The sequence below is a fragment of the Solanum dulcamara genome, chromosome 1, assembly GCF_947179165.1.
Source record: "Solanum dulcamara chromosome 1, daSolDulc1.2, whole genome shotgun sequence".
In the NCBI taxonomy this organism is placed as follows: Eukaryota; Viridiplantae; Streptophyta; class Magnoliopsida; order Solanales; family Solanaceae; genus Solanum; species Solanum dulcamara.
The window spans coordinates 86,007,984-86,134,962 of NC_077237.1; the positions used below are offsets into that span (position 1 = coordinate 86,007,984).

General features: G+C 33.4%; 12 protein-coding genes across 17 annotated transcripts; 5 read left to right on the plus strand and 7 right to left on the minus strand.

Moving 5' to 3' along the window:
* Positions 1-12,688: 12,688 nt before the first annotated feature.
* Positions 12,689-14,058, plus strand: LOC129882534 (zinc finger protein CONSTANS-LIKE 4-like). The gene is made up of 2 exons (XM_055956877.1): positions 12,689-13,513; positions 13,599-14,058. The coding sequence occupies exons 1-2, from the start codon at positions 12,776-12,778 to the stop codon at positions 13,920-13,922; spliced, it is 1,062 nt and encodes a 353-aa protein (XP_055812852.1). The 5' UTR covers positions 12,689-12,775; the 3' UTR covers positions 13,923-14,058.
* A 5,797-nt stretch (positions 14,059-19,855) lies between these two features.
* On the plus strand, positions 19,856-22,241 carry LOC129882541 (pentatricopeptide repeat-containing protein At5g66520-like). Its single transcript, XM_055956890.1, has one exon. The coding sequence runs from the start codon at positions 20,130-20,132 to the stop codon at positions 22,014-22,016; it is 1,887 nt and encodes a 628-aa protein (XP_055812865.1). The 5' UTR covers positions 19,856-20,129; the 3' UTR covers positions 22,017-22,241.
* A 15-nt stretch (positions 22,242-22,256) lies between these two features.
* On the minus strand, positions 22,257-29,127 carry LOC129882546 (probable protein phosphatase 2C 59). Its single transcript, XM_055956904.1, has 9 exons — positions 29,034-29,127; positions 28,748-28,918; positions 26,636-26,763; positions 25,334-25,432; positions 25,084-25,242; positions 23,430-23,516; positions 23,246-23,337; positions 22,777-22,851; positions 22,257-22,668 (listed from the first exon to the last, which is right to left on the minus strand). Exons 2-9 carry the CDS (start codon positions 28,828-28,830, stop codon positions 22,510-22,512), a joined length of 882 nt encoding a protein of 293 aa, XP_055812879.1. The 5' UTR covers positions 28,831-28,918; positions 29,034-29,127; the 3' UTR covers positions 22,257-22,509.
* Positions 29,128-31,229: 2,102 nt separating this feature from the next.
* On the minus strand, positions 31,230-35,584 carry LOC129890424 (peroxidase 46). Its single transcript, XM_055965983.1, has 4 exons — positions 35,259-35,584; positions 34,231-34,410; positions 33,376-33,541; positions 31,230-31,831 (listed from the first exon to the last, which is right to left on the minus strand). The coding sequence occupies exons 1-4, from the start codon at positions 35,520-35,522 to the stop codon at positions 31,416-31,418; spliced, it is 1,026 nt and encodes a 341-aa protein (XP_055821958.1). The 5' UTR covers positions 35,523-35,584; the 3' UTR covers positions 31,230-31,415.
* Positions 35,585-36,738: 1,154 nt separating this feature from the next.
* On the minus strand, positions 36,739-39,526 carry LOC129882554 (40S ribosomal protein S10-1-like). Of its 2 annotated transcripts, XM_055956924.1 has the most exons (6): positions 39,419-39,526; positions 38,649-38,697; positions 38,262-38,541; positions 38,031-38,166; positions 36,954-37,073; positions 36,739-36,850 (listed from the first exon to the last, which is right to left on the minus strand). In XM_055956924.1, exons 1-5 carry the CDS (start codon positions 39,419-39,421, stop codon positions 36,999-37,001), a joined length of 543 nt encoding a protein of 180 aa, XP_055812899.1. In that variant the 5' UTR covers positions 39,422-39,526; the 3' UTR covers positions 36,739-36,850; positions 36,954-36,998. The 2 variants fall into 2 exon arrangements, with proteins under 2 accessions (XP_055812899.1, XP_055812891.1); XM_055956916.1 differs by having other exon boundaries at positions 36,739-37,073.
* Positions 39,527-40,788: 1,262 nt separating this feature from the next.
* LOC129882566 (protein TIC 55, chloroplastic) lies at positions 40,789-44,134 on the minus strand. Its single transcript, XM_055956936.1, has 3 exons — positions 43,603-44,134; positions 42,172-42,274; positions 40,789-42,079 (listed from the first exon to the last, which is right to left on the minus strand). The coding sequence occupies exons 1-3, from the start codon at positions 44,013-44,015 to the stop codon at positions 40,946-40,948; spliced, it is 1,650 nt and encodes a 549-aa protein (XP_055812911.1). The 5' UTR covers positions 44,016-44,134; the 3' UTR covers positions 40,789-40,945.
* A 3,806-nt stretch (positions 44,135-47,940) lies between these two features.
* On the plus strand, positions 47,941-53,666 carry LOC129882574 (apyrase 2-like). The gene is made up of 9 exons (XM_055956945.1): positions 47,941-48,481; positions 49,222-49,350; positions 49,446-49,502; positions 49,623-49,715; positions 51,852-52,057; positions 52,267-52,358; positions 52,662-52,879; positions 53,008-53,197; positions 53,291-53,666. The coding sequence occupies exons 1-9, from the start codon at positions 48,164-48,166 to the stop codon at positions 53,404-53,406; spliced, it is 1,419 nt and encodes a 472-aa protein (XP_055812920.1). The 5' UTR covers positions 47,941-48,163; the 3' UTR covers positions 53,407-53,666.
* Positions 53,667-71,724: 18,058 nt separating this feature from the next.
* Positions 71,725-76,908, minus strand: LOC129882581 (cation/H(+) antiporter 18-like). Of its 2 annotated transcripts, none has more exons than XM_055956966.1 (4): positions 76,703-76,908; positions 74,584-74,847; positions 73,253-74,254; positions 71,725-73,164 (listed from the first exon to the last, which is right to left on the minus strand). In XM_055956966.1, the coding sequence occupies exons 2-4, from the start codon at positions 74,779-74,781 to the stop codon at positions 71,953-71,955; spliced, it is 2,412 nt and encodes an 803-aa protein (XP_055812941.1). In that variant the 5' UTR covers positions 74,782-74,847; positions 76,703-76,908; the 3' UTR covers positions 71,725-71,952. The 2 variants fall into 2 exon arrangements, with proteins under 2 accessions (XP_055812941.1, XP_055812933.1); XM_055956958.1 differs by lacking the exon at positions 76,703-76,908 and adding an exon at positions 76,578-76,694.
* A 15,483-nt stretch (positions 76,909-92,391) lies between these two features.
* On the plus strand, positions 92,392-99,579 carry LOC129882595 (potassium transporter 4-like). Of its 3 annotated transcripts, none has more exons than XM_055956985.1 (10): positions 92,392-92,415; positions 93,807-93,962; positions 94,255-94,495; positions 94,584-94,829; positions 95,069-95,119; positions 95,202-95,462; positions 95,957-96,009; positions 96,585-96,699; positions 96,796-97,047; positions 98,108-99,579. In XM_055956985.1, the coding sequence occupies exons 2-10, from the start codon at positions 93,807-93,809 to the stop codon at positions 99,187-99,189; spliced, it is 2,457 nt and encodes an 818-aa protein (XP_055812960.1). In that variant the 5' UTR covers positions 92,392-92,415; the 3' UTR covers positions 99,190-99,579. The 3 variants fall into 3 exon arrangements, with proteins under 3 accessions (XP_055812960.1, XP_055812952.1, XP_055812967.1); XM_055956977.1 differs by lacking the exon at positions 92,392-92,415 and adding an exon at positions 92,435-92,585; XM_055956992.1 differs by lacking the exon at positions 92,392-92,415 and having other exon boundaries at positions 93,825-93,962; positions 94,353-94,495.
* A 775-nt stretch (positions 99,580-100,354) lies between these two features.
* On the minus strand, positions 100,355-105,567 carry LOC129882618 (6,7-dimethyl-8-ribityllumazine synthase, chloroplastic-like). Its single transcript, XM_055956998.1, has 8 exons — positions 105,345-105,567; positions 105,137-105,258; positions 103,716-103,811; positions 103,333-103,428; positions 103,140-103,218; positions 102,145-102,191; positions 101,463-101,522; positions 100,355-100,703 (listed from the first exon to the last, which is right to left on the minus strand). The coding sequence occupies exons 1-8, from the start codon at positions 105,493-105,495 to the stop codon at positions 100,656-100,658; spliced, it is 699 nt and encodes a 232-aa protein (XP_055812973.1). The 5' UTR covers positions 105,496-105,567; the 3' UTR covers positions 100,355-100,655.
* A 1,669-nt stretch (positions 105,568-107,236) lies between these two features.
* LOC129882625 (poly(ADP-ribose) glycohydrolase 1-like) lies at positions 107,237-114,846 on the plus strand. Of its 2 annotated transcripts, none has more exons than XM_055957004.1 (11): positions 107,237-107,553; positions 108,242-108,433; positions 109,129-109,232; positions 110,390-110,594; positions 110,680-110,784; positions 111,411-111,529; positions 111,698-111,841; positions 112,901-113,021; positions 113,136-113,342; positions 114,166-114,228; positions 114,427-114,846. In XM_055957004.1, exons 1-11 carry the CDS (start codon positions 107,305-107,307, stop codon positions 114,619-114,621), a joined length of 1,704 nt encoding a protein of 567 aa, XP_055812979.1. In that variant the 5' UTR covers positions 107,237-107,304; the 3' UTR covers positions 114,622-114,846. The 2 variants fall into 2 exon arrangements, with proteins under 2 accessions (XP_055812979.1, XP_055812981.1); XM_055957006.1 differs by having other exon boundaries at positions 107,240-107,553; positions 113,139-113,342.
* A 6,021-nt stretch (positions 114,847-120,867) lies between these two features.
* LOC129890433 (uncharacterized) lies at positions 120,868-121,596 on the minus strand. Its single transcript, XM_055965993.1, has one exon. The coding sequence runs from the start codon at positions 121,531-121,533 to the stop codon at positions 121,189-121,191; it is 345 nt and encodes a 114-aa protein (XP_055821968.1). The 5' UTR covers positions 121,534-121,596; the 3' UTR covers positions 120,868-121,188.
* Between the last annotated feature and the right edge of the window lie 5,383 nt (positions 121,597-126,979).

Below are 126,979 nucleotides of genomic sequence, written 5' to 3' on the forward strand. Positions count from 1 at the left end.
TATAATAATATTTACAACCTTCACTATTCCTAATTTTTATGATAATTTTTCATATTTTTCTATTAAAAAATTAACTATACAAATATAATTTTTGTTTATTAATTTACTTGACTAATTCTTATGTTTATTTATGTTTTGATTTCTTTACTACTAAATCGCATATTTTTAATTATATATTATTTTTAGTTACTTGAAAGATGAAACTTTAATATTTTACAATTTAAGAGTGATATGTGGTTAAATGAAGTAAATCCTCTTTTACTTTAATAATTTGAGATGAAAGTTGTACTTTTAAGCTAAATAAGATGAAAATTTTATTTTTAAATACATATAGTACCATCATGGGAATGCACACACAAAAATATTTAAGCTAAATAAAATGGGTGTTTTAGAATGAATAACTAAAGCTTGTAAAGAAAATATAAAAAACTAAATAAAGTGAATAGTATTTTTTTAAACAAACAACTTGTTCTATGCATATTATTTTGAATACAATAAATCAAACAATCAATAAGAAATAATATCAGTATAACTTATCCAATCATAACTAATTTCATCATAACTTGTATTCAAATCAAACGATCCCTTATTCTTATCCAATAACTTGATCGGTTGAGAAATTTAATGGTATCTCAAATTTATATGTTAACTTCAAATCATGAATCCGTCCGTGATACGATGAGAGTAGGGATTCAAGTGCTGTGTGTCAATTTGCATGCTTTACTTTTACTTTCATAAATGTCAATTATTGATTTGGCCAAATAAATATAAACATGGGAAAGAACTTTGATCCAATCTGTTTCCATATGTTCACTCAACTTTAATTATATTCCTATTTCCCACAAGGAGTATGTCTCAATCATGATAATTATAAAAAATGAAAATAAATCTTATATATTGGGCCCCAGTTAGTGGGCCTTGTTTTGGGCTCAGGTGCAACAGTTAAGCCCACACATCTAAGCTACAGAGAAAATCCACTTAGATTTTTCTCTTTTTCAATCATTAAGCAAACAAGTGAATAAATAATAGGATTGGTGGGTAAAGCAACAACAAAAAATATATCCTTTTTTATTTATTTTTGCATTAGGATTTGATTCCATTCTCTTTCATACATATCCTTGTATTAAATTTTTTCTTTTTTCATTTTAATTTAGTCTCATCATAACTTTTTATTCTGACACTTTTCGCTTTTTTATAATTAATTTTGCTAATTCTATAAATTATAATTCATTTTTTTCATATTAAAAGATTACATTCTAAAATGTTATTTGAAGTACACATACAATGAATCTAGTTACAAATATTTGAGATAGAGGGGAAGATGTGAGAATCTCCCTGAAAAATGTGACATCAATTTTTTTAAAAATAATATGAGAACTATTTTCATTTTCATAATAGTCCACTTCTATATTAAGAAAATATAATTAATTAATGTTGAAAATTTCTTATTATATATATTAATTGGTGTAAGAATATATTTTTGTTGTATATAGATGGCATATTACTTTTTTGAGTCATCTTTTATTGTGTTTCCGCACGCCAAAAGGACAAAAGAGGCCTATCCCATCATTAAAATTGTTGCAAGTGGAAAAAATGGTTCAATCACTAACACAAAATAAAACAAAATAAAAAGGAACAAGATATAGTGCATTAGAGTAGATAATGTCTTCAAAAAATATTCTCAAAGTTTATAGATAACAAGAGTTGTATGCACTTTTGCACCCTTATTTTATAATTTATAAGTACCTTCTTTTTTTATTTGCATCATGTTAGTATTTATTCCTAACTCAAAAGTTAATGACTTTGTGTATGTATAGTTGTGTTTCAATCTCAACTATGACAATTGGATTAATCTTTGTTGGGCATGCGAATTATAAAATCTCACAATAATGATAGCTGAAAAAATTGGGAAGCAACATATAAGGTTTAAAATCTCTTAATGATATGAGATCTTTTGAAAAAAACTGTACGGACTTGGCCCAAAGCAAATAATATCACACTTTGTTAAGAGTATATTTGGATTGATATAACACACAACTAGTATCAGATCTATGGTTCAGTGAAAGAGTATGGCGAATGCAGATGATGGTGTGGGGATCAGTTTAATTACTTCCCCCTTACGACCTTATAAGAGACGCACGCATACAAGAAGAAGCTAGTTACGGGCTTCAGTTGCCATTATATACTCAGATGATGTGGGTGTCACACAATGAATCTCGAAAATAGACCCGTGAATCATAGTGATGGGGCCACATGAAATTTAGTTAGAGGGACAAACTATTGGGCGTGTGAACAAAATCTCACATTGATAGCTGAAAAGATTGAGAAGCTACATATAGAATGTAGGACCTTTTAATGATGTGAGCGGACAATATACATCTTGTTAAGAATAACCTTTTGAAGAAACATAGACCACCTAACAAATACAAGAACTAGGTTCTTGCACTATTATCAGAAGTAACAATGCAATAGAAACACAACATATATTTATCGTGGAAAACTTTCTTGCTCAAGGGAAGAAAAATTACGACCTATACCTTGTAGAATTTCCAACAATCTTCACTAACTTCAAAGAGCGGTTTTAGATTACAATTCAATAATCAAAGAGACTAACTCTAATAGTTCAACACTAACGATTAACTATAACCACTATCTCTACTCTCCAAAAATTCAAATCCACTTCTTGTTACAATATCTCACAACTCACTTTCACACTTGGAACAATCGTCAGTCAACAATCGATCCTAAGCAGTACTATTTCAGACCTATCCTTTAGAAAGAAAACCTAACTCTAGTTTTTCTCTCTTTTGTTGTTTTTGTTTTGTAAATGCCATCTTGCTCTACCACCAACTAGTGTTTCCTTACTTTCTAAAAGTTTTGTATTATAATATTCAAAAGGAAAATTCTTTAAGAACACTAAATAATAAAGTTATGAAAACAGCATGTAAATATTTTTGGTGGGGTAGGAGATCAACCTCTAATTTCAAAATTCAAGCAAGAATCTTTTTAGCAACCTTTATTCATTGTGTCAATGGACTTCCCCTTTCATTTCCTTTTTGTTTTCATTGTATAATAAGATTTTAATGTGCTGTATATAACTTGCATACATCATCATCTTTCTTCTAACAACATACTACAACGAGCGTCACAATCAATCAAGAGTTGTGTTGAGATAGATATAATCTCTCCAAACTTAGTTATATCAAAACAAATAAAAATAAGTTGAGAGTGCTTTCCCTTTAAATGGGTCTTAAGCAGTAAGAATCTAAAATAATCGGGATCTCAATGTGGATATTGAACACTAGGTAGAAAAAAATTATCATGTCTCAAATGTAAACTAATTGGAGTTAACCATATGGATTCTTAATATTCATTTCGCTTTGGAGATAACTAATTGTCTTGAAAAGAGGATATTTTGCAGTTACTTTTCAAACTAATAGCTATATATTAGCAAGCGATCCAAAAATTGGCCATTCGACCAAATTATTACCAAAAAGTGGCTATTTTGCCAATTTCTCCAGTAGCAACATCTGGGCTATCCAACCAGCTTCAGGACTGGCCATTATGTGAAGCCTTCCAGAGTCAGTAGGCCCATATCTTAAATTCCAGATATGCGCGACTCCGTATGATTCTATCGTTCTCCTACGTTTTCTTTTTCAGGTGAAAATAAATTGCTAATTAACAAAGAGCACGTTTTATCCTTTAACTAGAATAAGAGGCTCGACCTACAAGGCGAGGGAGGCTCTCAAAACCCTAAAATAATTTTAGACAAATATCAAAGCTAAGAGGTTTGTAAATTTGGGTAAAGGAAACTTAAAGAATAGCACTACAAAAAAAAATTGGATTTGCAACCCGAAAAATTTGTTGGTAAGCAGAAGATTACTAATGTATTAGAGAGGATCAATATTCCAAGAATATTTCAACATATTAATTATAGGGAACACGATTTATCTTCTACAATGACTTCAAATATTAGTAACTGATTAATTTAATTTTTGTACATATTTAACGAACTTTTAAAACATATATAGAGAAGTTTGGTCAAAAGTTATCCAGTTGTATTGAATTTTAAAGCGGTCTTCATTCATTAGATAGAAAAGTTCTATCATAAACTCGAATTTGGTAAGTTTTGACATATTATTATCGAATTACCGACCAAGATTTTGTTGGGTTTAATTGATAGTTTGAATGAAAAATTGAGGGGAAAAGAAATGGAGGGAAAAATAATTTGTTCTCTCTTGCTTTATAAAATAAGCGTTGCTCTCACATAGGTGGTGGAAAGGAAAAGTCTCCTACTTAAAATTAGAAGTATTCCTTCATGTTGCTAAAGGGTCAAGAATCGCGCCGTCGTCGTCGTTGCTTGCTCGGCTCGGCTTCGGCTACGGCTTCGGTCCAACGGATTTTTTGAAAGGTTGCAACCTTGTCCGAAAAGTTGCAAACCTTTTCTCAACAGACAAGCATTTTTTCCAACAGGTGCCTTTTCTTAAAAGGTGCAAACAGTCTATATATATTTGTTAATCCTCAGAATGTTCAATACGAAAATTCTGAAATAACATCTTCTTTTTCTTTCTGCATTTCCTAAAACTCGTGTGATATACAGCCTTCGAGTGGTTCGCAGTCACCAGAATTTGCAGTACCTCTATTTTGGTGAGTAAATCATTTTATCCTGGAAGGAAAAATTCCAAAAAACCTCAGGTACGTTGAGGGGAATAATTTCCTTAAGGACACACTGTGCATTCAGTGGGCTCGATTTTGTTCTTACATTAATTTTTCAGATTCTGTATTTTATTACTTTCAGTAGTTATTGTTACTATTTTGATATTTTACAATACAGTTTACTAACAGATTTTACCAACAAAATTTATCAAGATTTCAAATTCCATTCTAAACCCTTGTAATAACACAAAAACAAATTTCCAATACATCAAAACACATAAATTAAGCTTTTGACTTAAAAACTGAAAATTCGATAATAACTCATAAAAATACGAAAAAAAAGTAAACAAATTAATAAATCAAAATATTGTTTACATAAATCTAAAGTAATTAAGCATATACTCCCTAAGAACAATAAAAACCACGTACGTACTAAACTAAACAAACAAACTAGAGATCCCATCGTAACACAAATACAAAAATGGCATACCAATGGCTATAAACATTGCGCCACAAATAATAAGACAAACTTTCTCGCTGCGATATCGCCTTTTTCGACCATAACGTCCATCGGAACCCTTAGGAATAAAACTAGCCATCGAAAGACATTGTTTGTTGAGAGCACGACAACGTCCATTCATAATCTTCTCAAGAGACGCCATTTGATTAATTTTTGAATAAAAAGAGAACGAACACAAGAGAAAAATTTACTAGATTTGTTTTTTTTTCACTTTGTTTGCTTCTTGTTCTTGATGATATGTTCATACATTGCATAAATACCTATGTACTTATAATAGGTAACTCAAACGAGGAAAATTAAACCTTGTCCGAAACTAATTAGGAATTAATTATACGGTTTATTATTTTCCTACCTTTTCTTTAGTTGATTCCTACTTGGAATAGGAGTTAAAAAATTCTGTTTCTATAACTATCTTAAAATATGATTAATAAAAAGTGCATTTAAATTATAATAAGAAGTATTTTTATGAAACTTAATAACGAAGATAAACATTTTTGTTGGATATCTTTAGTCACACATTTGATTAAAATGGAGAATAAATATTTTTTTGAAATAGGAATTTTTAGGAACTTATAAATCATTAAAAAATGAACATAAATTACTTAATAAGATATATTAACTGTTAATAATAACTTGTCTACGCTTTGAACATAAGTTGTTTCCATTTTTATTAAGTATAAAATTTTTTAAAACAACAATTTGGCATATTATTTTAGTTTATTTATTCATTCATTCCCCCTTTCAAAATCATCTTAAAAGAACTTTTTTTTTTATAATTCTAATTTGTCTTTTAAGTATTATATATACTTATTTTTGGATATACCTCCTAAGAGTGTATGTGTAGGATTTTCATAGTATAACAGAGGAGTAAGTGTTTAATTTTAAAACACATGTATGTGTAGAGAATATATCTAAAATTAAATTATAATACACGTGTGTTAAGTATATATATATAATTTTTATATTTAATAAACGGTTAAATCAAAGGGATAACCATATGGCCGTTCGGCAAAAGTAATTATCAAAATAATGATCATTAGCAGTATAGACATGTATAATCAGTGTATATTTCATGTATAGTCAAGCGATATTCAGTTTTTGAGTGTATCATAATGTATATTCAGTGTATAGCTTATGTATATTTTCTATGATTTTGGCTATTTTTTATGCAAATAAAACATGATTATATTTATTGTAAACTAATTAATTTGTATATATTTGAAATTGTCCCTAAATCAAAAGCATTTGAGCCTTTTACATATTTTTTTTTATGTATTATATGTATGTTGACAGAGGAAAGCTTTCACTGCAGGAAACCGTTAATTAATCTGTACTTATATTTTAAAATTATTTAATTTGTACCTAGTTTTAATCACTAGTTTAGGAGCTAATTACTTAGATACATACTGGTTTTCAATATTACGAATTTAATCCAAATTTTGGTGCGTCAAGATACATGTATCTAGATATAATGGAGTCAAAATTAAGTGTAATTTATTCCAGATACACTATATCTAAATGAATTCACATTTATGTGGGATACATGGACAAATTTTGCTCTCTTCCCTCCAATGTCGTTTGCCACTTTCCTATGTATCTAGTATCCGAGATATATGTGAATCACACCACAACATACAAATACATGTATATAGTGCATATTTAGTGTGATTCGTATGTATCTAGAATACATAGACAAATCTCACTCACCTCTCTCCCTATTTCAGTATATCTAGTAGCAAAAAACATGTATTTAGGTGTATCTAACTTGAAATTTGTTTGAAATTATTAATTAGTGATATACAATGTAATTATTTCAAACTATAAGGAGAATTAATAAATATGATAAGAATTTATTGATTAACACAAATGAAAAATTAAGAAAATCGCCTAATTCTGAGTGGCCCCTTAATGCTAACATATGGGGTGGATCATGTTGAGGCTATAAACATTGTTCTCTACGGTCATTAAGGAGGGTCTTGTAAAGATTTTGGGGAAAAAATGCTCAACAATCATATCACAAAAAATTTATTGACTGACACGCACCGAAAAACTAATGAGATTCTTTTTCTATAACTAACTATCTTAAAATATGATTAATGAAACGTGAATTTAACATTATAAATAAGAAGTATTTTTCTTCTTTTTCTTTAGTTGATTCCTACTTGAAAATAGATTTTGTAAAAGAAAGAAATTTCCCTCATAAGAGATTTCTATTTTTTTGTTTCAATGTCAAAAAAGGAAATGGATTCCTTATAGGACATGGAGTGCGCTCGTAAAGATTAATTAAAAATAGCGGTTAACTACATTAATTATATAGTATTTTATTACATAGAAAATTCTCATTTATATTTTAGTTTACTTATTCTTGAACCCCTTCAAAATTATCTTAAAAGTACATAAAAGACTTCTCATTTATAATTCTAATTTTTCCTTTAATAATTATATCTTAATAATCTTAATTTAGATAACAAGAATCATAAAGAAGATGTAGGTACAAGGAAAAAGAAAAACACACACCAAATATTATTTTAGCAAAATTCAAAGTTTATGTGGAAAAGAAACAAAACCAACCAAATATATATAACTTAGGTTAATTGCTAGATTTTATGTGAAGATTCCCCCCCCCCCCCCCCCCCCCATTTTGTTACCAAATAATGTGTAAAGTTATATTATTTTTGCTTAGGTTAATTGCTAGATTTTATGTGAAGATCCCCCACACACACACACACACACATTTTGTTACCAAATAATGTGTAAAGTTATATTATTTTTAATGCAAAAATAATTCATCTCGATCACCAAGTGAACCCAATGATATATTATCCTTGTATTCAATATAATAAAACAACAATATTTTTAAGATGAAAAGAAAAAAGACAATATTCGAGTTCATAAAATTCACTGTATGTTCTTAAGAAATTTAATCCTCTCACTGTACCTGAGGTTATGAATTATTTTCTCCTAAGATAAAATGAACAAACTATTAAAAAAGTACCTACTAATTTCAGTGAACTCAAAAGTCAGCAACGAAATCTCACAAAGACTCAACTTTATTTGTAAGAAAATATATGCAAAGGAGGAAAAAAATTTGACGCACAAAACTGAGAGAAAGCCTCTCTATTTATAGTCAGCAATGGGTATGAATTCCCCTATTCAGAACAGTCTTATATGTTCAGAACAAGTATGGTGTCTCTTTTGGAAAAAGAAATGTATGTTTGGAAGAAACAAGTCTTTTTCGAATTCGCGAATTTCAAATTAATTCTGTTTAATTAATCAATCACGTCGTTTGCCAAAACTGAGGCCTAGGTCGAGGCCGAGCCAAGCGAGCAACAACGACAATGTCCCGAGGGCACCTTTTACTTAACCCTTTAAAAGCTAAATGAAGTGTTTCCTAATATAAGGACAAAACTCTTTCTTTATTCTATTAACGAAGGAGAAATGACTTTTCATTTTTTTCTTCACTTTGTTCGCCCATATTTTCCAATTCACATGTACTTAAACTCTAACATGATATGATTAACTTACTCAATAAGCATACTCATAAATGATAGGAACTAAATTCAAATAAACACCCAACTTTAATCACGAAGTATTTGTGATATGTTTTGTGGATAGGAAGAAAGGTACTTATGCGCTTACTCATCCTACTATAATCTCTAATAACGTAACTAAAATATTCTATAAACATACTATAAATCACTATAATCTCTAATAACGTAATTAAAATACTCTATAAACATACTATAAATGGTAGGAACAAAGTCAAAAAGATTTGTTAACACCAAACGTAACTCTAATCAAGAACTAATTGTGATATCTTTTACGGATATGATGATGAAAGGTATTTTCGCTCTTATTCATTTCATCATAATCTTTGAACTAAGGCAAAGTTAACACCCAACTTTAATCAAGAAGTAATTGTGATATGTTTTGTGAATTAGGAAGAAAGATACTTACGCAATTATTCATCCCACTATAATCTCTAATAACGTAATTAAAATATTCTATTAACGCATTATAAATGGTAGGAACAAAGTCAAAAAGATTTGTTAACACCAAACTCTAATTAAGAACTAATTATGATATCTTTTGTGGATACGATGATGAAAGGTATTTCCGCTCTTATTCATTCCATCATGGTCTTTGAAGTTGTAATTAAATTTTTTTATAAATATACTATAAATGGTAGGAACAAAGTAAAAAAAAAATTGTTAACACCAAACTCTAATTATTATTTTTTGGTTTTTAATTCGGTATTCGAATATCCATATTGGAGCTCAACTAAATCCGAATTTGCGTCGAAATTTTTTACATTGAAAGGTAAAACGTTTCCTAATAAAGACAATTTCATACATAAAAGGACTCAAATTCAAAATCTCTAATTAAAAATAAATGAGTACTTATCACTTTATCATAATTCTCGTTGGTACTGAACCCTAATCTAACAACTTGTTATACCATGATTAAAAAAAAAAAGTGCATGTCCATATTGTGGTTGGTCTCACCGCCCCACGTGAAGCATTTGTTCGTATTGGATGATAATAAAGTCCCAAACCAATGAAACACTTTGTAGTGGCATGGGCATTCAACCACCTAGGCTCGTGTTTGATTGTTGGTTAGAATTATGCACATAATAATAATACGGATATTAATTCTACAAAGTTTGTTATGTAGTATTTATACTAGTTATTTTATCTTTTATACATTATATAAAATATATATAAATTAATCCTATCTAACTTATATTTAGTTATGTGAAATTATAAACAGGTTTCAAACACAATATTTAATGTGCGGATTTTATAAAGCAAATAATTAGCAGCAAAATTCTACTAAGTATGATACAAGTTAAATTGATTTTAATATACATAAATAATTCACTTTATAACCAACAATCGTTAAACTGATTTTAATATACATAAATAATTTACTTTCTAACCAACAATCAAACGACTACCTAATATTTTTTCAACAAAAAATATTCTATATTGTGTAATTGGGGGTGAAAATGTTATCTTAGAAAATAATATTTATAAAAAAATAACTCCACAATATTATTAATTAGTTTTTTATTTATTTTAATTTATATGACATATTTTTATTTTTAGTCTGCTCCAAAATGTCATCTTTTTATAATTAGAAAGAGTTTAATTTTAAAATTTTATTTTTTATTGTTAATGAAATGATTAATAATCACACAAATATAAACCACAAAATTCAAAACTTTTTCATTTTTTTAGCTTAAACTTTATGCCAAATATATTAAATGATCCCACAAAAATTGAGTCAAACAAATATTTTAAATAGTTATTTAAAATTATTATGCCTTATACAAACTCGTGGATGAGTGAGAAAATAAATAATTATTTTTATTAGATGATGTCTTCTTATCCTCCTTTCTTGGAGGATTTGAATTGTATAATAAAAAATGTGGATAGATCTTAAGTCATCTATCATATTTTAGTATGAGATTTGTGTCACATCATATCATTCTTGCATCTCGTTTATATGTCTTAGTTACTTATTTTTTAAAATTTAATTTTTAACCTTTTTTTTATATTTAGTATTATATACGTGAAATTACATTATACAAATTTTATGACATATTTAAAAAATAAATAAATTAAAATTATCCCAAAAGCATGCGAAAATCATACTAATATTTGTCGTGTGTTGATTAATTGGGCAAGTATGCTCTTGTTTCTGTTTCACACAATTATAGAAAGATAATATATTTGTTTTATTGGTCAAATAATTTTCTTAAAATAACGAAAATATTTTTTTAATAGAACTCGAGAAAACAAGTAGCATTCTAAGTTCATTCTCATCCGAACCACTAAATCCCACTAATCCCTACCCCTTTACCATCCATCTTCTGCCACTCCTGAACCGTCACTCCTTATCCATCTCGCTTTCACAATATTTTGTTAGATAATATATAAATTTTATTAGGATAATCTTTCTTATTTACTTCTGAAATACTAGAAAAATAAGTTTAAAAAATCCATTTTTTCTCATAGCAAATACCTTTAATATGAGTGACGGAGCTACATATTGCTAAGGAGGTTCATCCAAATCCCTATAATTATTTCATATATATATATAATAAATGTCGAATCCTATTCTATAAGTTCATATATCTATTTCTTCAAATTTTAAATCTTTTAACTTAAAATTCTGACTCTACTATTATTAACTGATATGAATTTTAAATTTAAATATTAATATAAGTACACTTTCTTGTGACTCTCCAAAAGCTTCAAAAGCCAACCCCTCTACAACAAATTAGTCACGAACCTATTTTTTTTTTAAGAAGTGGGACCCAAACACACGAGCAATGGGTCCCACATTCCATTATGAAGTCTGAGTTCTTTCTACTCCTTTTTCATATAAACACTCACAAAAAGCCAAACATGTCCTTACGAATAATTCAATCCAAACACGGCTCTTCTATTCTTGTTGACCCCACACTCCCTGGACGACAACTCATTTTTTTTTTCCCCTCATAAAACGACAATTTATTATTTTCCATCTTTAATTAATGACTAAATTTGTTTGGCTATAAGACATACCACGTATCGACTCCTTATTCGTCGTCTTCCAAATATCCCTCTCACTTGAGATAACTTCGTTTAAATAATAAGTTTTAAGTTGGAGATTTCTCAACCCTTAATTATATTACATATTTTGAGTTTGAATCTAGAAATGAAAAGTAATTCATGAATTTGAATTTAGTCGCTTATTAAATATTGAGTGAAAAATTAAAATAATTTTTTGAAATAAAGAAGAGAATGATAAAATCAATCCGCTAAATTCAAAATAGTCCCTTAAATATGTATCAAATAAATTTGATTCTTAAGAAGGTGTTTAGATAGACTTATTTTTAGTGTTTCCGACTTTTAAGTTGTTTTTTTTTTTAATTTTTAGAGGTGTTTGGCAAAGACGTATTTTAAACTTAAAAATTATGAAAAAAAAATAATCAAAAGTCAAAAATAGATAGTTACTTATTTGGCTTTTGACTTATAACTTTTAAGTTACTTAAAAAAGCTTATCTAAACACCTTTTAAGTATGCTAAAGTTAACAATTTTAATCTTTGTTAAATAATTAGAAATGTTATTTATTAGATTTGATGGGAAATATGAGAAAACGATGGAATTAGCAAAAATTCATATTTATAGGTTTAGTATTTGATGCAATTTTTGGAGAGTTTTAGTTAAAAACAATTTTTTGCAATGTCTATTGAGTGTTTAGTGTAGTTTTTGTGTTGCGTATTTTAAATTTTGCTAGACTCTCTTGATTAACTTTTATTATTATTTTTGTCAAATAAAATTAAATATTTGATAGAGAATAAAAATATTAAGTTTTGTGAATTTTGAAATCAAAAATGATCAATGCCACTAAAATGATTATTTTGAAGCTATCCTAAAATGTAAGGGACCATTTTTGTTATTTTCTCAAACAAAGAAACTGAGTTACTATTACTACTTATATATATTAGTCAGTCTTAGTAATAAAAACAATTAATTTTGAGAAAAAGCAAATCAACTTTTGATTCTCTCACTTAACAGAGAAAAACTAAAGTGAATAAAAGCAAAATAATGGGATCGGAGACTTGGAATTTGACGGCGAAGTTATGCGACTCATGCAAAACTACGTCGGCGACGGTGTTCTGCCGTGCAGATTCGGCGTTTCTCTGCTTAGGATGCGACTGCAAAATCCACGCGGCGAACAAGCTAGCGTCGAGGCACGCTCGTGTCTGGGTTTGCGAAGTGTGTGAACAAGCTCCGGCGAGCTTCACGTGTAAGGCAGACGCTGCCGCTCTCTGCGTAACGTGCGACCGTGATATCCATTCCGCAAATCCTTTAGCTCGTCGTCATGAGCGTTTTCCGGTAGTTCCTTTCTACGACTCTGCCGTCGCGAAATGTTACGGAGGTGGTGGTGGTGATGATGATGATGATGATGATGAGAAGTACTTTGACGGTACTAATGAGAATCCGTCTCAACCGGAGGAAGAAGCTGAAGCTGCGTCGTGGATCCTTCCGACGCCGAAAGAAGGAACTGATCAGTATAAATCTGCTGATTACTTGTTTAATGATATGGATTCGTATTTAGATATAGATCTAATGCCATGTGAGCAAAAACCACATATTGTACATCAGCAGCAGCATCAACACGGGCATTACAGCTCCGATGGAGTTGTGCCGGTGCAGAACAACAACAAAGCGAGTACTCATTTACCAGGTCCAGTTGTTGATGGATTCCCTACCTACGAAGTGGATTTCACTGGATCTAAACCTTACATGTACAACTTCAGCTCTCAATCCATTAGCCAAAGTGTATGCATCTCCTCTCTTCAATTTTCCTCTACTTTTTCCTTCAGCTCACGTGAATTGAATCTCATTTTATTTTTTTATATAACAGGTTTCATCATCATCAATGGACGTCGGAGTTGTGCCGGACCACAGTACGATGGCGGATGTATCAAACACCTTTGTGATGAACTCATCGGCCGGCGCCGACGGTGTACCGAATCCAGTCTCCGGTTTAGACAGAGAAGCAAGGGTAATGAGGTACAGAGAGAAGAGGAAGAATAGAAAGTTCGAGAAGACGATTCGATATGCTTCTAGAAAAGCTTATGCTGAGACTCGACCCAGAATCAAAGGGAGATTCGCTAAACGTACTGAGATAGAAATCGATTCACTCATTGCCGCCGATGCTTCATACGGCGTCGTTCCGTCGTTTTAATTTTTATATGTAATTATTATTATTTGTAGTTAAAAAACAAAAAAAAACGAGTAAAAAAATCGAATTTTGTTTTTTATTTATTTTTCTTCATGATGTTGTTTGTTATCTAATTATGTGTATATATCTAATTTTGTTACCCTTTTTGTGTAATTTAATAGCTGTTTTTGTTGAAAGTTTAGCTCGAAATGCTCCCAAAAAAGAACTGAAATTTTGTGATAGATAAATTTTATAGTTAAATATCAAAATTTGTTTTTAATTTTGTCCAATAATAAAATTTAGAGCTAATTTCAATTATTTTTTTGTAATGAAGGGTATAATATACCAAAGATTCAAGAATCACTTTGAATCTTGAGATCTGAATGCATAAGAAATAGTTATACATAATAAAATGCAAATAAAATATACAAATTAACACAAAACAAATTGAATATTTTTATATTTGCTGGGGTACACTTTGGTCTGAGAAACATATGTACGTTAAGGATTAATTCTTAATCTGTTTTTATTTGTCTCGGTGATAAATAAATTGATATGAGATATTTAAAATAGGATGTTTTGATGTATGTTATTTGCGAATGACATATTACTAATTAATGAGACATGCAAGGGTGTTAATGCTAAGATAGAGATATGAAAACTAGGGGCGTACAAATCAAATCAAACAAGCGAATCAAGTCAAATCGATAAAAAAATTGATTTGTGATTTGGTTTTTGATTGGTTTGGAGTTAAAAAAAATAAATCGATCATTGTTGGTTTGATTTGATATTAATAGAAAAAAGTCAAAACCAAATTCAAACCTAATCGACATAATACATATATAATTTTATATTTTTATAACACAAAAAATTATTAATTATAACATGCCTTGTAAGTATTTTTTAAATTAGTTTATAACTTTCAATGTTTACATATACTATTTCATATTTGAGCTTGTAGTATGACTTAAAAAATTGATATGTGTTGTGTCTTTTTGTGAGTTTTTGATATGTTTTTCTAAGACAATGACTTGAAAATGACATTGTACATCTTATGTTTTTCAATTTTATTTATTTAACTGTTTTTAAGATCTCTTTAAGCAATATAATCACACGATCAAGGGAACAACCTCTTCAATTTGATCTATTTTTCAATCACGGTGTAATTGTAAGAAAAATTGAGAAAACAGAAAGAATCGACTAAAACCGAAACCGAAAAAATCGACATTAGATTGGTTTGATTTGGTTTATATGTTTAATAAACTGATATAATTGGTTTGGTTATTTTTAATGAAAAATCAAACTAAACCGACCTATTTACACCCCTAACGAAGACAAACTTTAGAAACTAAAGGGTTCAAGTTGAGCGGTACCAAGACAGAGTGTATGGAGTAAAAGTTTAGTGAGGCGATGCATGATAAAGTCGTGGAAGTGAGGCTTGACACACAAAATTTTACCAAGAGAGACAAATTCAAATACCTTGGGCCTGTAATCCAGGGGAGTAGGGACATTAAAGAGGATATCACACAGCATATTGGTGCGGCATGGATGAAGTGAAGGCTTGTCTCTGGAGTTTTGTGCGATAAGAAGGCAGCATCAAAACTCAAAGGTAATTTCTGTCGAGAGTGATGGTTAGATCGATATTGTTATATGAGGTTGAGTGCTGACCAGTCAAAAACTCTCATTTCAGCAAATGCATATTACGGAGATGACGAGGTTGAGGTGGATGTGCGGCCATATTGGGATTGATAAGATTAAAAATGAAGATATTCAAAATAAGGAGGGAGTGACCTTTGTGATGGACAAGATGAGAGAAGCGAGACTGAGATAGGTTAGTGATGTGAAGGAGATGTGGGGACACACCGGTGAGGAGGTGTGAGAGGTTGATTATAGAGGATACGAGGAGAGACAGAGGTAGACTAAATAAGTATTTGGGAGAGTGTTATGACATGATATGACTCATGAACTCCAGAATACAGAGGACATGACCTTAGATAAGAGGGTGTGAAAAACACGTATTAAGATAGAGGGTTCGTAGGTAATGTAGTGTTGTCGTGCTTAGGATGGTTGTTATTTGTCATTGTACTAATTGTATTACTGTAGTTTTTTTTTATATCCATCTTGATTTATTATTATTTCCATTACTCTATTTTAGTATGTTGTATATTATGCTTCAATTATTGTACTATTTTGCTTTCTTCTGGTACATTACATTATTTTTTTGTGACTCGGTATATTTTCTTCTTTGTATATGGAATTGCTATAACTGAGCCGATGTTCTTTTGAAAATAACATCTATAACTTCACGAGATAATAATAAGGTCTGTAATGGTATTTTAGTTGGTGTAATAAATACCATTTCATAAGACGTAAGATCGATTTTCTTTGCCAATTCTTTTTTAATCGGGCTTATCACACTGAATTTATCTAATACAATTTATATATCAGGTATAATTTGTGAGCCACGTATTACATAAAAATATATTTACCTAGTATATATCCGGAAAATAGCAATTTGAAATTTTTGATTAAAAAATAAGAAACTTTATTTATCTCACTATATTTCTAAATAATATCAAATTATTAATGGATTCATTCAGTGTCAACATTGAGGGATAAGATCAATGGACTTTTCACAACACTGCTGTCAGTTTACTTGGACAAAAATTATGAGAAGACTATTTAATTATTATTATTATTATTTAATTCATGGATAGAAAATTAAGAACTGACTAGACACTCTAGTCAATGTCCAAAATAATGGCTAAAAATACAAGGCTTACGTTCACGCATTAGTCTCTTTCAATAATAAACACCGAAAAGATAAAAGGAAGAATTTAATTAAAAAATTTGGTATATTTATTAGAATTGTTTGGTTCATGAAATAAAATATATATAAAAATAATTTCAAAATAATTTATTATTAATTAAATAAAATATAAATTTAATTTTTAATATCTCAATTTGATATTATTTTATTTTATTTGTCAAGATGAGATAAATTGATTCAATAATTATAATTTTATAATAACTTAAACCGTGAACCAAACGATAGTGAGATTATTATATTTTGGGAGGACTGTATATATATAGTATCAAAATCTGAAAGCTTATTGGTAGATTAGATTCTGTCATATCTTGAGAACAAACGGTCCTCTAATTTACCAACCCCCTAATAAATAAATAAAAAGAATTTGACACAAAAAGATAGTATTATACACTATATTTCAATAATTCTATGCACTTTCTGTTTGGAAGTTCATTATTTTAATGTGCTGGGACAACCATAGTGATATCCCAATATGATTAAAAAATTGAACAATTATTATATATTATACTCACGTTAACTTGGCTTATGTTACATATTACATGGTGAAAAACTTATCTTTTTAATTGAGTTAGATTGAGGAATTTATTGCAACAAAGTTAAGAATTTGTACAGATTTTAAATTCTGAAATTTGTATAAAATGGAATAATGTCAAATATCTTAGCTACTATTATCTACTTTCTTTTTTTGAGCTTGTTCCATTCTTTCTTGCCTACTTGGTTAGGTTAACTTATGAAGAAATATGAAGTCGTTTTTGGTAGAGACAAATATTGAGAGTTAGTTATTATTATAGTATTAACTTGAGGTCATTGTAAGAATTCATAATCTTCAAATCTTGATTCTGGCTATGATTTTTGGTAAGGAATGATTTATCTTTAAAGTGATATTTTTCGACGTAATATACAGTCAAGCTTCAAAGCGGGTGTCAAATACCAAAAGGGAAATTAAAGTGAGATTTTTCGACGTAACATTGTATAATCGACTATCAAAGTAGGTATCAAATACCTAGACATTTTCAAACTGTTCTTATAATTTCTAGACACTTTCATACTACATTTAAAAAGAAAAAATAACAATGGTATTCGGATTATTTAATTTACACAATTTTACTCTTCACTAATATAAATATCAAGTAACTTTACCATTTGACTTAGGGAAATGACAAGAAATAACTAAATGTTTAATTATTTTTACGGAAAAGAGCCTAAAATGTCTTTGAACTATTGAAAAATATATAAAATACCCCTCATCCATCTATTGGGTCTAAAATGCCCTTGACATCCATCTTTAGGTCCAAAATTAATCTTTTCTTTAACAGAAAAAAGCATTTTAGGCCTAATAGATGGATGAGAGACATTTTTGTACCATTTCTAATAATTCAAAAACATTTTAGGCCATTTTCACTTCCCTGATCTTTATATAGATGGAAGACACCATGCTTTTTAGTCATTTTATGTCTCTCTTCTTCCCATTCTAATTACAATATGAATACATGATGACTGAAGTAACTTCTATTGGACTTCCATATCAACTATTGCATCTAAATCAATTTTATTTTATTAGGTTGAGATTATAATTGGCCAAAGTCAAAAGTTATACTATTAACTCTACTATTAATTTATCCTTTTTCTTTTTTCAAACATTTTCATGAGTATCTAGTCGGCCAGTCCTATGACATGTCCATATACATCATTAGTTTCAACACACTCAGAAAAATATGTCACACATATCGTAAGTTGCAATAATTTCATAAGTTTCATGAAATAGTTAACATTTCAAATCAATGCAATCAACTTCAATATCTAATTTCAAATTAGGCAAATCCCATCTCGACAAAACACTAGAGACATGTTGGTTATATAAGAAATAACCCTTATGTCACGGACTTAGACTTCAATTAAGACTTTTGTTTGGTACTCAACAACTTATTCACGACTCTTTCACAATCTTGTTAGCTCAAGTATGCCTTTTCAAACTAGTCGTTAAAGAAACGCTGGATTGAAGAAAGACATAAGAGAGTTTTTAAGAAGGCTTGTATATTGCTGGGAAGGTTGCTTGTTTTTTCTTGATAATTTGTACAAATGAATGACCCCTCCTATTTATACTACTCATAGGGGCTAAAGTATAAATAAAAATTGTATACAAGTCGCTCTATATTTACAAACAATTCCTGTTCTATAATTCTCTACACAGCTAGAAGATTCTAATGACTTTCCATAGCAAATCCATTGAATTCTAAGGTCTTCTAAGAAAATTCTCCACATGTCTCTAGAACCTTCTACTATGGCTAGCCTTCTTCCTATGTAAGACTTCCACATGGGCAACTTTGTGTCATTTGGCACTTACATGGCGTTTATATGGCACGTGATGATGTGACGAGTCGTCACACTTAAATCTTAATAACTTGTTTTAAAGCCGTGTAGATCAAGGTCCTAAAATGACTATGTTTACCCCATTTCCTCGGAATCTTGCTGGGACTCATCAAAGACAATGATGTGTTAGCATGGGCACTAGTCTACTAGAGATCACTCCAATAGTACTAGATCAACATATGTAGTATGATTGTTAAAGAACAATGTAAGCAACAAAAAGTACATGAAACGTAAAATACAACGACATAAATGAATATTTTGTTATGCATACAGTAGTATATTATAGATATCCTTTTATTGTTCATACTACGATCTTCAATCTTTCAAGAAACTCTGTAACCAGCTTTCTCTTATGAAATAACTTACAAGAAACTTTGCTACGTGCTTCTTGAAGTACTTGTAGCTTGCATGTAGCTTCTCACACAAGTTCTAGAAGAATCTTACGAGCAGCTCTGCAACCAGTTTCCTGAACTAGCTTACAAGTAGTTTTGTGAGCAACTTTTTAAATTAGGTTATAAATTACCACTAGCTTCCTCAATTAGCTGCGAGCAACTTCCTTAATTAGATTACAAATTACCATCAGCTTTCTCAGCTAACTTACAAGTAGCTCTGCGAACAACTTAGAAGTAACTTATAAATTAAGATCAAATTTTTGAAGTAACTAACAAAGCAGTCTACAAGTAGCTTTGCAAGCAACTCCCTAAATTAGCTTATAAAATACCACCAACTTCTTCAGCTAGCTTACAAGTAGCTCTGCGAGCAACTTAGAAGTAGCTTATAAATTTCGATCAAATTCTTGAAGTAACTAATAAAGCGACTTACAAGTAGCTTTGCGAGCAACTCCGTGAATTAGCTTATAAATTACCACCAACTTGCTCAGCTAGCTTACAAGTAGCTCTGCCAGCAACTTACTGAAGTAGCTTATAAATTACAATCAACTTCCTGAAATAACTAATTAAGCAGCCTCCAAGTAGCTTTACGAGCAAATTACTGAATTAGCTTAGAAATTTACAAGCACCTTACAAATAGCTATGCAAGCAGCTATGGCTTCAGTTCTTCAAGTTATTCCTACCCCACAATCTCCATCATCACACAAAACTAGCAACACGACCTTAAGGGGCTTAAAATCATGCTCATCAATGCCGGAACTCAAACAATTCCATGCCCAAATTGTCAAGCTTGGCCTCTCCTATGACAATGACGCAATGGGTCGAGTTATTAAGTTCTGTGCAATATCCGAGTCGGGCGATTTAAATTATGCACTCCAAATGTTTGATAAATTGCCTAAACCAGACCCTTTTATCTATAATACTGTTATTCGGGGTTACTTGAAATCTCAAATGCTGAGAGATTCTTTGCTTTTTTACTTGTGTATGTTAGAACGATCGGTTTGGCCTAATAGTTTCACTTTTCCTCCTCTTATTAGAATTTGTTGTATTGACAATGCTGTGGAAGAAGGAAAACAGATTCATGGTCATGTGGTGAAATTTGGGTTCGGGTTTGATCGTTTTTCGCAGAATAATTTGATTCATATGTATGTGAATTTTCGTTGTTTGGAGGAAGCGAAGAGGGTGTTTGATAATATGTGTGAGAAAGATGATGTTTCTTGGACTACATTGATTAGTGGTTATGCTCAATTGGGGTATCTTGAGGAAGCTTTTCGAGTGTTTGATTCTATTTCGGAGAAAAGTTCTGTTTGTTGGAATGCTATGATATCAGCTTATGTGCAGAAAAAACAGTTTCAGGAGGCGTTTGCTTTGTTCGAAAGGATGGGGTCTGAGGGTGTTGTGGTTGAGAAGTATCTTGCTGCGAGCATGTTATCAGCTTGTACGCGACTTGGAGCGTTAAAGCAAGGTGAGTGGATAGTTGAACATGTCAAGAAGAGTGGGATTGAGTTAGACTCGAAATTGGCTACTTCGATTATTGATATGTATTGCAAATGTGGTTGCTTGGACAAGGCTATTCAGTTCTTTAAAGGGTTGCCAAGAAAAGGAATAACGTCGTGGAATTGTATGATTGGAGGGTTGGCAATGCAAGGGAAAGGTGAGGACGCCATTGAGCTTTTGAAGGAAATGGAGAGTGACAGGGTAGCTCCAGATTACATTACGTTCGTGAATCTACTTAGTGCTTGTGCTCATTCAGGTTTGGTTGAAGAAGGAAAACACTATTTTCGTTACATGAAAGAAGCGTATGGCATTGAGCCTGGCATAGAGCACTATGGATGCTTGGTTGATTTGCTCGGAAGAGCAGGATTACTGGAAGAAGCAAGAGGGGTCATAAACGAAATGCCTATGAGTCCCAATGTAGGTGTATTGGGTGCTCTTCTTGGTGCATGTAGGATTCACAAGAATATAGAGCTCGGAGAAATGATAGGGAAGAAGGTGATCGAATTAGAACCTCAGAACAGTGGTCGATATGTGTTGTTAGCTAACTTATATGCCTATGCAGGTAGATGGGAAGATGTTGCCAATATAAGAAAGTTGATGAATGACAGGGGAGTGAAAAAAGTCCCTGGCTTCTCCATCGTTGAATTAGAAGGCGTTGTTAACGAGTTCATTGCAGGAGGAAGCACTCATCCTCAAGCCAAAGAGATATATGCAAAAGTAAACGAAATGCTGGATCGTATAAAATCTGCAGGCTATGTTCCAGATTCTGATGGAATGCAACATGATATTGGTGAGGAAGAAACAGAGAATCCTTTGTATTATCATAGTGAGAAACTGGCTATTGCTTTCGGGTTATTGAAGAGTAAACCTGGGGAAATTCTTCGAATCACAAAGAATTTACGCGTTTGCAAAGACTGTCATCAAGCAAGCAAGTTGATCTCAAAGGTGTATGATCGCGAAATCATCGTCAGAGATAGGAACCGGTTTCATCATTTTAAAGGTGGAGAATGTTCTTGTAAAGACTACTGGTAAAGTTTTGGTGGGAACTTAGGCAATAATAAAAGAAAGTATAGTCAACTTCTTTATAACATCGTTTATCTGGAAATGTTGTATAGAGAGCATATGATATAATATAACACGAAAGATCATTCCACCAAAAATATCGTTATAGAAAAGTCGGATGGTATATACTTCTGTTCCCTTCATATATAGATATAATACAAAATATATGTTGTTATACACTGGTGAATCAAAATGCAATAAAATGGGAAATACAAGAAAACACAGCATAGATTAGCAAGCTACTGTATGTAACATAGAACCGAAACAAATTTGGATTTGACTATGGCAGATTCACTCTTGAACATTTCTTACAAGTTAGAGAAAGCTTTGACAATGTTCAATTCTAAAAATTCCTTACATCATAAACCCAGAAGTCTATCTATATTCAATATTTACGTAAAAGTCCTATGGGTTTTCTTGTCTTCTAATTACCACAAGTTCGAAGTGGCAATTGAATCACTTCTTAGGCCGAGATACCGCGTGAGGAACCCTCTTGGTTACCCAGAAAACGGACAACCACAATGGTGATGTTATCTGCACTTCCTCTTTGATATGCTTCCTGCATCAGCCTCTTAGCTGCATCTTCAGGATCTTGGATCGGCTTAACCATCGAGACAGCCTCCTGCAAATTTATTTGTAATGATCAAATTGATAATTGACTATAAACTACTAGATATTTAAAGAATGATGGTTTCTTGATTCTTTGAAGAAATAGGGAAGAATTATTAACCTCATTCGTCACAACATCCCAGAGTCCATCACTTGCAAGGATAAGAAATTCAAGAGAGCCATCAACCTTTTCCTCCTGTATTTTGAACAGAAAATTATGTCCACAAATACACCAAAAACATTTAAGGTATATAAGATGCGAAAAGTATAAAGAGCAAGCAATCAAGATTCAATCAAGTGTCTTCCAAAAGAAACATGCTATCAGCTGCTATCGAAAAGTTAGACATGTACGAATATTATTATGAGACGGACAAATGCAATCAAGCAGGAAGAGTCTGCTAGGCATAAGGCTGAAAAAGATGGGAATGTGATACAATGAGGACCAACTACTAAACAGTTTCAACATCTAGAAAATAGGTTGGAAACTATAAATACATTTACATAGAACATTTGATATTCATTTCAAAACATGAGCATTCCTCCTCGTCCTAATACATCTATTGAAACAATAAATAAGTTGTTCAAGTTACCTGTATTTCTGGATCAGCGACAACGTACTGCTTTAAAAGTCTATCGCCAAAAGCACGAGAAACAGCAAGTACACCTCCAACTCTCCAGGTACCTACAACACAATACATTATGTTTAGAATTGCACGACATTTAGAAAAAAATCAACTGACTAAATAAGGACTGTCAAATGTGATAGGCTTATACCTGCCCACATCACAAAACCTCCGGCATCTTCAATGCGCTGTCGCTCATCTGTTTGGTCAGGCTTGTGGTCTCGAGAAACAGCAATAGCTGAGAATGAAATTAGCATCCCCAATCAGGTGACTGAGTAAGACTACAGGGTCGTAATGAATTAGTAATCAAAGATTATACGGTACTGTAACAAACATTAAAAAAAGGGCAGCCTAGTACACTAAGTTCATGTTATACACGGGGTCCAGAGAAGGCCGAACCACATTGGGTCTTATGTTCGCAACCTTATCTTGCAGAGGCTGTTTTTGTGGCTTGCACCCATGACCTAATTGTCACAAGGCAAAACTTTTACCCTTGCATTCCTTCCCCAAGATAGCATAGCAGGATTATAAAAATTACCAGATCAACTTAGCAAGTAACAACAGCAAACCGTTCATGGGAGTTGAAGAAGAAAGAGAAGATATGAACTAGCACCAATTTCCAATTTATTTAAGTTTTAATATCCTCATCTTGTTCTCTTGACTTCATGAAACCTTACTTCTACAGTGCAGCATGATGAAAACAGGTCATCATAGTGTTAGGACCGAGTAATTAAAAGTAAAACTTAATAAGAATAACAAACCCCGTTAGAGCTGATTAAAGCCGTGGCCAAAACTTCATATGAAGCATTCAGCACTCATTAGTTTGATTCTCTTAACTTCTAACAGAGATTTCTCAGGGGGTACCGTAGTTAATAGGCCAACTTACCTTTAGACATAGTTAGTACGACAATAACCAAATATTGTGGGATACCAAAATCATAATAAACTCTTTAGGTTACTCTTACCCAGATATTTTATATAAATCATTACAAGAATCCTGTTATCTCCCTGCCCCAGGGTTTACTTCAAGTGGCAAATGTTGAGGAACTTGTGACTTAGGTCATGTTTGAGCCCTATGCCATGCGAACTAAGCTTGGTATGTAAGTGGAGAAGGATAGAGGGGCAGGCCCATTATCCCCGATTTTGGAAGGCTGTGATTGGCCCCAGATGGATTTCACGGTCATCAGAATTAAAATAAATAAATAAATAATGTTATCTCTCTTACGATTATTGTTACTGTTATAACTATCATTATTTACCCATTTCCATGACATGATACCTATGTTGCTCGGACTCATCAAAAAAGTCAACGGGTGCGTGTCGGATTCTCCAAAAGTAGTGTATTTTTGGAGAATCCGACACGGGTGAAGCATCGAAAGTGAAGAGTCTGCACAACTTAGCATGATACCATACAAAATTCCAAAAGCTATGTTTCACACAATTGACTGTTGAAGCTGGTATGCCAAGAAAAATCTATAAATTTCAGCAAGTGAAAAATGATGCCCAACACTATTAAGAATTAATTCAAAATGATATATCTCAAAAAACAGTTGGTAACATCTTCATGGTAGATGCATAATACCCCATGCACTCAAGCAGAAACTTTAAAGAGGAGTTGAGATATAGAAACTCATCGAAAATGACCAACCTAGCTTTCAGATTACTTCAAGGACAGAAAATCACAAAAGCATTAGGTATGCCTTCTTCAGATGAAAGGGACCAAAATGCATCATACTTTTGGGGTGATATACTCTGAGCAGAAACCAAAAGTCAAATAAGAAATAATCAAATCGCCTAAGCCTTACCTGTGCCACCCCGGCAGATAACAGCTCTAGAATCACCCACATTTGCAACCAGTAGACGATCGCCCACAAGTATGGCAGTAGAAGCAGTCGATCCAGCATCTTTGTGCTGATTGTTTTCGGATTTCAGAAACTCAGAGTCTGTATGGTTGTATGCATCAGCTGCAGAAACAAATATACGAATGAAAAAGATATAGATAAGTTGCTTGTCAAAAGGAACATAGCAACTATACTTCACAGTACATCAAGATACCTATGGCTGATTTGGTGTCCGAGATAAATTTTGGATGCCGTATCAGGTTACTGAAAAGGTTGTGTTTCACATATTCTGCAGCCCTAGCACCTCCATGACCTGAAATAAGAGCAAAATGCAGGTAAAAGTACCAAATTGGAAAACATTTGACCAACTTGGCATGAAATCGGAACTGTCTGATTTCTTTAAGCAGCCTGAAAAAAGAAAAATTAACAAAGATATACAAATTGGTATTGCACCTAGGGCAAAAATAAACCAGCAAAGGTCTAGACATTTCAGAGAAGCAAAAGATGCAGCAGATGCGGCAGCCGGGGAGGAAAAGTTGCATGAGGAATTTAAGAGGGAGGATAGGAAGCTCCCTTCTAAAAAGGCTTCCCAAGTTTTTGATTTAAATGTACCCAGTTCATGGCTACAATGTCGATCACTCTTCAATACTATATTCATCTTAGACTAAACCAAGATCCAGGATGGGAAAATACCCCAAAAAACTCCTTCAACATCCGTTCTCAACCACCGGGTTGTGCTGCCACCTAATGGTGACATTAACCTTCTTAGATATTCTTTAGGATAATTAGGGATTATTAATTTGATGAACTTATTAAGGTGCAGGTGGTGATTGTTAAATGGAAAAGATAGTGTTTCGGGGGAGAAGGTGGTGTACGGGTGAAGGAGATGAATTTTAGTGTAAAGGTGATCAGTTGGAGTCTAGCTTTTTCCCTTTGGTAAAAACTTTTTATTTAAAATTTATTTTGGGTAAGAAATCCATGTGGCGTCAGTCTATTGGAGGCTAGCGTTGTTCCCTTGGTCAAAATCACGTGGTGTTGCTAAAATGGTTGTTTCTCCATGTCAGCACATGTGAACACACGCAACTTACTTTGAGATTATCGATAAAAAACGTGTCTAAAAGGCACAGTTTGAATAAAGATCTGATGTTCAAATGGAAACAAGTTTAATTCAAGTGGCTAGATGGAATTTCCGAACTAGTTGAGGGGGCCGTCTATGTATTTGGCCAAAAAAAACAATGCTTGTAGAAGACAATGGCAGCAATCCTCAAGCCTTGCCTTCAAAACCCAATATAAACGGAAAATCTTATAAGGATCTATGAAGTATTAAGCAGCATTAATCTGACCACAAAATTTAAGACAAATTTATAGTCATCGACTGATGTCTTACTACTTGCCAAAGCTTGATGACACAGAAATGATTAAACATAAAAAGAAATGAAGATCCATCTTTTCGCATTTATTCCAGTTCATGCACTTTATTCCAGTAAGGTAGAAGTTGCAGAGAAAGAAGAGTTACCATCAAAAACTCCAAAGAGACCAACGACCTCTCCATCGACGCCATCAATTCTTGTCTCATAGAAATCCTCCATGGAGGACCTTTTTCCTGGGGAGCTAGCATATCCATAGCTAAACTTCCCATTCTGACTGCAAAGCAGAGCACATGTTAGACTACAGTTTTGCAACATTGTTTGTATTATATAAACCTACATTAAAAGCTCAAACAATCACAATGATAGCAATTTGAATTCAACAATATAAGGGATTTCTGGATAAAAGATGGAAAGTCGAGAAGATCAATCAGAATATAATTGTCAAAATGTCCTGAACAAACACGACTGCATATAACCCGAATTACCATAAATTAGTTTTACGTAAGGTCAGAAAACTGTCAAAAATTACTCCCATTATCTCAGGATAATTTCCAGCGTCTGGTTCAGGTTTTAATTAGTATTTGTATATCCAGTCAGATAATATTGTGAATGGAACTTGAATAATATGTATTTGATAGTTATGTAATATGATCTACATCCCACTTTATAAATTTGAACCTTCATATGCATAATGATATGGACTATACAGTAACCTAATTAAAAGCTGAATTTGGTATCCCCATTCAGGAATGGCACAAGGAAATTATGTAAACAGGTAACTACTTTATTAGAGTACAAAATTGGTATAAAGTAAACAAGCAGCTTCTTTGAAAATGGTGTTCGTAAGCGGTAAGATAAGAAATATTAGTAAATAATACATCATTATATCTACAAACCACAAAGGTTTCTCAAAACTTCTGATTTTTTCCCCAATTATTCTTCATAGTCAATAACACATCGGTTGCAACTTAAACATAGACTTCCTCATCTTCAGAGACATATGGCAAAATAATAATTCTTTGAAAGTGGAGACAGTTTGAACACGTGTTTCAATAGCAAATATGAATCAATACTTGCTTTTTTAAATATATCTCTATGTGGAACATTCATCAACTAATTCAAGTAAGAGCTGACCCATGATACAGACCGCACATTTCATTCACAAAACAAATCATAACCACATTCCAGGAGAAGAAAAAACAACGTCAATCCAACAAGTCCAATCATCTCCTTTCTTGGTCTCCCTCTTCTCTTAGCTTCCTAAACGACTGAGCAAATGCAAACTCAATCCAAATGTCAAATCTAGTTGGAATTCAGGAAACAGGAAACCAATTTTAGCTCAACGACAAATTACCCCGCTGAAAGGTTACGACAAATAAAACTAGCAAAGGCATACATCACCCAAGAGGAAAATGAATAAAGCAAATATCACCCAAATGAGGAAACGACAATTCATATATAGCTAACGGAAAACAGCCAACAGAATTTTCAACATCCATAAAGAATTAAACACAAGTAAATATATGATTGGGTGTTATTTATATCACGGGTGGACCTAGAGTTCTAGTAAAGGGTTCAAAAGAACGGATATCTTTGGTTATAACCGTAATGTCCGGGCCAACTTACTGCACCTCAATTAATTCCACAGAATACCCACCAACTAGCACATGCATCCATCACCCAAGAGGAAAATGAATCAAGCAAATATCACACAAATGAGGAAACGACAATTCATGTATTGCTAACGGAAAACAGCCAACAGAAATTTCAACATCCATAAGGAATTAAACACAAGTAAATAAACAATTGGGTGTTATTTATATATATTAGAGGCAAAGCTAGAGTTCTAGTTATGGGTTCACAACAATCCGTATCTTTGGCAAAAAAATTGTATCTTTTTTTTATAACCATAATGTCCGGCACCTCAACTAATTCCACCTTATACTTGTCACCTCCCACCCACAACAAGTATCTTTGGCAAATTGTATTTTTTTCATAATAACCGTGATATCCAAGCTCAACTAATTCCACCACATATCTGCCACTTCCTACCAACTCCTACCAACACCAGGTATCAGGCACCATATAAGCTGCAATTTTTTTCTACAATCCATAGCTTATAAACACAAAATTCTGGATCCATCTCCGATTTATACAACCATTTCTACATTTTATACCCAAATTTTCCATCTAATTAACAAAAATTCATCAAAAAATAAATAAATCTGTAAAGCAAAAAAAAAAAAGAATCAAATCACCTTAAACCACCGCCACTAACAGGTGCATCATCAGCATGAACTTGATTAGAAGAAGAAGACAATACCGAATTCAAATAACCCATTACGATCCACCGAAAATCGAAATTATCCAATCGCAAATGCTTAATTATCACCAAAATTCATTTCAATCGGCAAAATTATCAATTGAATCTGCCATTAAACCACAGAAATATCAAAATTCTATCCAGATCTAAATAAATAAATCAATAAATCATGAAATTAATGAATAATTAAACATAATAATATGTGTTTTAGAGAAATTTACCTTAGTGCAAAAGAAATAAAGAAGGAAAATAACCCATTAAAGAAAAGAAGAAGAAAAAAGAGGAAAATAGACAAGAAAGAAAAAAAAAAGGTGAGGTGGGAGTTGTTAATTATTTTTTGTTTGATAATGAATTAGGTGAATGATTGTAATTAGAGACATAAGACCAAAAATTATGTCAAAGCAAAGATTTGGGTGGTTATGTTTTGCCTCAAATATTCAAGAAAATAAATAAATATGTTTTGACATTATTTTTCGGATTAATATTTTAATTTTAGTTTTTGTGATATCTGATTAAATACTTTTAATCTTTAATTACGTCAAAAATGTGCACTTTTGATTCTTTTACTTTGCGATATATATTCACAAAGTTATCATATTATAAATTGTTTCAACTTTCATCACTTAATTGGATAAGTGTTTGTGTTAATATTTGTAGTATATTTCCTTCAAAAGGGGATTGGAAAAACATATTTTAGTTAATTAAAGGTTCAATTTACTAAATCATATATTATGAGTAGGGGTGTTCACAACTCGATTTAGATTAGTTATTGATTAAAATCAAAATTAAATAAAGTTAGTCGGTCTTTAAATTATTAAACCAAATCAAATCAAATATAATATATATTTATCGATTTGGTTGTTTTCAGTTTCAATTCGATTTGGCCCGATTATTCAGTTATTAATCAAGTACAAAAATTTAAAAAAATGATTTATTCAAGAGAAAGAAAAAAGATAAAAATTCGTTCATAAAGAAAATAGTTAAAACGACTGATATTACATAACTTTCTATTATTGAATTAACTATAAATAAAGCTTCAAAATTTTCCACTTTAGCCTAGACAAAAAATAGAATGTGGCATTCATAATACCACCAAGAACGCCATACACACTCATATACTTGAAATCAACAAGATAAATGCTTTCGTCTTGTGCCTTTTGGATTTCATAAATAAATTATAAATAAATTTTATTGAAAACATATATAAGATATTTAAAATTCTTCATAAAAATAATATATTATGTATGTATAATTATAAAACATATATAAGATATTTAGAGTATACTAATTTTTCAATTAATATACTCTAAATAGAACATTGCTGAGTCATAAAATAACATGTCATTTTTTAAATTTTAGTAAATTAGAAGGATAACCTTTATGTCACTTTTAAAACTATGGACACCTCTTTTCTCAATTTCTAAAATTACACTACAAACTTTTTTTTTTTTTATCAAAATTTGTCTTACACAAAAGTATGACTCACCAATTTGGTGTCACCATCCTCCAATCGACCAATCACACAAATTGATGGTTCAATAAAATTAAGTGATTTAAAATTAAATTTTAATAAAAGCCTTTTTTTTCTTAATCTCTACTAAAATAATATAAAATCTTCTTTGTTTTTATTAAGAAAAATTACCTCTTTATTTTGAGATACTCAGTATTTTTAAAAAGAAAACTAACCTATAATAGATAAAAATTGAATTTCAACCTTTAAAAAAATAGAGATTTTGAATTCGAGCCTCGAAATGAAAATAATCTTACTAGGAGAGAGCTTCCATCATTAATGCTCAAATGATAATTATTAACTCGATCACTAAAAATAAATAGCTAATTATCTCAACATATCTTTTTTAGTATTTGAATATGTATGTTGGGATTTGTGAGTGAAAATTGTAATAAGAGTCCTTGGGAAATAGTAAGTTTCACCCTAAATCATGAGTTTGGAATTCGAGTTTTAGGTTTGAAAAAAATTCTGTTGAGAACGTCATCTTCGAATGGGTCCTGCAATGCGTGATTCAAATTTAATCGAATCTCTAATCCGCACTCCGAGTACCGGGTGGAAAACCAAGAAAATATGAAAATTAGTGCATTGTAATCAATTTTGTAGTACTAGAATATATAATACTACTAAAGAAAAGTAGAAGAAAAAAATGACACAAGTAGCTAGCTCATGGCAATTTCACTAACCAAATGTATACCTAAATTGCGCTTAAATTAAAAATAACTATCGAATTATTAATATATGTATATACTTAAGGTATACTATGTATACGTATAATTGATATATACCATCTAAAAATAAATTAAGTCATGAATATGGCCGATTATTTGTATAAAGATCTCAGTCCTTCAAACAAATGAAGTAACGCACAAAAAGTATTTAAATTATATATATTAACTTCTTACAAAATATGCATACATAAAATAAGTTGACAATTCTTAAAAAAATAATACAAAGTACGCATCAATTTGAAAACAAACCAATTTAATCCCAAACTCAAACCTACTTACAAGCCCAAATTATTACAATAGACACTACTAATTAACACACTATAATTTCACACAACTTACATAAAATCCTGCATAGGTCATACGTATTAATTAATAATCGAACAAGAAGCTCTAACCTCTCCATCCTCCCCAGACTTCACTCCAAGCACAGAAAGCCTCACAAAAGATTGACTCCAACTCTTGAAAAATCCATTTTGATCGTCCGCGAATTCATGGACTCTTTCCTTTGTTCGTACGTCGTTAAATAAAACAGAATCAGATTGAAATAGCCCTTTATGTGCTAATAAATCTTTGTAATATTGATTATCAAAGAGTTGAGGTGTTTGAGGATCATTTTTGACAGTAATAGAGGAAGTTGCTGCCCCTGCTGGACATTGTTTTGTTAATTCTGCTGCATATGCTCTGTCTAATGAGGGATCAATTAGAGTGAAATTGCCATTTGTGTCCACTCTAAAACGATCACTAAATGCATTGCAATGTGCTGATCCTATTGTGTGTGCTCCTACAATTTTTAATAAAAGTATTAGTAATTACACTAACAATGACACATAATGACATACTCAGTATAGTCGCACAAGTGGGATCTGTGGAGGACAGGGGTGTATGAAGATCTTACCCCTATATTTGTGGAGTAGAGAGATTGTTTCTGATAAATCCACCACTCAAGAAAAATAAATTTTCAGAAGAGTGCAAAGCGTTGAATGATAACTATAATGAAAATATTAAAGACGAAAAAGTACCGACATTAAATGACAAAGATAATAAATGTATAAGAAACAACACTAGTGAAAAAGTATATTAATTACAACAACAATAACATAATGACATACTCAATATAGTCGCACAAGTGAAATTTGCGGAGGAAAAGAGTGTATGAAAATCTTATCCCTATCTTTGCGGGGTAGAAACATTGTTTCTAATAAATTCTCTATTCAAGAAAAATAATTTTTCAGAAGAGTGCAAGCCTAAAAAAAACTATGATGAAAGTATTGAAGATAGAAAAATAGTGACATTAAATAGCAAAACACAATAAAAATATAAGAAACAACACCAGTGAAAAAGTATTGCTAACTAGTTTCCAATATCTCTCACCCACATAAGAAAGTTCTTAGTCAAAATTGACGAAATAAAATGAGAAAAGATTTTAATTTTATTAAAATCAACAGTATATGATTATAAGTTTATTCTATACCAATCTGTTTTCATTACGAGAAGGGGTCATTGGGGCCTACCTAAACAGTTATTTTTGTATATATATATATATATATATATGGATTCTTATATCTTTACATTTCATTTAAAATTAAGAGTACATGTAATTCGACCTACTTTTTACGTATCTGAACATAGTTTAATGAGAAAAGGATCAAATTTGTCACTAAATTGAGTAACTTTATTGTATATTAAACGTTTGATCTTATATCACACTTCATATGAAATTGAGGCTTAGTTATGATCAGGTGTGAGGAATAAATGGCTTTAAATTCGTGTGACCTACTTAAATTACAGTACTATCAACTCATAAAAGTTTTGTGACCCTAATATTAAATACTTTTTGACCACATACATTATGACTAGTCTTCTCATTACATTGCATTGTTCCATAAATAAAGTTTAAGTAATGTGCGTCGGTAGTATAAATAATTTTTATATCATCAAATTACCTATTATAACAGACAAAATATCTTATTTGTAAAATTTTAAATTTTACTTTTGAGGAGACTTATCCGTAGATATCTTTTGAATGACCTTCTTATGTAAAAAATTATTTACACTGACGATATATAAAATATAAACTCATATATTTTGGGGGTCATTTGCACTTTTATTCCTAATTTGTGTTGGTCTTTGATTTTTGCCTCTTGAGACAAATAATTTTTTCGCGGGGTATAAGTTTGTATTTTCACATCATAATAATTAGGAGTTATGCAATATGCCCCTAAAGAAGTTGCGCTATAGGCATAACTCACAAGTTCTTTTTAAGGATAAAAATTAAAGACCAACTTATTTAAAGAGCAAACGGTGAAATTAGAGATGTATATTTACCTGATAGGATAACAAGATCATCTGAAGAGAGTCCCTTAATTGAAAATATATTAATCATTTGATCCATTGAGAAACTTGTATCCACTATATTTGGTCTCACATTTGTTGCCAAACTAACCCTTCCATCTCTTCTTCCTGTTGGAATTTGAACATTTGGCCCTCCTGCCTGTTTTATAATCATCAAAACAACAACAATTAACACCTTAATTTTATACAAATTTACTATTAAAAAAACGCGAATTTTCAACGAATATTCCCATCGAAACACTGAAAAAATATGAATTTTTTTTTGACAAGCCAATTCCGAGTATATTCCTTCATAATTTATATATCTTTCCAGGATAATATTTAGTAATTTCTATAATATGAGAAGTTTTCTATATTTTCAAATACATATCAACTATTTTAAAAATGAAAACAAAAAAGTCATAATAATAAATACAATTACTTTTTGGTTTTTTTTTTCTTTCCAATTTTGACCTAAATTCTCGAGGACCAGCTAATACACAAGTCAAAACTCGATAGATAATGAACCTATCTTTATGTCTTTTTCCATTTAAACATCAGACTTTTTATGTGACAGAGGAAACGAATTCTTTTATCACAAATCATACAGGTCACATAAAAAATAACATAAGGTCATCATAGATTAAACAAAATAATAAGCAAAAAAAAAAACTCACTATAAAAATATATTTAAATCAACAACAGATAACTTTTATCGCTGAATAGTAAAAATTAATTCATCACTAATCCTTATTAATGATGGATGAGTAACGTAATATCAAAAAATTATGTTAGTTACGAGCAAATTAGAGAGAAAAAAAGATATACATAAGTTGTAAAAGAACATACAAATTCAACAGCATCTCTAGCAGCCAATGCAACAATATCAGCACAAGAAACAGTAGAAGGGCAAAAAAATTCCAAAACCCTTTTGGCATTCTCTATTACTGAAAATCCTCCAAGTGATTTGTTTGCTGGATCACTTCTCTCTGTTCCATTTCCTTCTAAAAGTATAGATGCATCACAACCCTAAAAAAATGTTTAAAAAAATAAAAATAAATTATAATCTTTCACAATATTTTTTGGTCAAGTTTTCATATGCTGGTCTGAAAGAACAACTCTTAATAAGATTAAATATGATGCTCGACCCAAATTATTAAATATCTCTTGATTCTGTTAAGGCCACAAATCACGAAAAGTCAGGCAAGAGCGCTATCAAAGACTGTTTCTAAAAGAAGAGCTGGGCAAAGACTGAAGAAATATCTTTTCATTGCTATATGGCAGATGAAGTTTGTCTCACTTTATATGATACACTTTCTTTCTAACTTGTTCGGAAAAGAATGTTACATTTCTGTATTTAGAAACAAAGTGTCTAAAAGTTTGAGTTAGACTACATATTGTAAAAGTCTTTCTTTTCCTTTTTTTAAAAAAAAATTCCGTGCCAGGTTGAATGTAATAGGGATGGAGGAAGAATTTAAGAACTTCATCAAATTTATTTGGATAAAATTAAATTTTATTTGATGTTTACATCAGGTCGATGAAATTTAATATAGTTAAGTGTAAATATAATTGAAGTGAAAATACATACTCCTTGTATTTAATTGCATACATAGTTATAATTATAAGTGTATATAAAGGGCACATATCATGTTATCAATTGTCATAATAATTAAGTTGACACCATATCCTTCATCAAAAAATTATTATACATCAATATTAAACCCTAAATATCTATAACAAAATTCCTAATTTTGCTACTATTTTGAATTAGCAACCTACTACAACATGTTAAATTACGTTGAATTCTGATAGTATAAAAATCCTTTTATATTATGAGCGCAGTACATATAAGTTAAATCCATAACTTAAAAATTTACCTCAACAAAGCAATCATGGAAAACAAGACGAAGAAGTTTTCCAGGTAGAGTTGGATCCATAGAAGAAGCTGATCTAACTGTATTTTTCACCATTAATTCAGCCGTAGGGCAAGATAGTCCATAAAAATTAAAGGAAAGGGTTGAATATGATGTTTTTGAATAAAATGTTAATAAAAACAAGAAAACAAGTAACAAAGTTTTGTATATTTTTTTGTGTAAACATATTGTTTGGCTCAAATATATTTGTAGTTTGAGTTTCTCCATATATTTTTGGTGTTAACACAGAGCTAGTTCCTTTGTGTTTTCAGTTTATTGCCCAGTAAAATGAAGGAATATAATAAAAAGAAAAAAGAAGAAGAGGGAAGTGAAGGTTGAATATTTATGGGTGCATTTATTTGGTTTGGTTAGGTATAGTAAATGATTTTAATTATTTTCTGACAAGAGTGTGATACAGATGAATTTATAATATACATTACTTGTGAACATTTTTATTTTTGTTTTGTTTTATGAATGTCTTGCATGTTCAATAGTATGATTTGTTCCATACTTTTTAAAGGTGTAACATTAATCTACCCCTTTATATAAGTATTGTGATGAGTAGTAACACATTTTGTCATTATCTTTATTTATTAAGTATTATTTTATTTTATGATAAGAGAATTATCTTTCGAATGCGCACAAGATAGATTCATTTTTATTATGATAATCCGCTAACTACACAGTAAATATAAATGTCGTCTGACAAACTCGATCGAGATTTTGAATCCTAACCCCCTCATTTAGGAAATTCCCTGCTCAACCAATAGATCACAATTTGTCATTACCTTTTGTCACATTTTTCTAAAAATTTGATTAAGATATGTTTATTGTGTCTCCATATATGCAGTATAGCTAGGTTATATACAAATAATTTTATTTGATTTCTTTTGTTTTGTTTCTTTTGTATGACACTAATTGGTCTTTTTCGTCACATTACATATAGAAGGAATCAAATCTTCTTGTTCCCTATAAGGAATGCATTTATCGCCCAGTTAATTTGTCATTAAAAAACTCTTGGATAATTATTTTTTAAAATAATTTATCGCTAATCCATATTTAAATTAAGTGAAATTAGCATGAAAGTTTTACTCTTAACTATGAAATTTATCCATGACTAATTTCTTATTTTCTAATAGTGATCGCTGGTGGACAAATAAATAATATGCTTCTTCGATTCAGCAACTCGTTAGAAGTAGAAAAAGAAGAAGAATTTTGATTATAAAGCTGTATTTATTTGGTATGGTTATGGCAGTATACCAATGATTATTACTCATTTCTGACAAGGTGGGAAACAGATGAGTACTAAATACTACTCTAGTCAACCCACATTGTATCTGACACCTAATTTCCTTCTCTGAATATATATATATATATAAAGGAGCACAAAACATTCCACATTCACGTGTTCAAGAAGAATTATATCGCACCCTAAAGCACAGTCTATCTTAATGCAAACATCAATAAATAAAGACTAAATATTTATCATCGTTAGAGAAGGATCATTTTACTCTGAAATGAAACAGATTGCAAGTGTTTCGTTGTACCATAAAACAATGACCAGAACATGTGAATCTATAGTAGTTCATTAAAGATCCAAGATAGATGAAATTGTCTGCATGGCACAATGTTTTTGAGGAGAGAATAAATAGTCAAGTTGATTCCAACATTTGATGATCAAAATTTGGATAAAACAATAGAAACCTAGGAGCTTGAACTAGGGGGTGCGCCACCAAAACCTCCAGATCCACGCCCAAATCCAGGTCTTCCACCACCACCCTACAAGTACAAAAACATAGTTTAGATTTAATCGACACAAGATTTAATACTGTTATCCGAAAAACAAAGTGTAGAGAGCCTAAAATCATGTGTAAGAAGAACAAAATTAGATGCTTCTAACTCCAGCTTAATTAAGACCAAGAGACAAGGATATCCGAAAGCAGGAATAATGAAAGAGCATCTACAAGTAAGATTGGTATTATCAACCAACAGAAACCATAATATTAGAGGACATGTCCACTAAACTAATTCTTTTGAACAGATAACATCTCCACCATTCAATTGCCATGCAGATCACATATTGGTCAAAGCAACAAAAAAAAATACGGGAGAGACAAGGTGGTAGCAAAGGTACTAAGAAATCAACACACCCTGAAATGCACTTGTTGGTTTCTATTAGAACAGAGGGACGGGGAAAACCAAAATGATACAGGCAATATGGGAAGTTCAGCATCAAAGAGAACTAGTAGGGGGACATCCGAATGAAATTCACTACAGTGCAATATCCAGGTGAATCTTTACAGTAATTGTTACCCCATTGGCAAGTACCAAATGCATCGAGCGGGAAACAAAAGATAATAAAATGGGGATTTTACAATTCAGCAAGTAAAATGGCACATTGGCACCAGAGAATGGCAAGAATCTTTTACCATGGTATGTTATACGCATTTCAATTCCTCTAAAATAAAGGAAAGTGGAGTTAGGTAAACAGAAAAATGACAGAGATCTTGGTAAGGTACACGAACACACTTATATCAGACACTTGATAATCCAGCTAAATGAATTGAAACCTTAAGGACCTGAGAGCAACTAAAATCGGCTTTGCTATGTATTAAGGCAAATTTTAAACTAAATAAAATCAATTGCTATAACATTGCCTCCAATCCTCATTCCTCAATACAAAACATGGTCTAAAAAATCTGCATAATAATAAAAAGGAAAATTATTTTGACATACCCTAAATGCAGGCTGGTAGTCAGCGGGAGCTCCACCCTTTTCGCCTCCAAATTCACCAGGTGGACCTCTTGGACCAGAACGATAACCATCCCTATCACCAAACCTTGGCCTATCACCCTCAAACCTTGGTGGTCCACTGCAAAATACAAAGGAAGGTGCATCAAAATCAATTGAATCACTCAAGAGAAATTTTTATTTCAATCAAGCTACATATAAGGTTGTGAAAGTTACCGGGGTCTATCGCCTGGAGGTCCACCCATGGGACGACCAAGGGGCTTGGCGGACTTCTTCAACGTGGCAGGGACAATTTCAGAAGGAAGATTGAGGTAAGTCCTGAGGAACTCAATGCCATCATTGGTGAGATACCAATAGTAGTGCATCCAAGCAAAGGTCTCGCGCACATACTCCTTCGACTTAAAGCTCTGCATCAGCTTAATCACTTGTAGGTTTGGCACATCAATGTTTGGATGTTTTGCCAAGTTGTAGTCCTTCTTCGCAAAACATACTCCCTCTACAACGCCGTAAATGTAAAATTCACGATAAATACCAACATCATTTCAACAATCTCTGAAAGCATCAACACATAAGAAACCATAAAGAAATAATGAAAAATCAAACCTTGGAAGAGGTACTTGGAGATCTCTCTCCTGTTTTTCTCAGGGATAATCTGAAAAACATTTTGATAAAATTCATAAGAAATTCTGACAGAATTAATTAGGGGTCATTGGGCCATGAAAGTTTTAAACTTTTTTTCCAGAGTTCAACTCTGGAAAACACGTTTAATCATAAAATCCCAGAATTTTCAAGAATTTGAAAAACAACAAAAATGTGTTTTCACTTTTTTCAGTCCAAATTGCTCGCAAAAAGTCAAAATCAATTCCAAATTGTATTCATGGTTAAACACAACTCCAATTTTCAAATATTATTTTTCACTTTGAAAGCAAAAACTAGTTCATTCAAATTTCACAACGAAATATGGCCAAATGCCCATTTAATTTATTTGAATTTCTTTTTTACAACTATGGCATCCACGGGTAACACAGTCCCCCAAAGCTCGAACATACGGAAAAAATCAATCTATTTACCATACCGGGATTTGAACATGAGACCTCGCAGCTCAACCCACTTCATCAAATTATTTTTCTGGTAACTAGTCATTCAGATTTTCAAAAAAAATAGATTTTTACTTATTAAACACAAACTAATACTGCTATTTCATCACAAATTCGAGCTATTACCAATTAACACGTAAAAACACTATTAATTAAGGATTAATCTAAGAATTGAAGCAAACGCAGCATTAATATCCAATTGACTAACATTTAAAACACCATTACGAATAAAATAGGATAAGATTAAGGTCAAATGAAAGATAAACAGAAACATACCATTTGATTTCGTTAAAGAGAAGTGAAAGACTGAAGAGTTCTCTGCAGAAAGAGGAAGGGATAGGAAGGAGCAAATTAGGGTTTCGCAAAGATTTTATTTATTAGGAAAGAAAAAAAGCCTGTTCGGATTTTGGGCTCTAATTCTTTCAAACCCATTGCAATCAATTTGGGCTTGGACAAGGTTATACCGTAAAAACTCGTTATAACAACATTTTACTGTGACGCCTGATTTTCTTCGTAATTAATTTTTTATGTTATATTTTACTTCTCTCGTTAAATAGTCATTCGTTTCAGAAAAACGTTGCCACTATAACGACGTATGTTTAAACGGCTTAATTTTATGTGTATTTTGTTTATAACGACTAAACTAGATCTAAGTATTAAATGCCAATATACATATATTATAACACCTCATTATGACAGTCATGAAATTTTCAGACTAACGTTGATACTATAACAAGGATCAATTGTACCTTACGTGGGATCCTTCATCCATAAATTAATGGGAAGCACACAAATATCTATTTTTAGAGTCATCATTTAACTTGTGCCCATTTTTATTCTTATTTTTAATCAAATTGAGGAGACCAATTTTATTAATTTATCAAGTCTCAATGAGGACCAAGGGTCCAAAGCAAAAATCAGGAAAGCAAAATTCTGGCCCAAAACAAAGGAACACAACATATGCGATTGAGGTTGAAAATTCGCATTTGATATGCATGTAAAAATTACTTCAAATCTTAGTCATGTGTTTCTGAATTTGTTTTGCCAATTTTTTTTATTATTATTCTTTGAATTTCTAGCACCAAAACTTACTCTAAATAATCTCAAATTTAAAACATAATTTCCATTTTCCACATATTTATAGAACAAACTTATCACTTAATTCTTATAATCTAATTGGCTTACATAGACAAGTGAGGCTTGCTCAGTTGATTAAGCACCTCCCCCCACGACCGGTAGGTCCTGGGTTCGAGTCACATTGGAGGGGAAGTGTGGAAACACTATAAATCCTCCAAAATAGGGGTAAAAAAAAAAAAAAATTGGCTTACATACCAAATAATAGTAATCCCATGAGCTCTCATGGACAATGGAAATTGAGAACTTAGTTAAATCATGGCTAAACCTTATTACAACACCCAAAAACAAGAGAACAAATGACATGCTTTTAAAGATGTAGCAATCTGCCCAAATATCTTTACAATGAAGGTTTTCACGTCAACTTGCACACACCTCGACTTCGATTGAGTACTTATTTGCTCTCAGCAGCTCGTCCAAACCAACTTGCACACACCTCGTCTAGGTAGATAGTTGCAGCAACATCCCGCGAACATTCAATTTACTTAAGAAGCATACCAATCAATCAAGCGTAGCAGAGAAAAATATGATCTTTACTTAAAAGTGTTAAAGTCAAACGGTGTTACATAAATTGAGACGGATGGAGCAATATGTATGAAAAGCATATAAACCTGGATCCTATTTTGCATGAAAGACATCAACTTGAGTACAGCTATTATATACATACTTTTACAATCTTCTGTGAGTCCTTATGAAGTTGGTTGTATTCATTGCAATGACTTTTGAGAAAGCATATGCTCCAGCTAAACATAGCGATGCTGAAAGCAAAAGTAGGGCCTTCCATTGTCTTCCAGACACTAGAATCGCAAATGCAGTTGACACGAGAGCGATTGCAGAGAGGGCATTTTTCCAAGTCTCAAAAGCTTTGACAACATTTCTGCAATCCTTGCAATGTACTACATGCCTGAAGTATCTGTTGGCAGGGTTCGGAGCATACATTCCTCCGATTCCTCCCTTAGCTGGCTGAGAAGCTGAAAAATTGGCAACGAAACCAGCAGGGGCATGCTCGATTACAGCGGGTTGTTGGGGCAGGAAAATGGTGCTGTGACCGAAATGATAAGGCATCCCGTGCCCAACTTTGTCCATCCATTTCCTGTACTCAGCTACCCATGTATCCGACGACTTTAGGTTCAAGTATAGTTTCTTGGTTGGAACCTTTTCTTTTATTAGGATTTCGTTTTGGGACGAAAGGAACCCCATATCTTGCTCGAAAACCTTGCTTGCATTCTGATGCAAGAACCAGTTTGGGATAAATTTCAGTATCCCGGTTAGTTTTTTTGTGTTCCCGAACCGGACGATAAGCATGGATTTCCCCTGACCAGATGGTCTACAAAGAAAAAGACCTGAAAAGTAATGCTTCTCCCCACTTTCATCAACAATTTCTCTACTATTGTGAAGAACACAAGGAGCTTCAAAACGTAAGAAGTCCGGAGTATAGTTTGCTTTGCCTTGATCTTTTTCCTTGCCCCACCACCCTGCAAAGCCCCGGTTAGTCCTTTCTGTCACCTCGAAAAATAGTGGCCCAGCATCTTCCCTATTTGCAGAAAAATCTGTCCTATCGTGTGATATCGGAACATGAGCAGGATCCATGAGGTTTTCCAGAAGAATAGAGTGATCATAAGGGAGCTCGTGAGTTGTAGAAAAGTCTCGAAATCCTTTCCTCTCAAAGTTTTCAAACCAGGGGATTTTGTTAATATTAGGTGGTGTTCTGTGAGACATCCATATCCAGACTACTCCCTGGGAATCCCTAATTTCGTATGTCTTGGTACAAGCTGATCGAGGAATTTTAGCATTTTCAGGTAGCTGACCGGAACAAAATCAAAGACAAAAATGAAAATGGAGTGTATAACATTTGCAACATGAAACATAAACGAAGATGCATATATAAAACCAACCTGTGGTATCTTCACACATTTACCATCTCCATCAAACTGCCAACCATGATACAAGCATTCCAGTTTGCCATCGTACAGTTGTCCTTCAGAGAGTTTGGCTAATCTGAATTGAGAAGGAATTTGTCAAGATTCTGGAATTACTTTTTTGAAATGCATAGAAGTAAAGCCGAAAGAGGTGATCTCGCGACAATCTGGAAGTCAGTTTAGTTGAATTTTTAACTAATAGATAGACACTACGGGCTATTGTAAGTGGCAGAGTGGCCTAATTGTCACGAACCATTGAGATTCAACCCTTTGCTGCTCAATCAAAATAAAAGAAAAAGAAAACTAATAGATAGACAGTATGGGGTATTGTAAGTGGCAGAGTGGCCTAATTGTCAGGAACTACTGAGATTCAACCCTTGTCGCTCCGTCAAAGTAAAAGAAAAAGAAAACTAATAGATAGAGAAAGATAGGGAACACTGAAGGAGGATTATTTCCCACATTATCAACAGATTTGAAGAATTAAAATATAACAGACTGACAGTGATACATTATTGTTAATCGAACTCATATCAAATTTCATTCATGAATATACACAACATACTTGTACTAAAATACTTCTTGTAAATATCATACTTCACTATGAGGTTATGGAAGAGCGGAAAGTTCAGCTAATATTCAGCAGCTTAACAAGAAGAAAACTAAAGAGGAAAGTTTTGTATGTTACTTCACTCATTTGAGCAATTTCAAGAGGATACAATCAATGATTGTTATTACCTTTACCTTTAACCCCTATTGCCTAGTCTTGGCTAAGGTTCTAAGGTTCCTTGCAACAAATTTAGACAATTAACTTGTCGTCCTCCTAAACCTTATTTATAACATATAAATACATCATTAGAGGTGTTGTAAAACATATGTTTTCCACCATAGTAAGATGGTTAGGATTTGCAAAAGAAAAAAAGGGAGTTCATCAGTCTTGTGAGGATTTCCAACGACCGGTAACTCAAGTCGTGGTTGCTACAAATTGCTTCTTCCTACTTTTCCTTTTACTTGTCCCTTGTACCATAAATAGATTTTACTTACACTAGTCCATTTAAGCAAATCAAGACAAATTAAGTAACTAGAACATAAAGTGTTTTTAGTCAAACTTAGAATTTTCAAAGCATAACTAATACTAAGGATAATTCTCTAAAACAAACCCCTAATAAATACTTTTCTTAGGGGATAAGGGATTGTCAAGTTAACAAGGGACAAACTTTGAAATGCAAATCCTAAATTCTTAGAACAATGAAGTTATTTGTGTGTGACCTATAGGTTTGAGCCGTGAAAACAGTCAGTAATACTATTTGTATTAGGATATGTAACGCGAGATGCTTTGTGCACTGGACTGTAACAGTGAAAACACAATTAAATGAAAACTTAAATATATCACAAACACATATGTTTTACCTATGTGGACATCTATCTTCAAAGCATCTAAGTTCACCACTTCCATCTTTATACAAAACAACTTGTTTATCAAACACAGTAAGACCCAAAGGTGCATCATTAGGTACATTCTTGGTCAAATACAAAGGATACCATTCTTCAGTCCAATCATAACCAACAATTTCTCTTTGTCCCCTCAACTCCTCTAAACTTGAATTTTCCAAAATCAAACTTTGATCCTCATCAACTTCAGCTCCAAGATTCTCAGCAATTGCATAACAACTTCTCCCTTGTTTCTTGAATTGCTTATTTTGAAGATAAAGATTGAATCTTTGAGGTATTTGTAGAGAAAAAAATGATCTTTTTGGGAGTGAAGTCCTATTTGAAGATGAATGGAGTAATAACTCAGAGAGAAATGGTTGTTGTAAAGCCATTATTGTGAGTGATTTTGGTGTTTGAGGAATTTGTAGATGTGTAGAGAAAAAAAGGAGTGGGATGCATTAGAGACACATGTAGTTGTATTTGTTGAAATGTTGTAAAAGACTTGTGTTGCTTCTTGTTTTGTGGAACCAATGATAGCCACACAAAAACAAGAAAGATTTTTGAGAAAATTAAATGCAAGTAAATTGCGTCTTAGTCTCCTATATTTCCAAAAAAGATGACTTCTTTCCAAATTAAATTTCTAATCTTATTCTTTATTACTTTCAATTTATTTCTTCTAAAGACGTAAGGTGTGTTAAATACTTTTCAATTTGTTCATGTATACCACCATAACAATAATATATCGGTGAATTTTTTCTGTATGATTAATAAAAAAAAATTAAAAAAAAAAAATTCTTAAAAATGAGATAAACGTCCACAAGTGATGTTCACTCCTCTCGTTCTTCAATACAGAGGCGAAATTAGAGTATCATTTGTAAGTTTAGTAAAATCTAATAGCTTTGACAAAAGACTCCATATTTATGTTAAAAAACTTACTTAATATGTGTAAGTAATTTATCTAGTGCTCTAAGAGATTGAAAATTTATTTATGCACACTAAAATTTGCAAAAAGCTTATATATATATATGAGTAATTTTTTATTGAAAATTCAAATAAACACCCTTACCTCCTCTTGACCAATCATTGAGAGAATCTTAAGGGAAACTTAAGTAAATATACAATATTAAGAAAATATTTATCATTTATTGTAATAAAAAAATAATTTCACTGAACACTTATAATACATTTATAATACAGTTTTAATACATATTGCAGAGAACTATTTATAAAACATATATAATACAAGTTTTATAGATGGATAATACATTTATCACATATTTTAATAGATTTATAATACATTATGTTAGTTTCTTACTACACATATATAATATATATTTTAAAACACTTATAATATATTTATATTGTATGCATAATTCACTTTTAATACAAGTGTAGATTTATCATAATATTGTTATATATTGCTATAAATGGTAATAAATAAAAAATATCGCTAAAATCAGTAATTAATTTTTAAAAAGCACACAATCAAGTAATTTTTCCGAATCTTAACTAAGAAAAAAATTAGGCCCATTCTTTCAAGATGGAGATGCGTGACTTTAATACATAATCTGAACATTGAATGCTTTTAATGGTTTGCTTTCTTAAGTATTGCATATCTTATCTTTATTTTAAAGAGTACTAACAAAATTAAATTTAAATATATTAGTAATTATTGGAATACTTGGTTGGTCGAGATTTATTTCACACTGGTTAACAAATTAAGCAAGCACTCACTCCATTTTGTAATAAACTGTGTTTTTACTTTGATCACATATCTTTAAAAAAAATCATTAACTATTAATGTTTTAACTAACTTATCGTTAATCAAATGTCTTGAAAATGAAGTAATAGTTCTTTAATAATTTATTGATTATGTAAAATTTCATTAATTTAAATAAAGGTTGGATTGGAATATAAAAATAAATGTCTTCTTAATTTTGCGAAATAACATTTATTTTGAAATAAAAGGCATAATACATAAATAGGATCTTAAACTTGGTTTTAAATTTTAAGTTAAACCTCCAACTTTTATAGTGTATAAGTAGGCACTTTAATTATCTCATTCTTAATTAAAAAACACGCAAATCCGACCTTATACGCGTGATCAGGAAGTAATTCAAGAGCGTCCGGAGTAAAATTTGAGGCCAACAATAGTAAAAAAAAAAAAAAGAAGCTGAAATAACACTTATGCCCTTAATGAATCCCTTTTTTATATATATTTTTTATTTATTCAAATCAAAATCCCATTTTTTTTGTCTTCTTTCTAATTCTATACTCAAGCTTTTTTTGCTTTTTTTTTCACCATTTCTGATACTTTTTAATGGAAATGGCCTCGAATTTTTTTCGTCATTGTGGAAGAAGAGCTATAATGAAGATGACCCATATGATCAAAGTTGTAAAAAGGAACGAATTTACACTCATGATCTCAAAAAGATTATCTATCAATAATAAACTTTCATAAGGAAAAAAATAAGCATACCTGGACTAAATTGATGGAAAAAAAAAGGGCAAAAACTCAAGAATATCAACTGAAAGCACAAATCTTGAACAAATTTTCCTTTGATTTGCAAAGAAATTATAGTTGGGGTTTGCGATTTTGAGAAAGTAGTGAATGAAAATGTGAATTAGTTGGCTATTTTATTTTTAAATTTTAAGATCTACGTGTAAATTAGTTGCAACCATTGAATGGATAATAAATCCACGTCACAAATGGAATGCGCTAAGGCCAAACAATTCTTTCAACTGTCGCCTTATCCCCCAATATGCTTAAGAATCGAGAATCATCCAGGTATTGCCAAAAGGAGCTTGCTTATAGAAAGAAGGTAACCCAGAAAAAAAGGTCACAATTTTGTCCACAATCACCAACCACCATCACTAACCACCTTTGTCATCACAATCACCATCATTATTATCAATCACCGCCACCATCGCCCATCACCATCTACCACAACCAATCACCTCAATCATAACAATCATCATTGACAACTATCATTGCTATCAACCATTACTATCAGTCAGACTTATCACTTCTATCATTATAATTATATTCATTGCCACCAGCACCGCCGCCACCATCGTTACCTCTGTTTTACTATCAACCTCTACCACCAATACATCATCAATTACTAACATTAACCAACTTAACCATAACTACCACAACCAACCTTCACCATCACTCACAAACATAATTATGCACTTTAAAATGTTGAAAATTAAACAATTTTAAAATCATTTAATATTCTTTATTAGTAACATCTCAATCATTTAAATGTGCATTCAAATTCAATCGTCTTAATTATAATGAGAGCAATGAAGCATGAGGCGTTTGACTATACGTTTCAAATATTTTTTATTTTTCAACTCCAATTTTGCAAAATCATCAAATAATTTAACAACTTTTAACACTTTTTCATTGAACTTTTGAATCAAATATACTCTCTCATTCTTCTTCAAGAACACATGAAGAACTCTAAATTTTTAACTTCTTCAATTTTTTGCGAAATCACCTTAAATTTCAATAGTAGCATCCTCCATGCCAGATATCAAAATTCAATATCTTTAGAGTTCGAATTCAACCTAACCCAATAAGACACGCTTAAAATTTCTTTAAAGTTTCAAAACTTTAACATTCTTTAATGATAAATTTTTTTCCACAACTCCAAATCACTTGAAAATTTGAACATAGACATAGTGAATTTTAACATAGTATTTTTTGAGTCTATGTTTAAAATTTTAAGTAATTTGGAGTTGTGGAGAAAATTCTACCTTTAAAGGAGGTTAAAGTTTTGAAACTTTGAAGAAATTTTAAGTGTGTCTTGTTGGGTTAGGTTGAATTTGAGCTCTAAAAATATTGAATTTTGATATTTAGCACTAAGGGATGCTACTATTGAAATTTGAGGTGATTTCGTAAAAAATTGAAGATGTTGAAAATTTGGAGTTCTTGGTGTGTTTCACGTAATCTTGGAGAAGAATGAGCAAAAATAGTACATTTGATTCAAAAACTTCAATGAAAAAGTGTTAAAATTTATTTGGATGGTTTTGCAAAATTAGAGTTAAAAAATAATGGCATGAATGAGTCTTTTCTCAAACAACAATGACATAAATAAGCCAAACTTTTAACGGATGATATAAATGAGCATTTTTTCAAAGTTTAATTTGAGCTTTTTCCCTTTTCATAAACAAACATTAATTTTTAAATTAAGTGATAAATTATTTCCAAAAAAGAAAGAAGTGAATTTTTATGGCAAAATGGGTCTTGGTTTTTTTTTTCCCGGGTACCAAACGGACCGTCCGGTTTAGCAGTTATAATTGTCTGTAGAGTTGAAACAAAGCGTCTCTTTCCTTCCCGGTGAATTTTTCATTTGCTTATCCTTCCGATAGTCTCGGATCGGCGGCAGCATTTGTGATCCAGAGACCCAAAAAGGAGTGTGAAGAATTCGAGCTGGAGACCCAGGAGACTCCGGCGCCGGGAAACGGCAAGATCCGATTCCGATCACCTTCGGCAGCAGAGCTTTTAGAGGCACAGCTCGATCCACTTCAAATGGAGAAGACAATGAAGAGGAATAACAGGCAGTACGGTGGTGAGTCTTTCTCCGATAAGATCCAGAGGTATAAAGGTGTGATACTTGTGATTTGCGTCCCGTTGTTTCTCGTTTCTCTAGTGCTTTATGTAATGCCGACGCATTCGCCGTCTGAGTCGATGGAATCTCTTAATCGAAAATTCTCTCCGCATCTCGGATCTATGAAATATGCGGTTATATTTGATGCTGGAAGTTCGGGTAGTAGAGTTCATGTATTCTGTTTTGATGAGAAATTGGATCTTGTTCCCATTGGCAATGAACTCGAACTTTTCGTACAGGTAATTTTCTACTTTTCCTGGATTTAATCATTATATTTGATTCATAAATTGTCAATCCCAGTAGGATCTAGTTTGGAAACAATGAGTCTGTTGAACATTCTTTGCCAGACAATTGAGAAAAATTATACTGTGTATATATGCCCTATTAGTATAATCAAAGTTTACTAAGCAAGCAAGGGACTTTGAGCTATAGCTTGCTATTTGACTAGCTTATAGCTGATTCATTTTGTTGATCCCGACAGAATCTAGTTTGGACACAGCAAGTTCGACCAAACATATTGTCTGGCTCAGACCTTATATATATAAATAAAAAAATAAAAATAAAGTAGATATATATTTTGATAAGGAATAAAACTAAGTATATGGATAAAGAGTTGAATCCATTTTGTTTGATTTTCTGACGCGGGTCTTCTATTTAATTGTAATCAAATCCATTTGCTCTACTCTTGTATCTGCCTATGCTGATTTTTTTGATAATCGGTGGCAGTGAGACACATTCCAAGGTTAGTCATAAAAGCCATTCAAAAAGTTTTGAAAATCCAAACTTAACACAGAACTCAAGCACGTCTATCACTGATTATGTTTTTGATTGAAATGCATCTCCAGTGAAGTCTATAAATCTTTCCAAACAGCCTATGTGTTCCCCCACTTCTAGTTTGTTACATAGGAATTCCTAGATTTTGTGGAAAAGCTTTCTATTCGCAGCAGATGTTCATCTCTAATTGGCTTTCATACCTCAGAAAAAACCAGGTTTGAGTGCATTTGCTAGTGATCCTGAGGCTGCTGCCGATTCTCTTCTACCACTTCTAAAGGACGCAGAGAATGTAGTTCCACGCAATTTGCGCAGTAATACACCAGTGAGAGTTGGGGTTAGTGAACATTGTTATTAAAGTAATTTCGTATAATTGAAGTTCAAACTTTTTTAGCCTGCCATATACTCAATATTGATAGGCAGTCTATCTAGGCCACTGCAGGTTTGAGGCAGTTGGAAGGTGATGCATCTGACAGAATTCTTCAAGCGGTAAGATTGATTCACATCCTTGACCTTCATCTGTTCGGCATGTATTATGTTATAATTTTGAGTGGCTTTTTCTACTTAAGTTTGTCAGTTCTTAGAACAAAAGTTAATGTGTTTTGAAAGGTGAGGGAGTTTCTGAAGAGCAAAAGCAGCTTCAAAGCAAAAGCAGATGCGGTAACTGTTCTTGATGGAAATCAGGAGGGTGCTTACCAGTGGGTATGTGAATGAACTTCAAGCTGCTATGAGCTTTTCTATAGATTAAACTATTATTCAACTCAAGAGTTGCTTCCTTAATATAAATTTGAGCTCTTTATAGATTAGAAGAAAAATAATTTGAGGGAGAATGGTTGTGATCTCTGGTCTTGAACTCTTTTTTCTGGTAGTTACTGAGTATAGTTCCCTCTGATGTGATGTTGATTAGTTTAGTCTAGGTTATTGGATCTTTTTGCTAAGATTTAGCATTATCAGCATGATAAAGAGTGAATTTAAGCTCAAGTTCAAGAATAAAGATGACAAAAGTAGATTTTCTTTTCTCTCTTTTTTTAAGCAAAAGGAAGAGTATGGTCTTTACATAAATAATTCAACATTACTAATGAACATCTTCAAATTCCTTTTAACAATTTTTATGAATAGCAATGTATCAAAAAAAAAACAGTTTGATGAATATCATGTCAAGGTGGAACCACTGAACCAGAGAAGGACTTGCATTTATTTGATGAGTAATGTAATGTATTGACATTATACAACTAAAGAGTTTCTTTCTCCATCTAAATTCTTTCTTCTCGTGACATTCATTTCCAACCTTTGATTTCTGGTAGAAATATTACGGTCTCCTACAAGCTTTTTGGATATCTTTCTTCAACCTGCTTTAGTAGTTATATACAGAAGTAGAGGACCTAGACAAAAAATGTGATTATCTATAACAAAAAAAGGACCCAGTAATGGTGCTCCAAAAATGTACAAGAAACATAAATGACCCTCTAATGTGTACAATAGTACTTTTCACCCCCTTCAAAAGCCCCTCTTTCAAATTCTTCGATTCACGTACCAAAAGGGTCATTTCCTATGGCCCATAGTAGGATAAAATCTTGGCAGAAGCTGATAATTCACACAATACCAAACATAATCCAAACAGTTGCTCCACACAGCCGGTGTGCTGCCTGACAATAAACTCTCAAGTGGTTCACATTTCCTCGACTTCTAGCAGTCTAGCCCATGAAAAAATTAGCTAATTAAACTACCCTCTTCCTCATGTTCAGGTTTTAGAAGCCTTTTGGCTTGGGTTAATACCGCAAAATAGGATTACATGTGAAGTATTCATCCAATCTTAAAGGTGGGATTTTATACTATTTGAGTGAGAAGGAGAGTTTTATATAAAATTGATAATTGGATATATTTTCCCTTCCTGAAAGGGTGGTAGAGTGATTTTGAAGTTTATTCTGTTTTCTACCATATGCTGTTTGAACTTAACGATAGATTAAGCAAATAGAATGAATTTTCCTATTCAATCCTATGCAATTGAACATTGCTTTAGGCCATTTTGGTGATACTAGTAATCCTGTCTGAGAAGCAGCAATCCGTTAGTTTGAAACCGCGGAGAGTGAAAATCAAATGAAAGGAAATTATTTCGTAAGACCTACAACCTCTTGGATCCCTGCAAGCTTAGCAAAAAATAGGGCACATTGGACCAAAAATATCTAGATAGGATATCAAGTAGTTGGGAATATGTTTATGTCATGTTAGTACGTTCACTTTAATTCCTATGTTTTTGAGATTTATATGTTAGTGGAAGATGTAAAGAACTATTAGAATTTCTATGTTTATTTTTATTTTGTATAACTTTGGTCTGAGATGAGCTTGAAAGAAGCGACACGATCAGAGAGGATTCATATAGCTGCCCTTACTAGCTTGGGATTGAGGCATAGTTGTGTTGTTATCCTGCATGACAAAAACAAATCAATAAATCTCCTGTTCACTTTTATCTTTTGAAGAACTAGAGTGGCATTGCAAATTTTGAGTGTTTAGTTTAGAAATATGTACAAAAAATACTTTCTGAACCATTTCACACACACACAAAAGACTTCTGAGATCTGAAAATCAAGTTGTCTTTGGACAGAATTGGAGAATATATCAGAAAAGGTTGTGGAGGCTACTTTCTTGACTAAAAATATTTTACAATTTAGGACTTTTTGCATGTTTAAAGAAAAATGGTATACTTTTATTACGCTTTCTTGATCTTTAACCCTCCAACCATATGGGTTATACAATTTGTATCACCTCATGTTTCAGTCTGAGATATGGGTCAACCAATTGTATAGCCAGCTGATTTTTTAGTTTCCGGTATTAATGCAGGTAACCATCAATTATTTATTAGGCAAACTGGGTAAGAAATACTCTGATACAGTTGGAGTGGTTGATCTTGGAGGTGGATCTGTGCAAATGGCGTATGCCATCTCAGAGTCAGATGCCCAGAAAGCTCCAAAGGTATCAGATGGCGAGGATACATATGTTCAGGAAATGTATTTAAAGGGGACAAAATACTACCTTTACGTTCACAGGTCCTTCTCATCCTCCATACAGAATTATGTGATGATATTAGAGAATGTCAGTGTACCCATTTTGTGCTCTCCAACTTTTTGATCAGGATGACCCTGTGATCCATCTAGTTGGGAAGAACATATTTGTCTTGTTATTCAGAGTGGGCTTATCTTGTATTTTGTCATCTTCATTGTACAGGCTTAATGTGATCTATATTTATTGCTTACAGCTATTTGCACTATGGCTTACTAGCAGCTCGAGCTGAGATCTTGAAGGTGTCCGGTGAATCTGGAAGTCCTTGCATCTTGGCAGGCCATCATGGTATTTACTATCTGTCTCCTGGTGCAATGATCATTCTATACTTGTTTCTTCTGATGCAGTGCTTTCTGGAAGCATCATTTCTCTCTGTAAGACGTAAAATCAGAGGTTAACAAGAGAAAAAACTCCCCCCTCCCCTTAACCTGAATTTCATATCTTATCTTAGTCACACAGATAAGGTACAGAAAAAAGGAGCACTGGATCCTTAATTTACATTGAGACTGTTATACTGTAATTAGAAAAGTAGGTATTTATTTTCCTCTATTATCAAGTATATCATTGAAGATGCAAAATATTTTTTTTTAGGGACATACAAGTATGGAGGAGCAGTTTACCCAGCATCAGCCATGTCTTATGGTTCAAGCATGAGTACTTGTAGCGATGTAGCTCTAAAGGCTCTGAAAATTAATGAACCAGCATGTACCCACATGAAATGCACTTTTGGTGGCGTGTGGAATGGTGGAGGAGGAGATGGACAGAAGAATATGTTTGTTGCTTCATTTTTCTTTGACAGAGCTGCTGAGGTATGAATCATTTGAGTTACGATGCTTATAGAAATCTAATGAGTTAGAAAAGTATCCTAATTTGTTGTTCTTAAGTGCAAAACTCCTCTGTATGTCTTTGACACAAATGTTATATGTTGTGGGCATAGGCTGGTATTATTAATCCAAGTTTAGCTGTTGCAAAAGTTCGCCCAGCTGATTACGAAAGTGCAGCTAAGCGTGCTTGTGGAACTGGACTTGAGGGTGCCAAATCTGAATTTCCTCATGTAGAAGCTGATAACTTGCCATACCTCTGCATGGATCTCGTCTATCAGTACACTCTACTCGTAGATGGGTTCGGTGAGTAAAAACTAGATTCATATTTCAGTAAGTTCACACGACATTCATTTCAGTACACTTTTGAGTGATTCACTGCTATTTCTTACTGCACAGGACTTCAACCTCAGCAAGAAATCACATTGGTGAAAAAAGTTGAATACAAGAATTCCCTTGTTGAAGCAGCATGGCCATTAGGCAGTGCCATTGAAGTTGCATCATCATTGAGTTAACTTAACTGGGAAATGGAAGATCCATTCATGCAATTTTGGGTTTTAATAGCTTATGATTTTTCAACTATATATTTTTGACCTGCAGCTTCTGATAAGCCTATTAGGTTAATTTTCTGGAGCAGAAGGGATTGCCAAAGTCCAAGCAGGTTGAGATTCTTTATTTTTCCCTTTTATTAGAGGGAATCCAGAATAGTGATAAATTTGTTTGTAATCATGTATTATGAGATCAATTTTTTTATTCCCACGCAAATTTCATAACATTGGAACTCCCAAATAACACTGCAAAGTCATTTTTGGTTAAATAATCCCAAATGGTAAAAATTTGTCCGCACCAAATGTTCACTAAATCAATAAATTTAAAACAAGCGTATTGCACACATCTAATTATCATTTAACTGTGGTTTTTTCACATTAATTTTTAATTAACGAGGTTAATTTGGTATAAACATTTTATTATCCAAACTAGATCATGCCCCTAATTGATCCAAGAATCTTGAGAGAGTTTGTATGGACGAAAGATAGCAAATTAGTCGAGGTGTGTCGCAAAACCGCCATTATAAAAAATAAAATAAACAAGTACACAACCAAGAGAATTTGATAGAAGAAACCATAAATAAACTCTCGAAACAAGAATATTTCACCATATTCAAATAGGATCTTCAAGATTTGGTTCTTGATGCTCTACTTTAAAGCAAAGGAAGTAAACAACACTATATTGCTTTTAAGATAGATTAGAATCTAAGTAGTTTGGAAAATACAAAACCTTAGGTTCAAATAAACGGAGTCAAAAACACTAAATGATTTCTCGTTCACTTCAATTTGGGCTAAATAAGATGCAGCTCAATTGGTGAAAGGCGATCCTCGCCTTAAGGTGGATGTAAAAGAAGAGGTTTCGGGTTCGATACCCCGTAGCGCTGCAGCGTGAAGAGGGATGAAGATGCGAACTGGCTGACCCTGACACAGATAATACCTGAGTATGTGAGTCCTGAGAAGGGGTCGTCACAAAAAATAAGGTATAAGATAAGATATAGGCCATAAGAAATTAAGCGTAGCTGAGCGCCTTTTTCCCCAGAGAATACTGATACAGTTGACCACCAACACCACAATTATCAAAAGTAAAAAAGGTAATGAATGAGCGATGAACAAATGTATTATAATTATGTAAAAACAAGAGAAGCTACTTTGATAATTTCTTCTAAACCACAATTAAAGATATGAATAAGTCACATTTCTAACATTAGAAGGCATAAAAGCTAAGATCATAAGAACAACAAGAATGAAAATTGGGACAAACAACAACATAAAAGGTGGTGGTGGCAATGGTGGAAGGATCAATGGCAAAAGTAACAAAGATGCTGTGAGACCAAGTAGTAGAATTATTGACTCTAAGCTGAAATAACTCATTGATAACATCTTTTTGCCATGCCCTTGTGTGAATGATCTTGAAGTTTCATTCTTTCTTATGACAACACCAGAGTTTTTCAAATCCATAATGTTTCTGAAATACTGATGATGTTGTCTCAACTTTGCTTCAGATGATTCCATGTGCATGTTCATCTTGATTACAATTGCAGATTCTTAATCAGAGGCTCGAGTTTCAACTCCAGAAATGAAGAAATGAAGAAATTCCCTGTAGGGAGCTTGTCTCTTAAGAAGAGGTTTTGAATTCTAACTCTGAGAATCAATGAATGAAAAAAACTTTTGGTTTTGCGGAAATTCTGAATTTTAATTAAAAAACCTGATGTGAATCTGAATTAGTCGAGTTAGTGAGTGAACAATTTTGTATTAGATGCTTGTATTTCTTTGACTTGAACCAATCTCTTCAAATTTTGATGATGAATCTGAATATCAACTCCAAAAATCCAATCTTTAGCAAAATTCTTGAAATAAAATGGAGAAACTAATAAGTGTTGTATGTTGTCTTCACTAAAGGGTATGATTTAAAGGGAAAAGTGAAAGATTTTGGAATGATGTCATAGAGTTGTGGGTATCTGGCCTTTTCTTGATTTAAACAAAATGTTGATTTTTGACATTGATGTTTCTTGGTTTTAGGGGGATTGTATTTGTTTTTGACATTGATATCTCTTGGTTTTGGGGGATTATGGGATATTAGCCTTTGGTTTTGAGATTTTGATGGATCTATAGTGGTTACACTCTTATCTCTTGAGAATATATTTTGCTGGTTAGGTTTCTTATATTATATAATATGCCTAATTATAGTATCTATCTGTTTCAATTTATATCACTCACTTACATTTTTAATTTGTCTTTAATCAGCTTCTTTTTAAAAGGACAGTTCGGTGCACTAAAGCTTCCGCTATGCGCAGGATTCGGGGAAAGGGTCCGACCACAAGGGCCTATTGTACGCAGCCTTACCTTGCATTTCTGCCAGAGACTATTTCCAAGGCTTGAACCCGTGACCTTCTAATCAGCTCCTTTTTAGTTTGTTCTAAAAAGAATATTACCTTACGATAATTGTAAATAATTTGATTTTAAAATTTTCATTTTATCGCGATACAACTATAAGAATTGTTTTAGACCATAAATTTCAAAAAAAAAAAATTCTTAAACACCGTATCAAGTCAAACGTATAATATTACATAAAATGAAATTAAAAGAGTAACGATTTAACTTTAAAATATCATTTTATTCTTAATAAAATAATATATAATCACATAAACATATATAATTTAGTTTAAACCACAAATTTTAAATATCTTTTTTATTAAACTTCATATCAAATTAAATTAGGTGATATAAATTGAAACGGAAAACGTATTAAAGATGGAGAGGAGAGGGTTTGGGGGGAAGGGGGTGAGGTTGTTGTAATTTGGGTGGATTCAGTGAATTAGGAAATCAAGTGGGGCAAGATGATTTGTATGTTGATTGTTTCTGGTAAAACAAGAGATTGTCACACTGTTCAAGGTTCTTCACCCCTAGACAATATTGTCTCTTACCCCTTTCCCTACACTTTCCACTTGTCCCCTTTGTTGCCTTCTTTTAAAAGAAGAAAGAAAAAAAAAACTTATGTCTTTCAAATATTTACTTCGAATTATGGAATTTCTTAGCTTTATTTGATTTTTTCTTATGTTTTTTTTTGAGTTGAGAGTCTCTCGAAAACAGCTGTCTTAACTTAATAGGAGTAAGATCTATGTACATTTTACCCTCCTCAGATCCCACGTTGTGGGATTTCACTGGGTTGTTATTGTTGTTGTATTTACTTCGAATTATGGTATTCGTTTTAAATTATCAGTCGTTATTTTTAAAAATAATTATAAAAAAATTATTTATTGCTTTAGAATTTAAAATGTAATTAATTATTTTGTTCTATTTTTTCCTTATATGTAATAATTTTAAAAACTACAAATACTTTAATTTTGAGCGATATTATAATTATTCAAATATCAATAAAGAATAAAATAATTTAGAGGCCCTCATAATTTCTTAAAGGTAAAAGAGAATTATACTAAATAATTTAAGACGGAGGGAATAATAGATTAAAGGTTTCTTACCAACATAATTTCAAATTATTTTAAACTTTTTTTTTGGTATAATTATTATTTACTTATCAATAGTTTTCAATTTATAGGTTTGAAATTGAAATTTCTAACTAAGAATGAAGATGTCACAAGTTTCAACTATGCCACCTAACTTCTTGGTAATACAATTTCAAACCATTTTAACTTTTTTTTTAATCATTTGATATTTAAAATTCACTAACTCGATTAGTAGTTTATTCGATAAAACTTTTAAAATCTACCTATTTAAGATTTTTTCTTAAAAAAATAAATTTGGAGAATAATAAGTTTTGGCTAATGAATTCAAAAATTAATTTTGTTAATATTGAAGCAGTAATTTGTGCTTGATAAAGATATTAAATCTGCTTCTACTGAAAAATTATTTTTTCAACTTTTAAAAAATAACTTTTACTACTGCTTAAAATCACATACATTTTTTTCTAAAAACTTGGCCAAGTACATTAACTCTTTAAAATAATAATTTTCTTAAAGAAAAACTAAACACTTTTAGCTTCCTTGCAACTTAACCAAACCAATTACATATCTTCAACTTTTTATAGTTTCAAATCATTTACCTGTTTTTTTAACCTAAAATCCCATTGGCTAATTAACAATTCAAAAAAGGAATTAGATTTAGTCAAACAATCAAAATTGAATTTGTCCTTTGACTTGGAAACAATAAATTCCTCTAGTAATTGTTGAACTAGAACCAAGATTTTTCTTATGTTACATGTTTGACATGTTGCTTCATTTCATTTAATTGTCATTTGTCTATCCATTGATTTATTCTAAAAATTAAAAATAATATAACTATTAGAAGTGAAAAATAAATAAAAAGTATATGATATCGGGTTAATTTGATCTGAAGTTGACCTTTTAAAGTTAAAACCAAATCAATTCAGTATAGTTGAGTTTTTTTTCTTCAATATCAAACCAAGTCAAACCAAACTACTAATCGATTTTTTTTCTCAATTTACTATTTGATTTTATTTTTGATTCGATTTTATTCACCCCTACCATTAATTTATTCTCAAAATTAAAAATAATAAAAATGTTAGAAGTGAAAAATAAATAAAAAGTATACAAAGTCTTGTCCATGATACGTGTCTCCACAACAACATTAAATTAACTTAAATGGATATGGTACGAAGTTGCAAAAATAAAAATAAAGATTCCTATTCATGAAAAACAAATATTTGAATACTTTCTAATTTGAGTTAAAATTATTCTTCTAAGTTCTAAGATACTTGTTAGAAAAATAAATTTGCATGTGACCGACCTGTGGATTCAATGAATTTTCATTAAAAACCTTTGAAGAAATTAATAAATGATTCTTAATTAGCTTCTTCCTCGTACAACCGACCTTATTGCATTAAATTCCATGCACTTGCTATATATATATATATATATATTACGTGGAATTAAGGGGAGGTTTGATCGATGATAAAAAATCAGCAGATGAGTTATGATTACGTGTGAAATGTGTATGTATGTGTGTATATATATATATATATATATATATATATATATATATATATATATATATATATATATATATATATATATATATATATATTTGTATATATATTTATAAGGAAAGTATAATTACTATAAAAAATTTTAACTTTGTGATTTCAGTTGAAAATTTGTATGTACATATATATTTGTATATATTTTATAAGGAAAGTATAAATATTACACATGACATCTTTAGAAATAATGAGCCTTATGGTACATTTAGTTAAAACTCAAGTTTACACGGCAAGGATGCAAGTTTGAACCCTATTGTGGGATGTATTTTCTTTTAAAAAAAATTACCATGCAAAACATCATTGGCGAATTTATTGTAAAAAGAATCATTGAATAAGTAGATTAAAACCGTAAATCTCTTGTAAGAAAAATCTTAACTGAAGCAACATTACTATTCAAAGTAGTGTGACACCCAGAGATTCAAAATTCTGAATCTGTCTTTGGCTACAAGAGCGGTATTAAATTGAGACATCAAATCAAGACGATGGAGATAAACTTTATCATCGAGAAGAAAACAATTCGGATCACCAACTATTTTGGTAAAAGCTTCCCATGAAAAAAAATAATTTATAACGTTTGATTATCAGGAAAACATTTTTTTTTTTTCGAAATGGGTTAAAATGACTTCATCATTAAAACTTTGAACTTCATGTTACATGCTTCAATCAACATTTAGACATTAGTTTTAATCTTTAACACTCAAAATTTTCATCATAAATCTCCAATTTGCCAATATAATATTTAATAGCAAAAACAAATTTCAAGAAAATAATTTTCATGAAAAACACAAAAGCATTTTTTATGAAACACAACTTTGGTCATACCTAATACACTCTTAAGAGTATGTTAGGCAAGCCTCTTGAAAACAAGAAGCTAAAGTAGTAGTCAAATGCATAAAGGAATACCTAAATTTAGGAATGAAATGAATGTGTAGAACTTGATCTACACTTTTCAATTGTTCATGAACCAAATTTAGATTGCAATTAATTAGAAATGACAGTTTGGTGTACAAAACATCTCGCGTTAGTAGGGATTGTGAAAGAACTTCATCCTAGAAATGTCATGTAGACAACCTAACCTAATGCAAACATTAATAATTGCTTCCACGACTCAAACTCGTGACCTATAGATTATAAAGAGACAATTTTATTTTTGCTCCAAATTCCTTAGTCCCCCTTATTAGGTTGCAATAAACTAAATTTTTTGAATTTTGATTATTGGCCTGTTTTTTCTCTGCCATTTGGAAGTGATATTTAAGAGTTACTCTGTATCTAACCACATTGCAATATCCTTTGGATTCTTCTAAGCTCCTTAATTATGAAATTTACTTTCTTATGTGCTAAGTCGTAAATGAATGATAGGTAATAAGTAGTTATTACCTTGCTAGTTGTTATTGTTGCTTTATAAAGACTTCTTTTTTGGATGATGTTTTAAATTTGCGATGGTATAATTTGAGAATTTTTGACGAAAATAAGTCATTATTTAAATTAGTTTATTAAAATACTACGTTTTTAATTTTTTTTTACAAAATTAGTATAAATGTTTTTTTTTTTTTTTTTTTTTTTTTTTTTTTTGGGGGGGGGGGAATAGACCCTACACGAGGCTCCCAGCTCTCGTGCGCGGCCAGGGGTTAAGCCGCTCACCCCCAAGCTGTATTATACATAAAACAGAAAAAATACAAAGAGGGGGCATAAACCTAACCTCCAATCCTATGGTGGTTCATAAGCCGGCCATCCTACTAAGGTCAGCCAACTCATTCCCGATACATGCACATGAAAAGAAAACCTAGAAACTATGCACCTAAAGGAGAGGACTCCTCTCGACACAAAGAAACTAGGAAAGCATAAATAAGGGGGGAACACTGTAATTGGGTGCTCAATTCAAGAGTGCAAAATGAAATAGTAAATCATGGAGGCTTTTTAATCCGTTTGGTCTTCCTCCGTCTGAAGCTGGGCAGGCCGACTCTATCTAGCATGTAGTATCCTCGAGTACCAGGAGGTAGCTGCTGGAGGGTGGTGTAGTGGCCTGGAGTGGTAAGAATGTGACTGTGCTTGGAAAGAGCATCCGCAGTGAAGTTTGCCTCCCTGTATACATGCCTGCAAGAAAAGAAAGCAAATAATTTGGAAATAACAACAAGGTCATGAGTTACCTGGTGAAGGCTCCACGGAGGTTTCGTTTGATGATTGATCCATTTAGTGAGCAACTCCGAGTCAACTTCTAGGATAACGTGCTGAAAGCCTTTTTGAATGCACCATTTAAGCCCATAAACTGCCGCCTCTAGTTCGGCTTGATTGTTGGTTCCCTCCCCTAACGGTATGGCATAGGCGAAGATGAATTTACCCATGTGATCTCTTAAGATTCCACCCCCCCCAGTTGGCCCCGGATTACCCAACGCACTGCCGTCAGTGTTCAGCTTGACGAAACCTAGTTGTGGCTTAATCCACGAGACTTGGGTGATCTTAATCTCATGAGTACACTTATCTATACAGGAGATGGTGTGGATCCAGTTCGAGGGCCAATGGATATAGGGGTACGCGACTCTAAGGAGATTTGAGATGTCCTTGAAAATTGCAAATTTCACTCTCGCCAAACTAGAACTCTTCCCCCCGTATTTGCTCGCGCACCTATTCTTCCACAAATTCCAACATATAAATATTGGGGTGGAGTGAAGGATAAGTTTGTGGGCTTCTGTGCGGTAATTGCGAAGCCACCAACTCATAACAAGAGGTTTGAGGGGTGTGGCTTCATGCCTTATGCCTAGGGAATCTGAGAAATAGCGCCAAATATTCCTAGCGAATTGGCCAGTGCTGAAAATGTGCTCTATGGTATCCGGACCTGGAATATGGCAGCAACAACATGGAGTGGAATCATAGCCGAATGCAGTTAGCTTTTCCTCCGTTGGCAGCTTGCCTCTAAAAGCCCTCCACAACAAAAAAGAGCATTTAAAGGGGATGTTTTTGTGCCAAGTGTAATAGTCGGAAAATGTCTTGGTCCGGTGTTCCCTGACAACCTGCCATGCCGAGGAACATGTGAAGTTCCCATTGGTGTTAGGCTTCCAAATGGCCTGATCGGGTGTGTTTCCTTGCATCTGAAATGTGGAAGAAGTAATGAGAGGGACGAGTTGCACTGGTGCCAACTGATTTAGCATATCGATGTTCCATTGCCCATTTATAAGAAAATCAGCCACCCTCGCGTTGCTTGCGTTTCCCAATTCCTGCCTATAGTTGGTTAAGGGGCCAATACCTAGCCAATCGTCCCACCAAAAATAACACGAACCCGAGTGAAGCCTCCATTGAATGTGAGGTTCAGCAATGTGTTTGTTGTGCATCATGTGTTTCCATACAAGCGACTGGCCAGAATGGAATTTTTTTCTGATGGGGTTGGCTCTCTGACAGTATTTGGCTCTAAGGAACTCACCCCACAACGTTGGTTTAGCTCTAAAGATCCACCATTGCTTGAGCTGGAGAGATTTACACACATCTGTAGTTCTCCTCAACCCAATACCTCCTTCGTCATATGGATAACAAAGTTTTTTCCATGAAGCCCAATGGTATTTTTTCTTGTTATCCTTCCACCCCCAGAAAAAATCAGCGGTGACTCTCTCAATAGTAGTACGGGGGGGAGTAATGGCCGAAAGAAGGTGAATGGGGAGCGACTGAAGTACGTATTTCACGAGTGTAGCTCTACCACCGTAGCTGAGGATTTTGGAGTGCCACCCTCTAATTCTGTTGACAACCTTAGAGACCATGTTCGTGTAGTACATGACTCTTTGCCTGCCAATGTACAGAGGACAACCTAAGTAGGTGATGGGACTATGCTTCTGAGTGAAACCCATAACCTGTTTCACCGTTTCCACATTGTCTTGGAGTGCATTGGGATGCATCATGAAGTGGCTCTTATTTTTGTTTATAAGCTGCCCCGATGTCTTTTCATACAGAGTCAAGGTCTTCATGATAATTTGAAGAATTTCCCTCCTTCCGGAGGAAAAGATGATAACATCATCCGCAAAACTCAAATGGTTAATTTGTGGGCCTCTTTTCTTCATATAAAAACCATGATAGAAGTGGTAATTATGAAGACTATTCAGCATTCTGGAAAGCACCTCTGCTCCCAAAATGAATAGAGCGGGAGCAAGAGGATCACCCTGTTTGAGCCCTCTGGTGGAATGGAAAAAACCATGTCTAGATCCATTAATAATAACAGAGTACCAATTGTTAGACATGATTCGCCAAATCATATCAATAAAGGTCTCACCGAAGCCCATCCTTCTCAGTACCAGACAAGTATAAGACCAGGAGACTCTATCATATGCTTTGGCCATGTCTAACTTGATAACCACGTTGTCACCAATAACGGGCTTTCTGATATCGTGGATAATCTCCTGTGCTAGCATGATATTTTCGGAGATGCTTCTTCCTTTTACAAATCCAGATTGATTGGGAGAAATAAGAACGGGGAGAATCGGTGCAAGCTTGAGGCTAATGAGTTTTGATATGATCTTATTGGTGAAGTTACTGAGACTAATGGGTCTATAGTCAGAGAGTGTGTTGGGGTGATCTACCTTAGGGAGCAAGACCAAACAAGCATGAGAAAAGAATTTAGGCATAGCATACCCTCCGAAGAAAGAAGTAATGACTGCTAGTAGGTCCTCCGAAATAATCTCCCAGCAAGTTTGGAAGAATTTTCCATTCATACCATCTGGACCAGCTGCAGAGTTAGGATTCATGGAGAAGACCACATGTTTCAATTCTTCAATGGTAGGCGTGGCTTGAAGGATTTCATTTTGAGCATCTGTGATTATTTTAGGAATGTAATTCAAGATGTTCTCCGGAATCGGAGATTGATCACCTGTGAATATTTGCTGAAAATGATCGCAAGCTGCTCTAGCAATGTGCTCGTCGCCCTGAATCCAATCCCCTTCTTCGTTAGTAACCTTGTGAATGAATAGTCGCCTTCTCCTACCACGGATTAAAGCATGGAAATACTTAGTGTTAGCATCTCCATCCTTGAACCAATGTAGCTGAGTTTTTTGTTTGAGAATGTTTTCTTCAATTTTAAGAAATCTGATGTATTCGGAGTTGAGAGCATGCAATTGCATCCTATTCTCTTCATTATTGGATACTATCAGATTTTCTTCGGCGATTTTCACTAGTTCTTCATATTCCCTAACCTTGGCAAAAATGTCGCCGAATTCCACTCGCGACCATTTGCTAAGTGTGTAGGAAAGCCTTTTCATTTTTTGGTGAAAGGACCACATTGGGTTCCCTGTCATGGGTCTGTCCCAACAGGACTCTACAGTTTTGAGAAAAGTAGGGTTATCCACCCAACAGTTCAAGAATTTAAAATATTTAATAGTGGAATCCTGTCTTTCATTCATTTCTATAAGTAGAGGGTTATGGTCAGAACCAGTAGAGGGGAGATGGGTGACTGAAGTGTGAGGCATAGCGGCTAACCAGTTATCGGACACCATAGCTCTATCGAGTCGCTTCCATATTCTTTTATGCATATCTCGTTGATTACACCAAGTGTAGTCTGAGCCATGATACCCCAAATCTGTTAGGCCACATGCTTCAATAACGCTAATGAATTCAAAGCTTTTGTTCATGTTGTAAGGGATTCCACCTAGTTTCTCATTCGTGGAGGTGATGACATTGAAGTCCCCAACTGTGCACCATGGAAGGTTAGTGGAAGCGTGATGCATAAGCCTATCCCAAAGCGGTCTTCTAAGAGTATCTTTGCATTTTCCATAAACAAATGTCATGAGAAATGCACTTTGATGCTCTACATGTTTCATCTCGCAAGTTATCTGTTGGTCGTCAACGTCGATAACTTTACAATCAACATCCTGTGTCCAGAAGATCCAAATCTTACCATTAGGATTGCACACGGACCTATCCATACCAAGGTTGATTCCAAAGCTTTGGAGATGAACATTGTTAGAGAAAGGTTCTAGGATGGAGATTATGGACGTTTGGTGGATATGTGTGAGCGACTTAAGTCTATCTATGACGCCTTTGGTATTGATTCCCCTAGCATTCCATATAATTGTGCTAATCATTGATGGGATCTAAGGTTACGGAGCCTAGTGTTTGGTCTGTTACTAGGAGCATGAATAGTAGTAATTTTAGGATTGTGGTGAACCCCTGTAGGTGATAATCCTTGCTCACTAGCTAGTTGGTTCATTTCATCGTTCGTGATTTTAGTCGTGATCCTAGAAGGTGCAGCTGTACTATTTGATAGTTCAACAGTCTCTTCTTCATCCTCTAACCCAACCTCACTTTGAAAGTCTTTGTCGTATTCATCCTCCGAGTGTATAACACCATATTCATCATCACTATCAGGAGCTGAGATCTGAGCCTCCTTAAAAGTGCATAGGATGTTGATGGCATTTTCAGGTTGCATAAGAGGAGCTGCTTGAATATTCAAAGGGGTAAGGTTAAGAGGATCTTCACCACCAAAATCTGGGCTTCTAATTGGGGTGTTCTGATCTAGGAGGACATACTTAGAGCAAAAGTTTGAAACCACCTTACCAATGGTATCGTTTTCAACTCTATCAGCAGCAGTGTTTGTAGTGGTAGAGGTTGAAACTTCGTTTTGCTTTTCTAATTTCTTCTTTCTAGCTCTCTTTCTCCTTAGATTTTTAAAGTTACTAGGACTAGTTGAGAATTCTATATCATTAGTGTTGGAAATGTCTTGTTGTTTGGTGATAGAAACTTGCACTTGGTGGGAACAAGGACTAGGCACATGGTCACTTGAGGTTGTGCTGAAACTGTAGCCATTAATTGGGTCATTTTCAGCCCTCTCAATGTGACCAACCCTTTGTTTTTGGTGCTGAAAAGTTGTAAGTGTAAGGGCCATAGGCTGAAAATTTTGTTCTTTCAATCTAGGAGCTGGACCACCTTCTAAAACCTGATTGGCCATATTTTGATGCATATTCTCCTTCCAAGGAACAGCAGAATTAGCACCTACAGCCTGCCTAGTTTCATTGGAGATGACAGCTTCAGAAACTCCCAAATCATGCCATATTTCTTGCAAATCTGAAGGTACAATCTGGCTCAAGATCTGCTGATTATGAGGCTGAGAATGGCCTGAGGAACTGCCTATTTCCTGAGTGGAAATATGGCCACTTACAGGTGCAGGTCCTTGCACTTGGTTGGGACTAGGACTAGGGGTTGGATCACTTGAGAATGTGCTGAAGTTATAGGCATGGTGTTGGTATTTTTGAGCATTTTTAATGTGACTCTCACCATGTCTGTGGTGCTGGAATGGTATGGGATTAGGGGCTAGGGCTTGCACCTTTTTTTCTTTCAAGTTAGAGAGTGAAATAGCACCCAAGACCTGTAAATTTTCTTTTACAGAGACAGCAACACCCTGTCCCAGTAACTGCAGGTTTTGGGACTGAATAGGGGCATCATTCTTGTGATTTTCCTGCGGGGGATTAGGAGTAACTGAGAACCCTAACTTTTGTGCATTGACAAAGTCCATTTTGTCCACTCGCTTGGAAGAAAAGTGTTGAATATTTGAAGTGGTAGCAGGGGCTCTAAGGTCATTCATAGGGTCAACCATAGGGTTCTCATGCAAAACATGAGACAAATCCCCCCCACTGGACACCCCATCCTGCAGGTTAGTTGGTTTCTCCTGAATACCATCCTCTCCTCCATCAACTTCAGAATCAGCCAATACATTAAAAGTAATGTTCGGGGAGCCATGGGGGATTGGGAGCATTGAGTCAATACCTGATTGTCGCTCGCGATGTCCATGAATTGCATCAGTACCTGTATTCTTGGTTTGGGTGGGTTTATATACCTGATGAGTGTTTCCTTGTACCTTCTGGGTGTTCTGCATAGTTTGGGTCTTACCTTTGAAGTTTCTTTTCTTTTGGGTTTCCCATTGTTCATTTGAAATTTGATTCTTGTTTGTATTGGTTGATTGTTCCTTAGCCTTGCCTCTTTCTTCCTGAGATGTGGTGGTAGATATTTCTGGTGGTACCTGTTTCCTGAAACTTACAGCATTAGTTAAGACAATAGGAGTAGAGATCATACCTGTGTGTTTTGTCAACGCATCTTTGCTTAGCTCTTCTTCCTTGTCTTTGGTCTTGTTGCGTTCTGCATCTCTTCTGTTGATGGGGCATGCAAGAGGAGTATGGCCTTGGTGTTTGCAATAGGCACAATAAAGGGGGACATCTTCATATTCGATGTCCTGCCATCTACCTTCTCCATTTGGATCATCATTTTCATCGAATCCAATCCAAACACTTTGGATTCTAGGCTTTGTGATGTCCATTTGGACTTTTGCTTTTGCTACGCTCCCCCTTGTCTTTTGCATAAAGGCCATGTCCAAGTGCAACACTTGTCCCACGTCCGCAAGCAAGAGCGTAACAAATTCTTTATGGAAGCAATGCCATGGGAGCTCCGGAAGTATGACCCAAACGGGAAGAATGGGGGTTTCATAATTTGGATCGAAAGTAGGGGTCCAAACTTGAAACCGCATAAAGACACCGTCAATGTACATACGCTTGCTATCTAAAATGGTGGCTCTATCATGTTCATTATCAAGGTCAATGTATATGTGTCTAGAGTTGAAGTGGGTAATCTTGACCTTGCCCCTTAGTTCAGTTTGGGTAATAAATTTCTTTCTAATAATCTCCATCTTGGGCATAGGGCTGTAAAACTTGCCTATGAGTGTATACTTACAGGATTCAGCCATCTTAATCATGTAATCATCTCTCTTAAACATGATGGCCGGACATCCCTGTTTTGTAGCTCTTTTCGGAGGTGATAGGTCTATTTTAGTTTCGGTACCGACTTGTCTAATCCTAAGTCTTGTGGCTAAGGATTGCATTATGATGGGCGGAGGGGGGTGGTTAGTAGTGGTGGGTTTATTGTTGGGAGGTTTAGTTGTTGGAGGTATAGCACTGGGGGTTAGGGAAACTATAGGTACTTTAGTGATTTTAGGGTCGAATTTTTCAAAATTGGATGAAATGGTAGGAAAGTTTGAGACTGTGGGGTGTTTGGTAGTTTTGAGACCATTGGAGGTACAAGGAGTGTCCGAATTAGTGGCATGATTAACTAATACAGTGTCGGACCTTAATTCACTGTTTTCGTGTCTATTGGTAGGAGTTGCAATTTTGGAATTTGAGTTCGGGGTATCTAAAAATTGTGTTTTTTGGTTTAAAATGTTCGTATTGGTATGAGGATCGTTCTGGTTTATAGAATTGCTTTGGGCGTTCAACGGAGTGGTGATTCCGGTGATTCTTTGAGGAATTCTAACACTAGCAGTAACGTTTGAAATGGTGGGATGGTCGTTTTCCTTAGAATTTTGTTCCTGAGGTGTATTTGGATGCTGGGGAGTACCATTGAATTGAAAAGGATTTTTTTCGGTCACCGGAGCTCCGGCGCAACCACTGTCAGCATGTATTGTCAAATTGGAAACCTCAGAATTGAAATTCGACGGGTTCGAGACCTTACCAGATGGGGCTTTTTGGATGGTTGGATTCCTGTCATCATTCTGAACAATTTGGCATTGCCAATTTCTGAATCGGATCCCCGCCGCTTCGCCGCCTCCGGCCAGTGGAAGCGTAACCCTAATTCCCAAATTCGAATCGTTAGAGAGTGAATTCAATGGGTCTTTTGGGATTTCTGTGTTCTTCGTTGCATCGCGGTCAAAACCCATTGGAAAATTTATATTTTCGTCGACATTCGCAGTGCCGCCGCCGCCGCCGGAATTCTTGCAGCCGCCTGAATCCTTTGAACTGATATTTGACAAGATTGGTAATGAATTTGATGGAGATTTTTGTATGGTTGTATTCGTGTTGAGCTCCTCTACACTTTGGCATTGGTCTTGAAGTTCGAATGTCACCGGAACTCCGGCGTCGAGGTTCAACAGTAGAGTGCCGGCGACTCCGTCATCTATTGGGGCTGGGCTTTTACTATGAGGGGTGCACTGAGGTGGGAAACCAACCCCAGGTGGTGCGCCAACTTGAATACCATCGGCGGGCGTACAAAAGACATCCCGATTGGCCGGCGACTCGCCGGAGTTTCGCTGGACAGTCGCGGCTTCATTTCTCTCGATTGCCTCGCTGAAATTGCTTGATTTTCGGATATGCTGTAGCTGAGATGTTGTTCTAACATTCTCAATTGGTGGTTTATCAAAACAATTCACAGAATTGGAGCTAGAATCGATTTCTCGTTCAGTGATCGCGTCTGGTTTTTCAATATTCCCGGGGCTTTGGATGTCCGATTGAGACGATTCTTGAAGAGTTTTGCTTAGTCGAAGATTGGATAGTTCTCTGGACTGATCCGGTGGCTTGAGAAGTTCTGTCGGCGGCGATGATGCCATTCCGACAGAGTTGTTGTTGTTTGTAACGGCTATATTTTGAGGGCGTATTTTTTTTAAGATTTGAGTCAATTAAATGTTGTTGACAGTAACGTATTAGTTCATATGTTATTTCACAAAATTAACGGACCAAAAATAAGGGTAATGAAATACATTATCAGTGGTAACGTTTTTGCAGGAATATGTTATTACCAATAATATTTTTTCTCCTTCTCATAAATATATAAATAAGATCAGTGGCATGTGAGTTCAAATTCACCCAATGTATCCGAGTTTGAACCTCAAATTATTCATAATTTTGAGTTCTTCTTAGTTTTATTTTTTTAAAAGTTATAAGCGGTGGGTCCATGTACTTTTTCTTTTTAAATTAATTTTAACTAAGAATGAAGATGTCACAAGTTTCAACTATGCCACCTAACTTCTTGGTAATACAATTTCAAACCATTTTAACTTTTTTTTTAATCATTTGATATTCAAAACTCACTAACTCGATTATTAGTTTGTTCGATAAAACTTTTAAAATCTACCTATTTAAGATTTTTTCTTAAAAAAATAAATTTGGAGAATAATAAGTTTTGGCTAATGAATTCAAAAATTAATTTTGTTAATATTGAAGCAGTAATTTGTGCTTGATAAAGATATTAAATCTGCTTCTACTGAAAAATTATTTTTTCAACTTTTAAAAAATAACTTTTACTACTGCTTAAAATCACATACATTTTTTTCTAAAAACTTGGCCAAGTACATTAACTCTTTAAAATAATTATTTTCTTAAAGAAAAACTAAACACTTTTAGCCTCCTTGCAACTTAACCAAACCAATTACATATCTTCAACTTTTTATAGTTTCAAATCATTTACCTGTTTTTTTAACCTAAAATCCCATTGGCTAATTGAATTTGCCCTTTGACTTGGAAACAATAAATTCCACTAGTAATTATTGAACTAGAACCAAGATTTTTCTTATGTTACATGTTTGACATATTGCTTCATTTCATTTAATTGTCATTTGTCTATCCATTGATTTATTCTAAAAATTAAAAATAATATAACTATTAGAAGTGAAAAATAAATAAAAAGTATATGATATCGGGTTGATTTGATCTCGAGTTGACCTTTTAAAGTTAAAACCAAACCAATTCAGTACAGTTGAGTTTTTTTTCTTCAATATCAAATCAAGTCAAACCAAACTATTAATCGATTTTTTTTTCTCAATTTACTATTTGATTTTATTTTTGATTCGATTTTATTCACCCCTACCATTAATTTATTCTCAAAATTAAAAATAATAAAAATGTTAGAAGTGAAAAATAAATAAAAAGTATACAAAGTCTTGTCCATGATACGTGTCTCCACAACAACATTAAATTAACTTAAATGGATATGGTACGAAGTTGCAAAAATAAAAATAAAGATTCCTATTCATGAAAAACAAATATTTGAATACTTTCTAATTTGAGTTAAAATTATTCTTCTAAGTTCTAAGATACTTATTAGAAAAATAAATTTGCATGTGACCGTCTATAGGACCCATTATTATATTTGAAAAAGTTAACAAAGGCCATAATGTCAGCACTACTGTTGCTTTAGTAGTAATTAGATTCATATCACGATGTATTATTATATTTAAATTATTATATCGATTTATTACACTATAAATATTCATTTACTAATTCAAATTCATGTTGACCCACTTAAATTTAGCCCAACACGTTTATTTGAGACATCAATATGTATGTGTGGAAAAGTCGATTTTTCCTCGGTTGCTATAGTTTTATAGTAATTTGTTATGGGTCAAAATCATTATGCCAAAGAAAAAATTGTTAGTCGACATTTCAGCAACATAAACTACATTTGAAACGTAATTATAAATTAATGATACAAAAATGACCAAAGTCATAAATCTTTATCATCTTGCATTATACAATCTAAGATTCAACAATGAACAACTAAATCAATTATATTGATTTGCTCCAATATTGACTTTGTTCCTTTTTTTACTTCTCCTTCGAGGAAAAAAACACACAATATACTTAGTATAATCTCGCAAATAGAATATGGAGAGGCTAGTGTATTGTATGTAGACGGTCTTATTCCTACAATGTAGAAAGACTGTTTCTGATAGATCTTCAGTTCAAGTAAAAATAATACAAAGTGGTTTTAAAAAAAACTGAGGTGAAGATCCCGAGATAAAATGCTAAAGAAAACATGACAACACATACTAAAAATGGAATAGTTATTACCACAAAATAATACGATAATCAAATTGCACGCTAGAAACAGTAGGCAGAAATGAAATAATAAGAAACTCCTACAATAATACTATGACTACTAGTATGAAAGATTAAGCGAGATAACCCTCAACTACCTAATTGTCTCCTAGAATAATACTACGACTACTAGTATGAAAGATTAAGCGAGATAACCCTCAACTACCTACCTGTCCCCTACAATAATACTACAACTACTAGTAACGAAGTTCATTTTCACAAATTTTAGCAAAATATTTCTGTTAATTAAACACATTTCCTAGAAAAAAAAAATTCAGAAAATATTTTGCGCGTACCAAAAAACACCCTTTATAGAAAATTCTTCATGTTGGCAACTTTTGGGGTTATTGGATTCATTGGACACGTGATTGTTTTAATATTTTGAATGTACCTTTCTATGATGATGAAGATACTTTATAAAGACCAGAGTTTTTTTCTTGTATTATTTTCCAGTAATATCATATATTGGATTATCTGCTCCATACACTTTGCTGAACTTCACTACATAAGAAAATGTTGAATCAGTACTGTAAAAGTAGAGCCCAACTATTATATTGATTACGTCAAACATAGATTTAGAGACATCAAAAGCGCGTTGGCCCCCAAACTCTTTTGTTGCATGATATACTTAAAAAGTAAATGGGAAAAAAATGTGCAAATGTAGAATACAGATAATTGAGATGCATTAATGAAAATATACAGGAAATTAGTATTCTACAGCTTTACATAATAACACTAGTGCAGAAGGTAAAACTGAGGGAAATGCCAAACTATATATACATTCTTAAAATTTTCCTTTTTTGGCAATTCCCTCATTTCTAATATGATTATTATGATTTTTATACATTGTATACTTGTGAAAACTAAGTTAAAATAAGAGCAATTTTAACTGTTTTAGTTAGATTCATTTCCATCTGATGTCTCTCCTTCCTCCAAAGAATTCAACGCGTCTTGCGATAACTGGCTGCGATACTGCTGCACCACCAAAAGAGAGGCTGTTGTCGAAAACTCAGACGATATTAACAAGTTTCCGATAGGTCCTAATTCTGGACATTCACTGTTTTTGTTCAAAGATGCAACAGCTTGTCCTTCAGGCATTCTTCCAACAAGAAATAGATTGCACTTGCTATATGATTTTGTTGCTTCAATAAGTTCTGTAGCATCCTTAACTGTCCTCTCTTCGTACTTGATCGATCCATCGTTTGAGATTTTATCTTTCAAGCTGGAAATTACAACTTCATCCTGTGGTTGAACCTCGGGACTGGAGTTCTGGTTCATTTTTAGCTTGACACTGCCCCCAACAACCACGGGGTCAACAACAAAACGCACCACGACTAGTGTAATACCGGGGTGTTCAGCCATGCGGACACCATAAGCAAGTGCTTCACGGTCATCATTGCCTCCGAAGAACAAGATAGTTATTGTAAAGTCGACATTGCTAGCGGGAACATGAGATGCTCCACCAAGACCTCGGTCTATTAATATGCCAACTGAACATGGTGCTTGCTGAAGAACTTTGCGGTTCACATGCCTTAGATCAGATCTGGTGGTTTCAAAGTGTCCATCAAGTCGCTGGTGCTTGTGGAACGGGAGGATTATCATGGCTACCCTCTTGTTCTCGGCACTAGTAATTATGTCCTCGTGCATGGTGTTCATGGGAGAGATTGCTGTTGTTGGTCGAATGGATACTTTGCTAAGGTGCTCAAATGTCTCAAAAGCAACCACTACTTGGTTAGAATCCGAATCCTCCCCTTTATTATTCCAGAAGGGCAGCCCATTCCTTTTAACCTTGTGGACCATCAAGATTGCTGATGACCTTTCAGAAAGCTCCATAAGGTGCATGGCATAGACGCGAAGTCCTTCCTTTTTCGCAGTTCCCCGAGAAACTTCAATGAGATTGATCAGTGTGGGAATGTTTCTTGTGCTGTAGAAACATGACAAGATTCGGACTTGTTTGCTCATGTCTTTCCTCTCTATGGTTCTATGCTTGTATTTAGTCACAGCTAGTTTAGCTGGCCTGTATATTGATATCACAATAGGAGTTGTGATGAATGTTGTGAAGAGAGCCATCAACACCATGATGGCGAATGTTTGATCATTCAGTACCTGCAAAATGATCAGTCAAAACTACGTAATCTTAGAATTAAATAAACTCGAGAATCAACAAATTAGAAGTGAAGTGAAGTGAAGATACCCCTCTGTCTTTGCCAATATTGAGAACAATGAGCTCGACTAAACCTTTAGTGTTCATCAAGAAGCCAAGAGTCAGAGCCTCCTGTACAGGCATCTTGCAAAGGAGTGAGACCACAATCGTGCCAACAATCTTCCCGAAGCATGATGTAAATATAACAAGAGCAAGAAGACCCCATGATTGAGCCCCTTGAATAGTGGCAACATTTGTTTTCAGTCCACTGGAGACAAAGTAGAGTGGAAGGAATAAACCGGATACAAGGTCCTCAACTTTTTCCACTAGTGCACCTGCGAATGGTCCTTCCTTTGGTACAAGAACTCCAAGCACAAAAGCCCCAAATAGGGCATGAATACCAATACTATCAGTGACAAATCCTGCAGCCAAAACTGCTGCCAGTGTAGCGCACACATATATCTCATCTACATGCTCCCCATCCGAACAACGTTTAGCCATCCAGGTGAATATAGGCGGACCAATGAATATGCAGAGTAGCACAAAACCAGCCCCGGACAAAAGGACCCAAAGCGAAATAAAGGGTGAACTACCATTACCTGAGAGGGCAATGGCAAGAGCAAGTAAAATCCATGCAGCCACATCATTGACTGCTGCAGCAGACATGGCCATTCGACCAACATCTGTTGTTAAAAGTTTGAGTTCAGCTAGAATACGAGCCAATACAGGAAAGGCAGTGATAGAGAGGGCCACTCCCATGAACACCAAAAAAGGGCCTTGATTAACCCCTTGTGATATAGTTGCTCTGAGAGCAAAGGATGTTCCTATTCCTAATACAAAGGGGACACTGATTCCAGTAATGGCAATACATAGAGCTTTCTTCCCAGTCCGACGAAGAGACTTTGGATCCATCTCCAACCCAACCAGGAAAAGAAAGAAAAGGAGACCAAAGTTGGCTAAAGTATCCAACACTGTTAGGCTCTTTGGTGGAAATATTGCGTGCAGATACTTCTCACTGCGACCTAGAGCGGATGGACCTAGTAAAATTCCTCCCTGCCAAAACAAAAATCCAATGTCACCTCTTTATTGCGCCAGGGTTAAGTTACTAATCGGTGTTTTTATGGAGCAATAAATCATGTGAGCAGAAATATACAAAGGAAATCAGAGCAATAACTCATGGTGTTTCTACCTTCAACCACCAACTGTTCAGAGCACAACAAGTTGAATTACCTGCTTGAATTAAACTTAAAGTAGCAAACTTTCATAACTGGAATATTAACACAAATCATTCTATTCAGAAATGTTTCCATGCACATGAAGCCAAATGTAATTGAGTTCATTAAAGCAAGAAAGAAAGAAAGCCAAAAGCAAGAAACACTCACAATAATCTCAGCAACGACACGTGGTTGTCTCAATGGACGGAGAAGATAGGCAAGGACTCGGGTGAGTACAAGTACTAAACATATCTGTACAATGGCAAGAGGAAGTGCATAATCTAATGGATCGTCCCCTTGGAATACTCCATTAGAGGTAGCCTTCATGGGCTTTGGACAATTCAGGGGTGGTGCAGGGGTAGCCATGCTGACCTTAGTCCTTAGATAAAAAACAACTCCAAATCATCAAGAAACAGCCCAAACCTTCAAAACCTGCATTTCATGATCATGTCCAAAACCAATCAGACCATCTAGAATTACTTTATACAGAACATATCCGGGTGATAAACAAATTATAAATAGGAACTCTAAATATATTCCCAGATATGGTTAATAATAAATATGTTTACAGTAAAATATATAATCCTTAAGACCATATATTTACAGAATATCCCATGTGACAAAGTAACTCTACTTATCCATAGTGCACCAAGAGCACGTACACTCTGCATACAATCTATCCTCCTCAAACCTCTTTTGTAGAATTACACTGCATGTTGCTCCAGTAGCACGTGCTTAAGATGCAATGGAAATCAATTCTTAAAAAAGGGATTGGTAAAACATATTACTAGTGTTATTTTATGTCCCACTCAACTATGATACTTGACAAAAGAACCTATACTAATATCGAAAATGTTTCTCTCTACAGGGGACCCAAAGCATCTAACTAAAGTACAATTTTTTTTAAAAACAACTTTCAGGAAAACCACATATTGTGGGGTCACATCATGCTTAAAAAAAAGGAACAAAGAAACAATGAAAATCAATTTAGTTATAATTTAAGGAATCTGGAACTCTTTAAAAAGGTTGGTTTTCAAGTTTAAAAAGATGAGTACTGCTACTAATATACACAACAAAAGTTCCTAGCCAAATTTATAAATCCTCAAAACTCACCACATCTTTTTATGAAAAGTGCATACTATTAAATTTCCTAGTACTAAATTTTCATTGTTTCATAATAGTGTGAGAGCAACAAGGATGACCTTTTTGGTGTAAAATGAAATTTACACTATTAACTATATAAAAAATTTACTGTAGCTAATTACCTTAAACTCATAATAATATCTCAACGTCAAAACAGAAAACCAAACAAGATATGCACATCCTGAATACATGATCTAGAGTCAGTTTCAAGAAATCATTGATCAAATCAACCAGGTTAGTTCATAAGTTAATAGAAAATAAAACAATGTAAGTTCTCGTTCATTCGAGCCTTGGTGTACATAGCCAACCTTGTTGCATGTATCGATGAAAGGTAACAGGTACCCATGGAATCAGTCAAGGTGCAATTTTTGTTCGAACCATTTACATATAGTACTATTGTTTATAGAAAAAAGTTCAAATCCATAACAAGTCAATGCTAGCAAAAACCATATGTGAAAGAAACAAAAGTTCATAAATGAACCACCTACATCACCATGGAAACTCATTTGACTTGTAGCCAAATGCTGATATCACAAAGAACTACACACAAAAAAAAAGTCCCAGAAACTCTACAACAAAACAGTAAAATAATGGCTCGTGAGAGAGTAGAGTACTACCCTATCATAATCAGGAGTCTGTTTATAGTCACGACTATTGTCATATTCAACAAGAATTAAAAGAATTCAATTCCAAAATCTGCAAAACTACAGTCTAAAACGTGTTGTTTCCTTCTTTTTCCACGAAACTCTCCCCTGCAAATTCTACCAACTTTCTCAATTACACAAAAAAAATCCAAAATCACCACCAACCACCTTACGACAATTCTTCCCATCCAATTTTCCACAAATCGAAAAAATCCAAAAGAAAATTGGTCTTGAAGTTGACAGGTATAATTTAGACAAAAATTCAAATCATCACTTATAGCCATAACAAAAAGTCAGAATTTTCACTAAAAAGGTTTAAAATAGTAAAGAAACTAATTTTAACCCTATATAAACAAACAGTGTATTCGAAATTACCCAGATAACCCATTTCTCTTTCTCTCTGACATTTCAGCAGTCAACATGCGCTCAATATTTCCACAATAAGTTAAAAATATACTAAATTCATTCCGGATAAGTGTGAAAAAATGGTATACCCATACCTAAATTTTCAAGAGAATGGCGGAGAGAGAGAGAAAGAGAGAATCTGAATCTTGAAAACTTGGAGAAGGATGAAAGGGATGAAATAGAGAGAAAAAATGGTGTTCGAGTGAATCAGTTTTTTTCTCTGAAAATTTTGGTAGGAAGGAATAAGAGATTTATATGAGAAATATTTTTGGAATGTGAAGAAGAAACAGAAAAAACGGGAGACGAACGAAACGGAAAAATATAAAAACATTAACAGTTCCAAAGTGTGAGGAAAGGCCAACGAGAAGAGAAGACACCATACATGGAGTTTTTGGTTCTCCGTATTTGTAGAGACGTAAAAATAATTTTTGTTACCATTATGCCCTTGGTTAGTTTCGTTATTTACTTAAATAAATAATTCATGAATGGACTTTTTCGAAAAATGAATAGCATATACCAAAAAATGGGGTTTGAGTAGGCGTTTGGTAGTAGATTTTTGATATTTTAAATATTTTTTGGAATTTATTAGAGTTGGAGTTGAAGATGAAATTATAATTGATTATATTTCTTGTAATAATATTTGAAATAAAGTTCATACTTGAATATATTTAAAACAATTCAAACATGAAAAATGAGATATAAGTTGGTTTTTAAAATTTGAAATACAATTTTAAGTAGAATTTTTATGGTCAAACATAGATTTCAAATAAAGTAAAAAAATATTTTAAATTTTTTAAAAATAATTTTTATGATCAAGTGGGTTTTTAGTATAATTTTACCCATACTCTTGTTAGAAATATAAAGATGTCTTTGGTACGAAGGAAAATGTTTTGAGGTAGATTATTTTTTATTTATTTTTTTGCCTTTCAAGATATTGTGTGTATAAAGAGAAAGAAAGTCAGTCATCTTGGACCACCGAGAGTGTAACGTAAAAAAGATCAACGAGGATCCTATCCTAAAGGGAAAGCGGAGGAGAAAATTGTGAGCCTCGTAGTATCCGCATATGACAGTTCTATGGATCTTTTCAGATTGAAAAACGGTTCGACATCAAAACCAATCTGAGGAGCATGGTGCAACAAAAGAATGGTCTCCTATGCATTTCATTTTTCTCAGGAAGCTCTGTCTCCATCCCCTCCCTTCTATCCGTCCAAGACTCTTGAGTCGCTCTCGTCTTGGCAAGAAGGTTTCTAACCTGTAAACCACTAGCTACACATCCATTGCTTTTTAACAGCTTTATTACTATAGGTAAGTAAATACCTAAATGATTATTTGAAGATAAATAAACCCCACTTAAGGTTTGTTACCCACTGAAATAAATTGCACTTCTCTTTTTCACCAATTTCAGAGCATTGTTTTCAACGAAAATGATTTCCTAGAAAAATGTTATATTGAAAAATAAGTGAATTTCTTACTTATTTTCTAGTATTTGGTAAGTGATCAGGTAGAACGGGGAGAGGGGGAGTCGTGCCCATTCTTTATCCAGAAACGAGCAGGAACATCCAAAGAAAATATTATTTCAAAAGCATTTATATATTATCTAGCAAAATACTATCAAGGTGAGATGGGATAAAGAATAGACTTTCAGAAGTGGCAGGGGATGGGATGGTGTGGGCTGTGGTGTGGGAGGTTGGGAGGGGGGTGAGAGATGAGATGGAGACAATAAACTTGAAAAATCATTTACATAAGTCCATTATTAATTTCCCCGTTCCACGAGGTTACGTTGAATCAAAATTGTCTCAAATTCAAAATTCTCTGCTTGAATATATATTTTAGATTGTGATGAGATGTGTAAATATTACACGCTAAGTGTTTGACAATTATATTGGAGTTGCAAGTGTTCATTTTCTAAACTTATAAAAAAACGTTGGAATTATAACAGTCCACTTTGTTGCACATGAAAGTCAAGAGAATTTTGCATTATAGAGGATCTTCAAATTAATTAATGCAATAATGTTAGTGAAAAATACTTTAAAGATTACAATATATAATTAGGGCTGGGCGTTCGGTATTCGGTTCGGTATTTTCAAAATTTAGATTCGATAATTCGATAATCGGTAATTCAAAGTATTTATCAAATATCGAACTTTCAAACTTCGGTTCGGTAATTCAATAATCGGTAAATAAAAATTCGGTTCAATACGGTATTCGGTAATACCCAAATTTCTGCATCTTATAAGATCAACACAAATGCAAGTACTTTTTTTACAAGATAAGTAGCCACAAACCATCTTAAAATAAAACCTAAAACTAAAAGGCAACAACAACAACAAAGTGCTTCAGCTGCAACACACAACAACAACAACAAACAACATAAGATGCAACACTACACCTGCTGCATGCTGCAGCAGCAGCACACTACACACAACAACAACACCACCTGCAGCAGCTCCCTACAACGGCAACAACCTGCAACAACAACACGGCAACACCTGCAGCAGCTACACTACAGCAGCAATAATTGGCAGGAGCAACACAACAACAGCAACAAACAACAGCACCTGCAACAGCATACAACATGCAACAACAGCAACAAAATGCTTCAGCTGCAACACACAACAACAACAACAAACAACATAAGCTGCAACACATTACAATTTAGAATTAATCTTATAACACATTACAATTTAGAATCAAACCTGAGCCTCAGAAGTCAGAAACAGTAGCAGCAGAGGAAATAGAGTCCAAAATCTGTTTTTACTGTTTTTCAGCTTGAACAATGCAGTCAATATCATCCATAGCTAAAAATAATTTAAAATGTGTCAATAATTAAACAAAGTAAAAAAATATAAAAATAAAATACCAAAACTGAAAAACATACCAAGTTCAAGTTTCATAAGATCATTAAAATCTTCTTCAACATTTATGGGATAAGGCTCATTTCGACGCCAATCTTGAAGACAAATAACAGCTTGCACCAATTTCGGAGTCAAAGAACTCCTAAATGGATCAAGAATACGGCCCCCGGTGCTAAAGGCACATTCCGATGCCACACTAGAAATTGGAATTGCCAACACATCACGAGCCATCTCGGAAAGAATTTTATATCTAGGAGAATGAACATTCCACCACAATAAGATATCAAAATTGTCGTCATCTTCAGTCGGCTCTAGTTCTTCACTAAGATACCTTTCCAACTCCGACTTACTACCCAAACCTGTACCATCTTGTTTGTTCCTCTTCATTTGGATCCTATTTCTTACTTTTGTTGATTTTGTGCTAGTGTTAGAGATAGATGAATCCGATGTCTGACCCGATAAATCAGAGAGAGTAGATGGGCGTCGAGATACATTAGAGAATTTTGCTACATACTCTTCAAACATAGATTTCATGTAAGTCACCATTTCATCTTTTATTTCACTCCCCTTTTCATCTCCAAACATATCCTCAAGTGCGTCGCCAACATACTCAAGTTTGTTACGAGGATCTAAGATAGAGGCAATAAAAAGCACTTTATTCATTTTTTCAGGAGCACCCCAATACTTGACAAACTTTTGTTTTATTTTTTCTCCCATTTTTGCCAAAGAAGGATCATTGTCTTCCATACACTCTCTTAAATGATTGTGAAGCTCAACTATATCTTCAAAGTAACAATTAGAAGTGACGTAGAGTGAACCTGAAACCTTCTCAGTTAGATCATAAAATCTTTTAAGAAATATTACCATATTTCTCACCTTTTGCCAATCATCACTTTCAAGTACACCTGCAACACTTCCATCTTCACAAACATGATTAGCAAGATAAGTTGACAATCCACCATCTTCGAGATCAAAGTAATCAAATGCACTCTCAAAATGTTGTGCGGCACCCAACATCAAGTAGGTTGAATTCCACCGGGTTGAAACATCTAAACATAATGACTTCTTACTGTCTATATTTTTTAGTTCACAACATTCCTTAAATTTTCTAATCCTTGCGGGAGATTGTCTAACATATTTCACCATTTGCCTAACACGTTTGATCGATGGACCAACTTCTTTCATGCCATCTTGCACAATAAGATTCAAAATGTGAGCCATACATTTCACGTGAAGATGGTTACCACATTTCATGTTAGATCCCTAATTAACCATTTGTTTGTGTAAACCTTTTCACCATGACATCATTAGAAGAAGCATTATCTACAGTTATAGTGATTATTTTCTCCAATTTCCAATCAAGCAAACACTTACTAATACAACGGGCCATTTCGTCACCCTTATGACTAGTAACAACCTGAAAGTTTAAAATTCGTTTATGCAAAAGCCAATCACTATCAATAAAGTGTACTGTCAAACACATATAATTTTTTCTTTGAATAGAAGTCCATGTGTCTATGGTTAGACAAACTCTCGGTGATGTTTCTTTCAAATACTTCATAAACGTTTGTCTTTCTTCACCAAAAACTTCAGAACAATCCCTAGTCACTGTTCTACGGAAGGGAACTCGAAATAAAGGTTTAGTTTTTTTCATAAAATTCTTAAAACCTTCCTTTTCAACAAAACGAAAAGGAAGTTCATCAAGGATTAACATCTCAACTAAAGCCCTCCGAGATGCCTCTTGATCAAAAGTCCAAATTGCCCCATCCCGCATTTCACCTTCTAAGGGAAAGTTTAAATTTGATTGTTTGTACTTGGAATTGAAATTGTTAACCTTATTTGGATTTTTAGGAAAAGTTTTCAAATGTTTATTCAGTCCACTTGTTCCATTTTTAGTTGAATCAGCTAAGAGAACTTTACCACAATACTTGCACTTAGCTTTATTAATTCCATCTTCTATGAGCTTATCATAATGAGGCCAAGCAACAGATCTTGATTCTATAGCTTTTCTCTTCACCGTCACTGCATGTTGTTCAACTTCCGGTGTTGAATCAAGAGACTCGGTAAGAGTCAAAGGTGCGCTTCCAATGACATTGGTTGTTCTACTTGTTTCATCTTCCATCTAAACATAGAAGAGATTACAAATGTTATAAGACCAATCATTTTCATTTGAAAGAAAGGAAGCAAGAAACAAAGCAACAAAGAAGGATACTTTGATCAGGTAATGTAGATTCAATCTCATTCTTCCTAGTCTTTTTTTTCTTTCTTTTACTCGAAATCTATCATAGCACAATACATACACTGGAAAGTGCAGTATTCAATACATTAAAGTTACAAACTGAAAAATAGAGAACCAACAATGCTGCTATATGATTTTTCCATAACTTATAATTACACCACTTAGCTTCTTTTCCTTGTGAACACAGAACAAGAAAAATGCAGAAAGAAAACCCTTCTAAAAGTCAAGTTTCTATCAACAAATGCTATCAGAAGTCAGAACACAGTCCAAAATTTCCCTATACTTAAACAATCTATCAAGTAATTAGAAGTCTAGAACCACAAACTTTTTCTCACTTCAACTACGCCCAAAAGCAAAAAGCCCGTGATTTTTAAGTTCTAACTGAATTAAAAGTTCAAATTTAACAAATTAAACTGCTAAGAAATCCTGAAATTGCACAGAAAAATGAATCAACAAATTACTTACCAACGAGAACCAAACTGAGTTTAGCGCAATTGTAAACTTGCGGAAAAGCCGAAAAGATCAAAACTTTAGATTTTTTTTCATTTTCTTCATAAAAAGAGCAATGTTCAACAGATAAACAAATAACGCTGGTGGAAGAAAACTTGCCTGAGCTTCAAAAAAATTCAGCTCGTCTGAATCAGCTTAATGCCCCAAACTTGCTGATCTGTCACTCCAAATTTCAAGCTCGTGCTATCCAGGTAGACTCGTACAACCATTTGGCCTTCAGAACCTCTTCCCGATAAACTCCAAAGCCACTAATTTCTTATACCAATTTTGTTGAAGAAGATTCAGCCATAACCCAAAAAGCTTTTGCTTTCCTGTGAAGCTACTTTTTTTTTTACTTTCCTGTGAGACGATGACTGTCGACTAATGAGTGATGACTGATGACGACGAGAACTGAGAAGTGAGAAACTGAGAAGAAGTGAAGAAGAACTGAAGAAGTGAAGAAGTGAAGAAGAAGTGAAGAAGTGAAGAAGTGAAGAAGATGTGAAGAAGTGAAGGAGAAGAAGAACTGAAGAAGTGAAGAAGAAGTGAAGAACGAGAGAAGTAGAGAAACAGAAAATCAGAAAGAATGAAAGATTAGATAACCCTAGCCCTAAATGGATTTTTTAAAATTAACATTTAAGAATGGGCTGGCCTGTTGTAATGTTGTTAGAGTGGGCTGTTGGGTTATTGGGTTAGGGATTTGGGTTGCCTTAAAAGAATTCCTAAAGGGCTTAAGCCCAACAGACATACAATAGTGGTCCACTAGCCATATTAATTTCGATAATCGGTATTTACCGAACGGGAAAAAAATAAATACCGAAATCGAAACCGAAATACCGAAATGTTAACTTTTGGTATCGAATACCGAACCAAATTACCGAATACCGAATATCGAAATACCGAAATAGCTGGTTCGATTCGGTAATTCGGTTTTCGGTATTTTATGCCCAGCCCTAGTGACCGACCTGTGGATTCAATGAATTTTCATTAAAAACCTTTGAAGAAATTAATAAATGATTCTTAATTAGCTTCTTCCTCGTACAACCGACCTTATAGCATTAAATTCCATGCTATATATATATATATATATTAGGTGGAATTAAGGGGAGGTTTGATCGATGTTAAAAAATCAGCAGATGAGTTATGATTACGTGTGAAATGTATATATATATTTGTATATATATTTATAAGGAAAGTATAAATACTATACAAATTTTCAACTTTGTGATTTCAGTTGAAAATTTGTATGTACATATATATTTTATAAGGAAAGTATAAATATTATACATGGCATCTTTAGAAATAATGAGTCTTATGGTACATGTAGTTAAAAACTCAGGTTTACACTGCAAGGATGCAAGTTTGAACCCTATTGTGGGTTGTATTTTCTTAAAAAAAAATTTTACCATGCAAGACATCATTGACGAATTTATTGTAAAAAGAATCATTGAATAAGTAGATTAAAACGTAAATCTCTTGTAAGAAAAATCTTAACTGAAGCAACATTACTATTCAAAGTAGTGTGATACCCAGAGATTCAAAATTCTGAATTTGCCTTTAGCTACAAAAGCGGTATTAAATTGAGACATCTAACCGAGGCAATGGAGATAAACTTTATCATCGAGAAGAAAACAATTCGGATCACCAACTATTTTGGTAAAAGTTTTCCATGAAAAAAAATATTTATAACGTTTGATTATCAGGAAAACTTTTTTTTTTGTCGAAATGGGTTAAAATGACTTCATCATTAAAACTTTGAACTTCATGTTACATGCTTCAATCAACATTTAGACATTAGTTTTAATCTTTAACACTCAAAATTTTCATTATAAATCTCCAATTTGCCAATATAATATTTAATAGCAAAAAAAATTTCCAAGAAAATGATTTTCATGAAAAACACAAAAGCATTTTTTATGAAACATAACTTTGGTCATACCTAATACACTCTTAAGAGTATGTTAGGCAAGCCTCTTGAAAACAAGAAGCTAAAGTAGTAGTCAAATGCATAAAGGAATACCTAAATTTAGGAATGAAATGAATGTGTACATCAACTTGATCTACACTTTTCAATTGTTCATGAACCAAATTTAGATTGCAATTAATTAAAAATGACAGTTTGGTGTACAAAACATCTCGCGTTAGTAGGGATTGGGAAAGAGCTTCATCCCAGAAATGTCATGTAGACAACCTAACCTAATGCAAATATTAGTAATTGCTTCCATGACTCAAACTCGTGACCTATAGATTATAAAGAGACAATTTTATTTTTGCTCCAAATTCCTTAGTCCCCTTATTAGGTTGCAATAAACTAAATTTTTTGAATTTTGATTATTGGCCTGTTTTTTCTCTGCCATTTGGAAGTGATATTTAAGAGTTACTCTGTATTGTTAGAACACCATTGAAGGTGTTCAAGCACACTCTTCCAGAGATGAAGAGTGAGCTGAGCAGAGGAGACAACTGAGAGATAGAAGAGTAAAGTTAGAGAGAGAGGAATATTGAAAATATCAGTATATCTTTTTTCCCTTTTACTATACATATATGTATTTATACTTGTACATGGAAGAGTATGAATACAGCTACTAACTAACTTCTAACTGCTTCTTAACAGATTACTAACTACTTTTAGTTAGTCTAACTAACTCCTAACAACCATTAGCTTGTCAATTAATCATTTAGTCAACACTCCTCCTCAAGCTTATGGTTTAAACAAATTCATGACTCCTAAGCCACTTAGGAGTGTTTGATGTTGTGCTTTGCCCAAGCTCTTTGTGAGCAGATCAGCCAGTTGATCTTCAATGTGAGTGAACCCAGTTTTCAGAACTCCTTGACAAATCTTTTCTCTTACAAAGTGACAGTCTATGTCTATGTGTTTGGTCCTTTCATGGAAAATTGGATTTGCTGCAATTTGTATTGCAGATTTGCTGTCACACATCATTCTAACAGGAAGATCAACTTGGATACCAAGTTTCTCTGAACAAGCCAATCAGCCAGGTTACCTCAGCTGCACAATTTGCCATACTCCTGAACTCAGCCTCAGCTGAGCTTCTGGAGACTGTCTCCTATTTCTTGGATTTCCAAGAGATGAGAGCCTCACCAAATTTAATTAAGTAACCTGTGACAGATATCCTAGTTTCTAGACATGCACCCCAATCTGAGTCACAATAAGCAAGAAGTTGATTTGAAAAGACTGCTGGCATGAAGAGTCCAAGGCCTGGGGCATCTTTGATGTATCTTACAACTCTGAGTGCTGCAGCCATGTGTGATTCCTTGGGACAATGCATATATTGACTTAACTTCTGTACTGAGAATGCTAGGTCAGGTCTGGTCATTGTAAGGTAGAGAAGTCTTCCAACTAGCCTTTGGTATCTGCCAGGGTCCTTCAGCACAGGATCTGTGTGTTCTTCTTTGGGAGGAATACATTCATCAAACTTAACAGATGTGAGTTTCAGATTTTGTTCAAGTGGTGTACCTGCAGGTTTAGGTCCCCCTAGACCATCTTCTGCTATTAATTCCAAGGCATACTTTCTTTGAGACAAGTGTATACCTTGACTGGATCTGGCAACTTCAATTCCTAGGAAGAACTTGAGTTCTCCTAGATCCTTCATCTTGAATTGTTTCTGCAGGTCTTTCCTTGTGCTGTCTATAAGTGTTTGTCTGCTCCCAGTGATCAGAAGATCATCTACATAGACTAATATAATGGCTATGTCACCTTCATCCTGCTTAGTGAACAAGGAGTAGTCATAGTGACTCTGAGTAAATCCCAACTGCAGCAGTGATTCTATTAGCTTTAGGTTCCATTGTTTGGGAGCTTGTTTGAGGCCATAGAGTGACTTGTGGAGTTTGCAGACTTTACCCTTCTCCCCCTGTCTGGCAAACCCAGCAGGAATGGTCATGTAGACCTCCTCTAAGAGATCACCATTGAGGAAAGCATTATGGACATCCATTTGATTAATAGACCAGCTTTGAGCAGCAGCTAGAGCAATAACTGACCTGACAGTGACCATCTTTGCAACAGGGCTAAAAGTTTCACTGTAATCCAAACCTTCTTGTTGGCTGTACCCTTTTGCAACTAGTCTGGCCTTAAATCTTTCAACCTCACCTGAAGCCTTGTACTTGACCTTGTATACCCACTTGCAGCCAATAGGTGTCTTACCAGGAGGCAGGTCCACCACAGACTAGGTATGATTATCCTGCAAGGTAGAAATTTCAAGCTGCATAGCCTGAATCCACTTGGGATCTAGAGAAGCTTCAGAGTAGGATGAAGGTTCAGAGATGGCAGAGTAAGCAGCAAGGGTGTGGACATAGGCTGGGGACAGATGAGCATAGGACAAGTATGCAGAGATGGGGTATGAGGAGGAGGTGCTATGAGTTGCAGTGACAAAGTCCTGAAGCCACAGAGGAGGCTTAGTTTGTCTAGATGACTTCCTAGTGGGAAGAACATGGAGTTGAGAAGAAAGATCTGTAGAGGGTGGAGGCACAGCAGGATAGACATTAGAGGGGATTGAAGGCAAAGGAGGGGAGAGAGAGGGTGATGGGGGATCAACAGTGTGTGGAGGAGTAGTGAGAATAGGAAAAAGAGGATTTGAGGAAGTGTGTAACTCTTTGAAAGGAAAGACATCTTCCTTGAACACTACATTTCTATTGACAAACAGTGATTTGGAATGCAGGTCATATAGAAGGTAGCCCTTTTGGGACATAGAGTACCCCATCATGACTGCAGGAATAGCTCTAGGAGAAAATTTGTCTGAAACATTTGGACAAGCAGCATAGCACAAGCATCCAAAGGTTCTGATGTGAGTGAGTGAAGGAGGCTATGAATGCAGCAATTCAAAAGAAGATTTGTAATGAAGTAGTTTGGAGGGTAGTATGTTGAGCAAATAGACAGCAGTTGTAACAAACTCACCCCAAAATTTCAAGGGAATGCTGGCTTGAAACCTGAGAGCCCTGGCCATGTTTAAGATAGTTCTGTGTCTCCTTTCAGCAACACCATTTTATTGGGGTGTATATGTACATGTACTTTGATGAAGAATCCCAAGGGTGGACAGTAGAGATTGGAATTCATGACTGAAGAATTCACTGCCATTATCAGATCTAAAGGTCTTAACAGTGGTAAAAAAAAGATTGTGAACCTGTGAGAAGAACTTTCTCAGCACCACTATAGTGTCAGCTTTGGAGGTAATAAGAAACACCCAAGTATATCTTGAAAAATCATCTACTATAGTAACAAAATATTTCATTCTAGCATGAGTTGGTACTCTATAGGAACCCCATATATCACAATGAACAAGTTCAAACACAGACTTAGACACATTAGAACTAGTTGGGAATGGGAGTTTAGGTTGTTTAGCTAAAGGACAAATAGTGCAAGATAAATCCACAGTTGTTTGTACAAGGTCAAGACCTGTGGACTTCTTTATTATATCTATAGGTGCATGACCTAATTTTCTATGCCACAAAGACATGGACTCAATTTGACTTGATTGATGTGCTGAAGGAACAGGAACAGCTGTGACTGAATTGATGAAATCTTCCTTGAGGATGTAGAGACCTTGCTCTTCTCTACCAATCCCCTTGACCAGTCCATTGGAGAGATCCTGAAAGATACAAAAATCAGGAAAGAATGCAGCCATACAATGAAGTTCCTTAGTAAGCTGTGATACAGATAATAAGTTACACTTGAAGTCTGGAACAAATAACACATTGCTAATACTTTGGTTTCCAAACACTTTTGTTTTCCCAGTGTGTGAGACGGATGTTACATTTCCAGTGGGAAGTTGTACTTCTCTCTTATCAGAGTTAGGCACAGGTTGAATTATGTCCAGTGCATCAAGACTAGCAGTCATGTGATCTGTTGCTCCTGTATCAACTATCCATTCCATAGGCATATATTTGGATACTAAAGCAGATAAGATACTACCTGCAGAGGCTGCTTTGACTGAGTGCTCCCCTGCATTTTCAGTTCCTTTTGCTAGCATCTGCATGATCTGTTGGTACTGGCTTTGTGTGAAGAAGCCTGTTGGAGCTGGGAGATTTGAACTGGTAACATCAGGTTGGAAGGCCTCTACTTGATTTGCATAGGAAGTAGCACCTTTCTTCTTTGACTTCCAGCCTGCAGGATAACCTTTAACCTTGAAACATTGTTCTTTGGTGTGTCCCTGTATCCACACACTTCACACACCACCACAGCTTTCTGAGGCTTCTGTGGATGTGGCTTATATTGAGAGTCATAGTGTCCTCTATTTGGTTGAATACATCCACCTCCTCCTCCTTGTTGATGTCCAAAGTTTCCACTCCCTTGAGTATGAGTTTTCTGATTGAATAAGAATGTGCTTTCAATAGTCCTATGATTGGAAGTTTCCGAACTTGCATTCATCAGATTTCTCTGACTCTCATGATCTAGGATGAGGGAGAAAGCTTTGTTTAGGTTAGGAGTGGGAGTCTGAAGTAGAATTTGACCTCTGGCAGCTGCGTAGGACTCATTCAGTCCCATTAAAAACTGAAGTAGTCGTTGATACTCAAAATGTTCTTTGAATTTCCTGGACTCATCACAAGAGCATCCTGGACACGGCATAATTGAGTCAAACTCATTCCATAGGCTCTTCAATGTAGTATAATAGTCTGTTACTGACAAAACTCCTTGGTTTAGACTATGAATCTCCTTATGAAGATGAATCACATGCACTCCATTGATCTTGTCAAACCTCTTCTTCAAGTCACACCACACCCTGTGGGCATCATCACTATACACAACACTACTGAGCAGTCCTGGTCTTACAGCGTTCATGATCCATGACAGGACAACCGCATTGCACTTCTCCCAAATGTCAACATACTCAGGACCAAACTTAGACTTAGGAAATCTACCATCCACAAACCCTAGCTTGCTCTTACCTCGAAGTCCAATACGCATGGATCTACTCCAGATTGCGTAATTCTCTGAACCTGTGAGTTGCAAGGAGATCAAGGAGCTTCCTGAAGTGTCGTTTGGTTGAAGATAGAGTGGATGGTTGTGGTCTATCACCGGAACTCTAAAGTGGTCTGTTTCAGCTGCGAAGTTTGTGTTTGGGTTGTTCATTTCTGCAGATCCAGCTTCTACCTCAGTTGTGACAGCCATGTTTCAACACCTTGAGCTTTGATTTTCTTCTAAGTTGCGAATTGCAGACTCCACTGTTAGGCTTTGAATCTTGAGCAATTTAGTGTCGCAACACACCGTAGGCCACAGTATGGCTCTGATACCATGTTAGAACACCATTGAAGGTGTTCAAGCACACTCTTCCAGAGATGAAGAGTGAGCTGAGCAGAGGAGACAACTGAGAGATAGAAGAGTAAAGTTAGAGAGAGGGGAATATTGAAAATATCAGTATATCTTTTTTTTCCTTATACTGTACATATATGTATTTATACTTGTACATGGAAGAGTATGAATACAGCTACTAACTAACTTCTAACTGCTTCTTAACAGATTACTAACTACTTTTAGTTAGTCTAACTAACTCCTAACAACCATTAGCTTGTCAATTAATCATTTAGTCAACATGTATCTAACCACATTGCAATATCCATTGGATTCTTCTAAGCTCCATAATTATGAAATTTACTTTCTTATGTGCTAAATCATAAATGAATGATAGGTAATTAGTAGTTATACCTTGCTAGTTGTTATTGTTGCTTTATAAAGAGACTTTTTTTTTGGATGATGTTTTAAATTTGCGATGGTACAATTTGAGAATTTTTGACGAAAATAAATCATTATTTAAATTAATTTATCAAAATAATACGTTTTTTATTTTTTTTTATAAAATTAGTATAAATGTTGTTGACAGTAACGTATTAAGTCATATTTTATTTCACAAAATTAACGGACCAAAAATAAGAGTAACGACTGTTAAAGTAGGAATACGTTATCAGTGGTAACGTTTTTGCAGGAATATGTTATTACCAGTAATGTTTTTTTCTCCTTCTCATAAATATATAAATAAAATGAACCCACCTAGCATTGTGAGTGGCACGTAAGTTCAAATTCACCCAATGTATCCGAGTTTGAACCTCAAGTTATTCATAATTTTGAGTTCTTCTTAGTTTTATTTTTTTTAAAGTTATAAGCGGTGGGTCCATGTACTTTTTCTTTTTAAATTAATTTTAACTAATAGAAGTAGATCATTATAGTTCTAGACTTCTAGTCCATGGGGAATTAACAATAGTAGAAATTTTTAATTTCTTAGTTCAAATTTCTTTTTAAGTTTTGTATTTGAGAATTATTTTAAATTATTAATAACTTAGGTTATATATTTATAGTTTTTAGATAGTACTTAGTTTAAATTTTTTATAATATACAAAGTTGTGTATTATATTTTCTTTTTATTTACTATACACAAAAGATAGGTGAGTGTATTTTTATTTATTTAAAAACTTTGCTGAATAATGTTGGAATATGCATGCAAAACATTTCTTCCAACAAGATTTATTTTATAATCATTGTTTGAAAAATGGGTGAATATGACTTTAACAGAGAGTCGTAACTGGCAGTCACGTTTTTAAGTAAAAACGTTACTGACAGTAACGTTTTATAGTCAAATTTGTACGTTCCGATTCTATACTTGGATTGTTAAGAAACATTATTTTGAGTAACGTTTTATGGGTAAAACGTGTCTCTGAGTGACGTTTTATAAAACGTTACTCATAGTAATGTATTTTAAAAACGCATTATTTTGGTAAATTATTTTAAATAATGGCTTACTTTGGTCAAAACTTCTACAATTTGATAAGTCATTATTTGTATATTTTTTTTCATTCAGTGTCCGGAGCCTGTAAAGCCCTAACTAAATCCGAATCGCACATTATAGGGCCCACTCATGAGTGACGCTCCAAACAGGAGTATTATTGTTGTTGTTATCAATAAGGTATATCATGCAAATATATATCATTTGTTGTTGTTGAATATACCCAAAAGACAAGAGAACGAGCATCCATCTCAATCTTCTAAAGGTTGAGCATTCAAAGAGTTTGAGTAGATCTGTCAATATGGGTTGACTCAGCCTTAGGGGCCTTGGAGAGAAGCTACGACGTGCATGTTGGCCTCCTAATTAGATATACTTTTAGGAAAATTGAATTTTTACCCGTTAAATGGATTGATCTTTAATTTCATTTTTCAAATAAGCTGGTTTTTAAATATTCTTCTTAGTAATCGAACTTATGTTTAGTGAAACATAAGTTCTTTAAAGGGGAAAACATAAATGATGAAATATTATGATGCGAAAACATAAATTGTCCGCCGAACAAAATTATTTGACAAGGTCAACACAAAATAGGAGCAAATTGTTGAAGATAAGGGAAGCCGAAGCTATGTAAAACTATCACAAAATAAGGAGCACGTACTCGACAATTTTACATATCTTCAGCTTCCCAACACAAATATGTTAGTGATCTCTTAAAAATAGAAGACAATAACAAATTTAGTGTAATCTAATAAGGTGGAGTCTAAAGCCCTTTAAAATGGTAAGCCTAGTCCTAAAAGAGTTGCGGGTTGGCCAAGGCTAAAAGGCACCAATCTATAATAAGCAAAAAGGTTTGTCCAAACCTATCAAACAAAGGCTAGGCCAGCCCAATATGTCAAGCCCATATTAAGCGTAGGCTACATGATGTTGTGCCTCTTGAGCCATAACTTTGCAAGTTTTATTTAAAAATGGGAAACTTATCGAAATCTTAATAGTTTAAGAGTTAATTACTCTTATACACTCTAGTTTGCAATATTACGATCGTCCAGATATATTTAGATACATGTATTTCACGATTCATTAGATCAAAAATTAGGTGTAATTTGTTCTAGATACACTCCATCTAAGTGAAATTGCATGTATCACTCGGATACATAGACAAATCTCGCTCGCCTTCCTCTCATATCGCTTGTCACTCTCCCATGTATCTGATATCCAAAAGACATGCGAATCATATCAGATACATATATCGAGTGTGTATATAATATGATTTCCATATATCTATGATACAAGACTATCTCGCTTGCCCCTCTCACTATTTTAATATATCTAATAGCAAAAATACATGAATTTAAATATATTTTAATATATAATAGAAAATTCTTAATTAAGATAAGATACGTAATTATTTGAAAATATAAGTAGAATTAATATATATTTGGACTATATTTGGTTCAACACATTTTAATCAAAATGGTTTTTGGAGTCGTGGATGGCATGCAATTGAGGTAATCCCCATAATAATAATAATGTCATTTAATTGAAAATTTTAGAGATGAAAGGAGATCTCTCCATCTTTTGATCTCCTTTCTTCTTCCCTCAATAATCATCTTCATGTATTATTAAAAACAAAGCCTTCGCCGTCGCCATTCTCCGTCAACCGTCGACCCTCGTGCAAGTTTGTTCTTCCTCCTCTCGAATCGCTTTTTTCATTATTTCCGATTTTGGATTTGTGTGTCAATTTTTTGATTTTTTTTATTCTATTGCCAATTGCTGATTTTTAAAATTTTTGCTTCCTGTTTATTGACATTTTATTTTTCCATTTCGGCGTTCCCAAATATTCGATATTTGTTTCATTTCTGTACAATTTTATTGATTTTTCCGTTGTTAAACAATATTTCCTTATACCTAATAATATAAATCTATATATATGTCTAATTAACATCTTAAACTCTATATCTATTAAATAATTGGTATAAAAGGCGGACAAAATATGCTTATTGCACAATGCACATGATGAAAGTTTGGAAATTTTGTTGTTACTAGAGGCTTTCAAAAGTTTTGATATGATTTTTTCCATTGTTAAACAATTTTTCATATGCCTAATACTCCTTCCATTTTTGGTTTTAACTCGAGACTAAGTTTAAGAAAGTAAAAGAGACTTTTGAATCTTGTTGTGTTAAAGCTAAAGATACGTAGAATGTACCTAAATGACACCTTTAATCTTGTGGTTTTAAACATGTTATGTGAAAATTAGAATTAGAGAGTTGTCAAAAAAGGAAAGAGACATTCTTTTTGAAACGAACTAAATAGGAAAGTAGGACAAATAAATTGAAATATAGTGAGTAATATATATGTCAAACTAACATCTTAAACTTTGTATCTAGTTAAGGACTTGGTATAAAAAGCGGAGCAAGTATGGTTGTTGCACTTGATGGAAGTTTGCAAATTTTGTTTTCATTAGAGGCTGCCCTAGAGGCTTTCAGTTGAATTTGCATTGAATCTGAGCTTCTCGACAAATCCTCCAGTTAATGCTGCCTTTGCTGATTACCATGATTAAATAGCTTAATCTTTCATTAAACCATGATGTCCCTCGTATTTAATAGTAATAGTTACTAAACTTAGAAATTATTGACATCCTAGATATTTTGCCGCAGGCGGACTGAAGACATGCCTCTCTACTTGAATGCAATATTTGTTTGTAAAGAAAAAGTAACATTCAATAAGTTGCCTTAGAACTTGCAACATTTAAATCCTTGATCAGTCTGAACTACTCCTCTGTTTCTCTGCTTATTTGCCCCTTTCTTTTTGTTAAAACCGAGTTATCTTGTTTCTTTTCTCTATTTGCATATCATAAAAGTTACATGTATCAAATTGGTATCAATTTTGATTGTAATAGATGTATCAAGTTGGTATCAATCACGAGGGAGGTAGTTTGGAGCATCTTCCTTCGCTTGCTGATGGTGGGGCCCATGAATCAATAGATAGAATTGGAAAAGATGGGAAAAGTGGACAAACTCCACCGGGAACGAGAAAAAGGGAGATGCCATCAAAGGTGGAAAATCTTTCCTTATTTTACTTTCTCAGGCTTTTTTCTTAACCGTCTTTAATACTGAATTTGTTTGTGTTGTTTGACTTCAATGGTGGGTTATGTGCTGATATTCTTGTCTATCGAGGATTGAATTGACTTAGGCTTCAAGATAGTCTATTAAAATGAAGATTGACAAGTAGGAGTGTTGATGGAACAATGAATAGGAAAGAACGTAAGGGAGATAAGCATTAACTAGCTCAAATATGTGTAACTACTGATTGTGTAACTGGCTCGCGTCTTATATTTCGCCTTGCAGTTCCCTTTATTGAATATTTCCAGGAATCTAGTATTGGCATACCAAAGTCTTGGGGTGGTATATGGAGATTTGAGCACATCACCGCTTTATGTATATAGGAGTGTATTTGATGGGAAGTTGCAAGATTATCAGTCTCCGGAAACAATATTTGGTGCATTTTCATTGGTCTTCTGGACAATAACACTCATTCCTTTGCTCAAATATGTATTTATCGTATTGTGCGCAGATGATAATGGTGAAGGTATGTTAAAGAATTCTGCATTAGTCAATGTTTACGGAATAACTCATTTTCCTGAATGTCTATGACAAATACACTTATATACATCCAGGTGGTTCATTTGCTCTTTACTCTCTGCTCTGTAGACATGCAAAGTTTAGTCTACTTCCCAACCAACAAGCAGCTGACGAGGAGCTATCTTCTTACAGATATGGCTACTCTGGGCGGTCAACAGCATGTTTACAGTTGAAGAGATTCCTTGAGAAGCATAAAAAGTCACGTACAGTATTACTTGTTATTGTATTATTGGGTGCTTGTATGGTCATAGGTGATGGTGTTCTGACACCTGCAATGTCAGGTAGAAACTATTATTGTAACTATTACTGTATTATTTTATGTGGTATTAGCTTGTGTAACTATGTAATATATTAGCTAGAATTTGTTTCAATGAGTTGGTTTCTTACTCATGAAACGATTCAAGATAGTAAATTAGGAGTATGGACCAAGTGTTTGTGGGGCCCATTATATGCTTGAAGTCCTTTAAGTCGAGCCGATTTGAGTATATGTTCTAATTAGGATACCTTTTCACTGTGACAGTTATATCATCGATGTCGGGGATACAGGCTGCTGCAGATCACCTAACTCATGGTAGCTTTGTCGTAATTTACCTATTTGTTGTAATTTACCTACGGTCTTAAGGCATTGACTATCAAAATATCTCTTATTGTAGATGGAGTGGTGTTTCTTTCGTGCATAATATTGGTTGGCCTGTTCGCTTTACAGCATTCTGGAACCCACAGGGTTGGATTTTTGTTTGCACCAATAGTGCTCATCTGGTTGATATCAATTATGATCATTGGGTTGTACAACACTAGCATTTGGAATCCCAAAATTGTGGCTGCTCTTTCTCCGTATTATATCGTCAAGTTTTTTAAGGTTACAGGAAAAGATGGTTGGATTTCTCTTGGAGGTATTCTCCTCTCAGTTGCAGGTATATGAAGTCTATTATCTCTTAACTCAGAATTATTTAGGCATAAATACATAAACAAACACTCAAACTTGGCCTCAGCTGACAAGTAAGCACTCCAATTTTGAGAGTGCACATCTAGACACCTCAATTCGTCTATACTATGTCAGTTGAACTCTCCAACCTACAAAATAATCATCTAGACACCTCCAATATTTATGTGCCATGTCAGCGTAGGGTGTCCATGAGACACAGTGGGGACGAGTTGGAGTGTTTAGTTGTCGGTTGATACCAAGTTGAGGTGTCTAGATATGCACTCTCAACATTGGAGTGCTTACTTGCCAGCTGAGGTCAAGTTTGAATGTGTTTATGTATTATGCTAATTATTTATACAAGAAAACATAGTAGTCTTTGAGAATTCAAAGCAGTTGTTTGTGCAGGCACTTGTTGGTGAATGAGAGTGAGATAAAGATTTACTAGAATTTTGGATCTGATTTCTAATCAGTTTCAATTATCAGGTACTGAAGCTATGTATGCCGATCTTGGTCATTTCTCTGCCTTCTCCATGAGGGTAAGTCAAACTATTTTTCGGAGCGGGAGTAGATTAAACTGTGGGCCGTGAAAACTTTGTGCTTGTACTCTCTATTTAGGCCACCATATATTCCTTTCCTGGAAAGTCCTCAAAGCAGGATTCGAACTAGTTGTTAGGGAAAATAATGGGGCGAGAATGGGTTATAATAGATTGCAAGTCCCCAAAGAAATTTGCAGCTTTAAATTTTGGACGTGCATTTTGAAACTAACAGTTTTTAACAAGGATCAAGGGTAACATTTTGTTTTATTCATCTTCTCAAAATCACAGAGGTAATTCAGATAACACAGCTGAGTTGAATTTAAAATCCGTTGGAGGTAGCTTGTAAATGTATGTGTCTAAACTCATATTTAGCTAAGTCATAGGAAACAGCATACTCAGATGCAGCCAAAAGGTTTATCATGGGTTGTGTCTATAAGCTGAGCGTCTTGGTGGAAGGCAGACTATATTGTCCGTGGTTTTCTTTTTTTCTGCATCATATGTTCAACATACTAGTTAACTGGTTGGATTCCTGGAACTTACACCATGTCTATCTGAATTTGTTTTGTCCTATGCAGATTACATTTGCATTTGTGGTGTATCCGTGCTTGGTGATACAGTACATGGGTCAAGCTGCTTTTCTGTCAAAAAATTTAGATTCCATTCCAAATAGCTTCTATAGCTCAATACCTGGTTAATTCTATTTTTCTTTGTAACAGCTCAACGTTCTCATGATTAATGATGACATTAAATTCACTCCTAACTGCTGGTTCTATGCTATCCATGCAGATAGTGTATACTGGCCCGTTTTTGTTATTGCAACCCTTGCAGCTATCGTAGGCAGCCAATCTATCATCACAGCCACATTCTCAATTGTCAAGCAATGTAATTCACTAGGTTGCTTTCCACGGGTCAAGATTGTCCACACCTCAAAGCATAAAGGGCAGATCTATGTACCAGAAATAAATTGGATCCTGATGATTCTCACTCTTGTTGTGGCTATCGGGTTCCAAGATACAACTTTGATTGGAAATGCATATGGTAAGCCTTCTTGTGTGCTAAAGATGTCTTATTTGGTCTAAATATGCTTTGTTGAGACATTAAATTATTTTTTCTAGAACAACAATAACAACATACCCAGTATAATCCCACAAGTGGTGTCTGAGGAGGGTAGTGTGTATGCATGCTTACCCCCTATACTGTGAAGGTAGAGAGGTTGTTTCCAATGGACCCTCGATCCAAGTAACGCATATAAAAAACATTATGAAAAGGAATTACAGTTGTGAAAAAAATTAAATAATTTTTTCTAAAAAAATAAAAACATTTCATTCAAATAGAAGACAGAGCCAATCTCCTTAATGTTTTCTCCCCTGTGATTTGTCTACTAAAGCAGCTGAATCTTTCATGTCCATCTTTGATCTCTAAAGTACCATTGTTGGAATACTGTGTTAGAAAAAGTACCATGGACAAGTTATTCCAGTCATTGTGCTGGAACTGAAATTATCAAACAACTCTCTCGACCAATTTTCTCTATAGAACCTGATTCGGTTTACATGATTCTGTTCTTCTAAATGCTGCTCCTTTTCCTAGTGTCTTCCCTATTTTCTTCTTTCAAGCTTGTGCCGGACGATTACATATGTCCAATGAAGAAGATCTCTTGCAAAAAGAGAATAACAATTAAACTGAAACAATAAATGGTGAACAAGGAGGATTCTCTAATTGAAAGACATTAAAAAAGAAAAAATAGTCCGGTGCACTAAGCTCCCGCTATGTGGCATGCACGGGGTTCGAGGAGGGGCTGGAACCACAAGGGTTTGCTATTGTAAGCAGCCTTACTCTGCATGAGGTTGTTTTCACAGTTTGAACCCGTGACCTCTTGGTCACATGGCAACAAACTTTGCCAGTTACGCCAAGGCTCTCCTCCTCTGATTGGATGACATGGAGAAGTAAATTATACCTTGTGGTACAAGGGATTTTGTATCTACATTACTGCAGTTAATAAAAGTCCAGCTTGCCTTTTATAGTTGGATCTTTTTCTTTCTAAATTCAAGTTATTCTATAACTCTTAAATTAAATTTTCTTATAAACGCTTTTTTTTCAGGGCTAGCTTGCATGACAGTTATGTTTATCACAACATTCCTCATGACACTTGTTATAATCTTTGTGTGGCAAAGAAGTTTAGTATTTGCCGTTTCTTTTCTCTTGTTCTTCTGGTTCATCGAAGGCCTCTACCTATCTTCCGCAGCCATTAAGGCTCCACAGGGAGGATGGGTGTCCCTTTTGCTCTCTTTTATCCTCTTAGTCATCATGCTTGTGTGGCACTATGGAACTCGCAAGAAGTACAAGTATGACCTGCACAACAAAGTTCCATTGAAATGGATCCTTGGCTTGGGTCCCAGCCTTGGTATTGTCCGCGTCCCAGGGATAGGGCTAATATACTCTGAATTGGTAACAGGAGTTCCGCCTATCTTCTCTCACTTTGTCACAAATCTCCCTGCGTTTCATAACATCGTGGTGTTTGTATGTGTCAAATCTGTTCCTTTACCTTATGTCTCAGCCGATGAACGCTTCCTCATTGGTCGCGTTGGCCCAAGACCATATCGCATGTATCGTTGCATTGTTCGATATGGTTCCAAGGACGCACAGCAAGATACTGGGAACTTTGAAGACCTTCTCATCCAAAGTCTAGCAGAGTTCATCCAAATGGAAGCTGTGGAACCACAATTATCATGCTCTGAGAGTTCATCACTTGATGGGAGGATGGCAGTTATAAGCACAAATCTACAGTCACACTCACCATTTATCATCTCAGACGAGGATTTTGAAACGTGTAGCACCATTGAAAGCAGCAAGTCACTGACACTTCAGAGTGTAAGATCTTCTTACGATGATGGGAACCAAGAAAACAGGAAACGACGAGTCAGGTTCAACTTGCCAGAGAACTCTAGCATGGATCCTGAAGTTAGGGACGAGCTTATAGATTTGGTTCAGGCAAAGGAGGCAGGGGTTGTATATATAATGGGACACTCGTATGTGAAGGCACGTAGATCGTCCTCTTGCTGGAAGAAACTTGTTGTTGATGTTGGATATTCATTTCTGCGCAAGAACTGCAGGGCTTCTGCTGTGGCACTTAACATTCCTCACATTAGTCTTATTGAAGTTGGCATGATATACTATGTCTAGAGAGAGGCTGGAACCAAGAGAATGTCAAACGCCTTCATCAGAGTTGCCTTCACAGGTAGAAAAAAATCTTGAATATTTTTCCCCCAAATACAAAGTCTTGCTCACCAATCTTTGTAGTGTTAGTATATATTTGTTAACTCTTTCAGATATCACCAAGAGAAGGAAAAAAAAGAAGGAATTACTCCTGTATTTATATGTGTATTTAAAAGTTAGATAGAGACATTAGTTACAATTTTAATAGGTGATTTAAGCTATATGATTGAAATAGCTATATAGGGTTTTGTAACCTAAGATTTGAATTTCTCTTTTCCAAAAAATGCTTGTCAATTATTTACTAACATTAGTGGATATAATGATTAGGACCATGAAAGTTATAGTTTGCACTTCAAATTGCCAAATGCAATTGATTGATATTTTTTGAATTATGAGTAACTTGTTTTATGATTGCAGAGAAAACTAGTTGTCATACTCTCTATCCTATACCCAAATTTTCAATTTTGAACCATTTGTTCCCTCTAAAAGGGTTAGACGGTAAGTTGATTTTTTTACAATCTTTATGTAGAATATTTTTTATCCCCTCCGTTTCAATTTGTTTGTCTAAAATTGACTTGACACGAAGTTCAAGAAAACAAAAAAGATTTTTGAATCTTGTGATTTTAAATTAAAGATATATAAAATGTATTAAAATATCTTTAATTTAGTGACCTTAAACATTTCTGGTAAAAAATTGCGATATGCTATAAATCAACTTTTAGCACACTATAGAAAGATCATTATAATCAACTCATTTTCACTTGTTCAGTATTTACTTGGCATACCCTTAAAAAATAATAAATAAAATGACAATTTTACTACTTTTTGAATATAATAAATTCATTGCTTTGAAAAATGTATTGAGAAATGACTAGTTAATAATAAGGGTAAATTGGAAACTAAGTGATATTTTTTTCTTCATTTTCGAAACTAAACAAGTAAAAATAATTTATTTTTAGTATAACAGACAATTAAAGGTGTACAAAGAGAGTAGTAGCAAAACGGGAAAACATGTTCACTGATCCATTTTTGTTTTTTTATACCTCTTTTCCCTCTTTTTTGGATAGGAGTTGGGAGAGAACTATCACTTCTGAAGTTCCAATTCAAATAGAACCAATTTGAAGTCTATAAATTCAGCATAAGGAATAGTACTATTGTCTAAAAATACAAAACTTGAAACAAAGTGCAATCTTGTCCAAGAACATTTTCTGAAACAAGTGCAACTTGTACAAGAATGTTTTCTTTTAGAGGGAATACATCCAGCATCAACAAGTAGACAAGGAGGGAAACGAAAAAGTTAAGGGAAGTTTTATTTTTCCTCCTCCTGCGTAGCTCAGCTTTGAATCGATGTCTGACCTTATTAGTCGGAGTAAGTAGTTGGTGGTTTAAAGGTGAAAATCCAGAACGTTGTTGCGATAAGAAGGGCCTTCCTTCTACTCTGAAGGCTTTAAGTGGTGCTCAAACAAAGATGCCATCTCAATCTGAAACATTAAGCACAATATATGCATTCAAGATCAGTCACTTATTGCAAACAGAACACTGAGTCTAATATAAACCAAACAGTGTTGTTAAACTCTATTTTCTTCACTTTCTTTACCCTCCTAATTTTCACTTTTACCGGTCACTTAGGGGTAATATTATTTTTTTGATATTACATAACCTCCTTGAGATGAGTGTCTATCGGAAATAGAAACAGTCTCTCTACCTTCCAACGTAGGGGTAAGGTCTGCGGACACTCTATCTTCCTCAAACCCACTTGTGGAATTACACAACATATGTTGTTGTTGTTGTTGTATGTAAGCATTTGGTAAATCAATTTCCTCCCTCCAACAGTCACCTTAAATATCAGATCTCCCAGAGAACTTAATAGTGTCTTCATATTTAAAATGCTTAAATTTTAGACCAGTATTTCAGCATGTCTTACATTCAAAGGCCTCTCTCTACCCCACAAAGGTCCCATAAAGTCTATGTACATCCTACCCTCCCCAGAGCCCACTTGTGGGATTACACTGGGTAAGTTGTTGTTTACATTCAAAGACCAACTTTTTCTTTAATTTGTTTTAGAAAAAATAATGTTTAAGTTTCAATAATTAATAACCTACAAGTTCCGAAATGCATAAATTATATTAGTCAGAGCCTTTAAATCACAGTTTAAGGCAGTTAAATTTGAGCAGAATTAGACTCCATTGAACTTGTTTTGAGGATAAAATCTAATTGTCACACAATCACAGGCAACTTACAGCTGTCAATGCTGTTTCAGAACCTTTGTTCCCAGACTTCCCACCAACGCGATTGAAAGCCTGCATTACATTACGACATTGTTTAGAACACATGAGCAAGATAAATTCACACAGCCAAGAAGAATATTATAAATCTAGTTCCAAGGAGAGTATATTACAAGGATTATATGTTACACAAATCCATAAAAATGAACAGCCACTATCAAATCTACTTATGTCATTGAAAAATGTCGAATATAAGCAGCAACACTTTGAATTTATCCTACGTTGACTTGAACTTTAATTTTTTCCAAGCATAGGCTTTTTTTATAACAAGATAAATTATAGCTGAAAGAAATGATCAGAATGGCAAAGAACACCAAAAATGAAGTAAGCAAAAGGACCTTTAGGCTTAATTTGTACAAGTGACAGTGGAAAAATGTATAAAGATGTACTTCAGACCAAAAACTAGAGTGTAGTGAAGCTATTAAAGCAGCTCATCTGGTATTGTTTAGTTGTACGTCATCTCTGATAAAGTACATGGAACAACAATGACTTTCTCGCTGTACAAAGCTACAAGGTATAACCTCTCAGCTGATGTAGATTATACTGTTGGTGAATTCTTTATTCCAACCATTATTTATACAATGGACAAAGAAGCTAGAACATCAAATATGCACATGTATAACGGCTAATTGCCTACCTGCTCCAAGGTATCACAGGTCAAAACACCAAATATGCAAGGAGTACCTGCAACTCATTACATAAGGGAGATTTTAGTTTGATCAGCCAGTTGAAAAAATGAACTGAAAATAGCATATAATGACAATAGTTGAAGGGTAACTCAATTCTAATGAACTAGGGTTATTGGGAAAATTGACAGAAGATGTAGATTTTGCTTCAGCATGTATAGACCTTTTTAAGGCTCCAGTATATATAATTCTTAACGAAGAGCCAATTTCTCCTTTAGTCCACGTAATTTCAGACACCTTTGATAATTATAATGTCACACCTACAAAGCAGTATATATGGAGGTATATGTCAAGCAAATCCTAGTTGTTTTTCTTCCTTTTTTCACAACAGAGATCAAACCACCTTGTACCTTGATTAATTCATCGGATAGCCTATTATACTGCTCAGAAACACAACCGTCGAGTAAATATGACACCAGGACTAGAGCAAATGAACTCACACAGTTTTTAACTAGGATTCGAACATAGAATCTCAAAGTCGTTGTACTATGCCTCAACCACTCAGTCATCCCTTCGAGGACCAAAAACAGCCTAACCATCTAAGACGACTGTTTAAGACATAATAGTCTTCAATGATCCTTCTCTTATCTTTCACGTGTACTTACACCTTCTGTCGGCTATCATTTCTAGTCTTATCAATCTTGTATGTCCGAGCATCCAGATTAACAAATTCATCCTGTGAATATGTTGGACCTTTGAAGCCTAACAACTGCATATAACATTGTTAGTCCGCAAACGTTTTGTAGAGCTTGCCTTTCACTTTGTTGGATGATAGTCCCGTAACAATCGTTTATTTCAACCATCATATTTGATTCCAGATATTACATTTTTAAACAATGTTCCAAAATCTTATCTATCAAAAATACTGCTGAAGAGTTGCAAAAGGATTAAACATTAGCATACTGGTTATTGCTCATGTGGACTATAATGGAGTATGTTATCTCACCTGAATTTAGACCTGCTGAAAGTACTCCAGATGTGGTAGCATTAACGACTGCATCATAGTGAGATGTATCACCTCTGATCTACCAGCCACAAAGCGCAAAAGTTAAATTAAAGACAATGAAACAAAATCGGAGTAGGCAAATAATCTAGGAGGAAAAACTAAAAGGTAAACGTATGTTTCGAAGCGAGCTTACCACAGCCCCAATGCAGAGTATTGCTTGATATTTCTGTGACTTTCCAAGATGCTGTGCAGTCACGCCGATTTCAAAACAACCAGGAACCCACACAACCTGCATTATGAGGACAAAACAAGATGATGCCATGAAATAGAAGAGACAACTTCCCACCACACCTTATTCTGTTTTCAACTTCTGATAAAACATTTTCCATAACATAGAAGTGCCATTATCCCATAGTAGATCTTTATTCTCTAGTATAGCATGTCATAGAGGAGTTTTATGGAGCAATCAATCTCTCATTTAGATTTTTCATGCCAAGCGGACCTTCAGTAGTAATTACATCATGTTAGAGAAAATACAGGTTTGGGGGAAGGGAGGATTAGATATAGAAAACATACATCAATATCTTCCTCTCTAACTGAGTGATTCTTGAAAGTCTCCAAAGCTCCCTCCAAAAGCTTCTTGGTGATCAGATCGTTGAAACGTGCAACCACCTTTAAAACCAACAGATGGCCAGCCACTTCAAATAACACACTATAAGGAATATTACCAATGGAAAAGAACTCAACTGCTATATGAAAAAAAAAAAAGGGCAGCCCGGTGCACTAAAGCTCCCGCTATGCGCAGGGTCCGGAGAAGGGCCCGACCACAAGGGTCTATCTGCTATATGACTTCAACTAAAAACAAAACCATGGAACCACAGACCAAACACAAATTGTATCAATTGACGTCCACAATTTCTTCATATGAAATTACTAATTCTCGCAATTAAAAATCACTACTTTAAACTACGATTCCCTTTTTTCCATTTTACACGACACTTTTTCCTTTTTAATCTTTTCCAAAATGATTGGCATACTTTTGTTCTTGAATACTCTTTGCTTTTTTTTAACATTTCAGGTTGCCCTTAATGACAATTGACATGCTATTATTGGAATTAACACAGCTTAACGACCACCAAATACTAAGGTACTTGTAGTATGTTTATTTCTTCCATCCTATTTTATGTGACAGTGTTTGACGAGTAGGAGAGTTTAAGAGACGACGAAGACGACCTCTGATATATAAACTAATAATATGCAAAATACCAAAAATTTGTTCCTCATTGCTAATAATCAAATGAGACTAACAATTATACAAGACAGAGTAAGAGTATCACATATCCCTTCATCTTTCTTTCTTTTATTAAAAAAACTAGCTTTTATATTAAGTGAGGTCCAACAAGTCATGTCATAAGACAAGATTTGTCTAATCAATCACTTCTACACTATCAGCATATATAAATTTAAATTCATCTCATTCTTTTACTTCGTTTCTTAAATTCCGTGTCTACTAAATCACAACCATATGTAAAGAAAAAGAGCTACTCCATCCATCGCAATTTATATGACTTACTTCTCTTTTTAATCGATCCCAAAAGAATGACATATTTCTATATTTTAGTAGTAACAATTTAAATTTAAAATATCTATTTTATCTTTAATAAAATGATTTATAGCTACACAAACATAGGTAACTTATTTTAGACCTCAAGTTTCAAAGTCCTTACTTTTTTTTTTTATAAAGTGTCAAGTTAAGCTACATTACATAAATTGGAACAGAGAGAGGAGTACATTAATTTATTTCTTATCACTACATAAAATAAAATGCAAAGAGTATTGTTGCTCGGACTCTTAAAAATGCAGATGTTCTTGTCGGATCCTCCAAAATTAGTCAACTTTTTAGATGACCCGACACAGATGAGAAGCAACATTTTTTGAGAGTCCGAGCAACTGAACAAGTAAAACAAGTAAAGGTTAAAAATAAAGAGAAAACTGACAATAGCAAACCGATGGCCTTTGGCAGAGATAACAGAACCATTTAACTGACGAACAGCATCCGTTTTAAACAAATCCGACCCGTTTCGATCCCCACAATGTCTCTCAATTGCAGACCCAAAACCTAATCAAATCCAAAAAAATCCCCAAAATTAAAACCAAATCAAATCGAATCGAATCAAAATCAATAAACGAAGAAATAGTATTGACCAATAGATTGTGTTAATGACAGTGCAGGAGGTGAAGAATTTACACTTTGTCTGTGAAAAGACAAAGTGTAGAGCTGACGATGAGATTGCATAGGATTCACAGTTGGTGTACGAGGAAGAAGATTGCACTGTCCGAAAGCTGAAGCCGCCATTTTTATCTTCTAAAAAGACTGAAATTTGACTTTCTTTTTCTAGTTGAATTTTGGTAACAATGGCGTTTCTAATTTATAGTGTAGTTTTGTTTGGGTGATTGTAAGTATTTTATTCTTTCTAATTTTTATGTTTTAATTTATTTGTCCTATATATTTTTTTAGAATCTGTTCAATAAAGAATACTCACTTCATTTTAATTTATTTATTTGATTTTAATTTTATATATTTTATTTAAAAAAGTAAAGATTTTTTTGATTTTTTTTGTCTTTAACTTTAAGATATGTTGAATATACCAAATTTAATTTTGTAATTTTAGATATATCATGTTAAAATAGAGGAGTATTTGTTTTCTTTTATAACAACTTTTTAATTTTAATTATATGATATATTTAAGATCACAAAATTAAACGTATTTTGATGTATTCTAATTTCTATATACATAAATTTTAAATATTTTGAATCAAGCTAAAATTAAATAAATTAATTAAAACAAAGAAAGTAATAACTCACTCTATTTTAATTTATTTGATTTTTTTTAGTTCGTTTAAAGAAAGAATGATAATTTTTCTTTTTTCTTTTTTCTTTTTTCTTTTTAGCATTTTTTACTTAAAATATTTAAGACAATAAAATTAATGAACATTCCGATATATTTGATATATGTTTAGTTTAAAATTATAAAATACATTAATTTTTTTTATTTTTTTAATTATTTGTCAAATTAAAATAAAATGGAGGGAGTATTTTTTTTTTTTCTGAGGGTTGTCATTTGTCATGCTTCCTTGCTAAAACGGGGAGCAGCATGAAGCAGCCAGAATTTGTCATGCCTGTTTGCTAAATCAGGCTATTTTCGGTATTCAATGATTACAGTGTTAGGATGTAATTTATATACATCTCGTAGTGTTATAAATTAATTATATTATCTGTTTATTTTTTAAAATTATAAAAATTTATGAATTTCATATGTATCACTGGATTTTCCAATACATTTCACCAGATATCCAAATACATAGAGAAGAAATATATCCGGAAAGGGAGGGTTAGGTCATTCGGATACATAGGCGATCGATGTATCTAAAAGGGGAGGATTGCATACAAAAGAAAAAAGAATAAGGGTGTATCGGTAAGGGGTGAATAATGTATTCGAAAGGGCATTTTTTAAGGAAAAACTATATAAAATAGACTCAATGGTGAAACTATTTATTCAAATTAGACCAAATTCACACTATTTATCCTTAATGGACTCATGGCCTAATATATTTACCTTTTTGCCCCCACTTTTTCATTTCTTATTTCGCAGCATGAAGTTAACATCACTGCTATGAATTAATCCTCTGTAATATTTCATCGGTATATTAACACTATATCAATATCAATTCTGTAATATTCCATCAGTATATTGAATAGGATTGGACTCTATTTTAAGAAATAAAAATGAAACAATTAAGAAATCATTAAAATCGCAATCTTATTTATTAAACTCTAAATTAGTAGGAAATATATTTCTTATGATACTTCGTTGGTATATTGATACTACATTGATACCTATTAATATTATATAGGATGGACGCTAACGTCAGAATATTGTCAATGTGCTAATTTTAAAATAAATTTATGCTATTTTAGAGATTATGATAAAATAAAATATACATATAAATAATTTTTTTTATATTTATTATTATTTAAAATATGTGTCAAATCAATGTTGGACGGGTAAAATTGAGGAGGAAGACCGTACTAAACTATTAATCAGGTAAAAGTGCTGTGAGTTGAAAATGGAAAGAGTGATCGCACCAGAGAGAGAGTCTTCTAATGGAGAAGAGAGAAGACTTGAAGTCAATACTTCCATTTTTGCCCCTTTCACTCCGATCATCTTCACTTTTTTGGCCACCGCCGGTAGCTGAAGCACTTAACGATCTCTCGAAAGGCCCTAATCACAGCAAAATTGACTCCGGCGAAGTCTTCTTCATCGCCATTTCCGCTATTCGAAAATCTCTCTCCCTTCCCACTTTTTCGATTGATACTTCTGCTTCTCACGGTTTTGCCCTGTTCTTCGATGATGTAAACTTCTTTTTCCCCTAATTCTCTGTTCATTAACATATAAATTTTAAAATCATAACACTAATTTCATTTTTTTTTGTCTAAAGTATAGAAGTATTTTGCGTTTCGATAATTAATTTGAAAAATACTTTTGATAATCAATAATTTGTGATTGAAAGATGTTCGTAGCTTCTGAAAAACAGTTTCTGCTACTTCCTGTGTTTATATTTGTTTGTACATAATTATGTGACATTCAAAAAATATTTTCTTTTTATCGTATTTTTTTTCAAATACTAGCTGACTTAAGTACTCTTTGTTTGATTTTGAATTGATACGAAATTTAAAAAAGTAAATAGATGTTTGAATCTTGTGGTCTTAAAATTCCAAAATGTTATTTAATCTTGTGATATTAACTATGTCACATGGAAAATTAAAATTAAAAAATTGTATTTAATCTTGTGATATTAACTATGTCACATGGAAAATTAAAATTAAAAAATTGTCTAAAGCAAACATAGGGAGAAGGAGTATTATTATTTTTCTAAAATCTTGGCCAAACACCTCAATTCTCTAAAATAAACACTTTTAAAAAAAAAGAAAATACACACTTTTGACTTCCCAAAAACTTGGTTGAACAAGCTACTTGTCTATTATGAAAAAAGGTTTGAACTGATTCAATTGTCTTCGAAATGCTGGATTGTTTGTGCAGTTGCTTCCTAGGGCTGAAGCTGCAAAATGGTTCAAAGAAGTGGTGCCACAGTTGGCAAACTTGCTTTTGAGATTGCCTTTATTGCTAGAAACTCATTATGAGAATGCTGATGATCATGGAGTTTTGAAAGGAGTTAAAACCGGTCTTCGTTTGTTGGAATCACAAAAGCCTGGCATTGCCTTCCTTAGTCAGGTAGTAGTTTAGAATTTTTGTTTGTAAAAACACCCCTTTACTTTACTTTCCTTCGGTTGATTTACTACTCTAGTCGTCCCGTGAAAAATGGAAGGTTCAGATTAGGAGAAGCACTTCAACTATTAGAATGCACATCTAGACACCTCAATTCGTCCGCACCATGTTGTGATTGCACATACATTTTGGAGGTGTCTAGATGATCATTTTGTAAGTTGAAGTGTTCAATTGATACAGTGGGGACGAGTTAAGATGTCTAGATGTAAGATGTGCAATTGTGCATACTTAAAATTGAAGTGTTTAGTTGTTAGTTGAGGCCAAGTTAAAATGTATCTATGTATTATGACTTTTATATTCAGAAACTATGTACATATGCCTGGATCCTATGACTACGTCCATGTCCTTTACTTAATGCGTTAGCTGTGGTTGTGGCCAAGAAGCAGGCAGGAAAGGAGCTATCCTAATTAGCTTAGTTTAAGTGATAAGGAATTGAATCCCATTTCTAGATTTCATCCTGTACCGAATACACACATACGAGTTCATGTAACAGCCTGAGATTCATATGGGTTACTCCACTGCTCCACAATAAATTGGTTCCATACTTCTTTTACTCCTACTGATTTCTGCAGCAGAATTATTCAATGTTGTAACAAGTATGTGTAGCATCAATTTTCATGATTTTCAATCTTTTTCTGCAGGAATTAATCGGTGCTCTACTTGCATGTGCGTTGTTTTGTCTATTTCCTACCAGTAATAGAGGTGCCAAATATCTTCCAATGGTCAACTTTGATCACTTATTTGCGTATGTTTCATCAACTGTCTGTTATTATTATTGCATCTATGCTTGTATTTCTTTTCCTGTCTCATATATCTTCAGTGTCAGGTGTGTTCTAACGGATTAAAGGAATTCTTTCTTGTAGTGTGTAATGAAAAGTTGTAGGTGCTGTGCCCACAATTAATTATCACGAAGTCCTTCATTTTGTTGTTCTTTACGAATTGTTTCTTGTTTGAAATTCGATTTCCTCTGATGTTAATGTCTTATATCTTGTAGACTACAGTTTTGGCGGAAACAATCTACTGTCAGTTTCCAAATTTCTCAATATGAGTTGTTGTAATCTGAAAATTGACATCATTTTCCCATATAAGGATACAGTTTAGACTTTAGATATATAGTTTTGTTAGGTTGATAATTAGATTGTAATGTCATGACCCGCCACTTGATCATGAAGACGGGGGAAAGATCTAGAGTCTTGGAGAGGTTAATAGAAGGCTCTAGAATGTCCAAGAGAATTCTAGAAGAAGGTAGAGGAATCTAGAGTCTTGGAGAAGTTAATAGAAGGCTCTAGAATGTTCAAGAGAAATCTTGAAGAAGGTAGAAAAACCTAGAGTCTTGGAGAGGTTAGTGGAAGACTCTAGATTCTTGTAGAGAAGTCTTGAAAGACTTGGAATTCTCTAGAGTGTAAAGAGAGTTCTAGAGTAGGGACTTCTTTGTAAATATGGGAGGACTTGTATAGTAATTTTTATTTACACTTAAGCCCCTTAGGAGTAGTATAAATAGAAGGGGCCATTCATTTGTAAACCATCCAGAAATCAAGCAATCAAGCATTTTTCCCAAAGCAATACAAAAGCCTTCTTCATAAAAGCTCTCTTGTCTTTCTTGCAATCTAGCAATCCCTTAGCGATCTAGTCTTATAGGCTTACTTGAGCTTACAAGATCGTGAAAGATTCGTGAGTAAGTTGTCAAGTGCCGCACGGAAGTCTTAGTGGAAGTCTAAGTCCGTGACAGTAAGTACTTAATTGTTATGTACGACTGTTAACCAGAATGAGTTACATAGAGTTGAAGAATAAGAACAGATCAATTATTTTGTACTCTTTCTTAGTTGCACTATGGTCTTTAAATATCTCAGACTGTCTAAATCGAATCAACGGAGTTCATGTGCTGACATACATGTTTTAAAGGTGTCTACATGATCATTATGAAGAAGCATTCGAAAATAAATTGAAGTGCATTGTTCACTATTTTGGGAGGATATGTTCATCTATGCCAGTGGGCTATGTGTCTTTCGAGCGAAAAGTTCTTTCTTTGGAATATAGTCCATCTTGTATATCCTATCCAAAGGAAAAATTATGGAGTCAGTCCAATATTTCCCTTTGCCATTTTGAGGTAAGAAGTGACATTGTATTCTCCATCCAGTTATCACAAGTCTTTTTTTTTTCTGCACGCATGATATCTTTCTGGTTCTTTTTAGATTTCCATTTCAGGCTTAATTGAAGATCAATCACGTGAAGCTATTGAAGTTGATTTCGCTAACATGTATTTAGGAGGTGGTGCTCTCGTTAGGGGCTGTGTGCAGGTTCTTTTCTGGACACTTTTTTTTTTCCAAAAGTAATTCATCAAGAGTTGCTTTTGTCCTTCATTTGTCACAATGCACCACACTTTTGCCTTTGAAGTTGGAGAAAAGTTGAGATTTTCGTCTCATTCTTAAAGTGAATGCACTGATATATTGTCTGTTGATCTTCAACATTCAGAATGCCATCATCATTATCATTTTGTCTGTTGCTTACAACCAAAAAATTGTCTTTTGTAGTGACAGGTAAAATGATCAAGACAAATTTATGTTTTGTTAGCACTTGCACCTTTGCGTTTTTACGAAGGTGTTTGTAGTTCGTTTTGGCTCGGATTTTACTTGCAGAGGAACTAAACTAGCTAAGTTGGTTTAATTAGATATATTAATCAAACCACAGATTGTACCAATTTATTGGTTTCATTTCTTTGTCAGTTCAGTCTCTCTTTTAAATACCAAGCAAAATCAAATATAGTTGGGTTTTTTTCACTGCAAATTTGTTGTTCATTAGAAGTGTTTAAGTTTGGTGCTTTTTTCAATTTTTTTTTGTCTTATTTTCCAAGATAGCACCCTTAGTTTGATCGTTGGAGTGTATATGTTCAAAGAGAATATCTAATACATAGTTTTCTTTTCAGGAAGAAATTCGATTTATGATCAATCCAGAGTTAATCGCTGGCATGCTTTTCATGCCGTGCATGGCAGACAATGAAGCGATAGAAATTGTTGGTATGGAAAGGTTTTCAAGTTATACTGGGTGAGTTTAGGTAGAGAATCAATTGCGTACTTTCAACACATCACCAAGTAAGTCAGAACAAATAACGCTGGCTAATTTGTTGAAGCTGTAATTTCATGGAAATCTTTTTCTGACATTTTGGGCCTTTAACTGTAATTCTGCTTATTTCACGTCTTTCAACGGGTGTAGATATGCATCTTCATTCCGTTTTAATGGCGACTATGTCGACAAAAAGGATATTGACGTTCTTCAAAGGCGTAAGACTAGGATAGTTGCAATAGATGCACTGTGCCACCCGGGAAAGAGCCAGTACAGACTTGAAGGCCTTCTCAGGTACACAAATTTCCACTCTTTCAGAATGCTTATTTTAAATATAATTCTTTCATGAAGTCTGTTGAGTCCTTAAATAGATGATACTGAACCCTGTAAGTATTGGATTATCCTTTAGGTACAATTGGGTTCTGTTTTATCTGTTAATAAATTTGTTAAGAGGTTTGGCATGATCAAATGAACAAATTCCTTTCAGATAATTTCCTAGTTCTTAATGCCTCCCCCTTAAGTTGGAGTGTAATGTTGTATACTTCTCATTTGCTGCAAATATACTCAATTCTGGAGCTACAGAGCGACCTTGTAAGAATATCTGCAAACTGATTAATTGACAAAACTTGTCGCATTGCAACTTGACTCAACCTTTTTGTAAAATGAAATGACAATCTACTTCAATATGTTTCATTCTCAATGTTGAACCGTGACCACCTGATCTAGAAGTAAGCTATTAAAGAGAGTACAATTTTATTTACTTCATTATATTTTCAATACGTCCCGTCAAGTGCGGGAATGATTATTTTCATGGTCAAGCACGTGAAACTTCTTTTAATAATTGGTGGCGGTGAGTTGAATTCGGAACCTCAGCCCGTACTGATACCAAGTGATTAAAAAAAGTAAAGTAGATATTTTAGTCATACAACCCTTTAAAGGTACAATCTTGTCTCTGTGGCTGCTCATCCATCTCTAAGGCACTCATTTTGTGGATATGTTGGACTTCCACAAGATTTGTGTCACAGAGACGTGGATGCTAAGATGGATGCGTGATCTTACAAGATAGACAAGATAAGAAATGACCATATTTAGCAAAAAGTGCAAATAACACACGTCGATGATAAAATGATAAGAAGTCACTTTGCGATGGTAAAGTAGTATTTTTTTCTTCCCTTTTCATGTGAGGCTGTATGTTGAATTGATAGGTTAGCAAATTCTGCACTGAGGGTGAGACATATTTGACATTTGAAATTCTAATCATTGGTCGATTAACCCCTGGACCTTTTGTATTTATAGCAAAAATGCTTGGTAGTTGTATTTTTTTATTGATGATAAGTTGAATATGTTGCACAGGGAGATTAATAAAGCGTTTTGCGGCTTCATGGATCAATGCAAGTGTCATCAGTATCAAGAGCTTTTCAAAGATGATCAAACTGTTAACACCACCGGTGGAAGGTCCATTGTTAATCTTCTGGTGGGATCCCCTTAATGTCCTTTTCTAAGTCTCCCTCATTTTGTTATTTCCTTTTGCTCCCCTTTCCCATCTCTATAGGTATTTCAATTTTTTCATGATCTTAATTATCTCCAGCAGTCGCTTGGTCATACTTCAACTTCATCTCAAGCAACTGAGAGAACATCAGGGAATCAGTTAGTCAAAAATCAGGAGGGGCGCAGTTGTCAACCTTTAGACAATGTTCAGCATGAAATTGGGGTTGTGACCGGAAATTGGGGTTGTGGTGCTTTTGGAGGAGATCCTCAACTTAAAGCTATGCTTCAATGGATTGCTGCATCTCAGGTTGTTCACTTGTTCTTTCTCCTTGGACATTTTTATTTGGGAAGTATTGGCACATGGGGCGGGACAGAGCAGTTGCTTTTCACCTATTTGATATATATCTGGTGTCTTTTTCGTGGGATAAATGTATTTAGTGCTTTTTTTTCAATGTCTGGGCACATTCTCTTTTTCTCTCCTTTTAAGATGCATCATAGATTTTAACTTGAGTTTAATAATCTTTGAATTCTTGATACTGGTAATGGTTGTGTTTTTGCTACTTATGAAGTCTCTTAAACATTTAAAACCTTTTGGAAAGGGAACATGAATTTGATACTTGTTATAGTCTGTGCCTTTTTGCTACTTGTGAAGTGTCTTAGACATTTAAAAGTTTTTGGAAAGGGAACATTGAATCATGTAGACAGAAATAGAGGTGGTAAGATGTCAAAATATCAAATATTTCCTACATTTCATTTTACATGTCTTAATTTGATTGGGCACAAATTTTAAGAAAGTAAGGAAGACTTATGAATCTCATGGTCTTAAAACTAACGATGTGTATATTATACCAAACTGCGTGTTGAATGTTGTGGACTTAAACAATGTCATGTGAGAAGTTGGAATTAAAGAATCATCAAAATATAGAAAGTGACATTCGTTTTTAAATAGACCAAAAAGGAACGTAAGGCATAAAAATTGAAAAGGAGGGAGTATCTTCTTTTGGATATGATATATAATTGCGCGCTTAATCTGCTTTTCCTTGTTCATTTCACTTTGAACATCTTCTTTCCTCTGTATTTATCTTCTTCTTTTTCGATTAATTTTTTTTGACTCCTTGCATCTCCTACAGGCAATGAGACCTTTCATCTTGTATTATACATTTGGTCTGGAAGCATTGCAGAAGCTGGACCAGGTACTGTCTGTCTGTCTGTCTGTCTATTAATTATTCTATAATTTGTCTGGTGCGAAGTTACATTCGACTTTGAACTGATATGTTTAATCCTAAGTACGTTTGCTGATTGATATTTGTCTTATTTCTTTGTTATGGTTTCTGAAAGTCTTGGAAGCTTACATCCGTGTGTGACATTTCTTTGTTGAAAACTTGGTGTAGGTGACTCAATGGATTGTTTCACATAAGTGGACTGCAGGGGAGCTTTGGAATGTATTGATGGAATACTCATCTCAGAGATTGAGGGAAGAAACTAGAGTAGGCTTCTTCAATTGGCTCCTTCCATCATTGTCTTCTCATGATGACAAGCTCAACGATTCCTATGATGATCGAACTTTTTCGTGCTGTTTAGCTTAATAATGTTAAGCTGGTCCTTGTATACACCATTTCATTGTATTGTATTATAAGGTGAGGTGTGTCATCATGGTTCTATCTTTAGTTAGATGAAGTTCTAGTTGTTATTACACTTATAATCTAGTTAAGTAAGATACTTGTATATTGTATTGTGGTATAATTGATGGATTGATAGATATTTGAATTGGGTGAAAGGTATTGGAAGGAAGAAAAGCTATTTACTCCTAAGGTGTCCTAGTAAGAACCATAGGGTAATAATTTTATTTGGTTGGAAATTACAAGTTCATATCTTTTATAACCAGGGATATTTAAGATCAGCTTGCGCATACGATATTTCACATGTACACACGTTACTTTGTCCATCAATGTTAGGTAGATGGGAAGAAACCTCGATATTTTTTAAAAATTATTTTGATTTGCATCGGAGCCCGACTAATCCGGATTCGTGCTGGCGGAGACTCTTTCTGCCTTTGTCGAACTGCCTTGACGCCCAAATTCAGGGGAAACGTGTTTTACTAAGGATTTTTTTATACCCAGAGTTCGAATCTGAGACTTCTGGTTAAGGGAGCAACAATCACATTCAATACACCACATCTTTTGGTGGTAGAAACCTCAATATTTCACATGTACTCAAGTAACTTTGTCCACCAATGTTAGTCTGATGGGAAGAAATCGTGTGTTTTTTGTTTCTGTTGATATTTGAACCATAATTTTCACTTACTACATTGACGGCTGGGCCACACCCTTTCATTGAAAATGTGCATATCTCCCTCTCCCTTTCATCATTGAAAATGTGCATACCCACCAACCAGTAAGAGAAACCCAAAATTTATAGAGCACAAGTAAGGTATATTCTCAAGGCATATACTTCTAATGGAATATGGATATTCTGAGCATATATTAATAGTCATACACAACTTAAAACAAAACATTGTCAATTTTCTATCTTCTTAGTTTCTTCTCACAGTATTATTCAGAGGCCTTGTGTATAGGTATATATATATTCTAAAATGCTGTAGTTATGAATTTGTTTGTTGATGGTCATCTATTCATCATAATTTGGCATAGATTTTGCAACCATTAATATGTCATGATTAGATGAACATCAACAAACATCTTCATCACTTCATGTTCATGACAAGATTATTTGGTCATTACAATTACTGTTGGATGTGTACGGTCCAATTTACGCGTACCTTAATTAATATCATGACGTATCTGCTATCTTCCACCAGCACAATTATCGGATAACTCAAGCTTGTATTATTCTTTTCTAATTTTTGTCTTATATATATATATTAGTAAAAGGTAGTGATTCTGCTACTAGAATCTTTGCATTATCATTTTAGGCCCCTATTTATTTATTCCAAATTTCTCATGCCTTAACAATTTTTGTTCAAATGCTTTATGAGGAATTTGAGTTATCAGAAAAATAATTGATCATATCAAAGGTATTTCTAACTAATATTTGTAATTTTGAGGTTATATATGGCAGGTAAAGTTCAACTATGTTAATATGATAAAGTTATTTATAGTGGATAAGGTTTAATTATTATTATGACCCTGAATAAATGAGAGTTTTAAGTATTATCTGTAACAAGAACTATTTATATTTATTTTTAGTGATCATACATAAAAATTAACTCGAACGTAACAACAAAGGTTACGTTAACTATAGTGTACAGTATTTATTTACAACAACAATCATTTTTTTATTCAATAAAATTAGAGATACATGTCAAAAATACATCAGAACTATTCCTTTTTTTTGAGTTTCATATCTAAATTATCACTTATTAGTTTGAAAAACACCTCTCTCTTTAATTACGCTCTCATCATAGTGTGTGTACTACTCTCTCTTTTATTAAGTTTTTTTTTATCACAATACACTCCACATGAACAAAATATTTAATCTTTACAAAAATTAAATAAATTATTAGAATTAGTTAAAATTAAAGATTAAAGTATTAATATCTCCCGCCCAAAAAAAAATTATAAAATAAAATATTTTTCTTACCTCACTCCACCACTTTCTCTCACCATAACCCCCCCCCCCCCATTTTTTAGTTTTATTTATTAAATTTCTTTTATAAAAAAAAATTAAAATAATTCTTACTTCATCTCCCCTTCCCCTCCCACCTTCAAATAATAATTTCGATATTTTTATATTAAAAAAAATTTCTACCCCTCACCCACCCACCTAACCCTGTGCTTAGGGTTGTTCACAGTTTTGGTTAAAATCAAAACCAAACCGAAAATTTAACCAAACAGAATAAAAAAGGCGACATTTGGTTTGGTTTGGTTTGATTTGGTTTGATTTTAAATTTGAAAAACCGATAATATTTGGTTTGGTTATGGTTATAGTAAAAAATAACCGAATAAATAACCGAACCAAACCGATAATTATATACATAAAATTTATAATTATTTATATGTATAATATTAGTTTTTCATAAATAATTAAAGATATTTTATACCTTTTAATTATTAATTTAATTTTGATCTACTTATACCTTTTGAGCATTAATTAGTTTGGAGCTTAAGCTAAGGAAGATGGTCAAAGTACTTTTGATTATATTATGGATTCTCTAATTAGTTTAGTTTAAATATGTAATTTTTTCATTTTAATGGACAAAGTTGTTTGTATTTTGGAACCTCTGTTTGATTTGTTCTTTTAAATCTAAATTGCATTGCAAGTTTAGTCCACCTGATTTGCCATTAACATGTCTTTCTCTCAATATGCAGCAAAGTTCGCCCTTGTGGTCCGTGAGGAAAAAAGAGCTTCATAAGAAATTTGAAGAATGTAGAGAGAGAATATTTAAATTGTCCCGGCTAGTCATAAACCGAAAAACCGAACCAAACCGACAATAACCAAACCGGTGGTTATTATTTTACTTGGTTTGGTTATGGTTTTAGACATTTAAAAACCGATTAAATTGGTTTGGTTAGGATTTTAATCAATAACCGACCCAAACCGAACCATGAACACCCCTATCTGTGCTTTCAATTTTTTTTTCTCGTTTCGTGTTAGATATATACATATGATTTTAGGAAAATATTTTTTATTAGCCTCAAGACTTTTCTTAAAATAAAATTTGTATTTCTTTTATATTCGGTACGCAAGTATTAAAAAATATTTTCCCAAAAATATATGTACATAATCTAACACAAACTAATAAGTGATAGTTTAGGTATGAAACTCAAAAAATGAGATAATTTAGGTATGTTTTTGTCACTTATCTCTCAAAATTAACAAATCCAAATACAAAGAAATTCATGAAACACAACAACTAGATCGATGGTAAAGGACACATTTCATCAAAGTTAAAACACTCAAACAACCAAATTAGTCGTAAACATTTGGATTCGTGTCGGAAAATCTTGTTAGGTATGCCGATGAACCCCCAAAAGGAAAACTCCTGGAACAAAAATGCGAGTTGATCCTAATTGGATCACATCTTTGATGGCACTCAAAATGCCATCAACAATAGAAGCAACGTATGTACGAACTTTAATTTCTATCAATCTATCATATATTTACATAAGGTAAAAGAGTCAATTTTGTTTCTGCATAAGGCAAATTTGTCTCAATTCGAATAATTCAACGGTAAAATTATTTATTTTATCCGTCCAAATCCAGAGAAATCGTTAGCCATTTTTCTTTGGTTACGTGAGCAAAATTGACCCTTTTCCCTCTAATTAATAAAAAAGAACCTTATCATTAAATTTTAGAAGATATGACAAGATAAAGTTCAATTTAATTAGAGAAGGAAAGGTAATTTTGATTACTTGGACACTAATTTATAAGTACTAAGCACATTTAATGGAACATAATCAACTTCTTTCTAGAAGAAAGTTAATTTGGATAAAGTTCATCATCATTTTCGATTTTTTTTTTCTTATGACCACCAAGTAGAAATGTATGGTTTAGTATATTTGAAAGTGAATATATTTGATAACTTACAATTTTTTGAATTTATTACGTCTCTAAATTTTGAATATGTATCTATACGAGAAAATTCAATCATGTTTCTAACTAGTGATCCATGAAATTGTCACATTTTTGTTATAACCAATTAGTCATAAAGTCAAGTTTAAGCAACTATATATATAGGTATGTACACAAAATGCAACTACATCAACCTAACAAGTTTTTGTAGAAAGTCTCATTGATTATAAAATCATGGAAAATCATACGTATATATATATATAATGGTATTTGACACACACGCACATATTGATGTGTATGTTTCTATAAATATTTGGTGATTCATATAAGTAACTCATACACCTTATAGTTCAAGTATGAACTCAAAAAGCGGAATACTCTAATTAGGTATGTTTTTGATTCTTAACTAAAATAAATAGTACCCAGATGAATGCAATATTTTGCAAAATAAGGGAGTTGAATATTATTGGAACATAAGAAGCTCAAAATAATCTTTATCTGTATTGAAAATGACACAAATATTACTCCCCTTCCATCTATTAGACCATAAATAATTTAAACTAAATTTAAATTTAAAATCATCCTTCATTTTAATAGAAATTGATGTAGATTATATGCGAGTCTTAATTAAAAAGAAAAAAATAATCAAATATACCCTTCAACTTTGCAATTTAAAGAATAAAGATGATGTATCACTTGTTTAAAAAGTAATTTACATATTCTTCTATCCTTACACAAATGAATTAAATATATATTTTTTTTGGCCAACAAAAGTAAAAAAAATTAGTTTTAAATTTATTTGTTTGTTTTCTTATTAAAATACCCATTTTAGGAAAAGCCTGCCTTCCACTTTAAAACACTATTGACATGTCAACTGTCCTAGCTAGAGAAAAATTCTTTCATCTGTTTAGGGACCATTAATTTTTCTTTTTTCTTTTCAGGTATTCCGTATTTGTATTAGAACTTAACTATATACAAATTTACATCGGAAAGTTTCAAATTAAGAAGATAAAATACTTTCTAATAAAAAAGACTTCGTACCTAAAAGAATTCTAACTCGATACATCTGATTAATTAAAAATGAATGAATAATTACCAGTCTACGATAAATCCACAACCCTTGTTGTTGGGACCATTAACTAAATATAGAGCTGTGTCTAGAAACTTGGCTTAATTACCTAGTCAAGATATATCTTCTTTAAAACTACTTCCAAAGATCAGATAATACGTGGTATGATATAAATATTTATTCGTCGATAATATTTTTGATGGACTTTTCATAAAAATTTTCCTTAACAACGAATCAAATTCCGACGAGACGTAAATCGAAAATTAGAAATTATGTAACAACAAAAATCATGCCCAATATATATGAAGCCATGATGAGGCAGAAAAAATATTAATTACTATATATTTCTAATTTCATGAAGTTAGATGAATTAAACATAAAAGGTAACACACTTACATTCCTTGTACTTGAAGAAATTATCCAAATTCCATTAAGGACCTAAAAAAATTAGTCTTCCACTGACACTAATGACTTTAAATAGTATGTGAAAACAAATCAAAAGACAAGAAAATGTTGTTTGAGCAACAAATAATTAGTCTAATTAAACGTGACTCACCTACCCCATTTTAGCTTATGGGAAAACAGTAGCCATTGAGACTTTACACATCAAGTTGGTTCATGAAACAAGTAATTTCTCCACCCGTTTTATTTTATGTGTCTTAGTTTGATTAGATATGAAATTTTAAAAAAGTAAAAGGGTCTTAAATTGCATCAATGATACATTTAAATTATTAAAATACGCTTGAATCTTGTACTATTACAAATATCATCTGACATGAGCTCGAATTAACCAGTATTAAATATAAAAAGTATTATTATATCTCTTTTTAATCATATTAAAAAAATAAAATAAGACACATAAATTAAAAGAGATTATATTGTTGTCAAGAATTTGTGCTTTTTTTAATTAAGCATTGTTTCTTCTAGATGCTAGGAAATTCATAGAGAACTTTAACAACCAAAAAAGCAGCAAGAAAAATAAGAAGAACACAATTAATTCTTGCAAATCTAAACTTCAAAATATTATCTCCACAATAATTCACAAGAGGGAGTTGCTAGTAAGTCCAATTTAACTCACTTTTTTGGGATTATTATTTATATATAAACATCAAAATTATCACAATAAATATTCAGTACTTTTCTTTACAAGTACACCTATAGATGGAAGATAATACAATTAAAATGCGGTGGAATCAATATAGAAGTGAATTCAGAATTTTAAATTTATGAATTTTAAATTCTTAAAAATATAACATATTAGAGTTCTTGATTATTTATACACATTTACGTGGATATTTAATCACAAACACAAAGTTTTAACTAAAATTACTGATTCTACCGAATTAATAGCTCCGCCTTTGGTGTGATGGAAGAATCCCCTCCACCCCCTAATTATCAGGAGGTCATGGATTCGACAGAATTACATGTCCTTTCTAGTGAGTCTTACATGGGACACAAAAATTCGAATTAATCGAGTCAGTAATTTTTGAATATCAAATGTGTATATATATATAAAAACAATTTGAAAACAACGTAGTACTCCTTTAAATCTTCATCCACCAGTTACACATGAAAACATTCTACGATGGCTTCTGAATTTCACAAGTTGTTTATCCTTCACCGGAGTACTATCCTCCGGTGAAACTCCGCCGGTATATTCCACGTGGAGGGACTGTGTTCGCCTATGATGACGGTATTTCTCCGTTTGATCACCACCACCATTGTCAACCATCTTCTGATCATCAATTGACGACATTTCATACTCTTTACCACTATTTTTTTGATAGAAATTTTCAATATTGTAAGTATTAGCAGCACCAAAAGAGAGACATTCATATTTTCGACGAGTTTTGCTTCTCTTAATGGTTTTGTATACTAATGGAATAAGTCCTTCCATTGTATTTTGTTTTTTTTTTGGACTTGAAATAGAAGGAGAAGAAGAAGAGAAGAAAAAGAATGAATTATTTGAAGACTTTTAGCTAAGCTACTTTTGTTATATATGAGGGGTTTGGTGGGAGTTTGGCTAAGTTTTATTTTTCTTCTTCTACTAAAATATCCGGGGTTTAAGCTATACCGTCGCATTTTTCTAGGACCAGTCATTCTTCGTCATTATAAAAAAAATATTAAAAATTAAAATCAATTTAGAACATAGACGTTAAGGAAGTCAATTTTTCTGAAAAAACCCAACTAAAAATTGATCTCAAATTGAAGGTTGGTAAAAAAAAAAAAAAAAAAACAGAATCTATAGACGATTGATTTTATTTTATTTTTAAAATAACCAACCTTAAAAGATCGATTTTGAAAAGATTTCGTCGATTTTTTTTTTTTTTTTGCAAAATTTATCAGCAAAACTCGACCTTCAGAGGCTAGTTTCCATTGGCATTAAGAAAGTCAATATCCAGAAATTGATTTTGTTAGAAAATATATTTTCAAAAATTGATATCCAAGGTCGGTTTTTTCTGTCCTTTTTGTTGTTGTGTAAGTAGTGTCTAATAACATTTCACTATAAAGTCAAATTCTTTTTGAAACTAATTTTCATATTATGTTGTATTAATTTTATGTTTTCTATAATAACAATTCACACAAAGAATATTAATGAGATATGTAATTTTGAAAATAAAATAAGTTATTTATTGTAAATTTATAATAGACAAAAATGATTTGATAATATAAAATTTTCTCGGTTGGTGTATGCTACTTAAAAACTCAAAACTAATATATATCTCTTCTTTACTTTCTTTATTTCTACGTTGACTTGATCATATATCTTGCCCCCCCCCCCCCCCAATCATATCCTATTCTTGTATTTGTTTATAATTTATTCTAGAGAAAAAAATGTGTACATGAAAGTGACAATTGAAACTAGACTTGTTCTTTGTACGCTTAGAAAAAATCGATAAATCGCATCAAACCGACAAACTCAAAAAAAAACTCGACTAGTGATTTGGTTTGACTTGGTTTGGTGTTTGAAAAAAAAACCCGACCATTATAGGGTTGGTTTGGTTTTAACTAAAATAAGTCAAACCGAACCCAAACCGACCCGATTATAGATATACTACTTTTAAATTATGTTATACATAAAAATATTTATTAAAATGTAATTTATAAATATTTTTTAAAAATTTTTCATAATTTTTTTTCTTTCTTACATTTAGATTTGGACTTGAGAAACCCATCTAAATAATATACAAAAAAATCTCATCTTATAAAGTTAAAACTTCAAACAGTGTTCTGACTCCATCTTATATGTTGATATTTTGTACTAGAACTCTTTTTAAGAAGCACTCTTTTTATTAGATACTATGAAAAACCCGAAAAACCCGAAAAAACCCGAAAAACCCGAGAAAAATTGATATCAAAAAATCCGTCTTTTATTAGTTTGATTTGGTTTATAAATTTAATAACCCGACACAAATGATTTGGTTTGGTTTGTAAAAAATCCGAACCAACTCGTATGTTTATTTTCATTAAATTAAGAAGCACATAGATTTGGAGTGTTTCTTTGTGGCATTTCTCATGACATTAAAGATAAGTGATGCAAGTTTTCTAGAAGATATTTAAGGATAAACGTTAAAATAATCTTTAACTAATATGCATCGATAATATATATATATTATCACTAAAAATTTAAGTATAAGTAATTATTTAAAAATCAACATAGATTTGTGACCTACAAAACATGGTTGTTTGCAACATTTTTTCTCAAATATAGAAAATATATGGTAATCACTAAATAAAAAATAAATAAATTTATTCATCAAGATTGTGACTACAAATCAGTTTATCCTTCGATTTCTTTTTTCATAAGTTTTTTTTTCAAAATTTATTTAAGAAATTTAATCAGTATTGTTCTCCGATGGAATAGTATTGCTTCTTGATAAATTATTTATTTTCTTATTTTAAAATGAATTAACATGATTTTTTTTCTTTTATTGACTTAGTATAGCTTAGGTGTATCCTCATCCAATTTGCCTTGTGAAATTGCCATTTAGCCCCTCTTTTGTCAACAACACATTTTGGATTATTACATTTTCTTTTTTTTTAAGCAAGAAAGATTACGTGTGTACCAACAATCTAAAACCTTGTTTAACTCATTTTGGAGATTTCCTAATTGTTATCTTTCTTTGTTATATCTCAACATTGTATGCAGTTTTCATAGCTTAATTAACACTCAACATGAATTATTGAGTTTTAAATATTTGTATTTGATGTATGTCTATAAATACACATTTTTCTTGATTTTTTTAGGGTCGGTGAAAGTGCTGAAAAAAAGAAAGAATTCAAAAAATAAACAAAAGCCCAATGATGTTACACTTTTGAATCAATGATCGGCGATCTTTTCTACACAATGATTATGATGAAAAATTTAGAAAAACAATTTGTTACAATTTAAATTAGTCAGGCAATCTCTTCTAAACAATGGTTATGATGAAAAATTGAGTTAATAAAAAATCAATTAGATAAATCCTGTTTAAGTACTAGATATATGAAAAATGTTTGTATTTTCTTGCTAAGAGTAAAATGATGGGAGTTCTTGTTTGATTTTCTTGTATTTTACTTTCTAGTTTACCTAATCCACTTTTGCCATAAAAAGAGTGATAATGACAGTAACTATAAGTTAATGTACTAGTTAGTACTTTATATAAATATTAAGTCATCTATAGTTTTTCAACAAGTACTTGGAGCATTTTTGAAGATATATACCTACTTATTTTTCAATTCATGAAACACTTCTCATTTTCTAGATTTAAATTATGTAAGCTTTGAACAGTATTTTATAGTATATTTTTCATTACATTAACATGAAAAAAAATACAATTTTTAATATTTTTCGTGTAATTTTTAAATATTCAAATTTAAATTTTAAAATATCAAGTTGATCTAATCTAATTTAATTTCAAATATTAATCAAATTGACTTTCAAAAAGCAAAAATGTCTCATAAATTGGAACAGAGGAAAGAAGAGTACAAGTGTAAGTGTTCACACTAAAACAAATAAAGAATTTTGTGACAATTATTTAGTGGCAATAGTATAATTGTCGTTATATTATATTTAGCTACAATAATATAATATAGATATTTATAACCAAGATTTTATATAAATGACACAAAAGACTTTAGCGACTCCGCAGGACACAATGAAATTAATTAATTTAATTGCTGTTAAATGGTTTTGCAGCCTCTAAAAAGGCAAATTCATTGCTACGAAATATCTCTTCAATATTTGTACGTTTGACGTATTTATTTTTTATATATGAAAGACTCTTGATTACAATTTATTTTCAAGAGATACACCTAGATAAGTTACTTGAAACGTCAAATCATATGTTTAAATGATATTTGACGTATTCTAGATATACGCTCTGTATGTGGAAAATATCCAAATTAGACTATATAGTATATACTATTTGAAATTGCTCACTTTTGACGTTTGTTAATTACTTTGGTTTATTCATAAACTTTTCGTTAGCAAATCCTCTTATATTTGTCCTTGTCTCATACAAAGTTTCAACATAAAATGGATGGATTTCACACGTTCAAATTCTTTGGAGAAAAAAAGCGTGAGATAATATTAGTTGAAATTTTTTATGAAGAACAAAGTTCTTCAATTTCGAATAGTACATGAACAAATTTTACACCTTTCCCTATATATGTTCTGACATCCTTCTTTTGCTTTTTTATTTTTAATACACAATGTTGGATATTCTTTTTGGGGCGTGAATAAATATTTGGATTTGGACCGAAAAGACGGAAAGTCCTATTTTGAGAGTAAAACGCTCTCTATTAAATGTGATTCCATTTTTACGATTTGAACTCAAAACTTTTAGTTAAAAGTGGAAGGGTACTTCCCACCCCATCACAATCTTTGTTGATTGCTTTGCATATAGTACATTTCACACTTAAAAAACCTATGTCCAATAAATTCACACGTACTTTGAACTTCGTACTCCGAATCACTACGCATAAAATGGTATGGAGGGAGTAATTTTTTGGTAAAATTAATAAATGTTATAGTGTTGTGAAAATGGATATTCCACTTTGTGAGACCCACTTAAAAGGGGGAAAGTTGCCCATCACTTTTTCTCTTCTCTGGCTATAAAATGGCCATATTTTTCAATGAAAGAATACACAGAATTCTCTGATCTTCTCCATTCTCTCTTTCTCTTACTCTCTCCTTCTTATTTTGCTAAGTTAGTTTATTTTATAACACGTTATCAGCATGAGCCTCCGTCACTTTGAGTTATTTTAAAAAGGTAACAAAATGGTAAGAATTTTATTTTCTTAAAATGTCGAATATCTCTAAATTTGAATTTGTTGCTCTTGATATATTTGGAAAATGCTACTCATCATGGACACTAGATGCCGAAATACACCTAGAATCGATGGATCTAGCAAACATCATCAAAGATGACAATATGACATCTAGTCAAGATCTTGCCAAAGCCATGATATTTCTTCTCCACCATCTTGACGAAGGGTTAAAATGACAGTACCTCACATTAAAAGACCCCCTTAAACTGCGGAAGAATCTAAAAGAAAGATATGACCACCTGAAGTTGGTCATCCTTCCACAGGCACGTCATGATTGGTTCAATATGAGATTAATGGATTTTAAAAATATAACTGAATATAATTCTGCCTTGTTTAGAATTATTGCACAGTTAAATTTATGCGGAGAAGAAATCACTGAGCAAGACAAAACTTGAAAACATATACTCCACATTTCCACCCGCGAATATGCTCCTGCAATAGCAATATTGCGAAAAGGGTTTTAAAAAATATTCTGAATTACTTTCTCACATTCTTATTGCTGAACGTCATAACGATCTGTTAATGAAAAATCATGATAGTCGGTCCGTTGGTTCTTTGTCACTCTCTGAAGTGAATCAGACAAACTATAACCAACGAGAAAGAGGTCATGGCGCCAGTCGTGGTCGAAGAAAAAATTATAATCATGATTCTCGTCTGACACTGAAAAATGATCAGAAATACAAAAAAAGAGTGAAAAGCAAGAAGCTATACCAAAGAAAAATTTAGAAAGTATATGTCATAGATGTGGAGGTATGGGGCACTGGTCACGGACCTGCCAGTCATCAAAATATCTGATTCAGCTATATCAGACATCCTTAAAGAGGGCAAAAAATAATCAAAGACAAACTTTATCTCTGAAGATAATATTGAGCCTATGCATCTGGATATAATTGATTTCTTCAATTTTCCAGAAGGAACTATGACTATTGATAACCCTGATAATATTTAAATATTTTTTTTTCATTTGTATGTACTAAATAATATGTTTGTAATTTTCTAATTCATGTAAATAAATAAAATTTGTATAATAA

Bases quoted from the DNA above. Each gene is read 5' to 3' on its own strand.
- LOC129882534 (XM_055956877.1), top strand. From the start codon at position 12,776: ATGGGATCGGAGACTTGGAATTTGACGGCGAAGTTATGCGACTCATGC. The intron at 13,514-13,598 runs GTATGCATCTCC...TTTATATAACAG, and splicing joins CTCAATCCATTAGCCAAAGT to GTTTCATCATCATCAATGGA.
- LOC129882541 (XM_055956890.1), top strand. From the start codon at position 20,130: ATGCAAGCAGCTATGGCTTCAGTTCTTCAAGTTATTCCTACCCCACAA.
- LOC129882546 (XM_055956904.1), bottom strand. From the start codon at position 28,830: ATGGGTTATTTGAATTCGGTATTGTCTTCTTCTTCTAATCAAGTTCAT. The intron at 26,764-28,747 runs GTGATTTGATTC...TCTGCTTTGCAG, and splicing joins GTTAGTGGCGGTGGTTTAAG to TCAGAATGGGAAGTTTAGCT. The intron at 25,243-25,333 runs GTATCTTGATGT...TTGTTTCTGCAG, and splicing joins GGACACCAAATCAGCCATAG to CTGATGCATACAACCATACA.
- LOC129890424 (XM_055965983.1), bottom strand. From the start codon at position 35,522: ATGGAGAAACTCAAACTACAAATATATTTGAGCCAAACAATATGTTTA. The intron at 34,411-35,258 runs GTAAATTTTTAA...ACATTTTTTTAG, and splicing joins TCCATGATTGCTTTGTTGAG to GGTTGTGATGCATCTATACT. The intron at 31,832-33,375 runs GTAAATATACAT...TAAAAATTGTAG, and splicing joins TGATCTTGTTATCCTATCAG to GAGCACACACAATAGGATCA.
- LOC129882554 (XM_055956924.1), bottom strand. The intron at 38,542-38,648 runs GTTTGATTTTTC...ACGGCGTTGTAG, and splicing joins CTCCAAGTACCTCTTCCAAG to AGGGAGTATGTTTTGCGAAG. The intron at 37,074-38,030 runs GTATGTCAAAAT...TTGTACTTGTAG, and splicing joins ACTACCAGCCTGCATTTAGG to GGTGGTGGTGGAAGACCTGG.
- LOC129882566 (XM_055956936.1), bottom strand. From the start codon at position 44,015: ATGGCTTTACAACAACCATTTCTCTCTGAGTTATTACTCCATTCATCT. The intron at 42,275-43,602 runs GTAAAACATATG...TTCTCAATTCAG, and splicing joins GAAGATAGATGTCCACATAG to ATTAGCCAAACTCTCTGAAG. The intron at 42,080-42,171 runs GTTGGTTTTATA...TGTTCCGGTCAG, and splicing joins AATGTGTGAAGATACCACAG to CTACCTGAAAATGCTAAAAT.
- LOC129882574 (XM_055956945.1), top strand. From the start codon at position 48,164: ATGGAGAAGACAATGAAGAGGAATAACAGGCAGTACGGTGGTGAGTCT. The intron at 48,482-49,221 runs GTAATTTTCTAC...TTCATACCTCAG, and splicing joins AACTCGAACTTTTCGTACAG to AAAAAACCAGGTTTGAGTGC. The intron at 49,503-49,622 runs GTAAGATTGATT...GTGTTTTGAAAG, and splicing joins CTGACAGAATTCTTCAAGCG to GTGAGGGAGTTTCTGAAGAG.
- LOC129882581 (XM_055956966.1), bottom strand. From the start codon at position 74,781: ATGGCTACCCCTGCACCACCCCTGAATTGTCCAAAGCCCATGAAGGCT. The intron at 74,255-74,583 runs GTGAGTGTTTCT...TTGTTTTGGCAG, and splicing joins GTGTCGTTGCTGAGATTATT to GGAGGAATTTTACTAGGTCC. The intron at 73,165-73,252 runs GTATCTTCACTT...ATCATTTTGCAG, and splicing joins ATATTGGCAAAGACAGAGGG to GTACTGAATGATCAAACATT.
- LOC129882595 (XM_055956985.1), top strand. From the start codon at position 93,807: ATGTATCAAGTTGGTATCAATCACGAGGGAGGTAGTTTGGAGCATCTT. The intron at 94,830-95,068 runs GTAGAAACTATT...TCACTGTGACAG, and splicing joins TCTGACACCTGCAATGTCAG to TTATATCATCGATGTCGGGG. The intron at 95,463-95,956 runs GTATATGAAGTC...TTCAATTATCAG, and splicing joins TATTCTCCTCTCAGTTGCAG to GTACTGAAGCTATGTATGCC.
- LOC129882618 (XM_055956998.1), bottom strand. From the start codon at position 105,495: ATGGCGGCTTCAGCTTTCGGACAGTGCAATCTTCTTCCTCGTACACCA. The intron at 103,219-103,332 runs GTAAGCTCGCTT...TGTGGCTGGTAG, and splicing joins TACTCTGCATTGGGGCTGTG to ATCAGAGGTGATACATCTCA. The intron at 100,704-101,462 runs GTAAGTTGCCTG...TTAATGTTTCAG, and splicing joins CTGAAACAGCATTGACAGCT to ATTGAGATGGCATCTTTGTT.
- LOC129882625 (XM_055957004.1), top strand. From the start codon at position 107,305: ATGGAGAAGAGAGAAGACTTGAAGTCAATACTTCCATTTTTGCCCCTT. The intron at 111,530-111,697 runs GTGAGTTTAGGT...CAACGGGTGTAG, and splicing joins AGGTTTTCAAGTTATACTGG to ATATGCATCTTCATTCCGTT. The intron at 113,343-114,165 runs GTTGTTCACTTG...CATCTCCTACAG, and splicing joins AATGGATTGCTGCATCTCAG to GCAATGAGACCTTTCATCTT.
- LOC129890433 (XM_055965993.1), bottom strand. From the start codon at position 121,533: ATGGAAGGACTTATTCCATTAGTATACAAAACCATTAAGAGAAGCAAA.